We start from the raw sequence: 144,179 nt of genomic DNA, 5'->3' as shown, positions 1-144,179 counted from the left end.
CAAGTCACTTGGGCCAAAATTTTCAAACATTGCCACTAATTTTGGATGCTGTAATTTTTGGGTGTCCAACTTGAGGCACCTAAGGCCTGATAGAAATGCTAAGCACCCCCAATTCTAGCTGAAGTCAATGGGAGCTGTGGGTGCTCAGCACTTCTGAAAACTAGGCTCAAGATGGCTCCAAATGGGCACCTCAAAGAGAAAAAAGACCACTTTTGAAATTTTTGACCTTGTCCACTGAATGGTTGGGCATAGCCATCTAACAAATAGGGATAACACTCATTATCTACCTACCTACCTACAGGGGTGAGGGGAAGTTTTAAGGTATAAATGTTTGTGAAATGTTTTCAGATCCTTTTATGACAACTACTACAGAAGTGCTAAGTATTATTCATTATGATGTTATTATCCAAGGAACTAATGAGATGTGATCATTCTAAAGACTGGGCCCTATGTATGCGTTAAGGTGTCTGTGTGACTTTCTCCTCATCGATGTTCAACTATTTGTGAAGAGGAAGGACTTTGTTTTACTGCGAGCAAGTGCTTGAATATCTTGTATCTCTCTTTTTCATATTGAGCATATCCCCAATTCACTTTCCTAGCAGGGATAAACTCATGTCAGAGAAAGCAGCTGGGGAAATCACTTGAAAAGATGACATTAGAGACAGATCGTCTGAACTGATAGTTTGGGGAAACTAAAAAAACCGAAAAAACAGCAGTCCTTGTGAAAATTATTTTTATTTGCAGACCACGGATTCATGAAGTGCAGCTATCTGACCTCAAACTGCATTCCAGATTAATCTCATTGGAGCACGGTCACCTACTCTCAGCAGCAAGGTAATTTTCTGGGTGGCTGCCCAAGGCCAGGCCCTCACAGTCTTGCCCAATTGGTGGCAGAGTTCAGCCACCAATCATAGGTAGCAGGGCACAACTGACCTAAACAATTGTTCCTGATTGGACCCTGTGCTTCTCTGCTTAGATGCCAGGGAGAACATTATGGCACAATATAAGATAGCAGTTTTCATCTAAGGATCTCAAAGCACTCTACAAAGGAGAGTAGATATCATTATTCCCACATCACATTGCTATATTGAAATGACTTAATAGAACTACACGGACTTACAGCAGCTGAGGACTGGCTTTCTAGCTCTGAATTTGGACCCAGGTGTCTATCTGAAAGTGCTGGGATGGGAACGTCTTGGGGGCTGGCGGACTGGAAAAGCTGAGCAGAGAGCACACAGAGAAGGGTGTGGATAGTTTTTCTGAGGGGAAAGGAGGATTGAATATAGACACAGTATGTAGTTTTAATCCACCCCAAATGCACATCCAGACCAGAGCCCTGGCAGCAGCAGTCTTGGTGCTATAGTAAACAAGCAGAGAAATATAACCCAGGTTACTTATGTGTTTCAAGGTGGAAAAAAGAAGAAGGAAAAGAAGACGCAGCCTGCATCACAGGATGCTCCATTTTAATGATCTGCTAGCTGTCATAATGTGTGTGTTTGTTGATGCACTGATGGGGAACTACCCACGGTATATTACAACAGATTGTCTTTTGGCTTCTCTTTACTGTATTCCTTCTGTGAATATTTCAGATCATTCCCTTAAATTCAGGTGCTGGATTATAATCTTAGCACTCTTGTGTGGGAGCAAGGTCAAACAGGAATCGCAGGCTATTCTCACACAACTCAGAGGTCCCAGCCTGCATAGGACAGCACCATGATCCAAGAAGAGCAGACTGAGCTTTAAATCACCATTGCACAACACCCTTTAACTCTACTTTGCACAATCTGTCCGAGTCTATAAATTGCACCGAACTATGCTCGGAGCATTTGTGTCTATTGGAATCTTCTGTCTACTTTGCTGCAAGTGTACATTCATCCAAATGTGTTTCTTTTACATCTCAAGCCAAAAACAGCTTGATGCAATGCTTAATTTGTGGTGTAGAATGTTGTGACACATTGCAGTCTAACAATGATGTAGTACACAGAAATGAGTAAAAGGAGCACTAAAATGCAACCCCATCATGAAGTCTATAGTGCCCAGCTTGTTTAGCTAACTGCCGTTCAGATTATTTTTGTACAGTTTTGCATATCTCTAGCATTAGTGTTATTAAGAGCCAAAGTGACAGTTTACTTTCACCTTTTAATAAGCGCATAGAATGCATTTGAAATTGCGTTTCCCAAAACACACCTGTCCTAACTACATTAATAACAAAGCGAAGGCATGTCAGTCGCACGCTCAATTCTTCAGGGTAGTTTCAGTGAATCATGGCTAGACCATGACTGACTTTTATTGGATGCACAGAAGGGACGGTGCAAGGAAGTGACCTTGCTTGAGCTCTCCCTACAAGAGCCCGTCCCTGCTCCTTTGGTGAACACCCCAAGTGGGTGTGGAGTTTCAGGTAGATGGGGACATGGCTCCACCATTCCATCTATGCAGCTTGCAAAGGATGACGGAGCTTCATAAGAACATAGGACAGAAAGGGATGTCCTAGGCCCTCGATTCCAGTCCTGCTATCATGGGCAACCCCGTCATAAAGTCCCTTTACTACATTTACCAAGCTCCATCTGAAAAACAGTTAGGTTTCTTGCCCCTCCCCCCATTACTCCTGTTGAAAGGCTATTCTAGAACCTCCCTCCTCTGATGGTTAGTAACTTTCTTCTAATTCTAAATTTACTCCAAATTTCCTCATGGCTAGTTTATGCCTAGCTCAGCTGGCTGCCAGGGGAAGGGTTATACCTCCCCATTATTCTTATTTAATATTGATGTTGAGGTAGCCCTTAAAATCTGCAACCAAGTTGGGCCCTGTTGTGCTGTAACGCATGGAGTGCAGTGGTTTGCATCCCCTCCCATGCAGATCTGTGCTAAATGACACACACAGTCCCTTGCTTAGTATATAAACTTGAATACTAAGTAAGAAGCAGCTCAGGCACAGTTAAATCCCTTATGAAATGCCTACCTGATAGAGTAGAATATCATTATTGCCAACTGCAAGCATTCAAAAAATCATGAATCAGGCTCCACAAAATCATGAGATTTTTTTAAAAGAACATGCTTGGGTTTCTTTTTATTTGTCTTTTGGGTTTTGAGCCATTAGGTCCCACCCAGGTCATGTTTTCAAACTTTTCTCTGCACCCATTAAAGCTAGACACTTACTTTAAAAAAAAAAAAAAGAAAGCAGAAACTGTCTCAAACTTGATTGCTCAAAGCAGAAACTGTGTCAACTTGATTTCAGGAGTTAAGACTTGAACAAAAAACACCAAATACTGTGAGACCTGTGATAAAACTGCAAGACTTGACAACATAATATGGTTAGAGCCCTGCCTTCTTCCTTTGTGTATGTTATTGGCACTATAGAAATAACAATCGCTATGGAATAGTAACAAACAACATAATATTGTAACATTTTTTTTCTGAAATGGGATATTAAGAAATTATTTGAGATGCTAAATCATAGCTGCCAGGTCTGCTTGTCACACCTAACAACAGCTTACATAATTTACCTGCCCCATCATTTCTTACTACAAAAAGCCAGTGGCAGTTCTTAACATCATTTTTTAGTCTTTTTTAATTGATTCAGTTCATTAATTGGATTCTCTTTGGGTATTTCTGTAACTGTGACTACTGCTATTAAAATCTGCAATTTGCAGGAAGTACTTCGCTAATTTAGCAGTCAGGCTATCTTTTAGCACTACAGAGAATTATAAAAGGTTCTTAAATCAGTATGAATTATTAAAAAGAACTGGTTCATGAAAGAGGCAGGAAGGATCTATTTTCATGAAACATTTGTTTAAAAAAAACAAAAACCCCACCCATAAGCTTTGCTGTTTCAATGAAGGAATCTTACCTGGACTCTGATTCTGCAGTGGGATCTAATAGATCCTAGTAGGATTGACACACAAGGATGATTGCAAGACAGGACCCACATATGTTACTACATTAAGGTTGCAGATTCTGCATTTGTGCAGATACCTACTATACTGTGATATGCTAGTGATGTATAGATAAAGGTCAAAAATTTAATACCTCTGTGCCTAAACTCAGGCACTTTACATAATTAGGCACCTACAGAAATGGCCTGATTTTCAGAGGCACTGAGAACCTGTAGCTCTGTTAATTTCAAAAACAATTATGAATGCTCAGCATCTCTGTGAATGCTCTGCATCTCATATAGGAGTTCCATCCTGCAAGGCACTGAGCATCTTACACTGATTTAGCAAGCTCATGAGACTCTGCTTATGCTTAAAGTTAAGCATGTGCTGAAGTGCTTTGCTGGATCAGGGCAATGTGCTCAACACCAGGCAGGATCAAGCCCTGCATGTCTAAATGCAGATGTAAGTGTCTACATTTAAATCACTGGGCCCAAGGCAGTGAATTGCTGTAATGTCTTGGCTGCTCAAACGAAAATAATCTGGCAGACTTCCTACTGATCAGATTACCTTCCCAGTTTGCTAGGCTAAAATTAAAGTAAAGAAAAGGTAAACTATTAGTTGTTAATATTATAGTCACACTTTATATCAAGCGTACATTTGTAGAGTTTATAAAGGCTAAATGAATGATTAATATACATTTCAAGAAATGGGTAATTAAATGTTATTGGTTGTTCTAGAGTCCATCAGGTCAACATGTTGATTATGATCTTGGTTTATACTATCTGCCACACCTTTTACTGATGTTTTTCTAACACATGCTACTCATGTCTGTAACATGCTTTTAACATTTACTAATAATCTATTATATGTCATTTATAAATAGCACCCTAATATAAAGTGTGCCCATACTAGGACAGGGTAATACGAGGAGCATTAGTCTGCAAGTTGCCGAGCTGCTCATTTGAAGAACATTGTGCTTTCAGAGAAGTGGAAGGAGATGGTGACTCTGATGAATGTGGACTATGAGCAAGTAGTAGAATCTACTAGACAAACAGATTACAGAGTGAAGTGCAGGAATTACAGATCTGGGAGCTCATGGACCAATTGGAAGGGGATGCTGTTTATTTTATATACTTATTTCACTATTTGGAGATTTTCTCCAGGTTTGAGTTTTATGTTTACTGTCTATCCTGCTGTTTTTAAATTAGAGCTTTTAGAACAGGTCATTTAGCTATGCCAGGAGGGCTGCTGCTGGAGAAATCATTCTTTCATACTATCACCTTGTTACTATACAATCAGTTCTGCTTTTAAATATCAAAGGAGCTCCATGGAAGATGCCAGTTCTGATTACAGTGTGAAATGTCTAACCTTGGTTTGCAGCATCTAAAAATGTGTTTCTCACAGCTTGAGACTTACATGGACTGAGATTGTATTCGGCTAATAAGGAAAACAGCATCACTGCCACTTTATGGCGTATACTGATCACTCGTATGTACAATCAGCTATATTAAAATGCAGCAAGATGGAACATTACTATAGGTTAGTTCTAAAATTGAAGTTCTGAAATGGAATGACTAACTCTGAATATTACAGAAGCACTAACACAGGTGCAGTTTATGTCCTCGGTGTTGTAAGAATTTTGTGAGTGACGGCTGAGATATTGCACACATCACTAAATGTGGTCTCCCTAGATATTTTTGATTACCATTGATTTTGCTTGCTTTGCACTCCCTTAACTTTTGCTTGCTGAATAGTTTCTGTGTCGATATGCTCATCTTGGCCAAAAAATTACACACCAACTAAAGAGAAAACATGCCTAATTCTCCTTCTCACTGTGCTGGGGTTTCTACCCCATACAACGCCTGAAGGGGTTAAGGTGGCTAGATGGGCCAATTAACCATCTGAGCTGCACCTGAAGAAGGAATCAGAGAGCAAAGAGGATTAATTACAGGCAAAGTTCAGCTGGACAGGAAAAGGAGGGGTTTGTATAAAGTCTAGAGCAGAAGAGGGCTCCAGGGAGAGAAATTGCAATCACTCTCAGGTGAAAGAAGATAAGGTAGGTAGTAGCTCAAGGATACAGTAGTAATGTTCAGGATAGTGTAGATCTTGACTACTTGTTGTAGGTCCCTGGGCTTGAATCCAGTATAGAGGGCTGGCCTGTGTTCCCTGACCAGCCACTGGCAGAGTGTTCTGAGGGACTTTTATACCTTGGAGGGGGAAACCAACAGTGACCTGGTTGGAGGGCCAAGCCAAGAAGCAAGAGCAGTTGAGTCCTGAGAAGAATGAGACACAGAGAGTGATGGTGTGTAACCACAGGATGGGGCACGGGCTTGGCAGAGCTAATTCTGAGATGTAGCCAAAAGGTATCAGTCCAGGGGTGAGTAGAGCACTCTGTGACCCTTGTGTACCCTGGTTTGACATCTGTGTAATTCCACTGATTTCAATGGAATCATTTACACCAGAGTAAGGGACAGAAGAACCCAGTTTCAGGGGCTAAATCTTCAGCTGTGCTGAAGCAGAGCTCAGTCTAGCTGTTGTGGGGAGACAAAGATAGTCTTAAACCGCCTTTCCACTGTTTGCTATCCTGGAGTTATCCAGGGGTCACACTATGCACTGGTACAAGTTAGAGAAGCCTATAGACTGCTTTAACTTTCCCTGACTTGTAACAACCTCTAGGGGCTACTACACTGCCAATGATTTCTGGAGTGCCATGCTCTCTTGCTCCTGATGTGTACCCTGCACAGAAGTAGAACCATCTATGCCAGCTGAAGATGCCCCCTTTAGTGCTCCTTTTAGGTCCCCTGGCATTGCTCCAGCTGTACGAAGGGACATTAGCATGAGCTGGGATCCGGCCCAGAACTTCTGAACAAATGCATTTTGTCACATCATTCCCTGTGTCTGGATCTATATTCATTTACCACCTTCTCTCATTTCTTGTCTCACTCTGGGACTGTTTGCTTCTAAATTTGTTTGGTGAAATATGTGAGCATTATCAAACACTTGTTTGGGAAGCAATAATGACCCTGTGCAAATCTTACTGGTCTCTGCAGTAAGCTAGATATGCTGCTGGAGTCTGCATCTACAGACTCTTCAAAGGGTGCCAGGAAAGACAGTATAGATGTGTTTGTAACCTTTACAGGCAGTGGGAACAGCCTTCCCCTAATTTGCATTCCTTTGCTGGATGACCCACATGGCAATGATACAGCACTGGGAGAACAGAAGGTAGCTAAGCTGGCACCATTCCTGAAATGATTTCCAGGATTCATGAATCAATCTTCCCAACTCAAAAGTTACCAATCCATTATCCCACGTGAATCAAGACCCATAGGAGCCTCCACAGAAGAGTCCTTTCCTCTTTGTAATTTCCCCCTATAGAAATCCAAAATGTCATGGTAAATATGGGGATGTTTTTATAATTTATCAGAGGCCTAATTACCATGGTGCTACACCTGCATATTTTTTCTTGTATGCTCAGGTCTCTGCACTTCTGTTTCACGACATGACCATAGTTAGGCATGGGTTGAGGGTGTGCAAAGAAGGCAGCAGGAAAGGACAGCTCCCCATAAGCTGTGGAGTGGGAGGGAAGCTGCTCTGTGTCACTACTGTAGATTTAGGCTTTCATATTTCCTGCTGCTATTGCACCTTCACTCAGTGGGGAGGAAACGGCTGGTGGATCTACATAGCAGGGGTTCTCTGGCCTCACCCTGCTCCTTTAGGGTGTGTCTACACAGCGTTTTGCAGCCTGTAAGACTGAGCCTCCAACAGTGGGTTGACAGACTCTAAATATAGCTGTGAAGACCGCCCTTTGAAGTTGTGGCTTCAGATGGAGCTCCAGCTTTGAAGCATCAGGACTGGGGTGGGCTTCAGAGCTTCCAGGCCCTACGCCCAACCCTTGCAACATGGTTAGCTCTTTTGGCCAGTTCCAAGAAGCTAAAAAATCACCCTTCCAGCTTGCCACTGCCTCCTCATGCTGACTGCACAGCCAAAAGCAGGAGAACCAGCCCAAGCACTTGTGAACAGTAGAAGGAATAAATCAATTCACCTGCTGAAAGTGGGGCTTCAGAACTGATGGATGGTGTTCCATAGGTGTTAAGTGCTGATTTGGAGAATGGGCTGCTCCTTACCAAAGAAAAAATTGTATCCCTTCACACTTCAGGGGACAGCACAGCTGCAAACTGTAGTGATTGCTGAGGAAACAAACAGGCAACTAGAAATGTAAGTGTCTGCTGGCTGCAAGTTTGTTGTGCTTCCAGAAACAGGAATGTTTGCTTTAAAGTGACTTTTTATTTAGCTTTGGAGCTTAAACAGGAAGTTAGAGATACCTTAAAATGGTCACATTCCGAAGGAATCTTACCATCCACTTTTACTTTCAACTGATTGTTGAAAACATGAGGAAACAAAACCAGGCTTGTTAGATCCTCACTTTGGAACCCAACTCCCACAACATGGTACACATTCTGCTATATTTTTTTAACAGCCCATCTACTAACTTTTCCCTTTCCTTTCTTTTACCATGTCAGACAATGGGATCAGATGTATTTACTTTCTAATAAGATGGTTTAAACATCTCTGGAAATAAAAACACAACACATGGTCTGGTTTGGAAAGCTTTCTTTCTTTTTTTTTTTTTTTCCTCCCATGGCTATTTGAATTTCACACAGTGGAAGAAAGAGAGAGAACCACACTGTGTAAATTTTTTATATATATATATATTGTGCCCCATTTGTTGTTGCAGTATACGGACCTGATTCTTTACTGCCTTTACACCTGTGAAAAGCACGTGTACAGTGCTGCCACTGAGTGTGGGGGGGATTCTTTCATACTTTAGGGGTCTCCCCAGGTGATGTATAGACAACATATCTGTTCCCAACTCACCCCTCTCCTGGCTGGCCTCAATCACCCCACTCCTCAGAGGAATGGCTGGAAGGAAAGGGGTATGGGCTAAAAGACTTCTGAGTTCTGATGATCTTGGGGGTCATCACAGGTAGTGCAATTCAGAGCAGCCTCGAATACTCTAAATTGCTTTTCAGGGCTGAATTGGTGGTCAACAGAGTAAAGATCAGGGATCCTCAAAGAACATTGCATGGTCACATTTCTAGATGTACCACGTATTAAAGGTCCCATCCTGAGGATCTGGCCCTTCAAGTTAAATATTGAATAACATCTTAAATATTAATGTAAAATATATTCAGTGTCCCAGGCCTGAAAAAGGCTTTGTGAAAGATGGAGTGTTGGTTGCAGTTGTCACAGAAAGAGCCTAAAGGAGAAAAACTGAGTATTAACTTATAAAATGGGAATTATTTTTTCATATAGCAACTTTTATTAGCTGGTGCCGCTGGTCTGACTTGTAATAGCTATGTGGGTTTGTAGACTTTTAATGTGAGTTGCTCTTTTTATTATATTGTGGTTATAAAATGACTGTACTTAGCTGGGAAATGGAAAGACCTGCTTTATGTCATTATTTCTCCTCTTATTCTACAGGAATGTTTGTGGCTCACAGGTAGCCTAATCCAAAGACCTATGAAGCAAATGGAAATATTTTATTTGGCTTTCATGAGCTTTGGATCAGGACCAGATTATGGGACATTCTGGAGGGGATGTTGACTTCCACAAATTCATTTATTCCTGTGTTTGTAGTGGAAGCTTTTAGGGCTGCAGTTCAGAGAATTGGAGAATATCACAATGCGTATCAAATAGACAAGCCTTGAGAAATGTATCTTTCAGGTTATTTTCATGGTTTCCAATTTTATCTGACCATAGACCAATCCACAGTCAAGAAATCCTCTATGGTCTTCATAGGGGGAGCACAACTTTTCTAGATTGCTTGTGGTGATATCCACTTCCTTAATCTTAGGTGATGGGTTTGAACTTGTTAAAGAAGTCATTGATCATCATGAACTAGAACACTTATTCAAGGTTTATTAATTATAAGCAAATCCTCTAGCTATCACTATAATCATGCTATATTAACTTCTTAGTAAAAAGAACTCATGTCTATTCTGCTGAGTTTGCTTCCCATTACAGTACCCAAAAGCACCAATGTAAATGTAAAATTCTTTTCATGACTGATGTAAACCTGAATCTACAGTCTAAGGCTGTGTGGAATCTCTTGCTGTGCTGATAATTGCTACAACATTTGCCTATATACTTCATGCACTGCAAGTATTAAACTCATCACTTTGTAAAGATGCTGGGGAGCCCAGGATTGTATATAAAAAATTTTTAGTCTGTGTAAAACTTCCATATGTACCACACTGAAAAACATTCTTGGTCCTTTAAATTATATCAGCATAATAGAATAAAAATGGAGTAGATTATCGAGTACATGATATTACCTTGATTTGCTTTCTATATCACAAGGATGCAATAAAATATAATGGTACTAACAGATGGTTAGTTCATTAAAAATTCTTCAAAATGCAACAAATCTTCAGCACACGTTTGCAGAAGTGTTTCCAGATAGCCTCATTGTTATTCAGTCCCAGTATCAAAGGTTGTTATATTACCACATGGAACTTTGGATGTCATCAATATTTAATCTGTGTTTTTGTTACCACACATCTGTTTTCACTGATAACTAATTCTTCCTTTGAAATAGATCCTGTCTGGATTTTGCAACTTTTTGTAAAATAAGTATAGAGTTTCATAACTTAGCCAGGTGGTACTTGTAAGCATTTTATGTCAATAAGGTGCATTACCCCACTGATGTTTTGCAACACTACAAAAGGTTTACATAGAAATGTTGCAATAGCATAAAAATATGCTTTTTTTTTTTTTTAAGGATTTAGATTATTTTCGTATGCCATTTGGGTTACTTTATGCCTTTCTAGATGACTGTCACTGTTTCGCATGTAATCTCTACTTGAAATATATCTGTATGTGCCTGCAGATGATTTTCTTGTACTTCCAGTTCTACAGTGGAGTGCTACAACAACCGTGACATGGATAAACTACATTCATGTCCTAATGAATATTTCCATTGCTGCTTCAGGAGAAAGTATTTGGAACTGATGTTCCTGATTCTTTCAATTTCTTATTTGAATTGAATAGATCTACTATTTTTATATATATACTTACCCCATCACCTGAGAATCTGAGTGCCTCGTAAACATTAATCAAGTTATCCTTCCATCATGCTTATAAGTTCATGTAGTAGTAGTAGTAGTATCTGTATCTTATGGATGAGGAACTAATACATCCAGAAGGTAAGTGCCTTGTCCCAGGTCACGCAGGACACCTATACTAGGGTCAGGAACTGCAGTCAGAACTCCTGAATCCTAGTCTAGTGCCTTAGCCAAAATGCCCCCTTCCTCCCAATGACTGGATGATGTATGGATGCTAAAAACCAATTGAGGAGAGTATGTTGTGCAGAAATCTTGCAAGAGGAAATTCACTTGCATAAATAAATTTTAAAGCAAGGCAATAAAACCAGGGATTGCAAAGTTCAAGATGACTCAGTTGGATTTTCTCTACTTCTAAATCCATCATGTGCCTCTTAGTTCTTCTCCTGCTGAGTCTTACAGGGAGGGGAATAAATGAGTAACTGATACTTATTAATAAAAAAGACAAGCTAACTGGGGCTATGATTCATGGTTCCACTTTATGCGTCTTATTCTTGTCAATGGCCAATGAGAGAGAATAGCAAAAGCCCAATGACTCAGACACTTTGGAAACTGTGTGTGTAGTCGCTGGTACAGTTCAGGGCAACTGCACCTATATTCACCCTGTATGGTTCAGCAAGGGCACTTCTTCTAGGCTTCCAGCTTACTAGCCATTGTCTCTCTTGTGTGGAGACTTGCATCTCTCTCCCTTCTGCTATTTCCAGGCTTCACAGTGCCCTGACTATACTGTGATTCCCCCCCCCCCCCCCCCATCAGAAGACAGACTATCTAAGCAGGCCTGCTTTGCTGCTTTCCTCAGAGACAGTACACAGAGTGATTGCCACAGTTATAAGTTACCATGCAGCTGTTTCTAAACAAGCACATTTATTCTTAAAGTACAAGCATTACAGAGACAACCTATTAAAACCAATAAAAGAACGAACGAATGCCGAAAAGGGGAAGATTTCCCAGACTTTTCGACGGAGGGTATGGCATGGCCGGGCAAGGGTTCTGTGTGGAAATATAATTGAGAAACACTGCCCTAGAGAATCCAGTTTGAACTAGTTTTATGTGACCCTCTCCCCAGGGGGGCTTCAAAGGGCTGCTAACCAGAGGAATTACACTTGCCTACCCTCTCCTCCTGGAGCGGTTAAATTCAGTAAAACACAAATAACTGCACTTTTAACATCTTGGAACCTAAAGATATGAAACTCAATTTAATTAGACTTGTCCAGGATATTGCAGAGTATTGTTATATTTGACACAGTCTCTTCTTTTAAGGAGGCTTTTCTTTCCCTTGTGGGTCTGATAAAGACTTTACAGTGTTGCTTCAGTCATAGCTGGATGTAGTTTCCAACAGAGTAGCCGCTGGTGAAACTCTAATAATCGCAGCAGCTAGGCCCATGCTAGAGGAAGCAAGAGTCCATTCCTGCAATGAGTTGTCCTTATGGGAGCAGTCCTCATTTAAGGTCTGATTTTTCAAAGTAGACCTCCAGTTATGCAGGTAGAGTTCAGAGATGGCACTGAACTGCGCAGCCTGTTTTATGCCCACAATACATTGTTGGGAAAAGGCATGAAATATGCCCATGGAACTGAAGGTGCTATTCATTGGGGGCCCAAAGTGGTACCTACAGATGGGAGCCCAGGCTAAAAATCAAACCTGTAAGTAGCCTTATTGCTCTCAATGGGGTTCTACCTGAAAGTAAGCATATGCTGGATCAGGCCCTGGAAAAACAGGCAGAAACCTGGAAATAAACAGCCAGTACCAGGTACTGGACACCAAATGTGGATTGTTATGTACATTATCAGAATAAAAAAGATTTACCTACAGAACCACACAGGGCATTGTGGGGTTCCAGCCATTAATGTCTGCAAAGCACTGTGCGACATACACAGGAGTCACTGCAGAAGAGCAAATTACCAGTAGAGGGCCAAATCCAGAAATCATTACTTGTTCTTTTTCATTCATTTCTATGGTGGTAGCGCCTAAGGACTCTACGTGGGAATCAGGGCCCCACTCTTTTAGGTGCTGTGCAGACAAACAACACAAAGTCCCTGCTCCAGACAGCACACAGTCTAGAATCCTGTGGTTAGACAGAATTTACTGACATGAGGTCAGTGGGAGCTCTGGCTGGTAGAAACTGGTTATTTATGGATTCTGCTGGCTCTGCCCTCTCTCCTTTCTTTGCCTGGGTATGGGTGGAATCCTGAGTACGGATTTTCATCTTTGGCATTATAGTTTTTAAATTAAGCCTAAATATAGTTTTATAAATACTACTCGATGTCCCTTTTCTCTCTATGTACTGTCATACACACAGCAGTGATATAGATTATGTAAATAAATTGAGGAAGAAGATGCTATCACATACTGAGCTTTCTCGGGAATTTAAATATTACAGCAGCACCTTTAAAAAATTAAATTTTGCATTGCCAGCCAATTGTCCTACAGGTTTGGACAATCAATGTTCACATTCTAATACCTTATCATGTGAAGCTCTACCGTTTCACATTGTATTATTACAGCCTGAAGGTCTGATGTCTCCTTTGACAAACTTGTATGAATGCATCCAGAAAGGTTAATGTTTGTTTCTGTCATGGAGAAGCACAGTGGGATATGTTATAAGGCAACCTTTGACTTAATAAACTACAGACGACTAAAGTGGGAACTGAGAATAGAACATAACAGAAGGAGCCATTTATCAATGATAAAAATAACTTAATATGCTACTTTGCAGACAACATATTTCTCTGATTAAAATGATCTTTCTTACCTATCTGATAGGAAAGATATCATTTTGACACAGCATATTATATTCAAAGGCCATTTTTGTCCAGAGCTGCTTATCCCAGAGTCACATGGGTTTTCTGTTTAATAAAAATACATTCTGCTTTTAAGATCATTAGCTGCTGAGGATGATAATCATAGAAGTCTAGAACTAGAAGGGACCTCACTAGGACATCTAGTTTAATCCCCTGCACTCAAGGCGGGACTAAGTAATAGCGAGGCCATTCCTGATAGGTGTTTGTCTAACCTGTACTTAAAAGCTTCCAATGACAGAGATTCCACGGCCTCCCTAGGCAATTTTTTCCAGTGCTTAACTACCCTGACAGTTAGGAAGTTTTTCCTAGTAAACCTCTCTTGCTACGATTTAAGCCATTGCTTCTTGCCCTATTCTCAGAGAATGGGATGGAAACCTTTATCAGGTTATTCAGAATCACCTTTAGCAAGACAACTGCTGGTTAAGATAAGCAATACTGCTTTTAGTAGTCCTGTAGTAATACAGCATGAACATGTTTTCATGATGTTACAAAGGGCATTTGGGCCATGATTTTCAAAAATAGGTGCCTAGATTTAAACTCTTAGGTCTATATTTTGGCACCTAAATAAGTAGTCTGATTTTTCAAAAGGGTTGAGCACTTAACATGTGAAAGTTACCGTGTGCTCAGACCACCTATCTGGGTGTCTAAGTATGGATTTAGGAGCATATCTTCAGCCTATCTTCTGGAAATCTTGGCCTTGGCTTTTTTACATGTTAAAAGAGAAGCGTTACCACAATTGCTTTTTGTTTAACTTCAGACTATTATCCCCCCAATATGTTTTATGTGAGCCTAAATATCATTAAGAAAGACCATTAGTAATATGATGCCACTCATTAAATTCTGAGAGCTCCTAGGGAACTTCATTCCTGCAGTTGTAGAATATCATACTGCCATGATGACCTGCTATGCAAAACATATTTACAATTCCTGTATTTGTATAATTTTCAAAGAAAACTACACTTCTTGATACTGGCTTCAGAAAACTTTTTGGCCCATGCTTCAGGCAATCAGCATCTTGTCCCTTGAGAGGACAAACCAAGGAAACCACCAGCTATTCTTCTTTCACCTGTGCCCCTATTCTTGCTGATTCTACAGAGCTGGAGCTAAATCTTTCACAAAACAAAACTTCTGTCCTCTGCACAGCTCTATACTGAGCATTAGTTTCTCTAACATAGTGGATATAATTTGTTTTTAAATAAAAAATGAATTTCCTACTTCAAACCTTTTTTGGGGGGTGCCTTTTCTTATCCCTAATGTTCCATATTCCTCCCAGGAGCTGTAGCACAGACTTGTCTTGCAATTGATTTCATATTTTGGAGATCCGTCGTGCTTTCTCCCTTTCTCTCACTGGCCTGGCACTCTGCACAGTCCTGATTACTAGATAAATCACAAACACAAAATGGGCATGGGGCACAAGAACCCTACAGTTCCAAAACCAGAGGCCCCTATCATATGAGATAAAAACATTGCACTAGGTGGCAGTAGTCTTTCGCCGCACCTGTGGGCATGCCACTTGCGGACAAGCTCATGAACAAAGCCATTACATTACAATATGCTGTTAAGGTATTGGGTTTAACCCATGAAGTCTTAAATGGTTTGGGATCTGTGAGAGCACCACACTCCCTCTAAGAAACTAGTACACTTGCCAACAGTATTTCCGGAGGCCTGATTCTCCACTCCCTTCACCAACACACATCAGGAATAACTCCAAAGAAATCAATGGAGAAACACCAGTGCCTAACTGTAGGGTCTGTCAGAGTGAAGCTGTGACACCAAGGATTCTTTGGCACTACAGTGGGTGGTGTTTGATTACCTCTATTCTCAAAGTATAAGAAGAATATCAATTACAAGATGCAAGGTTTCTCCCAGTGTTTTCTTGCCTCTGTTTTCAGAAGGTTTCTGGCTATCTAACACCAGCCAAACACACTGACTGTGTTGAGAGAACCTACAAAGATGTTTTCAGAAGCAAACAAATTAATCTAAATGTCTGCTGCATTATATGACTATGATATAAATGGAAGCCCAGTCAGGCTCCATGCCTAGCTATAATATTAGTGGTAATACTGAATGGTTCCACACAGGATTTAGCCTGTTACAAATTCCCCTAATAAAGGGAAGATGTAAACTTCATTAATGATACAAATTAATTACAAGGGAATCAATCCATAGTAATTTCAGAAAGACCTGCATCAATCTGAAAACCCTCGTAACTGTGTGGTCCATGGTGCCAAATACAACCAATAAATCCAAAGACAGCAAGCTGAGACAAGCACTTATTACTAAGTCAAAGAGAGCAATCTCTTTGCAATCATGGGTCAGACATCCTGCTTAGAATTAATTAAAATTCTGATGATCCATTAGGTGACTAAAACAGAATGGGTACAATTTAGGAAGTATCTTAAGTGAAGTAAGAAAAGTTAGAAATGGCGTGATAATTAGCAATAATGGCTCTTGCTATATTTAGATTCTTTAGCCTTGAAATTATCATGACAGGTTTCAAATTTGCTGGCAGTTTTCCAGTAGCTAAAGAGAGATTAATTATATGGTTTAAGACTACTGGTGAATTGATTCTGACAAAACTATATAGGTTCCCTGTCTATTATATGGGATGGAGGAATTGATCCAAATAAAATAAGAATGGACATGAACTTCCAAATCAAACCTATCTGACTCTATTTGTGGGTCCAAAATAGTTTGGATAACTTTTTAACTCATCTCTTTTAATAAACAATACTAATAATCCAGTTTACCTCTGCACTTCCTGATTTCAGCTGGGACAAAAAGTAAGGGTGAGATAAAGCAGCCAAACTTTTGGCTATTGCTGATACAGACAGAACCTCTTAACCACTGGAATTTGCCTATCTCTAGAGCCTGGGCAAAATATCTGGAAATAATTTTGTGAGGAACACCAGAGATCTAGCCTGGAAGTTGTTGGTCTGACCTACAGTATAATTTCACGCAAATCATCAGCAAGAAGCAAATTTTACTAACTGAGATCAGAATTACCAGAATAAAAGAAAATATAAAATACTTCAGAAAAATCAAATCTCTATAATTTGTCAAACTGGAAGAAATGTTTATCCCAACATCTTCCTTTTTAACCTGAAAAGACTGGGACTGAAATTTGTGACAAATCTTTTGATGCCTAGGTTCAGAGAACAACTAGGAAGAAGGATTAAGGAGAAAATTAATAGTCTGAAATAAGGATGCAGAGCAACTTCTTTGCTTCAGCATCAAACTCAAGTAGGTCAGCCTTAATATTCTTTTAAAGACACCTTAATTAGATTATTCCATATCTACCTTAGATACTTATATGGTTCTCATTACCTTATTAACTGAGCACCTCAGAATCTTTAATGCATTTATCCTCAGAACACTCCCATGAGGTAGGAAATGTGAAACTATGGCAGAGAGAGACTAAGACGCAGTTCCACAGAGGAATTTAGACTCCTAACTTCTATTGATTTCAGTGGAAATTAGGGTCTTAAATACCTTTGTGGTTCTGGGATTAAGTGGTTTGCTGACTTAGGAAATCTACAGGAGAGCAGAGAATTTAATGCAGGTCTCTTGTCCCAGGCTGTCTTCCTAACCATCAGCTCACTCTTCCTATATACTTCCTATATCAAAATGAATGGTTAAGCCAGAGGCCTTGCACTGAATTTCAGTTTCCTTCCATCTATCTTAATCTCTGAGCACCTCTATAAACCTGGGAGAGCGATACATCAGAAGGATAGAGTGGGTCTGTGAAAGAACTATGCTATTTATAATATTTGCTCATTCATGATTGAACAGATCATATGCCTTAAAATCAACTGGGAGCTGAGAGGAGTAAGCTGTTCCCAAAGATAATCTTTCAGCGGAAAGGAATTGTGACTATAGACCTGTCAGAGTAAAAATAGGATATGGTTAGTGATAAAAGAAGCAACGCTAAAGACTAATACTCAATGAGCAGGATATGTTAATATCTCAGAAGTTAAAGTCAAAGAGTATAAATCAAGTGAAACAACAAGAGTTGGAGTGCAACCCTTTCGCTGCACAGAGAAAGCCAGCAACTCTTGTTCTGAGAATTCTGAGCACCAAGAACCAAAGCACCTCAAAGCTGCAGACTAATATCACAAAGTGAAGGCATGTTACAAAGAAGGCAAGTTCTTCAAAATGCTTCCCTCTGTCTGCAAGCACCAGTCCTGCAAAGGTTCATCTTTAGCTGCGTGCTCTTCAGCTATATGTTGATTTCAGTGGACCTTTCGAGCTTTTTGCACAGCATGGGCCACATCTTAATAGAGAGACTGTCACACAGACTGCCCCCTCCCCTCCCACTGGCAATAGAGTAACATCCCAGTGGTAAGGACGGCAATTGCTTACATGGAGAGTTAATATTAGGGAAGTTTTTCATGTGTCGGTCTTTTAATGCATTTCAGCAGGTGAAAACAAGGGGTAGAGGGCACCACCATAGCCTAGCTTGCTAGCCACTGGTCACCAGCAGGGGCTCAAGGTTCCAGTCGTCGGTGGTACGTGGATCACAGTTTGGGAACTGCTGTGCTAGGCATTGAGGAAGCTGGAGAAATGGCACTGTTTATGTTCAACTTCAAGGAGATGTAGCTCTCTGCATACTGCTGGCATTCCAGCCCAAGTTGTTTCACTAGGTCTCCCACTGGCTTCATCTAGGTGTTGAATAATTTAAGGGAGAGGCAGAGGACTGAACCTTGTGAGACTCTATATCTGAGAGCTTTGGAGCTGCAAAAAGAGTTGCCTCCAATGACTCCTTCTTGGGTTTGGTCTGAGAGGAGAGACCTGAGCCATTTTAAGGCATTTTAATTCACCCCGGCAGCCCTTGGAGATGGGACAGGAGTAGTAGGTGATCTACAGTACCGTATGCCAGACAGGTGAAGTGGGAGGCATATGGATGTATTTCTTTTGTCTATAGGCAGGAGCAGGTGACCCACCAGAGCAGCAAGTGCTGTCTCAGTGCCATGGCTTGCTCTGAAACCTGACTGAGAGGGATCCAGGATATATGCACTGCCAGGTGGATGTCTATGGCCACTGAAGCTGGATTTGACCCTTAGCACATATGTTTTTTCTTACGTATCAGTGTGTTCTGGAGTATTTTTCTTTCTTGTCATTCTAATGCTGTCCAAGGTAGCTGATGTATTTTAAATTCTTGCAGTGTCAAATTAAATGTTAAATTATAGCGTCTATAACCATGGCACTGTTTTTTCTTAAAAGCTTCTGTGTATTTTCTCCCACCTTGGATTACCAAAAGTATATCAGTAGTGGAATACTGTTTACTCTGAGTTGTCCTGAAACAAAAACTTGTATAAATTAGAGGCTTGATGGGAACTAAGCCTAATTTTTCATAATATGGATGTGAATCCACCATCTGGAGTTGGCACAATGCAGGCCCAACAGTTCTGGGAGAATGGAACAAATGTGGAGGTATTGCCAAAATTCTGGCTTGCATGAATCCTTGTCTTTCTGTAGCCCTGTGCATGAGGCAAACCTGTTCTTTTATAAACACACAGTGTCGCATATTCCTTCCTCACTCCAGCTCTGCCAGTGCAGTCTCATTTCATCATTCATGGAAATTAAAAAAGCATTGCAGTTACACGCTCTTAACTGCAGACCCAGTTTCACTCCTAGGCCTTTCTTTCTCATCCTGTGGCCTCTGTTAATAGCTAACTATTGGATTTTTGATTGTCAAGCCCTTGGTGGATAATAATAAGCCCTAAGTACACTATTGCATAAGGCCCAAATGATCTATTCTGGCATGTAGAACTGAGAGCAGGGGGAGGAAAATTGTGGAGCCATCATGTAGATGGGGGTTGGTCACGTGGGGATGGAGCTGAGAGAGGAAATGCTGGTTGCATAACTCTCTCATACCATATAGCTGCTTCTATCCCCTCCATCCATAAACTAAGTGCTGCATGACATCGGGGTGGAGTGAGGGACGTGACCAACTAAAGGCGACTACAGGCAGAGCATGGGCCCTTCTCAGGATGACATAATCCAGTGAGCAATATGGCAGACCAGAAGAGTGCTGGGCCCAGTGTTCCGCTGTGGAAGCACCTCACTGGGCAAGCATGTCTGTCATAGCACTATGGGAAACATATTGCCTTCTTACCCACCAGGAAAGAGTTCTCATTCCTCAATGGCAATGGAAAATCCTTTGCTTACTTCCGATTTTGGAGAGAGTTCTACTAGATCTTATCCTCTCAGTCGGCCCTCCGCCCGATATTTCAATACCCATTATTCTGAATTAGGGCTGGATCAGTCTCTGTATTCATTCCCACCCTGGCAAGAGTCAGGATACTGGGAGGGATGGACTGCATCAGGTCTTGTATTCAGGCTGAAGAACAGGTTCACATGCCTGGTTGTTAGTTCTCCCTCTTCTTTTGTTTTTTTTAATTGATACTTTTGAGACAAACAAATGGGGTGGCACAGGACACCTTAAACACAGGTGAATTGCTGAATACTGTCATCCACCTAGTTTGGAGGAGAGCAGCAGGAAGCTGCCAAGGACACAGCTGAGTCCTTAAACATTGTTCACACAAGGAGAGAGTCCATGAAGTACAAGCACTGAGACCAACTCCTGCTAGATGTACAAAGCCTCCTTCTCCTGCTCTTTGTGATCCTTTTCCATTTAATGACCTGGCGCTTCAGGATTTGGGCTTTTGGTTAAAGCCAGCGAGACTGGATTCATGTTAGGCTTTTATTTCCCTCCAGTAAGTGGGTTTGGTCAGACATGCTATCACAGCAGTGGGGTTAGGAGCCATCTCTCCCATCACAATTGACCAGTCTGAGAAGATTGTGACCCTTGAATGTGAAAGCTTACCCAAAAATATGGCGAGGAACCACAGACACAGAGAATTTCTTACTACAGCCCAGCATGGTTCTGCCCTTGGGTCAGAGATTCAGCCGGGAGATACATTCCTGCTTATGGGGTGGCTGCTCTTGAGTGGGTGAGCTAGATGTCAGTCAAACAATCATTAAGGTCATCTGAGGCTGGATGGCTCTCACAGGGAGTTAATATCTATAGCTATTTTGGGATATAGTTAGGGAGCGGTGATAGTTCTTACAGCTTGCTGGGAGATGGAGCAGTTCTTGACATTACAGAAGGCTGCTGGGAAGTGGCCCAACTGGGAGTTTGTTTAACTAAAGGCCAGACACCGTTTTTGCCATTAACTTAAAAAGGAGTTGGATTCTTATTGGAAGGCTAGATGCCCACTTGGTAGTGAAGTTTATTTGGGTTTGTACCTATAGCTGTTCTGTCTTGTACTAGAGATTGCAGCCAATATGTTGGCTTTCCACCTAGAATTTAATCCCACCTCTTTTACAATGGGCTTGTAGCAATTAACCCCATACCAGGAGCTTTTAGCATTGCTGAAAGATAAAACGCCCAGTCTCTTCTTTTATTTTTGAATAATATTGCTGAGCATTATTTACCAACTACAATACTTTGCACTGTCCCATTTTTCTTGTCTGGAACGCTTAGCTTCCCTCTATCATGTATCTTCTTTCATGGTTAAACAAAAAGGTTTAGTTTTCTCCCCTGATACCTAGACTTTTTAAGTAATCACGACTGCCAGAGCTTTACACCGTTCTAATGAAAAATGCACAGGAGAAATCAATATATAATGTATGATACTCTTAGAGTGAAATGACATTGGCTACAGGATCCAGGCTTTTCCTCTACTGTAGAAATAAAGAGAGCTTTCCTCATTGCTGCGTGTCACACAAGTGACATTACTAGTCACTCGGAAATAAAGGTAAAGGTTGAACTAGTTTTTAATGAGCATGGAAGTTCTGAGTCACTGTGCGGCTGAAACAAAGCACAGTGCTTCATGATTAATTATATGCACATTAAGAGATTCCCCCCGACCCCAATATAAAAGAAAACCAAAGTCAAAACATTTCACTTTAGAAAAAGTGAGTAATAATATAATGGAATTTCATTAAATATTGATTCATTCTTCACTCTCTTTCAGTGTGCGCTACAGGACACACAAGTCTGAGGCTCTTTTCAGGTGTCTGCATGCGTGTACATAAACACACATGTCATAATAGCAACAATAATGACTAACGAGATAAGCCTGCTCAGATAGGGAGTTGTCAGTTTTTTGCTGCTGTTTTTCCTGTCTCAAGAGCAGGAGAAACTACTATGTTTGCTTTTCTTTAGCTGTTAAGTAATGTTGTGTAAGTTGGTCTGTAGACATAAACTCAAAGTAAGGCTCACATAACACATCTCATTGAAATGAAAACTTTGCCTCCTTAAATTAAATCTCCCTTTTATAGTGGTTTAAAAATAGATTACAGGTTCTTAGAAAGAGCTGGTTGCTTGAATGCTCTATGGTCTCATAACTGAACGAATCCAACATTTCTGAGAATCAGGGTTTTGAGTTGTTTCCCAGATACCTTATGCATCTGACATAAAAAATTAATGGCAATCACTTATTATCATTTGGTTTTGTATGACTGCCTCACTACCTATTTTTAAGCTATATTGTTCATCACTATCAGAGTGGCAAAAAGAATTACATTTTAAAAAAGAAGTGCTTTTGGTCATCTTTACAGGTTTAGCGGCTAGCCAGAGACACTGCCAAAAGCCAGCAGCTAAATCTTCAAGGATTTGTAAACAGCTTAAGAAACTGCACAAAAGGTCGAGAAAATCAGAACCTGGGAAGTCTTGACTCCTTTTGATGAATCAAATCTTAGGTTTCTGCTTCAATGTCAAATTAAATCCTAACTATTCCAAACAGACATTGGCAAATTATTTTTGTTGCTGTTGTATAAAGTAGATCTAAAAAGCCTTGTAAAACATTTTTAATATTGAAAAGTTATATATATATAGTCTAAAAAGAGTATGAGGCTGAGCTTGGGATGACTGGATTCAAACCTTGTGAGTTATATGAGAAGTCATCTCAAACAAAAGCTAATAAAACCTTTATCTCACTTCACACCACCGTATAGTCTGGATATGGCACATTTCTATGGCGGGTTGTTTTTCTTTCTTTTTGCTTTTCCTTTTCTGCTAAAAAAGGGCAGCTGTTTGAAGCTGGTAGGAAGGAGGATAACAGGCATAGACCTGGCAGCGTGCAACTGAGGCAACCAAAGATGCATGATAAACGGAATTTATGTGATGCATGTGTGTACATACAGAGAACGTTATATATGGGTTATGGTATTACTGATGAGCCACTGAACCATTCCCATTGAACTTAATGAGAATTTACCCTTGATTTCAAGGAGAGCAAGATCAACTGTGACATAAATAGGGGAGAGGTGCAGGACTCAGTTTATTGTGTGTCAGTCAAGTGATAATTAATCTAAGCTGCTACATTATGTCACAGTAAGGTTAATCACTGGATGAGTCCTGTAGAGCTTTTGGTATGGACATTATTTTTTAAATCTATAAATAAAAAAGTAAACACAGACAAGTTGCCTGTGAACGGGTGTTAACTAAGTTGTGTAATCCTAAACTGTGTTCTTATTTAGAATCTGCTTATGTGCCTTAGGTACTCAGTTTCTACAGAAGTTCAGCAAACATTTCTATTTCTCTTAATTATCCTTCCCTATTAATTTTTCTTGTGTTCAATAAATGATCCTTATGCCTTTTGTTTTAAGGCTTACATCCAAGTGTGCTTTTTCCTTTTCCACAAGCCAGACATTTTAATTTCTTGCACTATGCCTCATTTGCTGGTAATGATGTATTTTCCCTTTCTTTGTATATTTCTTTTTTTTCTGAGAGAAGAAGCCGTTTGTCACATTCAGATGAGAAATTATTACTTAGCCATTATTATTATTATTGCTAGTGGTGGTATGTAAACAACTATAATGACGTGTAGGCTTCTGTGGGAGCAAAATTCACAATGAAGACGATGCCTTCTGGGGAATGAAGGAGGCAAATGTGCCAAGATTTAACCAGTGCCCCTCAAGAAATTCTCTTTGTGTTCCTGTGATAGGGTGTATCAACCCCAAACTGGACCATAAGGAATTAAGGAGTTGTGGGCTTGGTCCTACCCTGCTACCAAGCCTGGAGGAAGGATTAAAAGGACTCACCTAGGTCAGGGGTGTGCTGGTTAGGAAAAAAGACTCAGTTGCTAGCCCCTATTCACTGAGAGAAACTTGTCTGGAGTTGGGGTGCTGAGCCAGGCTGCTGGCAACCATGGCCTTCCTCAAGAAAGCTATGCATGCAGCAGGGAGCTTAAGGCAGCTGTTAAGGCAAAGCAGGAGGAAGTGAGTCTGCTCTGTGTGTTGGTAGAGAGGCTTGCAGGGCTCAGAAAGACTCCTGCTGGGCTAAGAGTTACTTTGTCAGGGGAACAGGGAAAACTCTCCTGCTGCAGAGCCAGCTGGGTAGTAGAAAGTGCTAAGCTCTGCAGTGAGCTGGGGGGAAGGGGAGAAGTGCTGGTACACTGTGCCTGGGAAGAAGCTGTGAGAAAGGCCTGAGACAGGTGGGGGTAGGAAGTAGTCCTGGGAGGCAGGAAGAGGTCTTTGTAGACGGGTCTTTGGACTGGAGTCCACTGGGTTACCCTACCAGCCTAATGAGGAAGGTGGGGCAGAAATCTCCCTGATAGAAGGGAAGCAGACTAGTGAATGTGGAGTCAGGCTGAAGACCCAATGTGAGGTTGGCAAACTGTTGTTTGTTGGCCCCTTGGTTTTCCCTCAAAGAGGTGGAAATATGTCACCTGGCTGGAGGACTGAGTTGCAAGGAGAAGCCAACTGCCACAGGGCTGGAGCAGCTGCCCACTGGAAGACCCATAGGAGAAGCACCCAACCACTGGGTGCATGCAAGCTGGTGAGTTGCACTCTTATGGTCTCTGACTTCTTCCCTTAACCACTCAGCTGTGGGTGTTCTGATATTCCTGTGAGTCCATTCTCCAGTGGGAGAACTGCTAATAACTCCCACTGACTACAGTGGCAGCTACTCATGCTCTCCTGGGAAGAACAACCAAGGTGAAAGCTTGTTTTTGAGATTTTTTTTTTCCAGTTGTGTGTGCAGTCAAGGAGGAGGGAGTTGAAGATCAGGAAGTGGGGAAGAGCATGAAGAGAGTACTGAGATCTGAGAATTAGAAATGGATGGAATTAGGGCTGGATTTAAGGGCAGGTGGCCCTGCCTAGAGTGCCGGGCCTGGGGTGCTGTTTTTGGTGTTAGTGATGTTTGAAGTAAAATGTTTCAGGTATTCTGTATGTGGATTCATTTTTCACTAACCTCCTAGAATGTTCTGGACCTTTATGGAATCTCTTGGAACCTTCCAGACTTCCTGAGAACTACATTTTCCTCAAACTCCAAAAATGTGGTCAGCCATGCCCTCGCAGGTATATAAGCGGTGGGGTGTCGCCAGTCAGTCAGTGAGATATAAGAACAAAGTGAAGTGAGAGCCCAGCTGTGACATTGCAAACCTTGCTTTAGTTTGTAACTGTGAAAGTGCACCTGTGTTTTAAGACTTGAAGAGTGTAAGTAGCAACTAATAAAGGACATATTTAATGAGATGCCAGAGCTATCAAATAGTTTTCTAGCAACAATATAAAAGAAATACTGTTACTACTTTTGCCATGCTTAATGCATAATGTTTGATGACTTTCTAAGACTATGGAATATAGACTTTTGCTCTCCCTAATACTGTTTTCCCCTGTAGAAAATGCCCCCAAAGACGCCTTCAGAACCTCAGTATACAAAGTGAACAGCTCAGCTGCAATCTAGTTTGCAGCAAGCAGCAAATTTGATTGGAAAATATCTGAAACGGAACAACATAGACTGGGTTTTAGGCAGTAGTGATTGTCCCAGTGCAGAAGAAATAGAGGAGTGAAGCGTAAACGATGGAAGTCCTATTACTAAGGAATTAACAAATACCCGTTTATGTATAGCATGAATAGAGGTTTACAGATCCTAGCATACACGTTTATTGTCTTGTATGACAGGGATAAATCATGTATGCAAATTGTGCATCGACGTCATGGAATGGGCTACAAATGCAATAAAACCCAAGGTGTTCAAAAGTTTAACGAATCGGGATGGGAGGGACGCTGAAGACACGCCTCCCCTGGAGTGCCATTTTGTCTTGGGCCAGCCTGGAATGGAATAGCCACTAGCAGTTCTGCTGGGCAACAAAGAAAATTAAGACTCAGATCCTGGGCAGTGCTGTGGTCAGTCAGTTTCGCACCATCAGTTCCAAGCTGCTGTAAAGCCAGAATAACTGGCGGCAGGAGGATCATGCCAGGGTTAGGCCAGCCTGGCTGTACCTGTTTAGAATAGATGTGTGATCAAGGAGAATTAGCCAGGGAAGCTTCCTGCCTTGCTGATTGACAGCTGCTATATTGGCACATTAGGGACTTTAGTGACCATCAACCTTCAGGCTGCTCTAAGAGTGCTCTACAGAGAAAATATCTGTATATGTGTAGAGAGTTAATAGGTAATATGCCAATTGATAGTGCTCAAGAGTATACAGCATTGTTCATAGTTTTTTCTAGGATCAATACAAGTTGCTGTGCACTGCAAAGGGTTTCCCCCTTTGTTCAGCTCTTAATCTCCACTCTTTGCACCTGGCATACAGCCAGACCAGGACTGGAGAGTACCAGGGTGATTTAAAACCATCGAACCCCTCCTGTTAGATGAGCTGTCTGTTCTTCTGCCTCACCTGAAGATTTGGGCATATGCCTCTTCTTCTGTTAGGCATTTAGAGGTTTTTTTGCTGTGCCCTTAATACCAACCCACTTCTAGATTATTTTTTTAGTTCATTTCTTTTGTTTAAACTTTCCATTTAAAAAAAAAAAAAGTACTTACTGATTGTGTTGTGTCAGAAAACTTCAACAAAAGCCATTGTGAATATACAAAATGTATGTGTTTGGGGCAGGAGGGGGGAGATCCTCTTCAGATCTCCTGTGGAACATCTGCTGACAGAGAAATAACATAAAATATATCTTATGCATCAAGCAGCACATGCTTAGATAAATATTTTATCCCTTTTTTGTGAAAAGAGGAGCGAGAAAGAAAGAGAAATTAAAAAATGACTTGAAGGGGGAATGTGCTAGGTATCTTTAACCTTCAAGATTTAATGTGGTCCCATGCTTCGCACTGCTTTTGTATTTCTCACCATTATTTTGTAGAGTTTGTATTTTTCTTTCATGAGCACCTCCCTCAGTTAAAGAAGGTTTTGGCTGTGTTTGCCACTAGTGAACCAGCATGGGGCAAGTTTGTCTCCTATGACCTTAGTATTTATATCAGGCTTGAATTTGGTCCAATTTTAAAAAAAAATCCTAGTGGAACCATTCTTGGATGTATTCTGCAAGTTAGAGAAATCCTGTAGAAAATATACTTGAGGCAAAGCAGGTATAATTCCACCTGATGTGTTCTGAATAGTTGGCTTCCAAAAAGGGTGTGATGTTTGAGCATTCCCACAAAATCTATAATCTCCTCCTGAATGGGAACACGCCCGACAAGCCCCTCTTTCCTTTATTCCCAATTAGTACAAGGCCAATGAAATTGAATGCAGTATATGTAGCAGTCTTGGTTTGCATCTCTGACCCACTCTCAATATATTCAGTTATATGTGATCGGTTGTTTCTGATTACACTGTCCTACATCTTTTTCCTGTCTGAACTGTACAATTGATGGAATTTTGGACACAGAATTACACACTTCAGGAAGGGAAGCTCTAATTTAATTAGATTGATCTGGCTAGTCCATTTTTATATTTTATAGGATAATTATCCGATTGCACCATAATAAATGTCCGGTATGCACAGAAGACTAACAATGTGGTCTTCAAAATACACAGGGAATATAAACAAATCTGTAACATGATGTTACTGAGGCCCAGTTGCACCCTCTTACACCAAGCACATTGGGTCAATAGGTTTGCATATGGCAGTGACTCATTCAGAGAGCGAACAGTGACCACAAAAACACCTGACATGCACCCATTTGGGATTTTGACATTGAGAGCCTCTAATTCTGCAGCAGGCAAATGTACATACCCTCCCCTGTCATGCATGCCAGAGCAGAGAGGTGAGATATAACCCAAACTGCAATGGAATCAGGAAAGATATGGTGCTGCAGCATGGACTGACTTCCCAAGGCCATGCAATGTACTTTCCATTCGGAGACACTCCCTCTCGAGCTATTCTGCAGCTGTCCCTCACTGCAGCCACAGCAGCATGGTAGCACTGGTAAATATACTGTCACTGGCTGTCAGTCCCTGGCTGCAGCGGGGGTCTGAGCTTGCTCCTATTTAGTTGATGGCAAAACTCCCATTGACTTCAATGGGGCATGAAGTGGGAGCAAAGGCTGTTCTCCACAGATTAACTGCAGGTTTGAAGCAGCCTTGGGTAGGGTAGGAGGGGGTGAGCATGCTATTAATGTGGTTCCTTCCCTCCAACCTTTGGCCCTGTTCACTTTTCCCACACAGTACAGGGTCATCTGAATATTTTCCAGAGCAAGAAAAAGGCATTAGGGGAGAGGGCAGCATTTGGTTTAGGCTTCTGCAACGCTGCATGGTGGCTTTCTCCCCTCCCCCGTGCGAGGGATCCATTCTCCAAATCGTGCCTCGTGTTTTTACCTGTCGTACTGTGTACATTCTGACCTACAGAATCCCATTTTAGATTTGTGCCCTTGAAAACCGAAGGACCTCCCCTGTGCTGGTCTAGCTTGCACACTTCTTGCATCTCCATCTGTGAGGAGAGAGAGTTCTGCTCTCAGAGACCCCAGTGTAGTGTGGTTACTCTGAATTTAAGTTCAGTGGGCTTCCTCTGGATTTGCAGTGGGATTGCTGAGAGAAGAATTAGGCCCCTACTGTTTAAGATGATGTCTGTTATCTCCCCTCCATTCTTCCCTTTTAAAAAGCTCTGGTGGATTTTTTTTTTCCTTCCACAAGGATCCTTGAATGAAATCAGTTTGTCAAAAAGCATTTCGGAAGCCCTACTGCTTCCCAGAGTAATTTATGAAAATGGAAAAGCCTGTCTAGAACCTAATCCAATTTGTTCTCTTAGCATTGTAAGCACATTCAGAGCCTGATAAGACAATTATCGCAGATCTCTAATACCTGCAATTTATAGTTAAAAGGCTTATTCTGATAACTCTGTTTTCAAGTGTCCTGTGTTTAAATTTAAACGATGGGGTTGTGAGACGGTGGCAAACAATCTATTCAGAACACTTACCCAGCGAGCCCCATCAAGCCATTGCGGGGCAAATCCAGAACTTGCCTCTCTGAGGATGATGTTCCCCTTGCAGCAGAACTAGGGGCAGGAGGAGTGGGGGACGAGATGAGATGGGCTATGCAAAGGGTGTACATTCCCTGCATGGCATAGAGCTCAGATGGGTGTGGGTCCCCTACACAGGAGAGTTCAGGGACTAGGAGGAGGTGAGGGAGAGGGGAGGGCCATAAGGGCTACCTGGGGCTACTCATCACTAGATTGTATGGAATGGCTCCATTGCTCTCCATAACTTGACATCAAGGGGCTTTCGCTCTGTCTCCAGTCCTCACCTGCTCAGTGTTCTGCACAGCTATCTGGCTGAGGGGCAGGGCACTGGATTTTGCCCGGTTTCATTGGGGGTGAGGAATGGATTGTTTTATGTCAATCAATCTGTTATGCCGTTGTAAGCTGGGGGAATCCTCACTTTCCTCCAGACAGAGCATACACTACATATTTTCTGGTCTTACCCTCTTCTGCGGATTTAGCTTCACTGATCACTCCGATAATAGAGCCTGAACCTCCGCTGAAGCTCCCTCACTAAACTGAAGTCAATGGGGTTGCATGGGGCAGTAGTTCTCAACCAGGAGTACGTGTACCATTGGGAGTACGCTAAGGTCTTCCAGGGGGTACATCCAGTCAAACTAGATATTTGCCTAGTTTAACAGGCTATATAAAAAGCACTAGCAAAGTCAGTACAAATGAAAATTTCATATAGACAATTACTTGGTTTTTACTGTTCTATATACTATCCACTGAAATGTAAGTATAATATTGATATTCCAATTGATTAATTTTATTATTATATGGTAAAAATGAGAAAGTAAGCAATTTTTCAGTAATAGGGTGCTATGATACGTTAGTATTTTTGTCTGATTTTTGAAAGCATATAGTTTTTAAGTGAGGTAAAACTTGGGGGTATGCAAGACAAATCAGACTCCTGAAAGGAGTACCGTAGTCTGGAAAGGTTGAGAGTCACTGGCATGGGGTATTAGTCAGTGTTGACTTATTAAAGAGAGACATCCTTAAATCCAGCTCATTCCTCTTGATTTATTCAGTGTGGTCATGGTCCAGTGTTTTGGCACCAGAAGTCACTACCCCAGTAGTGCTTTACCTTTATAAAATGCCCAGAGAAAAGGTTGCTACAGAGATGTGTTTTTATAATCACATAAGTTTGTTATTAAATTTAAGTTGCACATATAACTTTTTAATGTAAGCGATGTGGGAGATGTGAATTTTGGTGTGATGTCCAGTTTTGACCAGGAAGGAGCAAAGTTTTCAAGCAGAGCTCAGCGAAGGTACTGGAAATCCAACAAATATGCCTCTTTTCAGCATGGTACATGGAAATTGATATTAATACACAAGTTGCTCATGAGTAAAATAATCAGATTTATAATTGAATCTCTAATGTTTTGTCATCCTTTATGACTCATGGTACAGAATTAAGATGCTCAAATTAATTATTTCAGAGGAGGAAATTAACCTGGGAACTGATGATTCTGTCATATGGAATAGTCTCTAATTGATAGACTTTTTAAAAGCTATAGTCTGATCTGATAGAAAACTTTTTTCCTCTTATATGTACAGAAAGAAAATCAGGCATGACTTGCTAGTGCTTAAATTTGGTCTAGGTTTGTTAGCTGAATTTCATGTACAACTATACCATTTCTTGAAAATAATTGGTATCCGTGCACTAAGAGTGAAAATTACGCATGCTATGATGATGCACTTCTATAGGATATCTAATAGAAAAGTGGCATGCATATTGTAAGGCAAAAATTAATTTGTTTTAACATGTTTTACAAAAAGTCACATACCTAAGGTTCAAGAGCCACAGAACATCTCATAGTTATGCATCTAGGGCATTACCCTACTTTCTTATCAATGCAAACATAAGAATAATTTTATTATAGTTAAGACTCTTTGATGTTTGTGCTGCTTTGGTGAATTTTACTAGAAAGATCTTATATCTAATGCTATTTTAGTTATCTCTTGATAAAACCAAGCAGTGAGAATATCTTAGCTAAGGAAGTCTGTTGTGATTTTTCTTTAGGGACTTCATTAGTGGAAGACACCTTGACTGAATCTCTGAGATACTTCTTATGCATCACTAATGCATACGATATTCAAACTCTACCTAAGTGGGTGATATTTTGTATAGCAATTTATAAGTAACCCAAGTAGTGGCGTTGAATTAAAAGTATCATTTGTATTTATAACGTTAAGTAAAGACTTTCAAGTAATAAAACATCCACGTCCAGCTTATACCCATATGACAAATTAGCTGTTCTTCCTTGGATAACTTGACCTGCAAATTACTCATGATAGTTCAGACTGGATGTGCTGATCTCTACTTGAATCTGGTATACATAAGTCATGGTCATTGAGGAGAGTTGGAGTGGGGTTGCCGGAGAGATAAGTGCATAGAACACTTGAAAAGGGGGACGGGTGATTGGTTTAGCCCAGGGATAGTCAACAGGTGGACCGTGGGTCAAATCAGACCACCAGATGCTTTTGAATTGACCCTGAAAGCTCTTTATTATCATTATTGTTGTTTTTTATTATTTTCTCTGGAGTCTAGACCTTGACTATACCTTGACCAAGAAATTTGGACCTTGACAAAAAATAATTGATTACTCCTGGTTTAACTTGTGCTTGGTGCCTAAAATAACCAAAGCTGAGGGCTGGTAGCTAAAGGATTCATGTTCAGTCAAGTTCCACACAATCTTACTCCACAAAAATGGTCTGGGGACATGAAAACACTTCAACTAAATGGGATGTTCAGATAACTGAAGACAACTTTCCAATCAATATGGACCAGGTGGTGTAAAATGGGCCTACTTCCACTGAAGTCATTCAGCTCAGTGTAAGGGTATCTGGGTGAAATTCTACTGGCAGTTTTAGACAGGAGGTCAAACTAGATGATCCAATGGTCTCTTCTGGCCTTAAACGCTATGAAACTGTGACTAACTTACATCATCTGAGAATCTGGCTCTCTGTCAATAGGGGCAATGTGATTCATTGCCGTTGAGTGTCTTCTGAGTGGTAATGACATTTTGAATGTAAATACTTGTCCTCTAGTAACACTCCTGAAACGACCAACTCATTGCACATAGATAACTGTACAGTCAAAATGCAGTAACCGCTACTGACCTAAAATGGTTGCCAAAGAGCAAAAGGGTTTGTATTAATCATCCGAGTGATCCAATCCCTTCTTTCTTACAGGCAAATAGTCACAGATAGATAGAAGGAAAATGTATGTATGTGTAGTTTTGAATCCCTCCCATTCTCCTTTTTCTTATTTCATCATGAGCTCCACTCCTTTGAAGAAAGTATCTGCTTCTCAGGGTTTCTTCATTTTAGAGTGGATGAGCTTTGATCCTAGCAAGTGATCTCTACAGTCAGCAAAGTTAGGGCTTGTCTCGGCTGGGCAAACTTGCACCTGTACAAATCCATCAGTATAGTTACACTGGTGGAAATCCTAATGTAGATACACTGCACCAGTGCAAAATATGCCTCACAATGGTATGACATAACCCTGCAACTTATCAGAATAAGTCTCTCCACTCTGAGACCCCACTTGTACCAGTGCAGTGCTTCAGCACTGGAGTTTGCCCTGGTGTAATTACATAAAACCCCACTGTGCACAGGGCCTTAAGGGACACGCAGTGTGGAACTTATCAGCCCGTAAAATCAGACTGACATCAGTATTTCTGCAAAAATCAAGTACAGAGCTCTCCAAAGACACATTGCTCTCAAAATATGACCGCTCATGGGGTTTGGGTTGCAAGGCTAAAAACTGCTGTGTAGATGTTTAGGCTTGGGCAGGAGCCTGAGTTCTGGGAGCCTCCACCCTCGCAGAGTCCCAGAGCGAGCCCAAATGTCTACTTGGCAATTTTTAGCTCTTCAACCTGAGTCAGCTGACTCAGGCCAGCCATGCGTTTTTGGTTTTTTTTTAAATCCCCATGTAGACGTACTCTGAGATCAGGATTTTACCCATTGGTTGGCTGGGTTGGTTTTTTGTTTTTTGGGGGTTTTTTCCCCCCTGCTGATCCTGCAGTCACTAGTCACACACAAGTCTCTTTGACATCATTGGTCAAATAGGGTTGGCAGGATCAGAACCTTGTAAATCAATTTATAACATCACAAACCAGGAGCACAAAAATGAAATTCTTTAATCGACTAGAAGAAACCCAAGACTGACTTAAATCTCTCTCCTTATCTGTTTTTGTTACATACAGAAAAGAGTTAAGGGGAAAAGTATTGTGCAAACTACATTGAACTAATTTCTTCTAACAAATGCTATAAAGCAGCTTCTGGTGCTAGAACAAAAACCTATAAAAGTGCTGAACCATCATTGCAAATTGTATCACTCTACAGGAGAATCAAATTTCAGTACCTAGGATAAAATTCTTGCTCTCCTCACCCTGGTTTATTGGAGAATAACTCTTCAGGATTTCTTTTAATATTTTGTTTTATCTGAAACCATTTCAAATAATTTAGTGTTCATTTTAGACCATATATTTTCAGAGACCCAGTTAACCAAAATCCTTCTAATATAGGGCCTGATTCTGCATTTCTTGCATATCACAAACCACAGTCTAAATTTTTCCAAAGCGACTAGTGATTTTTGGATGCCTAGCTTGAGATACCTTATAGGAGACTGACTTGTAGAGGGCAGATGCTCAATATGTTCTAAAACCCTTTTGATGGAATGCAGAACCCCTGGGGTACCGCCTGGGAGCTGTGGAACCTCTGAGTACCCTTATTAACTATTTAGCTTGGGATGAGCCCTCCACCAGACTCTGGCTGGTGACATGCAGGCAGCCCGTCCAGACCCTGTTATCACCCAACCAAGGTGGCTCTAGATACACAATTTAGTTCAATAAACACTTTCCCCAGCCATTCACAAACTAACAATAGTGAAGCTCCAACTGGCTGCCCAGGACTAACCCTGGTCAAAGAGCCTGACCAGTGAAGATTATTATACAGTCCGCCCTTCCCTCAAAGTGGTAGGAATGTGCACCAGTTTGTTACTTAGCAGTTTGTCTAAACTCTTCACTCAAAAACACACTGGTTGAGATAAAATATTAAACAAGTTTATGAGCTACAGGAAAATAGCTTTTAAGTGATTATAATTGGCAAGTGTAAGGAGATTAAAATTAGTTACCAAATGAAATAAACATAAGATCACAGTCTAAATTCTACATGTTAACAAGATTTTTAAATTAGCAATGTGTCACCCTTGTTAGCTCGTACAAACACTTTCTTAAATGCAGCTTGGGCAACCTTCCCTACCGGGGATTCCCTTCCCCTCTTTCAAAGTCCTTTTTGTCTTCCAGATGCACCTTTTGGTGTTCAGTTGTATGGGAGTGGAGCCAAGTGATGATGTCATGCTCCCCCTTTTATAGTCTGTTCTAGCTTGCTAGAACAATCGGGCTTGTGACCAGTCGGGTCATCCTCGTTAGTCAGTCAAGCCCCATTGCAAACTTGTTTCCTACAGTGAACCCTTCACTGTAAACAATTCCTGGAAGTGGAATCCATTCTTGAATGGGTGAGAGATGGCCAGGCAGCGTTAATGGCTACTCTCACTGTTGTGCCTGAAAGCCTGCTTGTGGGAGTTTCCCACCTTGCAACTTGTTGTAATAGCATGTTCAACAATGTTTCATAACTTCACATACAATGTGGAGCACATAAAATCAACAAGATATTAATGTTTAGCAGATCAAGACTTTTTTAAAATAATACCACACAAGATATACTTCTTACAGAACATAATGATATGATATTAGGGAATATGGGGGTTTTGGGGTGTTTTCAGACACATGGTGTCACACCCTTTAAAAGCACCTAAGATTGGGCACCAAAAATCACTAATCACTGCAGCAAATGTATGCCTAGGTCTGCAGTGATAACATCAATAATCCTTGTTTCCATCACCTGAAGTAAATGCTCCCTTAAAGTTTGAAATAACTGTGTTGACTTCACCACATGCATGGTGAATTGATTCAATCAAAATGATTTAAATCACTGGTTTTAATCATGATGTAAATCAGCAAGCAGGAAACCTTGATTTAAATCATGTTTTGTCTTTGTATGTCTTAGTTCTTAGGCATTGCCTGAAGAGAGATTGATTCTCACTGGTTGGTAAACATTAAAACGTGTTGATTTGCAGCTAAACATAGAATTACCAAGTTTAATGTAAAGACTTTCTTCTAACCAGGATGATGAACTATATCTAAAATGCTGATTTGAGCTATTATATAGTTTAATTTATTTTTATTCAGCATCTTAATTTTTACATTTTTGTTCATGTTAAAAATGTTGATGCATTTTTATTGTGATTTGTGTGAAGCTCTACTTAGATGGAAATTAAAATTCAATTAAATGCACAAAGAACATTTTATGATGTTTTATTACTTAAACTACCTTAAATATGCTGGATACAGAAGGGGAAAAAAGTTTATCAAAACATGTTTTGTGTTTTAACACTTCCTTTGTTTAGTAAATCAGTTTTATCTGTAACTAGTGAATTAAACTGATTGTTTCTGGCTACCACGTCCTTCAAGATTTTAGAATTAGTAGATCTCATTCTCACACTTAATTCTTATTCATAGATTGGGGGAGGGAAAACAAGCTTTTCTGCTTTTTTCAGTTCCCGACTGGTTTCTTAAGATTGAACTAGTCATTAAAGTGAACTAGTTAAATACATTGAAAAGATGAAAATATTCTCTCTGCATCTGCTGCAGAAGCCATTGCTGTTGAAAGCTGGCTTAGCATTTCAAGAAAAGATCTGATTCCAGGTCTTTAGTCAGTCACTTTCACCAGTTCAATGGCTTATTTCTTTAAAACTTGTCAGCAAACTTGTACTGCTTAATACTAACTTTAAAAAAATTAAATGATTTTAATTGTCCATTTCAAAATTTATTTCTAAATTGGTTTATTAAAAAAAAAACCCCACTGTATTAATTCAAATAAAGTCTACTTCTACGTCAAATCTTTTAATTTTTCTAAGCCACCCTGAAGCCATGTGCGGCTTCACTTCCAGACTTCAACTGCAGCAACTGACAGAAGAAGAGTCTAGCCTTTTCTCCATGGTCCATGTACTGATTTTCTGATTTCAGGGTAACTGAGGGTGCTCAGCACCTCAGAGAATAAAGCCCCATATGCATGTGTGTATTCTCTGAATTCCAGTGGGAACTGCAAACATTATTAAGAGGAGAAGACTCCACATATAAAGGAAACTTTTTAGCTCTTTCTGGACTACAATTTCTGATCTTAAGGCAGGCAGAGATGAACCATTCTCTGTGCTATTTATTTATAGCTTGAAGCGCTGACAGGCTGCCTTTTAAAAAAAAAATCCTCAGTTTTCTAGGTGGAATGAGGTTTAAAATTAGGCATTGGAACGAATAGGCTGTTGTCTCATAATAATGTTTGACACAATGCCCTCAGCTCCTTTTTAAAAGAAATTATCTCTTGTTAAATGGAATCATGATACCATAACTATCTATTCTGCCACAGCACATCCCAATCACTGTATGATGTACTTGTACCATGGGTGCTGCTGTTTTCATTCTCCCTGAACAATCCAAAAAAAAGGACACACAGTTCGATAGAAATAGTCTGCAAAGCTTCCTTTTGTTACCTCGGTTAATGTGGGTAATACTAAAGGCCCTGAGACATTCCCCTGAATAAAGGGCTGGTGTGTAAGCCCTGTGGCACACCTTTGAGGCCCAGTCATCTCCTGCTTCCTCCTTTCTCTGGGAGAAGAAAGCAGAAAAGCTGCTGCTGGCCTATTTCAGCAGCTAACTATAACACCGCAAGTGGTAGCTCATCTGTGCTGGCCTGTGAGCAGGGGTAGAAGAGCCAAGGCTCTGCTCACTTGCTCTGGGGCAGAGTGGGCAGGTGTGCAGCCCCCTAGCTCCTGTGTGTCAGAACCCAAGGTCTGGGTTCCCCATGGAGGAATGTAAAAGTGGGTTCTTATTCTCCCTTGCTGCCTTAACGGGCTTTGACTCCAAGCCATAACCTAGCCCTACCTGAGAACTCTGTGCTATTCATTTTTTAGCATGGCGTCAACCCATATGTCAAAAAATAGGTTGCAAGTGAAGTTACTTTAGTTAGAGAGTGATGGCCCCTTTAAGGGCAAGTTCTGCTTGCTGGGTGTTATGGGGGCTCAGGCCTTTAGGGAAGGGCATGATGGGAGATGTAGTCCCTAGAAAGGGCTTTGTGGCTGTTCCTTTTCAGGAGACTCTTAATCTGATCATCTCTTGATGGAAAGTCCCTTCTCCTGGTTTCAACCTGTGGTCTCCTCAGGTACCTCTAGCTCCCTGTATGTTATCCTTACAGCCCCTCCTTAGGCTTTCTCAGCTCCCTTGGCTGAGAGCTACCCTCCACTTGGATTATCTCTGAATGAGCCCCAAGTGCCTTCTTAAATAGTCCTCCTAGTTGTGATGTATTGAAAATGCTGTTATAATTGTAGGCTTTAAATTTCAGGGGGGAGGGGAGATTCTGAGTCCTATTTGCAGGCTAGGGAGCTCTGTAGGAAAGCAGGTAATCTGGGCCTGGCAGCTTTGAGGTAAGATGGAGCAAGTTGTGCCTCTCTGTTTAGGGAGTAGCATGTTTTGTTTCTGTTTTTTGATGGAGAGAGGGGGCATTTCTGTGTGTTCTGTGTTCTAAGAAACAAAGTAGCAACCTTCCAGCAAGAGTATTTTATGTAATCTATTTCTCTGTTCTGTGTTGTGAAATGTAACAGTCACATGGCTCTTCCCTGGACTTACATCTCCCCACATGCTTTTGCTTATAGGGATGAGTGCTCATAACATCCAGGTGGCAGCTCCTTCCCTTAAAGTGACTGTCACACTGTCTTACAGCAGGAGTTTCGTGCGAGGTTCTTCAAAGCGCTGAGCACCTTCAAATGCAATCAATGAGAATTAAGGGGGCTCAGTACCTGAAGTCAGGCCCTTATTAGATTTCTTTTTTTAATGTGAGCTAATCCTACAAATGTGCTCCATCGAACAGTACAATTTCTGCAAATATTGATGGAGCCCATTTCATAAGGAGCATTTTCATCTGCAATCAAATGACAGAATTATGGGTTCAATCTCAAAATGGGTTATTGAGAAGCTGAATATGTTCAGAGTGTAGGATACTGTGGAATTTGCACAGATTAATCTGACTAATGTGGCAACCTGCAAGTGAACATTTTGGCAAAAATAAAGGCACCTGAGTATTGGAAGCCTATATGATGTAAAATCTCTAGATGCTCCAGAGTTGTGAGTTCTTAAAAGGCAAAAACATTTATTTGTCTCCTTGTCTTTCATTTTTTGCACATGGCTCTTGCAATGATGACCTTCAAAGTATTGCACTGGTAGTGCCTGCTTTTTAATAGCATCCGACCTGCCACCATTCCCTGTTCTATGTTACAACCTTTTCATTCTTTGAACTCTGTCCTCGGTGTTCTAACCTTACCTACTTGAATTCCCCAGTCAATAGTGCTGTGGACTGTAGCACATACTGTAGAGTTCTACCCAAATGGAGGAGGATGGCAGCTGTTCCTGCCTAGTTAATGATTTAATTTTCTCTCCTGTTTGGTTCCCTTTCTTTTTTAAACCATCCTTTCTGTTTTTGGTTCCTGGGCCACTTGGCACATGCACAGATATTAGAAACTATAGCTGAGGAGGCAGTCACCTTATGCACCCTTTTGAACTTTTTTAGTAACTTCCTTTTCTTTGTCTGGCTTTGTTCTTTCAGCTCAGTGATGCTGCTGCCACTGTCACTTGTTGTAAGTCTGATTGGAACAATTTTGGAGTGGTTTAATGCAAACCAATAAGGAATTTTGGTATTGGTATTGCCAATAAGCTTATAATAAGCATATAGAAAAGGGAAATACATGTGTTCTTGAGAGCTTTCTTCCACATCTACCTTTGATATGGCTCCAATCCAGCATGATTCTTCAGCATATGAATCCCTTGAAGAAAGTGAGTATCCTATTGAGCTCATTAAGCTTACCAGTTTCAAGTTATGTATGTGCTTAAGAGCTTTGCTGGATTGTGGCCTATTGGGAGAATAGAAGAAAGCTCTTGTAGCTATTATACGGAATTCCACCGAACACAGAAACTGTTGGCTTTGTTTATCCAACACTTTTGGGGTGGGGAGTAGGGTAGGGTGACTAGACAGCAAGTGCGAAAAATCGGGACAAGGGTGGGGGGGTAATAGGCAGCTATATAAGACAAAGCCCTGAATATCAGGACTGTCCCTATAAAATCGGGACGTCTGATCACCCTAGGTGGAGATAATAAACAGGAGCTGCAACCAGAGCAGAGGAGAGGATGGTGGGGCAGAACTGATGAAGGCTGGGGGTTGGATGGGTGGTGCCAAAATCATCTTAATAAATTTGGGGGAATGCGCACATATACACAAGATGGGGATGTCAAGGATCAAGACAGAGCAAATGCCTTCCTTCCCCCACTCCTCTTTTCTACAGCCAGGTATCTTGTACGTGGCGCATATTACCTTTAATCACTTTTGGTCCATTTCATAGTCAATATGTTGCCTGATTATATTTTCCCTTCCTAGTTTAATTACTTAACATTTTGCTGCACTAAACTCTATGGGTCTTAATATAGAACAAGCCTTACACTACATCATATTTGTTGCCACCTCCATTTCCACGCCAACAGCAAATGTAGCCATACTTGAGAGTGTACCTGAAGGGTAATAAAAAATGGGTCCTCTATAACTCCAGTTCTGTGTATCACTTCACTGTTGTTCATGTTAATACTTCCTACTCCCTCTGTTTCATACCCTGAAGAATTTTAAATCTCTTTGACTGCCTGGCTTTGACACCAGGCTTACTGATTTGGTAGCTCAGTATAATGCATACTCTATTTTAATGTTCTGTTGTTATACCTATTTGGGCAGCTGTAAAAGTAGCTGTTTTTGAAGACTGAATCTACTGGACAGTCTAGTTTGCTTAAAATAGGGAACACTGTACTGATATGGGAAAATGTGCAGGAGGAAGTGTATTGTATTTATCTAGTGCTAAAATGTTGTGCTCTGTTTTTAATGAACCCTGTCTATTTTCACTGGAGTTGGGTCCGAGCTGCTGAATTTAGTTTGGATCCAAGCTTCCCCAAAAATTTTGGGTCCTTTTGGAGTCAGGATTGGCTCTATCTCAAAAGGGACCCACTTTAGGTTCATATTCAGGATTGAATCTCATCTTCACACAGTTTCGAATTGCTTGGAGATAGAATTTGGACATAGAATTTGATGTTCAGGATTGTTCAGAGGGACTGTTGTTAAGCTGACATCTGAGCCTTTCTTCCAAAGCAGCATGGATTAGATCCTGTCCCTACTGAAGTTGATGAGAGTTGTCCCAAGGACTCTCATGGAACCAGGATTTCAGTCCATGTCACCTTATTAGTTTTTCCTTCCTTAAGTGTTGCTGAGTATGAAGTACTTCGATTGCAAAGTGATGACTTTATTTTTTGTTCTCTAATTTTATCTTCCCTACTCTTGTGAAATATGCAGCTGTTGATCCGGCATGCTGCTGGTGTTTAAAGTGGCCTTAACATCCATCATGCTCGTCCCCTACCCCTCCACCCATTAGCAGTGCAAAAGACATTGAGGATGAGGAGGTAAAGGATGTCTGTGTGTGCAGTGCTCACTGTTGTTTTTTGTTTTTTTTGTTTTTGTCTTGGCTCCTCATGGACACTCCAATGAAGGATCTCTCCTCAGCAGAGCCATATGCTGTGAGGGAAGCAGAGGGAAATATTAGATGAAGGATTTTTTCTGACATCTTACATGCTTGCTCTCAGACTGGTCCTGTAAATTTCATCTCGCTCTTCACTGCTGTTGCTTTCTCATTAAGGATGATCAGCAGATTGTTAGTACTTCAGGGGAGCTTGATGTGCTGTGCTCTGCATATGCCTCTCCACACTGGCACTCTAACTATTTGAGCTGTTATCCACAGCTTTCCCCCCCCCCACCCCCTTCCACACATCAGAGGGGTAAAAGGACAGAAATGTCAACAATTTATTTCTGCACTGGAGTTGGAGGACTGCTTTTCCTTGCTAAATGTCAGGATCTGTGTCCATCCTCCCATAGATTAAATAAACCCAATGACCTTGTAGTCTAGATTAAATGGTACTGCACTTGACCCTAGAAATATGGACACACAGACTAGAGGAAACTTTCTGACCACATAATCTTGTTTGCAAAGTAGCTTTGTCCTCTCTGCAGCTGAAGACTGTGCATCCACTTATTCCATGCTGAGCAACTATGCTCCCCAATCAGGACTGTGCTTAGCTTAAGTGCTGTCCTGACTAAGTGTGCTTTCCTTAACTAGGATGTACAGGATTCAGAAGAGAGGGCAACAGTGTGTTTAAAAAGCAAAAAAAAAAAAAGCAGGTACACTTCATGACTCATGTCCTCGTAAAGGAGTCTCTTCTTGTCAATATTACATTTGCTCAGCATCCATATTAGAACCATTGAAAATAATGGCTGTCATAATACATATGGGGATGAAATATTGGAGCCCTCAAAGTAGCGTAAGTACCAAGAGAAACTCTTTTCAAATGAGTTCACAGGAACAAAGATTCAAGGCTGCAAAGCATAGAGCCAATAATCTGCAGGAGCCAGAAATTGAGCAGATGAACACATGACAGTGACAGAGCTGATGATGGTACTTTCGTCCATGAGGCATTCACTCCAGTTATACGTATGTAGCTGTCATGTGTTTTGCGGACAGTTGCCACGTCACCATTTAGCCATATATAAGCAAGGGAGTATACATAAAAATAGAAAATATAACCAACGGCTAAGAGTTTGCACAATAAAGGTTCTAAAATGGCACGGCAGCTCTGAGCAAATATTCTACTTTGAGAGCAAAGTTTATGGTGTCACATAAGTCAGCGCTTTATACATACTTCAGGCCATGGGGAAGAAGTGGATCAAGGGCATTAGGTTTGTTTCTATGATCACTGAGTAGACTACAGTAATTATTTTATGTAACTGAAACAAATATTTGTACAGTATTTTGAAGATATAAGGTAGACCTGTCTGAATTATTCACTGCAAATGATATTCATTGGAAATGTTGCCCTCTTTTCCTGTTCTTGAATCATTTGTGAACCAATTTGGATTTTTTTTAATGCATTTGTTATTGACTGGACACTATCTGGACACCATTTTCGGCTCCCAGATCGGTCTGAAACTTTTAAGTGGGAAAAGTGAACAACACATACTCTGGTTCTCATATGAATACTTTTCTTTACATGAGAACATGGATGTTAGTATGAACAGACCTTCAAAACAAAACATTCATGGAAACAAAACCCTATTCATACAAAGGCTCATGAATAGCAAGCTGCAAATGGGCACAATTATAACTATATTTATCTGCAATACTAAGTATACCTCCTCCTTTCACCTGTATTATTGATTCTCTTTTGTCTGCTTTTATCTGCAAAAGTTAGAGTACAACCGAACTCTGAAATTTTGAATTTTCATTGAAGGTACAGTAGATTGCCAGTTTCACTGACAGCTTTGGTCTCAAGGGCGATTGAAGGTGAGTCACTGCTTACATAATCTGCAAAATCCTTGTTATAAAGTTCAACCTGCTTAATGAGCCCCTGCAGTTTGTGTTAGCTAATACTAACTGATGCCTGCTGGATTTCACCAGAGTCCCTTCTGTGGGGATTCTGTGCTTTGATGGGAGCATTGCTATTAATCTACAATGAGTGCAGCTCTTTGCTTGATGTTAGTGATGTTAATTTTTCTGGGAATTTGCTCTGAATTGAGGAATTTTTAGCTACTGACTGCATCTGCTTTGTTCATTGTGGAATGAAATAACGGTCCATTGACATCAATGGAGCGATGCAGATTTACACCAGCTGAGGATCTGGTCCATTATGCTTGTTTAAGTTTAATTATTTCCTATGGAGTACCTGGACAGCACAAGAGCTCTGGGTATTTAGAAAGGTTTCTCCTTTAGTGCACAGTTTGAACTACTGGGAAATATTTTGTAGCTTTTTTTTTTTTTTTTTTTTTTTTTTTAATGTATTCAGCTTTTGCCTCCTATTACTTTGGACCATTAACCAGCATCTTGTTATGTAATGTGATCAGTGAAGCTTGGTGAAATGTCACATTGTGACACTATGTCTCAACCAGAGCATTTTCTGGGGAAAATGAGTTTCTCAAAGTTGCAGCTTCATTACAGAAGGCAGTTGAAATCAAATGGCTTCCCTTCTTATTCTCAAGGCTTAAAACAGACTCTACTGTAACACTAAGAATGCTTCAGGGATGTTCAATGCATCTGTGGCTAAAAACAGCAGTGAAGATGTGGTGGCAAGAGCCTAGAGCCTTGAGACAAAACCTTAGTCCCGAGACATAGTATAAGTACAAATGGGATGGATGCAGGGATGAGATGGGAACCTCCACCTGTAGATTACAAAGGTGCTACCACAGAGCCAGCATTTCATAGGCTCTGTGAATGTTCCATTATCCCTTTTCAGGAAGCTTGAACTGGGGATCTGGACACCCATCGATTCATAGGCCAACCCTGTCGACTGCTTGCCTGTCCCATCCTGTCCTACTCCATGACCATCCTTCTCTGCTTAATGGAGCACCATTATGTTGTATACCCAGGGGGCAGACCATCAGCCTGAACTCTTTACATCTTCCTTTCATGTCCTCCATAAAACAGGAAAGAAAATATCTGATTTTCCTTTTAGAGTTTTAAAAGTTTTCCTTGGTGCCTTTGCTATGTGGCAGGCCAAGACTTTAGCAGCATGACTCCAACTTAATTTTACACGGCCATACAGCTAAATTTCTCTTCATGCCTTTGGAAATTTACCTCTAAAAACATGGCTTGCATCATGCAGAACCAAGAACATGATAATGTAGTTAAAAGTCATTTTCATTTAAACTCCTTTTTTTCAGGTTTCATAACTTGATGGAAGAAACTGTCTGAGAAACAGTCTGAGAGCAAAACTAATTTTGTTTTTTCACTTGAGAAAATGGGGGAAGTTGGTTTCAGACACTTTTTCAGTTTCCCAAATGGTGGCTTATGGAATAATTACCCCACCCACCAGTTCATCAGCAGTATTCAAACCTAGGACCTATAGCATCGCAGGATAGCCGTCTTCTGTTTAAGATGGTAATAGGCCTTATTCTGCAGATGAACAGCCATTGGGAGGGGGGGGGGGGGAACATGCCATATATTACCTAATCATACTTTATAGATATATATTCTTATTCTTTTATAAAATGATTTTGTATGTAATTATAGCTGTAAGTTTCTGCTTAAAGTTGCATCAAAACTCTGGGGGGGAAGGGGGGGGGGAAATACTACAAAAGAATTTTAAGAGCACAATGCAATCAAAATATATGCAGCCTTCTGACCCACTAAACCATTGAAAGGCTACAGGATGTTATGAGCTGAGTAAAACCTTGTTGTGGGTTGAGTTAAAACTTTGTTGAGATTGATAGGTGTATTCACACCCATCATTCAATTAACATAAGTGTAAGAACAAGTTAATCACAGTCCCCCACCTAAGACAAAAGGGTTATGTGAACATGCACGGAGTTTTTGGACTGTGACTGGGGGTGTCAGTGTCAGCCTGAAGAAATCCAAGCAAAAGCCTGTAAGAGTGGTGTGACCCAGAACCTCTGTAGATTTCTCTTAAGGTCAGGGTGCTGGCTGAAAATAAGTTTGCACCTGTAAGCAAAGAAACTGCTTCTTTTCCCTTTGACTCTTCCTGTATTCAGAGAAGCTGGACTTTGGTGCAGTTTATTTATAAGGAACATATCAAAACACTGGACTCCGCTATCAATTTCTACTCCCAACTGGAACATCTCCAGGGCCCAGAATTTTGACTAGCTGCTTGGGTCAAGAAGGGGTAACATGGGTATTTGGTCCATCTGACCTTCCAAATAACATCAGCCTGTCTGATCTTTTTCCTCTGTCAGCCAGTACAGAGGTATGAATGATAGAGACCACTGAAGGGTCTCCCTGGAGGACAGAAAAACATTAGTCAGCCAGAGAACAGGCTTTTGGGTCCAGTTCATCAAAGGTATTTAGGTGTCTAACTGTCCCCATTGATTTTGATGGGAGTTAGGTATCTATATTCCTTTTGACGATCTGGGTCTTACAACTTTCAGGCCAGAGTCCCTTTAAGCTTCTCATCTGTTAGTGAGATCCCCAGACAGTAATGCTTACTTGGTGTTTCTCATTCATAGACCTCAAGGCACACAGCAAACGAAGGGAAGTAATATTGTCCCCACTTCATGGCTGGAGAAACTGCGCGTAGAGAGGTTAAATGACTTGCTCAAGGTCACAGAAACAGTCAGTGATAGGACTGGGAATAGAGCCCTACTCTCAGGCATGAGGCATATTCAACAACTTACACTGCTCCGAAGGAACACCCTCGCTATCACAACAGCAGAAAACTATGAACCTCCTCAACGGAGACTTTCAATAACCTTCCCACGACCCATATTCAGTAACTGAGTGGGGACAAGCCAGAGACTCCACTTGTGTGAATGGAGTAGGGCAGGATGTCTAACTTAATGAAACCTGCTCTTAGTACTGAGCACTGCACAGATTTCTCTGCCATATACATAATCCCCTCTGTACAGATACTTAATAAGCTCTCAGCTCTGAACATTTACACTTTGGCTTGTCCACAGTGCTGAGTAGGCTTCAGGATTGACCCCTTGGATTTGTATGAGAATTATGCATGTACATGCACCCTTGTGTTAACTTTTTGTATCAATGATTGCTAATCAGAGTTTAATTTCTGTTCAGAGACTAACCATAGGTGCTGGAACTCGGGGTGCTACCGCACACCCTGGCTTGAAATGGTTTCCATTATATACAGGGTTTACAGTTTGGTTCAAAGGCTGTCAGCACCTCCACTATAAAAATTGTTCCAGCACCCTGCCTCTAACTGCTGTAGTTTGTCAGTGCCCTTGAAACTTTCCAGAAAGGGCATTAGATATTCTTATTTGTTCTCTAACTCTGTTGGAAGACTTGTAATTTCTAAGTGCCACGCTTGCATTGGGCAGTCCTGCATAGCTCTCATTATTCAGCTCTGAGCATAAGGTTCTATTAAGAATTCAGCCTTTTTAATTCACATCTTAGGAATGCAAATTTTTGCAAATGGGAAATTTTTCTCTAATGTTCCAGTTTCTTTGATTTGCACAGAAACAAACTTTCTAGCAGTACACACTGTGACCTTAATCTAGTTCTGAATATTTGAAAAACCATTTAAATCACTTGAATTATTTTTTCCTTGGGGCCACATTTGTCACTTGCTTTTTATTGATAATAGTGAGGCCATAAATATAGGTTTCATGCATGCTTGAGAACTGCCTCAAAGGTAACCAAGAGAAACATAACAAAGGTGTCATCCTATATACACTATGAACCACAATTATGTCTAACTGGGATACCACTGCTGCTTTAATGGCATTTGTTCCTTTACATTTTCCTTTCTCCCACTTTCCCCATCAAGCATCTCTGCTTATGTCTCTACTGCTTTAGGCAGAGTTTGCCCTGAAAGCAGCAAGACATTAATTGAAGACCAGCCAAACTGTCTACCTTGCTTCACTCATCTCAGCTAATTCTTGCTGGGCAAATTGTTGAAATACTGCAGCTGCCAGGTGTCCAATCTATAGGAAATACTTTGCTCCCTCATTCATATAGTTGTCCAGTGCTATGCTTGGTGGTATGTCTAGGGTGACCAGATGTCTCGATTTTATAGGGACAGTCCTGATATTCAGGGATTTGTCTCACATAGGCATCTATTACTCTCCCCCCCCACACACACACACTCGTCCCAATTTTTCACATTTGCTATCTGGTCACCCTAGCTATGTGGCAGGAAGAGATTGACATAGCCTTCATCTTTTATTGCTAGGAATAACTTTTTTATATGTTTTTCTTGCAATGTTCTTTTAGAACAACTCCAAAATATATTGAATCCTCCTCAGTGCCTGCTGCTTTAAGTATAAATGATCAAGATATCCCACCTTCTCTACCTACTAGCTGTGATGAATCAGAGACATAAGGTTGGAGGGCAAAAAAAGATAATATAATTTTGCACAAAGCAATAATTTTCTCAGCCCTCAGTTGTGCAAAACTTTCTTTGAGCCAAACCTACACAATCACAATGCATGGACTAGGGCACCAATGATGTTTCTCTAATTAGAGCTGAGCAAATCTTCACTGCAAAATAAACTTAGTTGCTTTTTTTTGTTTGTTTTTTGTTCAGAGGGTCTGATCCTTCACCACAGAAGTCAATGGGAGTGTGACTATTGATTTCAATGGTTGCAGGATCATGCCCAGAATAACCATGAAGAGGTTGCAGTGTCCTTGGAGTTATGTGAATTTACTCAATGAATTGTCTTGCAAAGGTCTTTTTTTTCCCCTTTAAAATTATTACCCTGTGGATTGAGTGCAAACAGATTGCTGCAGTACTGAATCCCTTTCTTTGGTGCAAAGTTTTACATTTTCTCTTGTCACTTTCACATGTTCACTGAGACCCTGATGGAGACCCTCTATGCTGATGGAGCCTATCAAAGGGATTCTACATAGACACACAGATCCATTTGTAATTAGCTTCCAGAATCAGGGGCTAACAAGTAGGCACAATCCTAGCTGAGATGCATGTGGTCAGATCTTTACCTGCCTCAGTTAATTGCCTCTGGGATGGCTATTCTGGTGAGGGGCAATGGAGACTCTAATCCCTTGCTGTGCCATGCATTGTCCATATGAAATATACAATTTCCAGCCCAAATGAACATTCACATCTGTGAACTTGAATCTCAATTTCCACTAGAGCTGGTTGAGACTGTTTTTTAATTTAAAAACTTCAATGAAACATCAAGTGATGGAGTTTTGCTAGTGACAATTAGAGCTAGTTTGGAGAGCAGGAAGAATACTTTGCATAATTGTTTATCAACATTTTCTTCCCATTCTTTGGAAAAACTTCAACACTGACAAAATGTTGTCAAAACTTGAAACACTTCTACCATCTCTATTTCTGGCTGAAAAATTGGAAGACTATTTTGTGAAAATCTTCAATGAAAAGTTTACTTTTCTTTTCATTTAAAAAGAAAATCCACACATTTTAATTGACATTTGAAATGTCAACAAACAAAAACAGATGCATTTGGTGAAATTTTCTTTCCAGCTTTCTACAAGCTGTAGAAATGCTTGAATTTTTTCAAACAGTGACAAATTTCAACAACAGAAAACAGTGGAAAAAGTCGATACAATTTTCTTCCATTTTTGACCAAGTGCTACTTACCACTATCAAATGTGACTGCTTGAAGCTTCACAAAAAGCTACCAGAAAAGGGAGGCAGTAATTCACAAAGAGCACTTTGAATCTAAGCAAATAATAATTGAAATAACTTTGGTGTTTTCCCAGCTCTGAGCTAGGATTTTATTGACTGCGGAGTCCATAGGGAAATTCTGATTCAGGTTCCAGATAAGCAATTTGTAAAGAGAGGACCCAAAAGAGAGAGTTTGTTTGCAACTGATTTTCTTGAAGCTAGCATAGAAAGCAGTAAAGATTAAACACTGGAGTATTTCATGTCTCTGTGAAGGATTTTTGGGAGTGGTTTAAAATAAATTGGGTATTTGTTCCATTCTTTTTACTCATTTATGCCACTTTACCTAAGTCCTTCCTTTGTTTGACAGTGAGGAGACATTAGGATTGCCTCCTTAGATTTGGCAGATTTGGTTTTTGAGTAGAAAGTTGAAAATGCACCTGGGAGCAGGTCATGAAGGAACATGCATTGTTTTGTGTGTCTGATAAAGATCAGATTACTGTTTATATTTTAGGATTGTTGAGCGCACTCTAGTTTCTTGGTTTCATGGAAGTCTAGCAATAGAGCTTTCCGTTAAAAAATATGCTCTTTTAGGTTTAATACAATGTTTACAGTAGCTATGAAGGCTTTGGGAAGTTTGGGAGATGAGAAGTCATTTGGGAGTTGGAAGTTCATAAATCTGAAGACACTTCACTGTCATCCAGTCTAGGAAGGATCTTTTTTTCATAATGATTTGCTCTGTTGCATCTACAGTTGATTGATTTATTTAGATGTACTGACACTTTCTCTAGCTGTATTGTAAAACATTCTATGAATATTTAAGGGTAAGAGATAATGAATAGTATTGTTGTCATGGGAAGAATTCTTAGACAGGGCCCCATTTGGCAAACCCTTACATCCTCCATGTAGTCCTTATTTATGAGAGTAGTTTCAGAGAAATGAATGCACTACTCATGTGAGTAAGAACTACTTGGCTGATCAAAGGTTTGTAGGATCAGACTCAGAATTATTACTGTGTGACAGAATTGCACATCATGGGTGAAAATCTGCCCTCACTGCAGTCAATGGCAAAAGTCTCACTTGACTTCAGATTTTGCCCCATCTGAACTATGGGCCTGATCTGAAGCCTGATGTAATCAGTGGAAAGACTCCCATTGATTTCAATATTCTGTTTCAATGGGACCAGGATTTCTCCCTGAGTCTCTAACCCTACCACTTTCACACTAAGTGGTAAAATGGTTATATGTGTTACAGGATATCAAACACATTAAAAATCACAAACCATTAGGCGCCCTGGTTAAGTTCTGAAAGCGTTTGGAATTTTGAAACTCTGCTTTTGGAATGGAAATATAAAGCCATCACAAAGCAGAAGAAATTGAGGAATCTGACCATATACCCAGGGCTGATTTACAGAAAAGGTAGTCAAAAGGAGAGGTAGCTGCAGTGGTTGGAATGGAGAGAAGCTGAAAATGATATGCTCGTTCAAACCACCATGTAGTAAAAATGTGGCACAATAGTTAATATGAAATGCATCACAAGAAAAGCAGAGGTAACCTTTGCCAAGAAAATGCATTGGAACAGCATTAAAAATCATAGTCTACATATCTGATTTTTCTCCTGTTTTCATTAGCTTATTATTTTTTTAGAAATCCTGAAGTTCATGCTAATTCCAGTAACTCTGTGCATGGGTTATTGACACTTTTTTTTACTGAGACTGCCATATGTTTACTGGAATTGCCCGTTGGTTTTACATGTGCCGATGCTGGCTGTTTTCGAGTGGCTTTGTGCTATTCACTAAAGTTGTAAAATAGATTTTTGGAAGACTGATTTAGGGTTAGTTACCAACCTACTCCAAAGAGGGCCAAGAACCTCCCCTCCCACAAGTAGCCCCTAGACAGCAGTTATGTAAATTCTCTGTCTCTGCATTCTTCCAAGCACAGGGAGTACAAAACACCCTGAAGAGAGAAATCCAGAGCCTTTGCCCCACCCCTATGCACAATGGCCTGCAGAGCTGTCTGGGTGCACAGTAAGGAATATATTATATCCCATCAAGAGGCGTAGTAATGGACATACAAAATCTCCCCTGGAGCTCCTTAGTGAGTATCCTACAGGGCAGCGCCTCTCAAAGCAGCCCGATATTTATAAGACCTCATTAAGCCCTTCGTTTTTTTGACTAATAGAAGCAACTAAATATGCAAGAGCCTTACCATGTCTAACCTCTTCTGGGACTAGATCATAAAGACTTTAAATCGGCCTCATGCCATGTGCTGACAAACCGCTCTAAACCTTTCTGCTTTTAATTCTTCATAGACAGCTCGATTGTCTTAAATTTGTTGCCATTTTGTTTTTGCTGCTCTGCCTCTCAGAGATTTGCTAACCTTAATGCTATGACTAGTTCTGATACCCTAACTCAGCTGCGGTCCTCTGAATATGCTACGTTGTGGTACAGTTTTATTGACCTGGTGCTTCATACCTTTATATGCTGGAAGCACTATGCAGACATTAATTATTGATATTGGTGTTCCAGATGCATCGAGTTAAGAACCTATTAAAGTGCTATATAAATGCTAAGTTGTTGTCACCACTTCTAAAATTGTTTTACTCTGTAGTATCAACTTAGGACTGGATCTTGCCGCATTTGCTCATGTTAAATGGTTGCAGGACTGGCCCTTATGGGTCTTCATACATGGAACTGGGCCAGGTTCTGTTTTGTCCTTGTGCAGATGCACAGTGCACGGAGGGAGTAAAATGCCCACCCCCAGTGCCCAATCAGAATTACAGCTATTGAATTCATGGAGAGTGCAGGATTGCTTCCAAGATGCTCCTCAGAGGACCCACAGCACTCCAGAGTAGCCAGGAAGGGGCATGGACCACAACTCTACTTACCCTATTCAATAGACAACAAAGCTTGCCAGCTGCACAAAGGGGCCCATGCTCCAGCCCTCCAAGGATGTAGCAGTTTGTCCACTCCCTCACATGATGGGGAGCTTTGGAAGGCATTCTCTGTTGCCCTGGCATGGTGTGGTTGCACCAAGCACAGGGCTATCCAGCCTGTATGGCACAGTCTAGCCCTCTTCATTAAGGGTGGTTGAGCATGTGCATCTTGGGTAGTTTAGGCCTTTTGATAATCAGGTGAGAAGATGTTCAAAAGGAACATGTCAGTTATGGAAAAGAGGCTGTGGGTTGGAAAGAACTAAAGAGACCTAAGGCCTCAAAGTGTGTGTGTTTGGTTTTTTTTAAACTTGGCTTTTACCTCATGGAGCTGATCCTCTTTGCTGTGACTCCACCAACTCCAGTGGAACGTCCCCCTATCTGCACCACTGTAAGGGAACTGTTTGCAACACCAGGGACAGATGGGGAAGGATCAAGACCACAGGTCAGCGAGCAGCAGAGCAGTTCTGAGTAGCTCTTGACCATTTCAGCTGTCCTTAGGATGGCCCATGTTATGTACCTGTCATGTTTATGATGGGGCTCCTTTGGACTTTCGGAGTGCTACCTGTTTATGTGGAAATATCAGCCTGGCAACATGATTGAATGTTATGATGGTTTGTGGAAGCAGGTCGTGGGGGTGGGGGTGGAAGTGGGGTCACCTGTAAAACTGTGGGTGGCTTCTCAGGTATTTATGAAGTTGGGGAACCTAAGGTCTCGCTTCCATCGTGCAGCTTGGTGGATAGAGCACTGGACTGGGATCCAGATCTGAGTTCTGTTCCTGGCTCTGCCCCCGGCTTGCTAGGTGACCTTGGTCAAGTCACATCACTGCTCTGTGTGCCTCAGTTTCCCTACCTCTAAATGCAAGGGGGAGGAGAAAGAATGATAGTTATCTCTATTGGTAAAGCATTTTATGATCTACTGATGACGAGCTGTGTAAGAGGACTAGATATGGTGTATTTTTATTGTGTGCAACTGGACTCTTGGATTTTGTCCTGATTGTGGAATTGATTTCAACAGAGCTATCCCAGGTCACTTCAGCTGAGAATCTGGCCTGATTTCAGGAGACACTGAAACAACATAAGAGTTCTGGTGTAATGTCTATTTTACATGAGTGTCTAGACAGATGTTTGATACCAAAGAAATTTGTCCTCCTACATTGGAACTCCTTGTGATTTAACAGCAGGATTCAAATAGTGAAATTTATCCCCAGCGCAGCTTCCCAAAACTATTTGCAACAAGAGCTCTGCTGTATTGTGGAGTCAGGTGCACAGCTAAATATGCTGTAACCTAAACAAAACCAGCAGCATTTTCTTTTACCAAGTACCATGTCAATGATCTCAGCAGTAGCTCTTTGTGTGGAGGGGTGTTGGACTTTTATCTTGTCACACACTGTGCCACTGTGCTAATGGTTCTTTTGTGGTTTGCTACTGAGGCAAGGGTGGCACTGTAAATGGAGCCACATGGAATCTACACATCAAAAAGAGTAAAGCCAACCCACTGTGTGCCAAGGGCATGTTAAATCAGAAACAGTGTTTCACATGCCAGAAGCCCGATGCTGCTGTCCTTATTCTTTCCACGGACATAAAGGGGGTGTTTCGCCCTGTGGGGATTGCCCATGTTAGCCGTAAACATAGTAGACACATTAGTCTGAGAGTGCTCAAGAAAGACCTGTGTGGTCTCTCTTCCTCCTCTCCTCCCTCCCGAAGATAGTTATTGGTATGTGAAATCTGCACTGTAATTTCGCATCACAGAAAGGCTACCCTGGTAATTTTTGTGCCTCCATCTGTCTCTTGTTTGTACTTGGATTGTAAACTTTTGGGGGCAAGAACTGTCTTTATTCTAAGGTACATATATCCTTCCAAAGAGTCAACTCCAACCACCTGAGAACTTCATCCGCTTCCGAAGACACAGATCAATGGCCTGGTTTTTTTTTTAGATGGCCGTACCCAGGATGACAATATATCTAATGGCCTACAGCAATCAAGCATGGGGGTTGCATGAGTGTTTTTATCAAGTTACAGAAAAACTGCCAGTGTGCTGCTGACACTTGGCTCTTTGCCTTGGCACCGTGGCCTGTGCAGTCTTTTGCATGTGCCTGTGGCTGGGTGAAATGAGGACTTAAATGGAGAGCAGCTGGCTCATAATCAAACCAGGCTAAATAGATAGGAGTTAGACAGCAGAGGGTAGCATTTTGAAGTAATGGGGGAAAACAACCTGACCTCGCTCTCCATTCCTGGTATCTGTCCACTTTCACTGAGATGATGTAGTCTTGGGGTCATGCTGCACTCACCTCTGCCCCTGGATGCCCAGGCAGCAGCTGTGGTCCGAGCACTACAAGAAACGGTTTGAATTTAAGTGAATTTGCAGTGTTCATGCTCCTTTTGTGTTCGCTGTCTGCAGGTATCCTAGCTAGAGAGGGCCAAACTGTGGCAGAAAGGAGGCATACGGTGCGCCTTCACTCCCATGCACCAGCTACTCTCATAGTAATTGCTCTTGTGGAGGTTGCTTCCCTCTATCCCTGGTTTTGGAGCTGGGTGGCAAGTGGATGGAGCTTTGGCTCAGATCCCTTCCCCGCTGCATCAGCAGGCTGACAAACATAAGCTGTGCCAGGTGTAGGGTTGTGTAGAGAACATTTCTTCCCTGACAGGGAGGAAGGCAGACGGCAGATTGTGACTGAGCTGCAATCTGCTTCCCAGGCTGCTCCTGAGATAGCGCCATAGCATGCTACTGCCCCTTGCTAGAGTCTTTGGGGAAAATCTTAAGTGCATGTTTGCAGAAAGTCTATTTCAGATTCACAGCTCTATGTACTCAGCCCAGCGTCTCCGGGTGCACTATGCTGCGCTTTAAAACCCAGGGCATGAGTCTTCGTCGCAAAACAGCAGTGCAGGTGTTGCGGTTTGGGCTCTGAAGTCCAGGGAGCGGGGTGGGCTTTGGAGCATGAGCCCGAACATCTACACAACTGTTTTTAGCACCGCAGTGTAAGCCAGAGTCTGTAGACCTAGGCTGTGAGACTTGTCACCATGGGTCTTAAAACACAATGTAGACATATCCTGAGATTTCTGATCATCCACTGAAGGGTCAGAAACATGCCATGTGACTAGGGTGACCAGATGTCCCCATTTTATAGGGACTCTCCTAGTATTTGGGGCTTTTTCTTATATAGGTGCCTATTACCCCCACCTCCCACCCTCTGTCTCGATTTTTCACACTTGCTAGCTACATGTGACCATGTGCGTAATCACAGTTCAGACACCCCAAAAAGCAGTATTTGCAGCAGTCAGTTCACAGGTAACCCATGGGCTGCAATATGTTTATATAAAACCTCCACAGCACAAACCTGAATAACACAAATCCATGGAGATAGATGATATGAATGGTCTGTAAACCGAAGTGGAAGTAAGAGCTACATTGGGGTTTTCAAACTAGGGGTTGGGGCCCCTCAAGGGGTTGCAAGGTTATTACAGGGGGCTCGCAAGCTGTCAGCCCCCACACATGATATGGCTGTGGCTGTCAGTCCCGTACGTGGCTGACAGCCAGAGCCCTTCAGAGCTGAGTGGCCGGAGAATAACGGCTGCTGGCCAGGGGCTCTGAAAGCAGCGCCGCCCCCAGCAGCAGCATAGAAGTAAGGGTGGCGTGGCATGGCATAGCATTGGGGGGGAGGGGGGCAGTCATCAGAGCCTAAACTATTTTCAAAGGGACTCCCAGGAAAAAAAAGTTTGAGAACTGAACTACATGAACAAATAGTGCACTGCAAAAAGTTCACCCTCCGAACTAGAAAAGAGTCTCTCTCAAAGATATTTTTTCCCTTGTGCAGAGGGCTAAGGGACTGTCCTATGAGGACCTGTCTGTGTACTGTGATCCATGCTCTTGCTACCTCCAGGCTAGACTACTTTAACCAGTTATGCCTGGGGCTGACACTAAGCTACCGAGAAGCTGCAGCAGGTACAGCATGCAGTGGCTTACCTGTTAACTTGCATGAGCTGAGGAAACACATTTGGTTACCTGTTGTGTTCAGTGTCCTTTTCACGGCTCTGGCACGTCATCTCTCTAGAATCTCTCTCTGAGACTTGGAACAGCAGCTGTGATCAGCAGGAATAGAACCTTACTTTAATTAAAAAAAAAAAAATGCTGACCTGAGATTCTCCTGTGTATTTCTAGATCCCTTATTGGTGGTACTGGGGGAGCACAATTCCAGGCATTAGAGCCCAAAGTTCGTTTCAGTCCATTTGGGCCCTTGCCATCAGGGAGGGTAATTAAGTGCAAAGAAGCACTTTTCCCCAGTGAAGCTGGTGTGTTGCTAATATGGGAGCAGGCATTGTGCCATCCTAACAGATGTGTTTGCATGTATGCAAGCAAAGGCCATGTTTGAGCATCCGGCATGAAGGCTCGATTGAAATCTGGTTAGATGTAAATAGTCATGATATCTATAAGGTAATTGTTTTGGGAAGATCAGCATAAATTAAACCAGGGTGCAACTTTCAACCCATGGTATTTTTGTTTGATCACCCCTCCAAATTAAGAGTTTTCTTGTTAAACTTCAGTAAGTGCCACGTTCTTACAAGTACTAAAGGCTGAGCCAAAAAAGATGAGTATATATGGTATTAGTAGCTTATTTGCAGGCCCACATGAAGGATTACTCTCACCTGGCAGTGACAAAATCCCCAAAGTCAGCATCACCATCTGATGTGCTGAACGTCTTCCAGGCTATCAAAGCAGATATGCCTAAAGCTATTTATTTGCAATAAGATAATGAACCATGGCAAGTCTATATAACCCAAGCTGGCATAGCTATGCTTGGGGCTCTGTCTATAAATATCCATCAATGACAATAACTTATTGGCATCCAGTTTCAGCCAAATGGTGATACTCTTAGGACAGTGGGCCCTTAGTATTGGCTGTCTTACTCCACCAAACAAACTGTCAAAAGACTAACGTTACTAGCTGTGTAGTGCTAGCAGGAACTAAAGATGAAGCGGGGGGGGAGAAATGATGAAATTCTATTTCTGTGCTACAGCTGCCATTTGACTTGAGTGGGCCAGGATTTGGAATGGGGAGAGATTCTCATAAATACAGACAATATACGTCTTGTACACAGGGAACCTACTTGTGCCATCCTAAGCTTCTGAGGTGTTCTTCTATCCTTAGAACATTGTACAGGATTTTCTTCTCCTAGAAAATCAAGGGCTTCTGCTTTTCCTTGAAATTGAATAATTATTGAAAATCACCCTTAAAGTTAAATTACAGGGGAGGGAAATAAATGAACACAAATCAAAGTGAGTTTTGTGAGCCCCCAAAATCATTTGCCCAACCACAGCTATGAAAGTGTGAGGCTTCTCAGATTCCAGTTGGTCAGAGAGAGATTCATGAAAAAGAAGAATTGACTTAATTTATCAAGGACACCATCTATCATGCTCACTTTATATACTGCTTACATGTGTTAATGTGACTTATTTTTGCATAACTGGAATATTGAGAAGAGTGTATTAGGGATCCTGGTGGTACCATACATGTTAAACACAGATAACTGGAAAAGATGTTCTGCAGTGCTTTGTGGAAGAGGCCATCTCCTCATCACTCCTCCTGCTCTTCCTTTTCAGATCAATTGAAAGAGAATGCACTGCTTGCCTCCCACAGCTCTTTCCGCTGCCTCTTTCATGGTATGGCAGGGATGCTGAGTGCTGATGAGATAACCAAGTGCAAGATACATATTATGCTCCATCTTATTGGAAGATGCAACAATGGAGGTGCGGTAAGCTGGCAGGCGGTCCTAATGGTGCAAATCTCCAGTATGCAGCACAACTCTCACTGAGACCAACAGGAGTTACATCATGCCCCTATAGGTGGAATTTGGTTCCAAGTGCACTTTCCTTTTGGCTGCCAGATGATATCCTAGGGCTTGAGTAAAGAGCAAGCAGGCCTCATTTTGCAAAAGCCGCTGTTTCAAAAAAAACCAAAACAATCAAATAGTTGGGTGCAAAAACATGGACTTTCACTGCTGAACCTGATGAAACTTCATTATTCATTGGTTTCTTAAGAAATACACGTTTCATCAGTTATTGACTAAAGTTGTAGAATCATACCTGTGGAAGAAGCACACTGATTACTGCAATGCCTAAGAGAGCCTGCTTCCATTTGAAACTTTTTTATACCAAAAAGTATGTCCTTCCTGGAAGGGAATATGAATGCTGCTTCCACCGGGCATCCAGACCTTGAATCTGGGCCCACAGGGTTACTCTCTCTCTGGAGCTGGTGGGTAGGAAATGGCCAGCGTTTGAGTTCAATGCCCTCTACTCAATGCCTGATGTAAGTGGGCCAAAATGTGGGGGAGGGGAAGGTAATAGCTTATATAGCCCAGCAAGAAGCTACTACGCCCATGGAGCAAGGGGAAAACAGGAGAGAAGCCAGGTCTGAGTCTGAGCTACTGCTTCCTGGGGACTACTCCTGGGTAGGGGAAGTTTGCACAACACAATCGAACCCTCCGAATACAGCCTGGGCTCTGACTTGTTGGTCTGCGGTTAGCATGGTAGGGCGTGGTAGCACCGCCGCTATATCCCAACTTCAGCTCTTTACAGAGCTTTTTGTGTAGAAGGTGCGATTTAAGTCTGAATGCCAACATGTACTGAAGGGTTGAGAAATAAACCAAAAGGAGATGAATGTGGTAAGTCATGCAACTATTTAAAAGTCTCCTGGTTGATCTCTGCACCTTCAGTAACCTTTCTTCACCCTTTTGCCAGCTCTCTCATTTATAGATTGAAGCTTGAGACTGCAGCAAAATGTTGCTGCTTTGGTTCTGCCCGGCACTGGATAGAGACAGACAGCTCTATTCTTGGCTTGGTTACTCTACTTGGCAATCTGGTTCTCTACTTTCAAAGTGTCTCTCCATAGGGAATCTTGATGCTCTTGCATTCGGTTAGCTCTGATAACACCACATATTCGCAACTAAATGAAGTCATCCAGCACCAATATTCCCCCACTCAGCATCACCAAAATGTCACTTAGTGGTAGCAAGCAATGATTTCTAAAGAAATTAACGATACAACTAAAGTTTTCATTATAAAACTAACCCATTCAGAAGCTATAAATGCTACATTGCCGTCTTAACAGGAATGCAGCAGGGAGAAGAAAGGAAGAGGTAACAAATCTGAAAGGATAGATAAACAGTTGGAGGGTGAAAAGGAGAGAGAAACATGGAAGTCAGACCTTAAGAAGGATGAAGTGTGTCAAAAAGAGACCTGTCTGAGACTAGAGAGGATGGGGCTGGATTTGTGACTTGAATGTGTGGGTTTAATATTGTCACTGGATTTCCCTCCTGGTTTTCAGGGAAGTAGACTACTCATGAACAACTAAAAAGTCATTATCAAAGGTTACAAAAAATGTCATCTAAGTGGCCACAGGAAAAATAAAAGACCGAGTGAGCAAATTACTTTTTTTTCCCCCCCAGCCATGGTGAGAAAAGAATATTGGTGGTGGTGGTGGTGGAAAAGGGAAAGCAATATTTATTTTATTTGCTGACATCTTGTAGCTGTGCCAAAAATATCTCACCAAGAGATGTTCCTAACAAAGCCTGAGCAATGCAGCAACTTTGAGTGAAAGCTTTGGGAAAACAAAGCTTGGTAAACAAATCTGAAATTAGGTGCATTTGTCACAAAAAATTTGACAACGGTGCTGCAATTTTTTTTAATACAGTGACAGATCACAGAGCATGGTAGACAGATGAAGCATATGCAAAAGGCTCAGTGCTCTGTATCTGGTTCTGGTGTGGGCTCTGCCACTTTGAGGGATGAGAGCCCTTCCTATGTATACGTGGGCCGAAGCTTCATTTGATATGTCACCAATTTACACTCGCTGTGGATCTTGCGCCCAGTCTCTGTGCGGTGCTGTGTCCGGAGATGACCTTTCATTGCATACATGTAGAGCGGTGGCACTGTCTTTTATAGTGAAAGTCGTCAAATCTGAATCCCAACTGCTGAGAAACCCTTAATTTGGACCTAAGATTTCAATTCATCCTTTTGTGAGTAAATGGTTCAGTGAGTGAAAACCTGCTCCAAAATATGGGAACAACCCATATCACTATGACTCCCTCATTTCTAGGTCCATCTGTCATGAGTAGCAAAAAGTTGGTTTGGTTTCGTTTAACAGGGAAAGTCCAAAAAAGGAAATGACAGTGATTCCCAACAGTAAATCCAGTAAAACAAGCTACGTTTGAATCTCCTGGACGCCCAAAACACAGCAGAGTACAAATAGCTGTAGATGACTTGGAAATACAGTTTAATCACATGAATATATTAAACGTAGAGCCTAGCCTAGCTCCACTGTTGTCACAGTGATTTACTGCACAGAGTATCTGGCCCGAAGTGTGATGTAAAGATAACGGAATGTTTGACATCAGACCTTGTAGAATGTTTGAATATTCAATATTTGACTCCTCCAGGATGAACTGAGCCTGGGAAGTTTTAGACAAAGGGTTGGATCTTCATTTGGAGTGAATCAGCACAGCTCCATTGACTCCAGTGCAGCTACACTGATTTACACCAGTTGAGGATCTGGTCTGAATTGTCTAAGTCCTACAGGGCTGCTGAGCCAAGAACTCCTGCTAAGTACCAAAGTATTTTGCATAAATGGCTAACGTAAAATAATCTGGATTCCCAATGGCATGGGATAAACCTTTTCCAAAAGTCTTAACTCCATACTTTACTGGAACAAATACTTTGAATCCTATTCTAAATGTGTTGTTGGATACTTTAGCCTGCCTTCCAATGTTATTACCTGCAAGTATTGTCCTTTAGTGTATCATTCTCTAGTACAGTATCTAACCTTTTTTTGATATTACAAATCCTACTAGTGCAGCAAATCATGGAGTGCTCTCACCTATCAGGAGTTTTACAACTGCTTATTCCAAATACATAAGGATTCTAAATTGCATCTGTCAGGGTTTTCAAGTGTACAAATTTGCAGAACAAGGAGTGTAAAAGTGGTGCTGGGCTCCTGATGTCATGAGACCCTTCCACTGGTACTGTGCTTTCAGCTAACTCACAGGGAAGTTCTTACAGACCTACCAATCTTAAGAGAGGAAGTCATTGCAGAATAAGGGATTGCCTTAAATGGTTTGTTGCATTGTTTGTTCTTGCAGTAGTTTAGCTTGTTCACACAGCTATACTATGTTGTCAGAATTGTTGTAGTGCATGAACGCACTGCACTTCATTAAGCTGTTGTGCTGGTACGTTCTGGGAGTCCTGAAGTTCCTACCCCCTACTCTGCCTGGGAATTGTGGATGGGGTTCAGCTGCAATGGTTTTTGTTCTGCGTTGCAAGTTTCATGTTTGTAAAACACACAGGACGGCTGTTTTCTGTGGAAGCAAACCTGCTGAAAGTGTAGGCACCCTCGAAGTTCCTACCCCCTACTCTGCCTGGGAATTGTGGATGGGGTTCAGCTGCAATGGTTTTGTTCAGTCCGATTTGAGCGTTGCAAGTTTCATGTTTGTAAAACACACGGGACGGCTGTTTTCTGTGGAAGCAAGCCTTGCTGATATTCCAGGTTCATGATGTTCCAAGCAAGGTGTGGGTCTGTGCTTCATGTGCACACATCACTTCTTCCCTGAATCTAAGCAGTGCCTAATAGCACCAATATTAAAGGCATTGATGTTGCAAAAGGAACATTGCTTAATTGCTAACTCCAGAGTAACATGGGGCCAAATTTTGAAGTCTTTGTTCAGTCCCTACTCAAGTAAAACTCGCATTGAATTCAGTGACTCCAATGGAAACCTAAGCCGTAGCAATCGGAGCATCAGATTCTCATTTACCCTAAGTCCCCTTTACACAGCTAGGATACTGCTAGTTACGCCCTAAAGTGGGTGTAAACATTTATAGCCCATGTGAAAGGGTCTCTGTGTAAATGAGAATTAGGTTTGAAATAAGAATGCCAAGTTTTGGCCCAATGACTGTACAGAAAATAACTGTATTGAATACTTACAAACACCCCTGAGGTTACCACAATGTGTCACTAGATGTTAATGATTCATTTTTGAACTCTTATGCATTTTAGTTTAGTTATAGGAGTGTATTGGCACCAAAAGGTGAAGTTTTCAGCAATAACAAGGGCAGAAGAGATTATAGAACCAATATTAAAAATGATTTAATCTTCCATGATGCCCTTTTCCTCATGGAAAAGTCTTATAAAGCTTAATAGACAACGATAACCTTTCTATTGAATGTTTTCCTATAAAATACAATCCAGCTGTATCACTACTATAAAACTATATAGGATGGTTTGAAAAAAAAATCTGGAAAGGATCTCATTCTCTAGGCTTTTAGGATAATTTTAATGGAACCCTATTAAAATTTGACATGTTTCATTCCTACTAAATTCTATGGGGCTTTTCCATAAAGGATATTCTGAAACAGCCTCCCTGATCTTTGTGTCAAATGACCGTTATCTCCTGGTCAGACCTTAAAGGAAGAGAAATAAAGCAAGCAAAGTACCCCTAAAGAGGCATGGGGCACACACAATATGCCCACGTATTTGTGCAGATAAGCAACCTGAAACTAAATATAAAAAGCAGATGGCACCAGTCTACTGAATTGCACTTCAAAGAACTAACTTTTTATGAATTCTTATGTTTGTAGCAGTGATAATGAAAGTGATTAGCACAGCATGATTAAATTCCCTGTAGGTTATTTTTTTTTTTTTAATAAAAGGTTGGAAGTTGGAATGATGCTTTTTCTGTAATGACTTTTGGATTATATTGTCTGAATTGTATGTTTTAAATTTGTACAAAAATATTCAGACAGGAGAGCTGCTGTGGCGTTTACTCAGGTTATCTAATTTAGGCTTGGTCTATATTGCCAGCGAAATTCGGCAGCAGTTGATGGGAGATACGCAAGCTAAATAGTGTAGCTTGCATATCTCCCATCAACTTCCTAACTTCTACCTACCATGGCATCCCCACTACGCCGCACCGATGGGAAATGCCTTCCCATCGATGCAGCATTACTCTTTATGTGGGGGTGGATTAACAGCGTTGACTTCCGGATCGGTTGAGCGGGTCTTCACTGCTGCTCAGTTGATCCCACAGAATCGATCGGCAGCGCCGACAACATAGACATACCCTTAACTTTCAACTGCTAATGCTTTTTTCCTCATAGGCTTTTGTTTGGTTGGTTGGTTGGTTGGGTTTTTTTTTAAATCTTTGTTCCATTTGTTTCTTAGTCTCATGATTCAGGTTAAGATTTTGTCACGGTTATTTTTAGTAAAAGTCACGGACAGGTCGTGGGCAATAAACAAAAATTCACAGAAGCCCGTGACTTGTCTGTGACTTTTACTAAAAAAAATAACAGGGTTGATGGGGCTGACAAGGGATGACTGAAGCCCAAGTGGGGGCGGGGGATGGAAGCCTGAGCCCCCCTGCGGAGAACCAGGGGTGAAGGGTGTCTAGTACCCACCACCATGCTGCTCCCCCCACCACCACTCGTGGCAGCTCCAGGCTCTCGGGGGAGGGGGAGGACCCCACAGCAGCTGATAGTGCCGGGGTCCCCATTGCCTGTGGCGGCTTGGAGCTCCAGGCCCCTGACAGCTCCAGCCCCACTGCCCCAGGGTTAAAGTGGAAAATGTCAGCAAGGTCTCTGAAAGTCACAGAATCCGTGATCTCCATGAGATAACCGTATCCTTACTCATGACATTAGAAGTGATATCAAGTGTAATTAGCCTCCTTCTCAGCGTGCTTAAATTTCCTCATCCTCAGCCAAAGGTGGCTGAATTGATCTGAGCACAGACAGAAATGAGCTTTGTGAGAATATTTGGAAAAAGCAGAATCACTAAAAGTAAGCTCCTGCCCTGGCCACTGTGTACTGCTCCAGTTTTTTTATATGGCGGTGTGTCCCTAAAAGCCCCAAATCCAGCAGGGGATGATCCCCTTAGGGAGGGCACTGTGGTAGACAGAGATAAGGCTGCCTTCACAAACCCCAGTATAGGGGACATGTCAGGTGTGGGACTGCAGCATGCAATGCTGAGGGGATTCTGGACAGCGCTGCAGACCTCAGGACAGCCTTGGGGAGGCTTAGACAGGCCCCCATAGCAGTCCTAGCTATGCTAGGGGGCCTTTCCAACCCATGAAGCAGCCTACAGTCAGGAGGGCGCAAGGTGTCTTAAAGCCACCCTAGCCCACTCGCCCCCTGAGGTGCAGCAGAATAGTGATGGCCCAGATAAATAATAATTTGGTGTCCTTTGTGGCACAACAGTTGGACAGTTGTTTGAGTTGTGTTTGGGAGTTGATTTGACTTTGCTTTATTTATTTATCTTTATTCCTGGCACCATGCCTGTGCCCTTTGTGGGGACAGTAGTCGTGGTTGTTTAATGCTGCCCATTCGGGAAATGGTTGCACCTGTGTTATTGGTAGGAGAGCTTGGTAGCTGTGGTGGGAGGCATGCTATATACTAATCAAATATCTGCATACACATGTATGCTATGGGCTGGAGTGTGACTCCATTACATGGATGCATATCCCAAGTAAGAGCCCCCTTTAAACTCCCCAGGCAGGCTAGCTGGACATTGCATCTGGGGACATAAGAGCAGGCAAGCTACTCACCTGCTTATTTCCTCAGCAGGGCAGATGACTGGGGAGTGGTTAGAACCATGGCTCCACCACCAACCCCTCTACCCTGGGGAGAGTAGCCAACTTCTCTCAAGGGGTGGAACTTTACTGCTGGCCTATACCATTAGTAAATTACTACCCTCCACAGAGCAGCAAAGAGGAGGCAGAGAAGGAGTTGTGAGATATAAGTGAGTCTCTACTATTAATGTACAGACTAGGATAGGAAATACCTGAGCCTCTTTGCTTCAGCCATCTAACTGAAGATCCTCCTTAAGCATCAGGAAGTCCTGGACTGAAGGTCTATAGGACCTCATTGCTGCTGTTCCTACTTACATTGAGGCTGTTGGATCTGCTTTTCTTCTTTGTAATAGACTACCCTATATCTCTAGTGATGTAACTTCTACTAGAGATGAGCTATGCGTTATGAGAGAGATCGAATAGAAACTGTAGAGAGAGTACAGCTTCATAAGGGGCTTTCATGTATTTGTCTATCTTATGGTTTTGCATGTCACTGGCAAAGCAGCCTATTTTGCTTCCAGGCCTTTGAAGAATTAGTCTGTACTAAACACCCAATGTTAAATTGACTCTATAAAAGTTAATGGGAAAGAGATTGCATCTATTTTGTGCAGGAGGAATTTATCTCGTGGTGTTGTATGTGTGATGTTAGTCCGCAGAACCCCTACTGGACAAACAGCTGGAAGTGGATTTGCCTCGGTTGGTGCGTACATCCGTTCCAGGATTGAGATCTGTGAGAATGCAGCTTGCCTCCCCACTGTCAAGTGCATGGCTGTATCTCAGTCTTGCTGAGGACAGTCTTCCCTGGGCTTGTAGGGTGACTTTTTTGCGTTCTAGCCAAGTCAGGAGTCTTCCCCTTCTAGGACAAATAGAATAACAAATTAATAGTAAAGACCCACAACCCTTCACAGTTTGGAGTGGCTCCACCAACAGCCCTGGCCTTTGCCCTCCCTGGTCCAAGCAGTCTTTGTTTTGCGCTAATACAATCCTTTCCCCTGGGTCAGTGGCCTTCCTGTCTCCTCTTAGCCCTGAGGTATCAATCCAGTCCTTTCTTGCTTATCAGTGCTCAGAAAGATCTTAATCCCTCCAATGCAGAGGTGTTTCCACATCATCTCTCTCAATGGCACCATAGGAGGGCATATCCCCTCCATCTTCTAAAGGCTTCAGCCCCGGGGGCCATGCTTCACTGTTTCCCAAGGCTACTTTCTACAAGGTGTCTTCAGATCCCGTTACTGGCTCCCTCTCTACAGGAAACTACATCTCCACTAGCCGAGTCCCAGGAGAGCTTCCCCAGACACTCTCCCCTACTGAGGACAGGACACTCATATCCAGCTTTACCTTTCCCAGAAGGCTTTGTCTTTGTGCGACCTGCTCCTTGGATTACAGTTCCATGATCTGGGAGGAAATCCAGGCAAAGATTGGTGCTGGGTCTATTTGATCCCCTTAATGGCCCAGGTCACACCACAGGAAGGTCCCAAGGACATTCAGTCAGAGAATCCTAAAGTAGAACCCTGCATGCAAAACTTCAGATCTGGGTACCAACCTCAAATCTCTATAATGGGCAGAAACAAAACTCCAGACTCAAACTCTCCTGAATACATGGGGTTTGAAATTTAGATCCAAGTCTCCAAAAATGGAAATCTGATATTTTGGATATGATCCTTTTTTTATATGGATAGTCTTGAGCTGCAAACTCAGATCTCAGCCTGGATCTGGGGTTCAGACTGAGGTTTTGATTCATACCCTTCTGTACATTCAGCCTCTATTCCAGATGAACTTCACCTGTGAAAATTACTACTTTGCTCTGGGGCACTTACACTTCCTTCAGAAGATCGTTGGATTGCATTGTTATTGCACAGGTTTCCTTTTTTCTAAATCCATGTTCCAAGAAAAATAAGTCATTCCATAGTCCTGCATTATAGATCTAAAGTAACTTTGCAATTTACACAGAGAAAACAGAAGGTACCTGACTACACTTGATTCACAGTACTAATGCTATGCTTCTCCAAGTGTCACTCGTAGGCTGGTATGTCCTTACAGAACCTTTTGTGTAGGACACAGAACTGACTTAAACCCCAGATGCAGGCCTTCTGCAGAGGGGTGAATTTTATATTGTAGCAATTGTACATAATCCTCTTTTTTTTTTTTTTTATTATAGTGGCCATGTGCTGGATGCTAGGAGTTGTATAAGTACCTAGATAGTTAAAATAAATCTCAGCATTTTCACAGGCAAAAGCTCCCTTCTGGGTTACACTATACAACACTTTCCAACAACTGGTTGCGACTTCATCACACAGCTCCATTGGCTTTAACTCCCATTGACTTTAATGGGGGCTGTGCAGCTAAATCCTGGTGTCTCTCTTTAGACATGAAGGTGATACAATATTGTTTCTTTTTCTTTGTTTCAGCTATTAATAGATGGTAATGCAACCTTACATTCAAATAACATTCTTTGTAATAGATTTCCTGTGCTCCTTAAAACAGCTGCTCAACAATAAACACAACCCACCCAATAATATTTAGTGTGGTTTTACTTGGAAAAATAACAGCATAAAAGTGTACTTTCTTACTCAACAGATCTATTTCATGCATGTATTCAGTCATATTTGTTCATTTCAAGGACTGCTTTTTACTCCTCTTAGCCCTGTATGGCAATCATAGCTAAGAGAGGGAAAGGTCTGGATTCTATTTGTGAGTGGATGTCAGCAAAATTGTTTCCAATTGGTTACAGCTGTGCAAATCTGTTGACAGCAGTTGTTATACAGGTGTCACTTGAGTCTTGATTTGAAAACCAGGGGGTTGCACAGGTGTAACTTGGGATTTAATTTGGGCTTCAGAACCTTCATTAATGGTGGTGAAGGACAAGAAAGAAAAAAGCCACTGCTTGATTCTCAGGTCCCAGAGAGCATCTTCCCCTCTGTTCAACCAGGTAGTTTGAGTACCCCTGATAATTGTAACCACCTTGGTATAACATGTGGAGGAAGGCCATCTGGGCATTAGAACTGGAATACAATTAATTAAAAAGAAAAAGCCATGATATTCAAAGTTAAGCATGATACAGGGGCCAACTGTATTTGACTTTAGCAGGAGCTAAATATTCTTAGCATCTCACAGAATTGAGTTGTGCTCAGGCTGATTTTTTTTTTATACCCAAAATATTGTAACATTATCATAGGGCACTTCTAAATCTCTTCCCCTTTAGCATTTTGTGCACCAAACTACAATTGTCACAAACTCCAAAGATAATCTTTGCATACAAGAAGATGCATATATAAAGATATGTTCTGCCTTTCCCCCCACCTCATCCAAAACTCACAATATGAATTTAGGATCATCTCTCATGCTTAACTTTGAGCAACATGAATCTTTTATTTTGTGGTTTCCTATTCCCAGTGTTTCAACTAAAATTGGGTCCATACCAACCCCAGATCCAGACACCTGGTGTCTTTGGAAAATTGAAACTGAATTTAGATTCCAAATCAGATCTGCCCAACCACACCCTCAAAATCTGGATTATTTACAGCCTGGAGAGACAGTCCAGAAGTCACCATTTGAGTTGTGTTTGCATAGGGGTGTGTGTGTGTGAGAGAGAGAGAGAGAGAGAATGAGAATGCTGTCTTTGAGTTTGTAGAAAGGTCATTCATTTCCTCAATATTTCTGTAAGATTGTGCCAGAGTGAAAATATTTCTTTAGAAATCACTTTGATTGTTTTTCTGAGCATTTAGTTCCTGTTTGTTATTCACCAAGAGTGTCACCTGATCCTACCTCTATATCTGCTGCAAAAATACCACACTTAAGAAGCAATAATATATTCCATTGTAACGCCCTCAAATGTTGTTGTATGCCTCTTTTAAAATATTTGGCATAGTGTGTACAAAATCTAACAAATTACTTATTTGTTCAAGTATTTTCAAGTGTTTATAAATCATAGCTAACTATATGCAGCTCAACTCTTCCTAATGAGTTGAGACTTTTCTGAATGACATGCATTGCACTTTTCAAACTGTACCAGCTCTTTCTACCCATTAAACCAAAATGAATTAGACTAGAACTTCTTTGTTTTAACACACAACTTTCTTCACAAATCATATTCAAACATGATCATAGAAATACTGCACAATTGCTTGGAAAAGTCACTTTTCACAACTGTCTCCTGTGAAGCACTAAACGCTGAGGAAGCCAGCCCTATATTTGCAAAGTAGGGGCCTGACTGCAAAGTGCTGAGTGCCTTTTGCTAGAGATGGGAATTGAAGATATTCTGTGCCTGTCTGAATTGGGCCTTAAGTGTCAAAACTTGATCAGTCCTTTGCTAAAAAGGATTATACATCACTTATACAATTAGTGTTCAGTGGTGTTTGATTGCACTGCAATGCAATTAGCATGCAACACAGACTTCCTGAGTTTATAATAAATAACTCAGTATGTCAAGAGTGACACCAGAGAAGTCAGTAGAGTTAAACTGGTGTAAAACTCAGATGTGACAAGAGAATCAAGCCACAAAAGCTAATTGGAAAATTGTGTGATAAAGCCATATCATGGTGAGAAACAGTCATAAGTAGATATAAGAAGTCACATCTTGGCCCTACTGAGGCTGGTGACAAAACTCCTATTGATTTGAATGCAGCCAGAATTTCACCCAAGGAGTTCTGCCAGTTTCATACTGAGGAGCTAATATCCAGGAGCAAGACGCCTGCAAGATGAACTCTTCAGAGAAGCAGATTTAGAAGGTAAGTAATTTCCCCTTCTGTGTATAAAACTATAGATGTATAAAATTTACAGCTGGTAATTTCAAAGGAGCCTAAGGGAGTTAAGGCTCCCAAATCCCATTGAAATTTAATGGGAGCTGGGCCCCTAAATTCCTTGGGCTTTTTATAAACACTGACCTTGGGGTTCTCAAGTATAGAAGAAGAAAATTGGGTGGGGGGGAGTCGGGGATGAGGGAAATAGTGAATTGGGGGAAAAAGACCTAAAGCAGGATGAAAACTGTCTGAAAGTCTCAGGAATTGAGCTGGCCAGGAAGCAGGGCTGAGAAAACTGGGCAGCCATGACAACAGTATATCTGGTCTGCATAAAACATTAAAGCTGTGATTTTCCCCCTCTTCTCCCACAAATCCCCCAAAAAACCAACTGCCTAAGGGATTTGGACATCATTCCTATTTAATGGGGCTAGAGCATTCAAATCTCTTAGATGGCTTGGAAAATCTCCATCTAAATCTCACTGCAGGGGACAACCTGACCTGCAATCTGTCAGTCTGTTTCACCATGAATCTGTGTACAAGATGGCATGTATATATGTATGTCAGTTATATTTTTTGGCTTGTCCTTGTTAGTTTGTACTGTACAGGTGATCTGAGTTTTTGAATGTCCGTGTAAATACATAGAACATTTTTATATCAACTCTGCCATTGATTTCCACATGGTGTGTGGTATATGCTAAAGTTGTAATTTGGAGATAATTGCCATTGAATGATCAGTAATGTGGGAAAGTTGGAGTTACATTTGTACGTTGTTGTGATTTCCTCCCCCTCCCCCAGGTGAGGGCGATAGTATTGCAGAACTGATAGTAAGTGTGTGGATGTGTGAGTGTTACGATGATGGAGGGGCTAGTGCTTGGAGACTAGCATTGGAGACTGGCTGTGAATGCTACCTTAATTTATGACCTCCTTGCTCTTTTGAATTTCAGTTGGTTTGAGGAAATAAAAACACTTGAGCAACATTTCTCCCACATCAATGACATTTTTGGTGGGGGATATAAAGCACAGTAAGAGGGCAGTTTAAGATCCAAAGGGATTAAGAATATTATCCTGGTGCCACTGAAGTACATAGAACCCCATTGTTTGTTACCTATTATGCTGCACAAGGCATGATAAACAAGGGTGACAATAAAACATTGACTTTCTGGTGTGCCTTTCCTAAAGAAAAATGTGATGTGCTTTATTTCCTTGGCAGCTTTTATTACATCGACTAAAACTTTCAGATAAACCTAACAGCAGCAGCAAAATCAAACATTTTCTTCTGTGCATAGAAACTAAACGGAAGAGTTAACCCAGAAATCACATTATGCCGAATAACCTAGTAGAGTGTTTTTATTCTCAATCTTTTCCAGATTATTTTCTGTCAATTTTTAATAATATTTCAGCCACCAATATAGTGTCTTCCATAAACACAACAGGCCAAGAACATCCTGGTGAAAGCCTGGTATACATTTGACCTATGAATGGCTATAGTATGTTTAAAGAAAATCTTTTCTTTTCTTATATATGCTCTTTGTGCTAACCAACCTTCAGTTTGCAAATGCAAATACTAAAATGCTTTGTTACAGTAATGGAGTCAAAATATGTAAATATTTGATACACACATGCTTTCATCAGAACATTAAAAGGTTGAGTTAATGATATTTAAATTTTGCTAGTTAGCAACCTTCAGCTGGGAGGATACCGTTCATGGGGCCTGATCCCACAGCTCTTATTCATGTGCCTGATCCCACCTTATATCAATGGTTCTGCTCATCTGAGTAAAGGTTGCAGGATTAGACCCTGTAGGTATAAATTTTGAAGATGTCAATAAAATGTTATCCTGCAGGATCTCAGGGTGCTGTAGAAACCCTTGGTCCAACCCTGCAAGTGTTCACTTATGTATATAAGGGCCATAGGCTTAAGACCTGTATATCATCATTAGAATTCACTTCAGCTCCCATTGAAATGCTTCCCCCCAGTACAGCAACTGTTTCTATCAGCTCTAAGCAACTTCATAGAATACGCCAGGACAGGAAGTGAATATTATATCCATTGAACTGCAGAAAAATTTTAAGTAGAAAAAAAATGTACTGATGCAAACTGAAATCTGGTCAGGACTATGGGGTTAATCCTCCTGCTCTCCTGAAAAGTGCTGGTCTATGCAGTATTAAGAGTTGATCAGAATGCAGGAAATCCCATAAATGCATACACTTATAGGTCAGCACCTGTACAAGATCCCTACATTTTGATGATACTGAAATAGAATTGTTTGTCAGTTATTCATTATATTTTTTTGTCCCAAGTGTTTTGCTCTCTTGGAAATTTTTCATTGGGTGTAACATAGCTTTGCAGTCTTAGTGAGACCTGCTTTCTGGAGCTGAGTTGTCTCATTGAGCTAGTGTCCTGAAGGGCTTAGATTTGTACCTCACACTTTTCTTTCCTCCCATTACAGTCCACACTATTAATATGTACATAGGAAATGTCAATACTGCTCTGAATGAATCATGTTGGTTCTAAGGGCCCCATCCTGGTCCAAGTGAAGTCAGTGCGAGTTTTGCCTCTCGCTTCAGTGGTACCAGAACAGAGTCTAAATAAATCTGTTCTGTGCTCTCTGATATTGCTTTCTCTGCATTTGCTTCTAAACCACACAAGGGAACCCAAATCTACTTGAATCCCTCATAACTGATCTTCCAAGGCAGTTGAGCTGTCATCTTTGTCAAAACTGACATCAATAGCAATCTCATGGCTGCAGGCTGAGCTGTTTCCAAACTCTTGTATTATTTAGGAAGTCTGTAGCCATCCTGATGGTGTGGTTGACTTTGGTAAGCGGCAGGTTAGGATCATTTTAATGGCACTTCCTCACATTTATCCACTTTCCTAGGCTGCATCACCAATATTCATTAGAGGAGCAATAACATTTGTTTTACTGTAACTTGTTGCCTTGATATAGTCAGAGGAACACCTGGAATAGGGTGAGAGGAAATCCTTAAAATTTCAGGTATGTATTTTGTTACTCTGTGCGTGCGTGCGTGCGCGCTTGGCTGTCAGACATTGTGACATTTTTGGTATAAAAATCCCCCCTGAAATGGTAAATGATATACAGTCCCTGAAGGTCACTGGCTCTGCTGTGATATAGCAGACATTACCATGTCACTGAAGTCATATGGGAAACATATCAGCCATTTGAGTGTGTCCTCCTGTGGGCGTAGCTCAGGCTATTTCTGCCATCTTCTGTTTTGGGGGCTACAGAAGGGTAAAGGTTCTGGGGAAGGACTTGGGGAGAGCTATATATAGACTATCCTAGCTGGTGGTGATCATCTGAATCTTGTCAAAAAGGGCATAGGCTAGAGCTAGTGCAGGTCCTTAGTTAAATGGGCCCCTGGAGCTAGGATGAGCTTGGGCTCATAGAACATTTTTTTTCTCCTTCTTTTCTGTGTGTATGTAGAATGTAAAGGGGAGTGAGAGGAATTTCTGGGCATTAGGTAGTGGGTGGCTGAAAGCTTATTCCAAAAGTCAGCTGGGCTCAAGCATTATCCTTAAAGCTAGCTAAATCCTTATTTTACCTATGAAGAGAGGATTGTTACTAGGTTTATATCTTGCAGAATGTGCATGTGCCTGACTTGGGGCTGAAGCATCTTTTCTGTGTGATAAATGTGGGTACTTGTCTTGGATGCTGCTAGTGTGAAAACCATTTAGCACTCTCCAAGCTTTCTGTGTGCTGTAAACGCTCTGTAGAGCCGACCCGTCCTTTCCAAACCATCCCCCCCAAAATAATACATTATTTACATATCAGATTTCAAAAGTGCCTAAGTCCCACTGGTTTTTAAATGAGTTTATCCTAAGTTGCTTTTGAAAATGGGACTCAGGCTCTTCTGAAAACCTTACTCGTTGGGACTACAATACCACTATGTAATGTGGCTTTCAGTTTATGCTAGTAACTGTCTTTTAAAAAAAATAATCCTAATTACTTCCTGCTTTTCTTTAAATGTCTCATGTTTCTCAAATAGTCTCCCAGACTTGTAATATAATCACTCAGGTGCACTTTAATGAAACATTTAAGTATTTTTCATAGTTCAGAAATCCACATTCTTTCTTTTTATAACTCCCTGTTCATGTGAACAGTCAGAATTAAGGACAATGAAACTATAACAAATGAAGAACAGTCATGCTGTTCTTTTAAACCATGCTAGACCAGAATAACTCTCATAGCTATAGGTCCAATTAAGGCAAAATTCTTTAGACTCTGTGAGTGCTCTGACGTGGTCCCAAGAGCAGTGAGTTATTGAGAAATCAAGGGCCAGATCTTCACTGGTGTGAATTGTCATTGCTCCATTGGCTTCACTGAATCTATGCTGATTTACACCAGCTGAGGATCTGGATCCAGAGACTATGTAGGGGAAGGGGAAAAGCAATTCTATTACATGAGAGAGGAAAGAATGCATCTGAGGAAGAGGGTCTGGGAGAAAGATTCAAGAGAGGAGAGAGGTCAAGAAGTCCGTCTAGGAGGCACAGTCCACATAGGGAGGATAGCATATCTTACAAAGGCCTTGTCTTGGTGAATATGGGTCCCATTTCATTTTTGTCTACTTCTGTGAAACTCAATAGAATTTTTCAGGGAAAGTTTCATAGAAGTAAAATCTATATTCACATCATTCCTTAGCTAAGAGGGCAATGGTCAGATGACACTCGTTAACAGGGAATGTATTCATCTGCTGTTTTGTACTCATTAAATATGGGTTCCTACGCATGCAATATACATGTATAAAAAGGACCATGTCTCTTTGCCTTAGACCACTGATACTCACACTGAGGTTCCGGAGCCGCAAGTGACTCTTTAATGGGTCTCCTATGGCTTTTTGCAGCACATGATTTTAAAACACTGGTTGTTAATTAAATCACATAATCAAGAGTGCTTTTACTATGTTCTTAACCAATTGTAGAATATGGGCTCAGTCATTTTGTTGTGAGAATTATCTGTATAAAGTAGTAAATGAAACAATGAATTCACACTACTGTGGCTCGCTTGGGTAGTGTTGATCACTAATTTGGCTCCTGAACCACTGAGGTCTGAGTATCACTGCCTTAGACAGACATGCTTTCCTCCTCCTCATATGCCTTTTTCCTTCTGGGTATTCTGTCTAAAATCTTCCAGCATTTCCAGTTCTTCACTATCAATATTCAGTTCCACCAGCATCCTTAATCCTACCCCCTTCTGCAAACAGATCATTGGCAGTTGATCACATTAAGGGAATAGAGGACAATTATGGGTTTCATTTATTAATGTAATACTAGACACACTTTTGTGAATGACTCATTTCTTCTTTAAATTGCTCAGTGGAGGAAGGGATGGTGAGTTGTTTATGCTGGTTTAATATCAAGCCATCATCACATTCAAAAGCCTAACCTGTCTCCGTCTGTGTCAGTGACAAAATTATAAAATTAATACATCATGGTCCTAATCCTTTTTATTAGATTTTAAAAGCGTGCGAAAGCGATGCATTTCCCCAGAGAGATTTTTTTTAAAGCAGTGCCTTACAGTATAGTACATCTGGAGTCCAGTAGTAATACACCATGACAATGTGAAATACCAAAATAATAAAATGTCAGCTTGGCATTGGATGTTTCATGCAGAATATAATTTGCACTTGAAAAGCTTTCCTATCTGAAAGGGAGGAGGCATGGTAACCAAGGGCCTGTTCATTTGATTCAGATTATATTCATATTTTGGGATCTGAATGTTGCCCCCAAAAAGCCTGTCTCCCATCCATCTCGCTCCAGGGGGAAGAGGTGAAGAAATATGAACTCCATACAGCTGTAACAATGCACCATAAACCTGACTTGAAATAACCCAGATATTGCATTTCTACTGCCTTTTGCGCTAAGGCTGCGAACTATATAAACACGATTTGTTAGTTTGGGATTTGCAGACAAATATGCACTAGAGACTAAAAGTGAGTCCAAATCGAAAATGTTTTATTTCCTTTGCAAAGTCCCAGCCCTGGTAAATCTAGTGCCCTAATGTCTCCTGCACCATTTGAAGTCATTGACAACACTCCCAGTGATTATTTAGAGCAAGGTGTACAGCATGGAGTAATGGGATGTAAATAGGGAGCATGGAAAATTTAGGCTGAATCAGGAAAATCTTCCTGTATAATTCAATTCACAACACCCAAGGGTGTGCTAGGCATTGCACCTTAAAGGGTTAAGGGCCCATCAGGAAGGTTAAAGTTGTCACACATCCCACTGCATAGTGTGTCAGTATGTTTCAATCTATTGTACTTTAAAGTCACCAAACAGCTAATTTTATACATTGTATGAAAGACATGACATTTCACACTTGCCTTCATTTCACTGAGTTCTCAGGCTATCACACAGAATTGCAGACAAAAAATGCAGCTATGCTAGATTACAGCAGTACTGTTTACCCTATACATTATTTTTTCATTGATCTTTTCCACCTCTAATTCCTGTGTTTCTGTGATACCTGGAGCTTTACAAAATATAACAGAAGCTAGAGTTCCATCACTGAATCACTTAAATCTAATTTGGGATGTTAGCATGTTAGGGATAATGTACCAGGTGTACAAGAAAGCACAAGAGGTGTTTGTGCCTTGAATCCAGTACTTTCTGGCTAATTCCAACTCAGAATTCTGCAGACATATCCTATTTCTGCTCCAGAGGGGAAAGCTTCAGGGAACTAAGCTTTATCGTGACAGACCCCATAAGAATGGGAAGCTTGAGGGGTGGGGGAAAGTGTGTGTGGGCAAGCGAAGGTGTTTGGTCCATGAACTGCACATATCCATTGCACCATGGCCCACTATAGCAGTTGCAGTGACCCATATGCTGCAGTAATGACCATGGTTAGCTGTTGCATATCACTGCGCACCATGACTCACTCCCTGGATTAGTGCAGGAGTGCAACATTGTTTGCAGCAACCATCAGTCGCCTTTCTCTAGGGCTTTAGCAGAGGGTCTGGATGGAGGCAGTGATGAAATTGTTAAATCCAGTTTCCAGAACTTCCTCCAGCAAGACAATGCTTAGAAATGCAATTTGTTCATTAAAATTCTACAAACGGAAAATATCTATGCAGCATCACTTTGAACCAGCCCCAAGCAGCAAGCAAAAGAAAGATTAAAAATTATCAATGGAGGGAATTAGTGGAAATTTTCCCTTCTAGCGCTACAAAAGCAAGTGTGTTTAAAAAAGACATTTCCTGATTGCAATCATCTGAGTTAGAAGTTCATAAGCTTTTATTAATGGCTCAAACGAGAGAACTCAAGAATGTGATTAGTCAGCATTACAAAGGCAAGTTTGAAATGTTATGTATTTCCTACAGTGCCTAAGCAGGTAAAGCTAAAGCAATGATTTTGGGGGTGATTTATTTATTTATGTTTATTTTTGGAAGTAGACTGTATTGACTAGATCTAACCTGGCCAGACTAATGCATCCTAATGTGTTCATGGTATGTGGCTCGAGAATGGGACGTGGGGTTAGCTCAAAGAGAAACAACATCTTTGGGCTTCCCACCATGCTCCACTAATTCCCTTCTTTAAGAACAAGGATAGTTAAATTAGTACCAACTTTCTCGTTCCCACTTATTTGTGCTGGGACAGTTTTACCTGCTCAGCACGCAAAAGCATAGTAGATGGTTTGTATCCTATAATAAGAACAAGCCCCTACAACACAGAACTGATTACTTCAGTGATTTTATTTATGAAATTCATAGAAAGATGTTAACCCTTCAGCACAAATAGGTCTCAAACAAGGAGATGCAGATAGGTTTTCATTTTTAGCCAGCTTGTCTAGTTTCATGAAAAATTTCAAAAGGTTTGAAACGGCCCTGTTTTTCGTTTGTCTGCCATTTTTTTTCCAGTTTTCAAAAAATGATTAACACATCAAAAATGTTACCAAAATGCATGCTGTCAATATTTTTTGTTTACTGAAAACTACATTTTGGTGAATGGAAAAATGTCAGTTTATGATAAAAATTGATTTGTTTTTAGATGACACAAATTTTTCATGGAAAAATGAGACATTTGTACAGTATCAACAACTCTTCACATTTGTTAAACAAATAAAAAAAAGCTTTTTTTAATCAAAAAAAAAAAAAAAAACACTAGAAATTTTTTTTAACCATTCTGATAGCTTCCTGAAAACAATTCATGTAACCAAAAATGGGCCTATACTTAATCCTCAAAATAAGTGTTTTAAGATGTAGGAAATTTAGGCTTCAGATTCATCCTCTTGCATCTCAGCCCTGTCTCTAGTTGTAATGGGCCAAATTCATCCCTAGTGTAATGTTGATTTCAACAGACAACCCCCTCTCCCCCGCCCCTGAGAAAATATAGAGAGAAGGACAAAGATGCATTCAGTGTAGGGAAGTTATTGACAGGGCCCGATTCTCAGCTGCTGTAAGTTGCTGTAGCTCTCTTGAAGTCAAGTTCTGCTACACCAGAATACACCAGCGGAGAATCTGTTTGGGCCTGTATATTCAGAGCCATGGCATAGAGTGTTGGGTTTCCTCTACTACAAATAATTAACTGCATTTCTTCTTCAGCGGGTACTCCATCTGCTCCTGTTATACAGTTCATAGCTTAGGGAAATCATGCCAAAAAGTACATTCTGGTTTTCATTTGGAGGAGCAATTATTTTCCTGTCGATCCCTTATCTATTGAACATTATAGAATGACTCTGGATGATGCTTCAAGGATGGAAGCCCATTGGGAAGGCGGTTTCCTAGTTTCATTCCATTAAGTTGATCGTAATTTCCAAGTCCATATTTGGGTAGTACCTTTTGCCTATAGTCCTGTTCTTTTTTGTTAATTTTAATGTTTCGCTCCCACTGAGACTATGTATTTACACTTATTTGCCACAGGCACTAACGGTGGTAATAGCAAGACCTAAGCTTTGCTTCATCAGTGTTTATACCTTGTTGTCACTTTTCCCCCCAGCAGCACACTGAAAGTAATAGGCTTTGTGAGGCACAACATTAATGTAGCAGCATTAGTTATATTGGAATAATCTTTCTAACTCACTTTGGTGGGAATGTGCAGTGATTTTTTTTTTCTTACTGATTTTCGTGAACTGAGCTCTTTGCTATTGTTCTAGTATGTATTGTGAATGACATTTTACACAACAGTATCTTCAGTTCAAACCATTGTAATGCAGTACATTATGGAATTAAATTTAATACCTTTGGGATCCATTGTATTAAATGCAGCAAATCCATATGTTGTGGAATTGCATATAACTTCTCCAAGAGGCTGATTAATGCAATCTCTGGAAAGCATTGGGAATGTCAAGGGGCTTTTGGGGACAATTCATCTGAAATGGATTTCCTAGAAAGTGCCTGGGAGGAGGGAAATTAAAATTTTCCCTTCAGAAGCCACCCTTTTGAAGTTACACCTGGGGAAAGAGACCCATTGTCTATTTATCTGCTCATGGACACTCCAGATCGAAGACCCCCAAACTGTGTAAAGGATGGACTAAACTCTTCCTGAGTGTACTAGTTCTGAGTGGAGTCCATTATAAACTAGCGACCACAGAAGAAACAACGAGAGTCCTGTAGCACCTTTAAAGACCAACAAATTTCTGCGGGCATAAGCTTTTCGTGGGTGTGTCAATCTGACGAAGTGGGTTGCAGGCCACGAAAGCTTATGCCTGCAGAAATGTGTTAGTCTTTAAGGTGCTAGAGGACTCTCGTTGTTTTTGCTGTGTACAGACTAACACAGCTTCCCCTCTGGAACTTTTTTGACCATAGAAGAGATTCCTCTGTGGGGTTTTGAAGGGTGGCTCTTGCCTCAGCCGAGGTTAGACTTGGGGTGATTTCTGGCAAACTTATTAGCATGTGTGTAGGGTCTCTTGTTTGTTTACTGATGTTTTCTCTGTGGTGCTTTGACCTTAAAAACAAAATAGGCTTCTGTAGGAAGAGCTGTGAGGCAACTCATAACTGTTGGCATTTACACTGTCTACCATCCCTGAGGGGAGAAGTAAGCAGGCCTGTTCAGACACACTGTCTTTTCCTGGGGATACCACAGTGAAGGCAGGGAACTGTTTGGCCTGGAAATACCCCTGTCAGGAGGAAAAGAGACAGGTCTCCACTCAGGAAAGGCAACAGCTAAGGGAGCCAGAAACCTGAGAGTGGATGCTATTGCTGAACCGTTAAGGGGAAATACAGGTGCAGTTGCCCTAAACTGTGACACCTGATGTATGTTAATGCTTGATAGACATATTGATGATCAAGAGGCAAAGTGCTGTGTTCAGAAAGCACCTGCCAGGTGAGAGAGACTTGTTCCTGTCACAAATGAAAGCTTATAGTGCTAGCAAATTTGTATCAAAGGCAGTGGGTCAACAGTGCCTCTAGCTAGGAAGTGTTTGTGCTCTTGAATATGTTAAATCTGTAAGCTTCTCTCTCTCACCAGCAGAAGTTGGTCCAATAAAAAATATTTCCTCACCCACCTCGTCTCTCTTAAATCTGATAATCCATTTTAAAAGAGAGAGGATATTTTACTCAAGGTAGGATATCCAAGAGAAAGCACAAAATAATCAGATTACAAATTTCAAACTGGATTAGATTTTATTTTTTACCATTGTTAGTTATTTTTGTGGGAATGTATTGGTAAAGGACAACACATTTCCTGTTCTCATTAGTCACTGTAAAAAGAATGGAAAATTAGAAGTTCTGATGGCTTACACATTCTGAAAAATGTTATTGTCAATTCAATTGTTTTAGACAGTTTAAATACTTGGATTTGCTGGCTCTTCTTATTCCCCTTTGTTTGCAGGTTGTGTAACTGTCTCAGGGTAACTGGCCCCTTTAAGGGAAATGGGTCCAGTTCCCTTGAGAAAGAGTAGGTGCCTCCCTGCTGGATCTGATGAGAGGCATCTGACACCAACAAAGTGAAGCAGGGCAGTTAAGATGGGAGGCCTACAGGAGCTGGAGAAGCTGCAAAGATGGGAAAGCTCTGTAGGCCTGCCCTGAGAATAGGGATGGTGTAATCTGAAATCCGAGGTGTTCAGGCAGGAATCCTAGCATGTGCTGGTGAAAGGAGACTGAAGGAAGCCCATAGACTCTTGCAGGCATCCCTGGGTCTAGGGACAGAATGCAAAAGGAGGGAACTTAAAACAGCCAGGAGAACACTATGGTGTGTGCATGAAAAGAAGTAACCTATGGGACCAGTGGGCCCTGGCTGAAGGCCCTGGACAAAAGGGGACTAACACAAAAAGGTCCATCTCAGGGTCTGACCTAAGAAAAGCTACTGAATAACTGACTATACCATGAGCCCTGAGTGAAGGGGAATTCTCGGGTGAAGAGCATGTAAAAAGCCTAGATGAGGCAGCAGAGCTTTGTTTTACTTTTTGTTTTCACAAAATAAAGTGATAGCATGTGTGAAAGGCATCAAAGTGGACTTGAGGCTAGCTGTCTGTCCTCTTGGGTTTGGAGATATGGGACAACCCTGTCATAAAGAGGAGAAACTGAGGCAGGACACAGTTGAAACATTGTGACCGGCCAGGAGGGGATGTTCTGGGATGGTGAGCTGGTGACAATATCCGACAGGAAAGAATTTCTAGGAAAGCCAGTCATTCAAGCTGCCAAATATTTACAAGTTTCTTCTTCTCATAAGCAATAGAGAACATTAACATGCAGATGTCTTAGCCTCTGAGGATGGGAAACAATGAATTATTCCTTAGTCATGATCCCCAAAGATCTGTTTTTCCATCCCAACAAGTGTCTTGTAGAGCAACCATTTTATGTTCCTACAACAGTAAAGAACTCTAAGGTTTTCCATTTATCACTTAGGAATAGTCATTTTAATCACCTATGCAACAGCCTTTTGTTAATGGATATTATTAACTACAGCCTGGTGTAAATGACGGTGACTCCACTGTTTTCAAATTACTAGCATTGATTTAACTGAAGCTGTGTTTGCTTACACCAGGTCTCAGTTGTATCCAATTAATTCTTGGTGTAAGGCCACTGATTTTAATGGGGTTACACTAGGGAATGCATTTGGCCCACAGAATCGATTGATGATACAAATGGCATGAATTAAAAAAGCAAATGGAACCAGTGAACAGTGCGGAATCTCTTTAAGGCAATTGTTTTTACTACATTACCTCATTGTCATTTTCTTCTCTAATCAGCCCATGCTGTTATGACCTCCAGTTACTTAGTGGTGTTTCAGGTCTGCTTAGTATAGCTATGGAAGTAAAAATGAATGTCTTCTTAGTCATACTATAAGAAGAGAAAAGTTTAAAGGAGATATGTAAGAGCAGGGCGGATGATAGTAAGAGATAGGCCCATGCAGCTCATCCCTCTGAACCTGCCCCAAGCAAAGGGCCATTCAGCTAGCAAAAAATTCAGCCCCCACTAGATATGTGACTAAGGATAACACAGATAAGAGTGAACATTTTGTTGAATGCAGCTGGTTTCACTAGAGAGAGAGAGAGAGAGAGAGAGGTGCTGATATTAAGACTTTAATGATGAACCAACCAAACTAAGAAACTCCAGGGAAAGTGATGGGACACAATGTTACTAATTCCCCTTATTGTCATGAAGTTGAAATGTACAAATAAGTGGTATCACTATGAGAAATATTTTTAAATTGCTGCAGTTCCGCATATAAACAGAAATTGAGGGCCGGATTCTAATATTCTGATATTCTAATATTCACTTCACTCCACAAATAGTTCCATTGACTTCAGTGCGAATATTTTTGTTGAATAAGGTGCTGTTCAAAATAAGGATATCAGAATGTGGCCATGAAAGCCTTACGAAGTGCACAGCTGCTCTCATCCTCTGCATTTTCACATGGTTTGAGGATTCACTTGAAGAGCATAGCTTTCAATAGGTTATATATTGCTTAGTTCTAATTATGATCAATATAAAAATATGGCTGACTCTGAGGGCAATAATAGCAAAGTATTGTATGGTGGTGATGGAGTATTTGTAGCAGATTGGCTCTGGGAAACATTTCACAATCAAATTAACTGTTTGTACCCAAGGGCAATTTAATTTTAAAACTTGCTTTTGTACCCAGAAATGGCATGTTTGTTTGTTTTTATTGTCAGGATGAGATTTCTCCCACCACTAGCAGCTTAGTTTTGGGGTGAAGGAGCAGATTTTAGGAGGATATTTCTAGGGGGATGCTGTAGTAGTAGTTTTTGGAGGAAGGTGTGAAGAAGTCCTGCACCTCCTCCCCATTACAAGAGGGAAGCTGGCTAAGAGACTGTTAGCAAGCTCTGGATTCTTTTCCGAAACACCTGTACTAACCCAGGTACAGAGTCCAGGGGAGAGGGAAGAGAGGGAAAAATCCTAGCAATATCTCCTGTAATCGGGCACTTGAGCAATGAACAGCATTGGCTGGCTCCTGCCATGGCGGTACATGTCTATGGTAGGTGACAATGGAGGGAGCATCAGAAGCTTATCTTAGCTAGTGTCAGCTCTTTACAGCTTTTATAACCATCATTTCTCCTGAATATACTGGACATCACTGTCTTTATATCCTCAGCATGTGCTCTGTTGTCTGCTTGAGAGGAGGTCAGTAGTGTGTGTCTGGATTTTCATGTCTGACCACCTTTTACCAAAACACTCTTGAGGGGAAGACCCCGAAAGTTAATAAACAACATGACACATTGACAGGGTGTGTATGTGTCTGTGTGTTTTTTGTTTGTGTTTTTAGGGTCTCCATAACTCCACCACCTGTGGGCTGAAATCATAGAAAGGTAGGACTTTTCTCAAGACTAAACATGCCCAGTTTTTCATCTTTCCTCATAGGTAAGGTGTTTTCTAAACCTTCTATTATTTTTGTTGCTCTCTTCTGGGCTCTCTTCAGTTTGTCTATATCTTTCTTAAAGAAATACCATGAGAGGTTAATCTCTGGAGATGTTGGCTCATGTACTAACTGGAGCTGGAAATAAGGACCCCAGAAACAAAACCACAGGGCGGGGTTGGATCTAAGGGCTCCAAATGAAGTGCCACCAAAAGTTTTTGGAAAGAGGGGTACCAAATGTGGAAGTTTGGTTCTACCCCAACCTTTGGGATATCTTGGTGGGTTTATTAGACTGAGTCATTCAAAAGTACATTCTGGGCTCTTTTTGTGGATCTTTTCTCTGTAGGTCTAGGTACTTCAGAAGTGATTGACTCCATAATGGAAAATCTGTGTGTAGGTGCTTGTGCAGGATGCAACAGCAGCATGTAATGCTTAACAGGATCAGCGATGCGGTTATAGGCAGTAGATGTCATTTCTGAAGCCTCTTTCAAACAGTGTTCTGAACAACACACTAGAGATACCACTTAGAAAAAATTAGAAGTCATGCGGGAGAAATGTGCTTCCTAGAGAGTTCCCTGAAGAAGTTTCCTCCTGAAATTCTGGACTGCTGACATAACTTTCAGTGCATTTCTGTGCCATCAAGCCAGCCTTTGGGGCTCTGCTTCTGATATATCTATATTGCTAAGTGCTTTTCTCTATAAAAGTACTGTTTATGGTACTCTTAGTTTCAAAGCAACAAGATAAGGCGCTATTTCTGTGCTAAATGCTTGTGACAGGGTGTACCTGGGCTTTGCAGCTCCTTACGGGAGGCCTGGTGGTCCTAATAAACCCTTCCAGCAATGCAGAAGGAATAGAACCCTGAAGTTGGGTCCTCCAGACCTGCCTGGAGAGGCCTTTCCAGAGCAGCCATCTTGGAAACTACACAGATGTGGCCTTGAAGGGCTAATAACAGCCAATCAGAGCTCAGCAGGCTCAGATAAAAGGATCTGCTGGGGCCTAGCGGGGCAGTCCTTGGCTGAGACCAGAGGAACAGGGGAGCCAGAGGATTAGCCAGGCCTTCTCTCTGACTAACTGGTGAAGCTGGGTTTGCAGGGAGAGAGGGACCTGAGAACTTTGGCCCTGAGCTAAGGGTGAAGATAAAGGAGCCAGGTCAGAGGAAGCCAAGGGAAACAGCAGCAATTAATTGAATTGAGCACTACATGGCTGCTGTTTATAGGGTCCCTAGGTTGGAACCCGGAGTAGTGGGCAGGCCCAGGTTTCCCCACCAGTCACCAGCAAAGTGGCATAAACCCTGAGAATGGGACAAGCCTCACTTAAGCCCCAAAAAGGAGACAGGCTTGTTTGGAAGCCTGAGCAAAGGGCTGAATCTAAAGGGCCCAGGGCTGGAGCTGAAAACCCTGGTGAGGGCAGATTGTTTATTTCTTGGACTCTCTGATACCCTGTGAGGAATTCGTTTTGACTGTGTGACCCAGCCAGAGGGCCGAGCCACAGAAGACTGGCAGAGACCAGCAGATGGCCTATAGGGGGTGCTAGGAATGGGAAAAGGACTGCAATACTGCACCCAGCAGCAAAGTCACACTCAAGACTCACACTACACTGCTCCTGGGATGCATTGACAATATCCCTGAACAAACCCTATGGAATGAAGTTAAACCTTGTTGAATTTGGGTTAACACCTTTGGAGTTCATTGCGTTCTGGTAAGGATTTGTTTTACAAATAAAATGACATCATATGCCCAGTTGAGATGAAAGCAAATTGCAGCTTTAAAGAAGCATGAGTTCAGCTTAATTCACATGATGGAAACGGCAATCATGCAGCCATTTTATTCACTTTTACACATTCTTTCAGGGTAGCAAAGTCCATATCATGTACAGTTGAGATACTCCAGATTTGCTGTCCACTTGCATACATGCTAACTCTATTTATCTGGGTCTCAGTCCAGCAAAATGAATAAGCACATACAGTAGAACCTCAGAGTTACAAATACCGGAGTTACAAACTGACCGGTCAACCACACACCTCATTTAGAACTGGAAGCATGCAATCAAGTAGCAGCAGAGACCACACAAAAAAAAGTAAGTAAAGAAAGTAAAGTAAAGAAAGTACATTACTGTGTTAAACATAAATCCCTTTTTTTTAAAAAGGGAAAGTTAAAAAAGATTTGACAAAGTAAGGAATCAGTTTCATTTAAATTAAGATGGCTAAAAGCAGCGTTTTTCAAGTATCAAAGCTCTATTAAGTCAATGTTCAGTTTTAACCTTTTGACAGGATAACCGTAACGTTTTGTTGAGAGTTAAGAACATTTCAGAGTTACAAACAACCTCTGTTCCCAAAGTGTTTGTAACTGTACTTAACTTTGAGCATGGGAGCAGTCTCATGCTTAAAGCACTTAAGTAGGTGCTTAACTGTTTTGCTCAAGTAGGGTCATGGCCTCTAGTCAGAGCAGTAGTCATGGAAAGAGACAAAAACCATGTTTCCTTGACTAGCCTATTTTTCCTTTTTTTAAACAAAGTATTTCCATTTCATAGTTTTTTAACAGATTTCTTCCCTGTAGCTGCTCTTTCACTTTTGATTGGTGCAATGGCTTGAAGTTCTGTACAGAGTAAACCAGGAGGAGCTATTTGTGCAAAAATGTGGATGATCAAGGAGACGATTGCATAGAAAATACACAAGTTTCACTAATTTTGATATATTTCATGGTGGTTTTTTCATTTGAAATGCTCAAAATAAGCATACAAATGGAAAGTTGTACTGGGTACATGTCTGCCCAGGCATATTACAACTAGGGTAATTACATGCTGTGCACCTGAATCCTTCTGTTTTTCCAAATAAAGAAGTTTTGTCCCTTTCTTTGTATTGCTGTCCTGGAATGACCATAGCACTGGGCTCCAGAGACAGCTGCAGTTCAGTGGTAGTTGGAATGATCTCCATATATTTAGGATGAAATCCTGAGGCGCACTGAAGTAAGCTCCTTCAGTTAGGTGATGAGTTCTTCTTGGGCAACTGTGACTATCAGGATTTGGTCCACAGTGTGCTAAAGGTCTTCAGCATGCTTCAGAATGAAAGGTGCTGTACAAATTTAAATTAACTAGTGATTATTTTTATATATAGGGCCAGGGTAGGCTCACCAACCAACACTATTTTGAAACTCTATGCTTTGGGCTATATGTGGAATTTAAATAATACCTGGCCATAAAGGGCCAAATACACCCCTTCGTTATAGTCTATGGAGATGCACAAAGGCTGAGTTTGTCCCAAAGGGTCATTTCTTGGTTAATGTAAATTATGTGCTACATTATTCATGGCATAACTTTTCATGTAACAGGAGACGAGGCAAAGGGAAAAATGATCAAAGATCTTCTATATGATTGTAGTTAAGGGCATGTATGAAGTTGCCCTATTTTGCTCTTTCTAATGTAGCTTTCAGGAACTGCATTATTTTCTGACCAATTTTTAACAAAGTTATCATTAAAGTAGTAGTTCCTCTTAAAAAAATCATCTTAATTTATACCGGAGATGCCTTAAGGCTAAGTGACAGGAAGAAGAATAGACAACCAATATTATTAGGGAATCCTGGGTAGACTGAAAGTCAAACAGGAGATGTGGATGGCTTGAGGAATTGGTAATGAGACATGAAGAGTTCTCCCTTACATCACTATTTCTGGAACTCTTCCCAGGCTAGGAGTGACCATAATCCTTTACTACATGGAGGTCGAATCAGAACAAGAGTAAATAAACTGTGGGCAGAAGATAAAATACTCAACACCCTCCTTCTCCCAAAAAGTGCAGCCTTGGGCCTGTCTCCTGTGTTCTCCCTTTGCCAGGGGATAAGGTGCCTTTGCCAGTGGATCCACCTGTAATCATGCAATAACGACCTATATCCTGTCCTTTCCATCATTTGTACCTGCTTTCAGATCTCCTTTATGGTGGCATGGATAGTGCTGCCTGAAAGCACTGTTCTGGGACATGTAGAGGGAGCAGTCCCCTTAAGTGGCTTCTCTATAAGTGGAATCTTCTTGCACTGTTTCCAGTACCCAGGGGTGCTGGAACAGGTTTTATAGTGGGGGGTGCTGAGAGACATTGAACTACACTGTAAACCCTGTATATGATGGAAACCACTTCAAGCATGGTCATTTAGGCACCTTTCAATCAGCAAACCTCACTTCCATTAGGAGAATTCTCCTAAAGGAAGATATTTACAGTACAGTTTCTTGTTGCATTTCTCTCCTATTACTTAATGTTCTAAAATGCCAAATGTGGCTCATGCTTGTGTAAAGCAAAATGACTCTTCTACGTTTGCTTTCTTAGAATTAGATGAAAATCTAACTATTTGATAGTCCTCTAACTACTCTTGCACTACAGCAGGAGCATCTGCATTGCTAAGACTATTAAAGTGAATATAGTAAGGCAGACATTAAAGTGAGTATTAGTCATGTCAGAGAATCAAAGACATGAGGGAGATACCCCAATGGATGATTTTACATATTCAGTCACTTGACAGGTCATCATTTTAAAATTAAACAACAGATCTCAGAAATATCCACCACTCAGGAAAGTTTTCCTTAGTCAGCCCTGACACAAATGTATCTTTATTTGTAGGCATTTTTCCCTCTTGAATCACTAGTAGGTTTATCTAGTAAAGGAGACAGCTGATCCGAAGCTGAGACAGACATTTTCTATTACCACAGAAAATTGAAGAAACTGGTGTTGTACCAGCATGTACTAAAACATGACAAATGAAGACATTTTTCAAAAGACCGTGAAGTGATTTTGCTGAACCAAGAAAAATACTCAAAAGGAAGGACTTGCTGGCAAATGAAAAACTTTAAATAGACAATGGCTGCATGAACAAGAGACACAGATGGATGGTCTCAAATAAAATTGCTTTATTATGTGGGGGAATCTAGCATCAGCAGCAACAATCTTATTCTATATTTACATTTAAAGTACTGTATGTTGCTTGTAAATCAGCTACTGTATGTCCTCATTTCCTTGTTGCCTTTATTCATCTGCTGATATTTATTCATCGCATACATAACACCTCATAAAGAGTGTCAACTAGATTTCTAACGGAAGGTATAATCATTCCTTTCAGAGTCTCCAAGACTTCCTCTCCCATACACATTTTGACTTAGTGCATTGACCTTTTACCAGTATCCTAATCAACTGCCCAGTAACTGACCCCCTCTATCAGTAACCACTTCCTGACTTGAGATTTACAAATATATCATGAGGAAAGAAGGATAGAGCAACTGGGTAGTGCAATAAAATTCGTATTAGGTGAAAATGATTGATGCTGTGAGCAAACAAGAATAGGATGACTTCATCGGTTTTCAAATAATATAGTTGATCCTACCACATGTTCACACTTTTATTTTAGCTTAAGTGCAAACTGTAGGTTCCCTACATTTCACATAATAAAAGAGGGTGCTATACAAGGCCAACTTCTGCTTTCAAGTATACTAGTGAAAAAGCCATGGATTGCATTAATGCAGTGATGAAACTAAGGAGAATTTTGCTGAAAGATCATGTTTCTGACATCACAAAGAGCTGGGGAGCCCCCACTGTTTTTACACTGAGAGTTAAGTGTGGGTAGAATTTAGCCCCAAAATCACTAAGACAAAGCTACTGTCCGAGAATCTGTTCTACCTGCCCTTGAAGTCCATAGGAATCATTTCCTTGACTTCTAAGAGTTAGGATCTGGCCCCAGTCTCTCTACACCTACGGCATACCACTGTTCTTGTCTGCCAAGCAGGAAACACGGGGAGAAATCTGGGCCTCACTGCAGTTGGTGGAAGTTTTGCCACTCGCTTCAATGGGACCAGAATTTCACCAATGCCGTGCAAATTAGGAAATGAAACAGGCCCTCATGTTACTATTCTAGTGATATTTTCCCATTTCAAGGATTTCTTCCTTACCCTAGTTACTTTTTAGCAAGAGATGGGAAGAAAATCAATACCTATTAGAATTAAGAAACATAGGAGTAGAAAAAATATAGCTAACTGAAATGAAACAAGATTAATTATAGGTTTCTGGGTTAATGTATCATCTCATGCCCTAGACATACATACAAACACATGTTCTACAACACAGAGACCAACTTAAGATGCGGCAGTTCACCGATCCTTCTTGTGTATGAAGTAGTAACTGTATCCTGGGCTGAATAAACCCGGAGACTGAGGGCTGAGGTATTGGCTGCACGTATTGTTATGTTCTCCATCCTTCTGTGTGTCTTCTCCATTGGATAACTACAAGGGGCCAGATTTAAAGCAGCAGAGCTCCACTGAAGTAAATAAAACACCACCAGTTTACACCAGCTAAAGATCTGGCTCAGTATTTTTAGTTTCTATCGTGTTTCAAAGCTGAGAGGCTGTGATTTCCAAGGGGAAATAATAATGGAGACAGGAACATGATCCTCACTGAAAGGATAGATCCCACTGTTCTGCAGGAGAGAGGGATGGGCAGAAGTGACCAATCCTGCTCTCATTGACTTCAATGATATCAAACATCAGCCTAAAGGAGGAATTATGAAGCAAGAGGTGTTTGACTTTGCATCTTTACTAAAATTTTTAAAAAAAAACCTTTCCCTTTCATCAACTTCATGGCTCTATTTCCCTTTGCTTTTTGTTGTTGTTCTATTGCACATAACTTTTTAAAAGATTTTCTGCCTCTACAACAAGGAATAAGAAGCTGAGGCAAAAATCTCTGTTGCTAGCAAACAACTTGAAAAATTCTTAGTAGGGGAGCCAGTCAGAGCAGAGGGATTATAATAGCCAGTTCAGAGAGATTTACATATTCACAAGACTGTAATTGAGGAAAAACAGTACTGTAGTTATGCAAATCCCTGCACTCTGATTGGTTCAGAATGGTTGTGTGACCCTCACATGACACAAATTTGCATATGGCACAGTTATTGACAAATAACCTTAGAATGATTAGCCAGTGCATGGAACCACACTCAGGGAGCAGGGACTCTAACTGGGAAAAAACTTCATTGAAATTACCAGCAACTAACTGTGCCGTATCCCTAAATTCTGAGTGGCTGGTACAATTCTATTTTCAGCACAATATTAGCTCTACTGGAGCTCTCAATACTCTTCTGGGGCCATGGTGACTTAGATGGCAACATTATTGCCTGTGATGGAGGAAAATGGCATATAGCTATATCACCGAAAACATCATCAACCTATCTTTCATTACTAGAATACATTAAGCAAATATCCTTGTCTTTTTAAAAAAAAACCCTTTTTCACCTCTAGATCAGCAGAAGTGAACAATATTAAGTGTTGTCAGTACAAGAGATTGAGTTTTTACTTGTAAATTCCTGTTTCAAGGTCAGCAAAAGTTATGGACACAAATCATAGTCTGAATCATAGCCTGAAATACTCTTGACTATTTTTTTTTAACATGGCAATTGCTGAAATTTTTTTTTTTTTTTTTTTTTACTAAGGCTACCCTAAAAGTTGCCATGTATTCTGAAGTACTCAGTAAAAATCTATAATATATGAAAGATGATCTCCTTCCACAAGTCATGGGCTGACCCTGTACCAGCAAGCTGATGAGCAGATAGCTCCTCCATTTCACTGGTTCACATATAAGGATGTTTCACTCCCTTCCTACTGTAAGTACAAATCTAAACATATGGTAGTGAATTTGTAATGAATCAGGACTGTTCATTATTGCCCTGATTAGCTGTATTTGTTACCCAACAGCTGTCTGGGTAGTAAACCTCCCTCCTCCCCCACAAGAGTACAGTCTCCTGGGGTTTCCCAATTCCCTGATAACTGATCCAAGAACTTCTTGTTCCTGCTGTGCTCTGATCCGGTTGCCCAGAGCAGATGTTCACTAGTTGTCTATCTCGGTATTTATACCACACTCCTCATTCTGGGATCTAAGCAGCTAAGATGCTGAGCACTGCATTTCATCCTTTCTCTTCCTTTATCCTCAACTCCTTTATCCTCCTCATTTTCCTGTCTCCTTCATTATATTTAGTCCTATTGAAACACTTTTGACACACAGTCAAATTCATCCCAGGTGTAATGTCACCAGCATCCCTAGAGCTATGCCTGAGATTAATTAGGCCCATTGTTGCTGTAATTAGTCATCATTTGTATTATGGTAGCATCAAGAGGCCCCAACCAAGATCTGGGCTCTGTTGCATTTGACTCTGTACAAACACTTAGGGAGAGACAGTCATTGCCCTAAAGAGTTTATAGTCTACACAGACAAATGGTGAAATAACTGGCAGGGAATTGAGGGACAGAGAAATTGTGACTTGCCCAGACCCTTTGTCTATGGCAGAGCCTTTAGTACCTGAATGCAAAATTATCTTTCCTCCACTTCTATTCTTCTAGCTTTCCCATCTGTGAATGACTTACTTTTATCAACTAGCGCTTTCAAGTGAAGGTAAAAAAAAAAAAGTCATTATCACTCATGTGGTTCCCGCACCTGGGGCGATACATAGGTTAGGTGTTCTAGTGTATAGGGTGTGTCTTCAAACTACCTTTTTTCCATGTATCTGCTTCTATGGAGACTACTGTGACTTACTGTATTGCTGAGTTATGGCATTAAATGAGCAAGCAAGGAGGCCATTGTGGTGTGGCGTCTATTTCACTATACTGTACAGTTCATGTGTGGCATCATTCAGTTTAACAAGTAGACACGGACCTGCCAGGCAGCTGATACAGTTCAGTTGTTTGACACTTCATCCATTTTGTTTGAGTCCCAAGTGATCAGCTAGCATCTGATAAACATTTTGGAATATTGTACAAGAACATGTGACCCCTGAGTTACTTCTGGCTATCAAACAAAGCCTTTATCACAAGATATCTTCTGAATTCCCATCTCTTCTTAGAAAACTATTCCCCAGAATCTTCTTATCTCTTCAAACTGCAGGAAAGCAAATACTCTTAATTTATTGAGTTTCCAACTCATAGAACCCTTCACTACTTGAAATGCCAGCTCAGTGGGCCTTTCTGAGTTCTGAAAATAGTTACAAATATTAATTAAACCTCTAAAATGAGCTAGCTTAATTTTTTGCAGAACACAAACTAAACTGTAGAGCTAAGTGCAGGTCATTTCAGTTAATTTGAGCACTGATAAAATTCTTCTTCAGCCACTTCCGAACTTCATGTTGTATCCTGTATAACTCGTATGGTAATCTTTGTGCCTATGCCAGCTCTCTGCCATCCACCAATAAGTGCCCCATGGACCACAATTTAAGAACTGCAGTTTTCACTTATTACATGTAGGTGAAATAACATCGACAAAGAAACTGAAATCCTCCTATAAACCAGCTTAGAGAGAGAGAGAGAGAGTGTGTGTGTACACATACATACAGAGAGAAAAAGATACCTATCTCTATAGCATGGATTCTTTTTAAACAGCCGTCTACTATGTTCTTTAATGAATTTCAAGGAATTAAATGTACAGTAAGGGGGAGAGAACACCAACCTCTGTTTTACTGACTATCAGTTGCCATAGCACAAACCTCGCCATAATGTTAACTTTGTAATAGCAAGACTGGGGCCCCAGACTGAATGCACACACATTTTAAGTGTAATAATAAATTTTAGCAATGCAATTTTACAAGCCTCTTAAAAGGTAACTATCTCAAAAAAAATGAGTTACAGGAAAGGCTGATTAAAGTTCAACAGCACTAATTCATTATGAGGTCAAGGAAAGAAGGGCTATAGCTATTACTTTCTCAATTCTTTTCCTCCCTCTCCACGTAGGTTAAAAACGCTCCCCAGAACAAAGATTTGTTTTACTGTACCGAGTGTTGGCACTGGAGGAAGCCAGATAAAAAGATTTTCAACATAAGCAGAGATTTAGTTGCCACTAAAGCGAAGTTAAAAGCAGACCTCTTCCATAGATACTGGCCATCTCGTCTCCCCCTGCCATTTTTTCTGGATCTATGAAGATTGATTTGCATTTCTTGGGTACCATTTGGGAGTTTGCCTGTTTCATGATGGGCATTTTCTATTATTCACTCACAGTAAAACAAAGGGGGAAAACTCTGACCAGAGAGGCAGAAGGGAGCCTGTGCACCACTTACTGGCTGAAAATAGGGCTTGAGAACTGTTGTCAGCTCTCACAATTCTATCACGTGTCTCGTGCTGTTTGCTGTGAAAGCCCTAGCTGTTGGAATCATGGCATCTCAACTTTTGTTTTTCTTAAAAGGATCATTTTTTAGCCCTCCGGCTTGTGGAGAAAAAAGCTTGAAAACGTGAGCCCTAAGTACTCCATCAGCAGAAGGCTAATAAAAAGAAGCCCCAATCTGGTTTTAAATCCCATGATTTCTAAGGCAATCTCCTGATTGCTGCGGGTCAGACCCATTCATTTTGAATCCTTGCTGTTGGCAATATTGCTTGAGTGACACATAGGCCTTGTGCCTGTGGTAAATTTCCACTCATGGCCAATGACTGAACATTTTGGGTGTGTCTACACAGCCATTAGATACCCAGAGCTGGCCGGTGCTACCTGACTCAGGCTTGTGGCTGGGACTCAGGTTGTTTCATAGCTCTAGGACCCTGGTGGGTGAAAGGCTCCCAGAGCCGGAGCTCCAGCCCAAGCCCAGCAATCTACCCACCAATGAAAGAGTTGCACAGACTGAGCCCTGCAAGCCCCAGTCAGCTGGCAGGGGCCAGCTGCTGGTTTTTCTTTGCTGTGTTCCGAGGCAGAACTTCTCCCCTTCTCTTCCATACCACACATTTTCACTCTGAGAAAACCATGTTCATTTTGGGGAGTGGCAGGATTTCATCCTTGACCAAATATCTAAGGACCAGAGCAGCACTTCCAGAACAGGTTCTGGGGCCTGCTTGCAAACCTGCATCTCCCATGGTGGACAACAGGAGTGCAGGCCCTTCTCCACAAAAGTCCTTTGCCTCCATACTGGTCCCCAGCTGCCTCTGTCCACTCCCAGAAAGTGATGTCCCCAGGGCCCTCTCTCCCCTAACTTAAGAGACTTGCTACAGGTACAAGGAGGAATGGAAATAAACACAACCCAGTGCTATAGCATGTGTCCAGGGCAACCTCTATGAGCCAGTTGGGGAACTATGTACCTCTCCTAACCCCACCTACTACTCACACCTCCCCTACCTGGGTACCTGGACCCATAAACGGTCTTTCAGTGGATCTGGGGGAAAAGGGCAACCCTTTTTGCAGAGATGGCTCCCTAACCCACAGCACGGGGAGATCTATGAAGCAGTGGATCCCCTTTGTGCATGGATCTTAAGGCACGATTGTTACAAAACCAATCAGAAGTCTGAAGTCCTGGAGCAAGTGAAAGTGGGTTGGTTTGTACAGCTCTAATCTGATTTAATAAAAACTGCAGTAGAGTCACACAAGGATGAAAGAGAAGCTGCACTAGTGTTGAAATTTTCAAAGCTAAGGGATTTAGATACCTCATTCTCATTAATTAAGCCTCAATAATGCCTACGTCTTATACAGTGCTTTTCACCAGTGGATCTCAAAGTGCTTTACAAATATCAATCTGGGGCACAGAAAGGTTTTAAGTGACTTGCCCAAGGTCATTCAGCAGGTTTGAGATAAAGCTGGAAATAGAACCTCAAGCGTCTGAGGCCCAGTCCAGTGCACTAACCATTAGACCACATTACCCTTTGCCTACAAAAGGGCATAAGCCAGGATTGCTTTTGTATCATTTGGCGCTCATAGTCATGGGTCACCCTGAAACACGATGATCTCTGATTCCAGGAAAAACAAATGAACAAAAAAGAAATGGGAGACTTACGTGTTTGAAAAGCATGACAGACTTGCATGGAGACTGTTCAGATCTTCTCTCTTGAGTGTTTTGCTCCAGGTACTAGGCAAAGTAGAAGTATGGCTCTGGCATGTTTACATGACAGCCTACCATGATCTAAGTGTCCATATTTCCGATAATGATTCAAAGCAACCAAGCTGGTTTTACAGTTAACTCTCCAGCAATATTGTAAGATTTAACATTCTGTCCTGAAAAGACAACAAAGAGAAAATTAGCTGAAAGAAAGTGCCCCTTTATAATGACTCCCATAGATGCTTGTCTTTTTTTAAAGCATACACTGATGAAACTGACCTTTACTTTATACAGGAACATATGGTGGACAATTCAGCAGGCTGTGGGCTAAATTTTGTCCTTTGATGCGTAAAAAAAATGGGATGGAGTCACATGAGCACATGAAAGGGCAGGATCTGGCCCTAAGATTCATTACTTTGCTTGTGACTCTTTTGTGAGTTATATTTTTTCTGAATATTCCTTTATATCTGAAATAAAGTGTGCGTTCATTCAATAGTACAATTGATTTCTATGAACAATACATTCAAAGGAGTACAAAATCCATAGGATCATGTTCTTGGCAGAGATGCACTGCTGCAGGTGGCATCTTCCCCCACAGTACGTGAGAATCAGTGGTGCTACTCTGCAGACACTACTAAAACCTGATAGCTGTAATAGTCTCCCTATTATAATGTCCTCTGAATGGGGATTTAAATCAGTGTAGGCCCCCCTCAGTGTTGCCAATGTTTGTGATTTTTATCATGAGTCTTGTGATATTTGGTGTATCTCTTAAACCCCAGCCCCTGGATTCACATGATTGTGTGAGAATCTCAACTTTAATTTTTTATTTTTATTTTTTTTAATAAAGTTTTAGCCCTTGTGGTTATAGAGAAAAACCTGAAAACATGACCTGGGTTCACCGTAAAGGCTAAAAAACAAATAAAATTATTCTCAAGTTAGTTTATAAAAGTATGATGATTTTCAAGTCAATCTCATGATTTTTTGGAAATAGTGGATGCAGCCAATGCTGTACGACTTCGTGGCCTGCACAGGTTATACAGAGACAACATGGGACTTTCCACATCTTGCACTCCCATTCTCTCCCCCTTGCCAGTTCTGCTGCCCTTCAGGTTGCATGCAATCACTGGAAGGAAGGCGCACAAACTGCCACACTAGAATAGGTGAAATGATACAATTTATTTCTTCTAGTGTTGAAGTAATGTATTTCATCCCTGATTCTCCAGGGTGCCAAGCACCATCTTCAAGATACTGTACACTCTCCACTCTGTAACTTCCTTGGAAGTTGAGTGTTCTCAGCATCTGCAAAATTAGGCCCTGAATGAGTTGCAAAGATGGAAATTGAAATGAATACATTCCACCAGACCAGTAAACTCCATCCAGCACTGGATTTGTAAGAAAATGTTTTTTCCTTTTCATTGTAATGGATCTCCAAAGAGTTTTTCTGGAAGCCCTGCTGCTACCAGCTAAGCTAATTTGGAAATAAGCCTTCAAAGGAGGAGGCAGCCAAGATCTTATGTTTTAATTTCAATTTTGTCAGGTATTTTTGAAGCTCCTCTCCACAATCTCTGGTTCTAGCAAATCATCAAGATAGTGCAGTATTATCTTTTATCTCTTTAAAACCAGGTAATCTTAAACTTCCAGGTTTTATTAACAAGTCCAGAAGCAATGAATTAAATCCATATAGAGATCCTAAACAATCTGCTTGCGCATATGTGTATGCAGAGTCGTCGCTTTGTTGGTCCCAGGACATTAGAAGGACGAGATGGGAGAGGTCATATTTTTTTTATTGAACAAACTTCTTTTGGTGAGAGAGAGAAGCTTTTGAGCTTATACAGAGTTCTTCAGGTACTGATATGTGAGCACTTGTATGCTGCAGATTCACATTAATACTTATAACAGACAATGTCTGCATAAATGTAAGTGGGGAATAGATACCAAAATATTAATTATGACCCTGTTAAAATTGATGATCTGGCATAACTCAGTCATGAAATAACCTATAACATGAAATATTATTAGAGTCAGAGAGGTAATCTCTCATAAATCCTGGGAATTTAATGCAAAGGAGTTATTATTTTTAATTAATTTTTCATCATCTTTTGCCATCTTATTATTTCACAAGTGAGAAATCCATTAAAAATACTGCCAAAAACTATATAGAATGTTTAGTTATCTTATACTGAGTCATTCACACCATGGCAGCATCTTGATATCCCTGGGGAAAAAAGGAAAAATGACATAGTGATAAAATATTATTTATATATTTCATTAAGACTTAGGACACTTGTAATTCTCACATTTATTTTGTGTTCTATTTAAATGAACCAAAAGGCAACATTGTACAATAATTTTATAAAAGAAAATCATTTGTTACATGTTCCATTAATCAATGCCCCATTTTAAAAAAAAACCTTTATAAACTTATTCAGAGGCAGATCCTGCTCTCTCTCCTTACTCACATGAGTAACCTAGATGACTTCAGAGAGACTCTTCTGCATGAGTAAAGGGAGTAGGATTATCCCCCTGAATGTAATTTCTTTTGTTACTTGCAGTCTCGTTTTATAATGTATATAACAATGTTATTTATAAGGCATAAATACGAAAAACAGCTCAATATTCTCATCATTATTTTAATTGAGTAACACTGTCTAGTACACTTTATTCAATTACACCAAGGATTACAATGTACCTATATTTTTAATTTTTGTATACAAAAGTCTATCATATAGTATACAATATATACTAGTGTGGTAACTGATTCACAAGATTGACCACAATATTTTTGCACGTATGGTCAAAATTTCACCTAATGTATATTCTCTATGTAGGATTGTATGGATCCGCCTTCCATGAATTGCTGTACTTGCAGAATCATAAACTGGATAAAACCTGCCCGTGCTCATTGCATTATGTTAACTATTTTAAGACAATAGCTCTTAGCCAGATTTGTAACAGTGCTAGTAAATACTGGTGACGTGCTTTGGAATTTTAAGATGAAGCTGAGCTGTTAGCCATGCTAGGGGGGAAGCAGGGGATGGGGAGGGAGGGCATTGTACCTGCAGCAGTTTCCAGAGGCATTTTTCCTATGGAGCCCAAAGGCAGGAAGAATTGGTCTGCTTTTGCTCCCGTACAACTTCACTGACTGCAGTGGAGTTAATCCTGATTTTCAGCAGCATGTGTGAGATAACGATCAGGCCCATTGTTTCTGGGACTTGAGGTCCTGAGTCTAAGCATGCGATTAATCCAACTGAAGCCAATGAGACTATCACATGCTTAAAGTTAGGTATGTGCTTAAGTACCTTGCTGAATCAGGGCTTGGGTTCACCTTCAGGAGCTCCCCTAGTGCCAGTCTGGGATCAGCAGGGTAGGGCCACGATACCACTCCATTACTCCTTCGACATGGTTGGTGCCACCTGTGCTATGACTCGCCCAGTGCTTGCACTGAGCATTTACCTCAGGTTTCGGGTGGCCCCTGCATAGGTGTGCCTGCATCTCTTCCCCACGCCAGCTTATGCACCAGTGCAAGAGCCACCCAAATTCACCCCTCTGATTTAAGAAGGATCGAATTTCTCATAAATTTTTCATCAGGCCCTTCTGTATTTAAACATGTTATTTAAAAAAAATGACAAGGATGCAACCAAAAAGTTTATTTCAACTGATTTACTTGGGTTTTGAGGCTAAAAGATTCAGATGCCCTTTGATAGAACAAGTCTTGTTATACAAGGCTGCATATCCATTAGGGTGTACATACATTCACACTGCTAAATATTGGACCCATTGAAGTCAATAGGAATTTTGCCACAGGATTTGGCTGACACAGGGTAGACACTATATACAGTATATCTAGACTGTTCTTCTGTCTGGTATCATGAACCCTAAAGTGAAATCCAAAGGGTTTCTGACATCACCTGAAAACAGGAATAGGCTGTTACAAATGCTGTGGTTTCTAAATTATCACTTTTATTAATACGAATCTCTAAAGTCTAGAAACTACCCAATGAAAAATGCAGCCCTCTGTTACCACACTGTCCAAGATTAAGATTAAGATTAGGGACATCCAAGCATATATAAGAAGTTAGTTGGGGTTTTTTTTTTTGCTGAAAGATCAAGGATGGCAGCTGTCTCCTATCCATAAATAAAATATAGTGCATGAACAGTTCTCCAACAAGGAAGAAGAACCGATGCAAATTTAAAATAGTCACATATGCTTTTCCTCCTACTCACCTTTTCCTTTACTTTTTTCAGCTACCAAAGGTGAGCAGTGTGTGAGTGCACACCTGTGTAACCAGTTTGGGGACTGCTTCTAAATAAATCAAATTATCCTATTTATGGATGTTCATTAGGAAAAGTGTCTTTTCTTTTTTAATAGGAATGGCAGGATCATGTTATTTCCTGAAAAGAACTTTTAAAACTTATATTTATTCCTATTTGACTCAAGAGAAATATTGTACAGATATTTGTTTTCCTTAGGCATGGTAAATAGGTGATATAGGCTACTTCTATCATAATCTGAATCTTCTGTTAACCTGTAGCCCAGATTCAGGCTAAAGCACTATGTTTCTGGCAGGACATGCTGACCGAGTAGATTGCTTGCTGTAGAACAGAGCCACAATGTTATTCTTTAAGTTCATTATCAATACTGAAGCTAAATAACCCCTACATAGAATGTATTGCATTAATAGCAAGTTTCCACTAGTGCTGAAAAACTGTGCCCTTAATATAAGTGCTCAGTAGCCTGCTATTCGATAAGCACTCAAAACTGTAAAGAAGAGTTGCTGAAAATAACCTACCTTGGTTACCTACTATGCTGTGACTTATGTCATGGATTTAAAAAAATCAAAATTAAACAATTCTATTAATCTACATTCTAAAAGGCACAAAGACTTGTGACAAAATTATAACTGTTCAGATTACATTCGCAAGAACTGTAACAGAGCAATGGGTGTCACTTGGATTTGCCAGTTCAGTTGGCTGGAAGGAGTGAAATCAAGACATTTTCACCGTCGGTGGAGGTAAAGAATATCCTTTTGGCAGGGAGCATTTGCCAGCTCTTCGCAAATGTTATTCCAATGTAAGCCACTGAAACGCCTGTTGATTGCTTTAAAACATAATCTTTTTGGTCTGCAGCACATGGCGCTACACCTAAGTACTCAGTGATAATAAAATGAGTCTCAGGGCAAGACCAGAAATAAAGAGCCCTCATTGAATCTGAACATAGGAATGAACTCCTTTCATGACCACACAATCTGCTTTCAATCAAATGATCAAGGAATACATAAATACTACAAAACAAATAAAATACATTCATATTTTTTCACATTATAGAGAGCCTTAATATTTCCCTTGGCTCCCCAATGAAATGCATATAGAACATTCCCCTTGATACAGTGCAACTGCCAAGTATCCATATCTTCATTAAATGCCACATGGCTCAGACAACCTTCCTCTTTTGCGTGAATTCTCATCAGTTTCTAATCTTGTAAAATGGTTTATTGATTCTTTTTTTTTTGGGTGCGGGGGGAGAATCACACTTCTAAAAATGCATAAAAATTGAACCGAGTTACCATAACTCAGCCAGGTGTTTTGTTATTTAAAAGAATACTCTTCAAAAATGTATCTTTGTCATTTACACTGTTCACCAGGATATCTCAGCACATTCTTCCCCAGCAAATTGTTACAATTTTGCCACAAGGTGTTTAAAATACAGAATGAGATATCTGGAATTTATATACACAGTTGGAATTCACATGGCTGTCCACGGATTCATGATTTCATAGTACAAATGGGAACTACAATGACCAGGATAACTGTACAAGCTGCAGCTGCAATCAGGGCAGCTATCTTGCAGACCTTTGCTCTTCTGAACTCAGCTTCTTTGCGTTTTAATAAGGAATCATAGCCTGGAGTATAAATGTCTTCCATCCAGTATTCTAAGTTGTTTGGATTTAAAGATTCTTGAGTCTAAAAATCAAAAGGAAAAAAAATTAATTCTCTGGACTACATCAAAATAATTCAGGCGGGACAGAAGCTTTCCAAAGTTGGTTTTGTGTCTGCTGTAGAGATAAAGTCAGGTTAATGCTGGTGTCTCATGTGCCTTTGTCACAATCTTTCCCTCTCCCAATTCCATGAACTCATTCAAACAGATGACAACATATTGCCAAGTCAAACAACACCCTGTGGCGGAGTAATTCTGCTCCAAAGTCTCTTGTGGACTACTGGGTTCCTGGAAACTTTGTTGGGTGTAGGTAAAACCTTTTTAATCCATTTAATAATAATGGAGGTGGTAATGAGTCCATTGCCATTTGTGAGATTATTAAAACCTACTTTTCTTAACATGCTCATAAGCTCAGTTTTACAGAGATAAACCTAACCTTGTTGCGTTGACCTACATGACAGAAGAGGTCTCATGATCTTCCTTGTGCAATTTATTGTATGGCTATTCTCTAACGGTGAATAGTGTATTGTACATAATGGTCCAAGTACTGTAGGGCATTTTGTGTGTTTGTTTATTTTAGAAAGACACAGCCATCATACTGTACCACATATGGATGTTAAGATCTCACATTTTTCTCTTGTCCTTTAAAACCAAATGATCCCCTTTACACAAAGAAACCCACAGGATGTACCAAACCAAGAGAAAAATTACCACAGAAACCCCAGAATACAGTAATGTCTAGGGCTGGGCTATCAATCATGCAAACCTTCGGACCCATGGCAAATTCCAGCCATCCCCCTAGGACAACTCAGGGCATCTCCACAGAAGGCAAGCCCCTGGCATGTGATTTTCAAGCCCCTCCCCTCCACAGTGATAGTACATCTGGCTTAGTGGCCATGCTGCCATTAGCCCTCCAGTTCACAGATACACATTGCTTTGCCTTTGCAAAGTCTGAACATATAATACTGCAATCAGCAACTGTCAGGAGAAATTTGAAACAAGTAGCCTGGATTTTCAAAGTGATCACGCAGGGCAGAGTGGCTACTCCCCAGATTCTTCCTTTTCTGCCCAGCTGCATCCCCCAAAATCTTGTAGACACACAACTATATTGTTGCGCATTCAGAATTTCCCCATGCTTGGTGATGAGAGGAGGAGGGGAAGTTGGCATGCGGCATACGTTCTACTTCCATGTATCAGACCTTCACATTCAGAATCGCACCGTCAGCGTGCATGGATGCCTTTCTGTGCGCCAGTATTTGATCCTTAGGACACAATCTGTACGTTTCACTGGCAGTAATATGCGGTGTTCATTGCTAATGTTTCAATGGTTGATTTCCATTATGTTTAACACTACTCTAATAGTACATTTACGAACTAATAGACTTTGCCATTGAACCATTCAGGCTATATCTACCCTGCAGTAAGACATCCATGCCAGCAGACTCAGACTCACAGAGCTTGGGCTGCAAGGCTGTTGCACTGCAAAGCAGGACTTCCAGGCTTGGGCTGGAGCCTGGGCTCTGGGACCCCCTGACCTCACAGGGTCCTACAGTCTGGGCTCCACCCCAAGCCTGGAAGTCTACACTTGCAACGAAAAAGCCCTGCAGTCTGAGCCCTGAGAGCCCAAGTCAACTGGCATGGGTGTCTCGTTGCAGTGTAGACATACCCTCAGTTTCTTCTAAATGTAATATGGTTAAATGAAAAGGTGAGAACTAGAGTTGGCTGAAAAACAGAAAACAATTTTGTGCAAATTTGCAAAATTCCAGAGTTGTTTCTATTTGTAGGGCTCAAAATGGACCAGTGTTAGAATTCTTTTTATATACTATGAACAAATCTGCATTTTCTTTTTTTCCCCTTCCTCCCCTTTTTCCTTTTTATTAGTAAGTAGAATAAAATGAATAATGCCCAGGTTTCTTGATGGATGGGGGGTGGGAAGGGTCACCTACTTTGTCATTTTTTTTTTTTTTGCTACTCGGTAACTTTTCCAAAGTTGAGGAAGTTTTGAAAAGTTACAAAACGGCTAAAGGAAAAAGTGAGAAAAGCCCTAGGCATTCCTATAACACTCAACAGCAGAAAGGAATAAAGGGAAAAGGGGGGGGGGGGGGGGAGGCAGGAAGGGGGAAAACAAAACAAGTTTCAAAATTGGAAATTTTAAACATTTTTTGTTTTGATGAAAAAAATTGAACATTTTGAACTTTTTACAAAAGTTTTAGGTTTTGAAAAAAGGCCTTTTTTGTTGGTAAATAAATAACTAAATGCATTTTCCAAATGTAACATTTTGAGTGAGATTATCATGCTCTAGCTACATCAGGCTTTGTAGTCCATTACAGGCCTGATCCACAGCTCATTCAGCTCAACAGAAAGACTCCTATTGACTTCAGTGGACTTTGGATCAAGCCCTTCGTTGGCTAATTCAGGTATTGTAGCTGCCGTCTGGAAACTTGCTTCTTCCGTTTACTTTATGCGCAGAGTTACTTTGGTCTGTGGGAAAAGTGATTTTACAGCTATTATAGCGACAATTAGACAATTAAAATCAAGTAACAGTTAACATTGTTTAACGGAGATCTGTCTGGCAATGCCACTGAGCCAAAAATCAGACTATCGGCATAGTTTGGCTTTGTGTCATTGCACATGTGTACTGTTTCTCTGCTCCGCCTACTGATTCCATTCTTCTGAACACATAGGATATTGAAAAATAAATGTGACTTGTTCTTCAAAGGCTTCAGAGAGTAGGATTCTTGTACATTTCTGTACCGTGGCTCATCATAAGAACAGGAGAGCAGTGGGATCTCATGTATGCCCCACATATGTCATATGAGATATACATATGTCCCCACTGCAGTTTGAAAACAGTCTTGTGAGTGGGTCACCCAGTTGAGAATATTCACCCAGAAAATCCTGAAACCTTCATTTTATAGAGGGAAGAGGACTGACAGATTTAGGCATGTTAAATTAAAACAAAACTGTGCTGTACTTTCAAGGCAACTAATTTTGGACCTACCAACCTTGATATTGACCTATTACTGACCTCAAGAAGAAGAAGCATTAGTAAAAAAAAGCTCATTACTGTTAATCAGCTCTTTTTCCATTTCATTGCCAGTCATAAGAATGTTCATTAAAACATAATGTATTTACATTCAGTTCTAATAAACTCAGTGGCTGGGAAGAAAACACACATCAGTGTGTGTCTATTTCCTTAAGTTTGTCAGTAAGCTTCATTATAGGTCTAGACATGGGCTTTGCAGAGCAGACGTAGTAATCTGACAGTTCTTTGTAGGCAGAGGAGCAAGTTGTTGCTATTGCGTCATGTAAATACAAAATACACATGACCATCAAAATACTGACTGGTTGCTCTGGTCTGCTGAGATCACATTGTGCCACTTATGTGCCACAAAGTAGCCCTAAAAGGGTCAGAGACAGCTGGTGGAGAACTCTCTTTGCATAGAGAAAACTCATGGCAGAGTCAGGTCCTGTGCTAGCTGACACGGCCCCTCCCTTCCCAGCACAGTGGGAGGAGGGCTCATGTCAGACTCAGAGACATTCTAGGGGTGGTAGTGTGGTGTTGAGGAGTGCCACTATGCCTGCTCCTCTAGTGGTGTAAGGTCTATTATGCCAGTGGTGGAAATCTAGTGGCCCCTTGCTGCTTTAAATTCCACAGAGGCCAGGCAGCCGAAGATGAGGGAAACACAACCAGCTCCCCACAGCTGTTATTCTCCAATTAGAGCTGTCTGACTCTTGATATGAGATTATGTAAGGTACATGAAGTGATGCTGATGGCACTCTTAGCCCTGCAGTGCTCTATATGGCAAAACAATCCAAAATTTGGTCTTAACAATGCTTATCCCGCATTCTATGCACAGGAGAAATAAGCTTGGATTTCATTAAACAGTTTGCCTTGTGTTTTGTCACCAAATGTCACAGTCTCCATGTGAGTGCCTTAGCATGGTATTTTATACATTTCTCTGTTAAATTAGTGGTCAAATATTTTCCTGCTACTGTACATTTCCGTCCTTTTTAACTAGAGATGGGATCAAAATTTGGATCCAGATTTAGAATATTCCAAAGTCTGGGAAGTGTCAGTTCTGTAGTTTTGGTTCAGTCTGCTATGAAGTAGGGACCATTTGCCATGCAGGTTCAGATTTCAAACACCTCAGGGTCTGAGGATGTTTGGATTCATGATTTTGGACCCGTGTCCTTTAATAATTCACCCTGCTGTGTTTGTTGCTTGTACACAGGTCCAAAGTTTATGCTGGTAGTTCTCTAGCAAGATCTAGAAAGCAATTCTTCATGGAACTAGTGTTTTCATACTCACTTCAGAAGCTAGAACAACAATGTTCAATTAAAAAGAGTTTTAAACATGTCTTCCTTAATTATTTTTAGTGAATTTCATGCTTCTGAAAAGGGCTAGATTGACAGCCCTACGTTCTCTGGGTACAATATGCACAGAATAAGTACAGTAGAAGCAGCAGCAGCTCCAGCTTCTCTGCCCCACCACACCTTACTAATGCACATCAAAACTGACCTAGAATAGCCACCATTTAGGGGATAAAGGCTCAGTTTGTTTATTCCTTAGCCCCTCTTATGAGATTTCCAACAAGGTTGCAACTGTGGTGGTGGTTTCATAGACACCTGTCTGCCGGGAAATGAACTGAGACTGCTAACTATTTTAAAGGTCACAGAAGAGTGATTGAATGTTAACAGTTGTTCTTCTTCACTAGTGACCTGGGATGGAGCTTGCGCCAGCAACCTAAAAGTTGAAGGCTCAGCTTCCTGAGCTATCCAAATCCCCCATCAAATAAACATTCTAGTAAACATCCATCATAAGCCGTGTCACTAAAATGAAACAAACAGGACTCACTTGTAGATCCAAAGATGCAAGCTTGCCTTTCTCTCCTGAGTTCCTGGTATACTCTTCTATGGTCCATGATGGCTGGGCACGTTTAACTTCAGCCAGTTCTGTCAACCTCATGTCTGTGTAGAGTGGGTTGCTTTTCATATGTGACTTGAGTGATGCAGGGTAGGGATGAGGACTAAAGACTTGTTCAATCAAGAAAGCATCTTTTGGTTGTTTAGAGAGTCTATGTGGCTGTGGGATTTCATACTGCCTGTCTGCCTGCAACAAGGTTCAAAAGAATTTCAGAGAAGAAAGAGGACTCTGAGGGGGTTAAATATGAGAGGGGAGAGAGATACTTTTCACCTCTACAGCTCGAGACTGTCTAAGCCATGATAACAAAATCACAAACTAGAGCCCAGTTTACAGCTGGCCTTAATCCGGTCTCCACCCTTGCTCTCCCCAATAGGTGTGAGTGTGATTTTACAGGCATAGACCTGCATTCACACTATTGTGGGCACAAAATTAGAGGTAAAATGTGGTCCTAGTACTGTTCACGGGTGAGAGAAATTTCTCTGCAATGCTTTTGCTGTAGAGAAGACAAGCTGGTTTGGAAAGTCTGGAAAGCCTTGGGCCTAGAGGGCTGTCTGAAGACCCACACTTATTGAGGGAATGCTACTCGCTGACGTGATACTGACTGGAAGGGGAACCATACTTTCTATCCCAGAAGTGTCACCCTTATATCATACTTTCCACAGTGCTGCTCCAGTGTTAGATATGTTAATTTGAACACATTCTAATTAGTGACAAGGGAACTTCTAAAGATCCAGAGGTTCACACTGGCTCAGACAAACCTATGAAAGTTGGAATGCTTCAAATTACTGAGGGTCCCTCCCCATTATGTCTCTACAACCTTCCAATAAAACTTTGGCTTCTTCTCCCTTATTGCACACACATGTCCACTAAACCCCTGGTTCTCCCTTCTCCCAAGTAAGTCTCTGGCCCCCCATTCTCTCCAATATCTCTTGCTTCGCAGGCCACAGCACACCCTGCAATGTGTTCCTGACTTCTGAAGAAATTCTGCAAGATCCAGCAGCCTTGTCTATTGGGCTGTAATCTCTGTGAAATACAAATTGCCCGTTAGAGGAGCCAAGATTTAAACTGAGCAGCAATCACAGTCCCGCAGATGGGCTGCTGAGCAAGTGATAGAATTTCCAAAGGTGGGAGTGGTTAGTTGTAGGGAGGAAGGAACAGAGTCCGCCTGGGTAACTGAAAGGAAACTGCAGCAATGTTGCAGTCTAGGCAATGGAGGCTTAAAATACATGTTACATGATATGAAAGTCAGAGGAAAAAGGAAACGCAATCACGGTTTGCATCATAGTGTCCACATTCTAGGATTCTTTCTTGGGAGAGTCACAGCAAGTTGCATCTTTTTCTGGTTATCTTTTAACTATATAATTTTTGATAGACGATATCAAAATGAACTTTTTAGTATATCCCTTTAAAAAAACCCGAGTGTTTTAGACTGTCACCATTCTCCTTATGCTCTTTTCACTAATTGAATTATTCTGTGTCCTTATACCACCACTGATCATGAGATGAATGACATTCTCTCCTGAAGCTGTCACTCAAATCTGTCCCTTTCTAAAGAGCAGCTTGACCATTTCCTGCTGTGCTGTTGCCAAGGAAGTATAGGTAAGAAATCATTCAATTATGATAACTATAAAGACTGGCATAATACAGTAGAAAGGGTATTATCAAGCACTGAAACTTTATATAGCACAAAAGACAGTCATCGTTAGATTGGTTATTTAAAAAAATGTTTAGTATGTGAGTTTAAATATAAATTACCTCTTTGGATTTCCTGTGCCAGTCCTTATTTTCAATTCCGCCTCTGTCTTTCATCTCCTCTTCTGTCATGCCAACCTGGTTGGTATATGTGATAGCTCTCCAGTCTCGAGGAGAGTTGGAAATACTTGCTATTTTGGATTCAGTGGCGCTGTTCTCCTCAGTCAGTGACCGTGAGGACCTCCTGGTAAATAAACTTTTTTTTAAAGCTTTTACCCGAAGACTTTCGCTATTACTTCCGCTGGCATCAGAACAGCACCAGTCAGGGTTATTCTCCAACTTGCCTCCGTGAGAAGCGTTATGACACTGAAATATCCGTGGAGAGGTGCTCTCATCTGACTGAACCTCACTCGTCAGGGAATTAAGATCTATTTGTACATTGACCTTCTCTGGCTGTTGAATTTTCTGATCCAATTTGTTTAGTTTTCCCAGGACTTGGGAGATTTCTTCCCTGACTCCTGACAGAGACTCTAGTTTCTTTTCTATTTCACCAATCCGCAGAACTAACTTGCAGACACTAGTTTTTAGTTCGTCCTCTGTATTGTTGATATCTGACCGGACCACTTTATCTTGCTTGTTACTAGAATTCCCATTGGTTATTTTCGTTAAATTGTGCTCAGGTGAGCTTTCGCAGTCAGATTTGCGTACCTGAGACAGTGACCCAGTGCTGTTATAACAGGAGGACTGCATAACTCCTGTAGATTCACAGATGCTCATGTCATCCAGAAACCGAAAAATGTCACTGATATCATCACTCACAATTTCAGAGTCGTCATCCAATTGCTTTAGAGAATGCCTCTCTCCATACTTGGCTTGGCTTAGCATACACAACTCCTTACATTTTTTGTGTTCCAACCCTGGCTGCTCTGTCTGTGTCCCAACGCTGGTGGTTTTGTCAATGCTTAGCATCTGAACAGAAGTGCAGTTAATGCTTTTATCCCTAAACTTTTTGATTGGCTCATGTTTCTCCATGTCTACAATAGAGGGAATTTCCTTGGGTTTGTGTCCATTTTGTTTCACGGCATAGTTAGCCTGAATGATTGGTGTTTGTTCCTTGGGATTTAGATAGGATTGGTGCCTGTCTGCTGCAGGAAAGCTTGGTGACTGATTGTTTGAACTCTGATATCGTGGCTTCTCTTCAGATTGCTTCCTATTGAAAAAGGATCTTTCAAAATCAGGTACCTCCTCTGTGTTTAAACTCCAGCTTTTGGCTGGCCATGCAGTTTGTTTACTTGGTTTTCCTGCCCATCTTTTTGTATCTTGGGACCCAAGTACAGTGGTTGGGCCAAAGTATGTAGAAGCTTGGAGATCATCTAAGCTTTCGTGTTTTACTCGTCTTTTGTCTGGAGTAGGAGAATAAACTGGGTTCAAATACTGGCTGCTGTATGGCATTTCAAAACTGTGGTTGAAGAAAGCCTGTTTGGAAGTTTCTTTCCTGTTCTGTGACTCTCCACGTCCATCTTCTGGCTTTTTATTGGGCGGCATTAAGTTGGGAGAGATTGTTATAAGATTATGAAAATCTTCCTTGAATATGTTTCTTTTCTGTACACACGACTGCATTACAAACGGCTCATCGTTCGAAATAAACGTTTCTTTGATAGCTGCACTGATAGGCAATGAGTCCTGGTCCGAGATTGACTCAGTGTCAATGTTCATTGGGAAGTATGTGCTCTGCATTTCACAGGGTGGAGAGTTAACAATGGAATAGGCTGCTAGTGCCTGCAGCCTATCCAGCGAGGCAGCTCGGCCTTTCATGTCCTTATTAACTCCAAGTAAAAAGTTAGGTTCCGAAGCAGGTACAAATTGTTGACAGTCTTTACAATCCACCTTCCTGCATTTGGAAGACCTTCTAACTGAATAGCCCCTGTTAAACTCTCTGTCTCTCAACTCGCAATTAGGCACACAGTCCACCACATTGCATATTTCCGTGTCAGACCTGCAGGACTCAACTGATTCTTTCTTCCTCACTTTTTGTCGTGCAACAGGGAGTTTTTCCTTGGCCACTCCCCCATTCATTTGTATGAGGTTGAATATCGTTACTATATCTGCCGCAACCATGATTTTCTTTGATTGCTGATTGTTTACAGTGCATCTCATTTTGTCTTTGAACAAAGTCGCTGGGAAATTAGGATCCAGGCAAGCCGTGTAAAAGAGCACACTTCTGAGCTTGGCCAACTGAGACAAATCAAACCTTGCACACAGTGACTTGCAGAGATCCTGATAAGAAACAGAATTTTGCTTGGTATCCAGCTCTTCCAGAATCTTCACCAGGAAAAGCGAGGATTCCTGGTTGGTCTCCATGTCTGATGTGTGTGTTAAGTTTTCTTGCTTAGCCTGAAGGCTGTATTCCAGTTCTACAGCACAAACAATAAACAAAAAAGATGGTAAGTCACCTGTGATTGAATCCAGGACTTTCTTTCAGTCACATACAGAATTTGACTAACCAGCCATACAAATTTAGGACTAGACTGGGGCAGCCTGTCCTCACATTGGTGAGCATTTACACAGAGGATGAAATCCTGGCCCCACTGAAGTAAATGGGAGTTTTGCCATTGAAGTCAGTGGGACCAGGATTTCACCCTAAGAATCTCATTGATGTCAGTGGGTGTGCTTATGTGTGCAAGCAGTCACCAACATGAGTATGAGTTGTACAATCTATCCCTAAAATAGCAACACAAGCTACACAGAGATGAGAAAGTTGTGGACATAAAAGCTAACGTACTTGCTAATAGACTTTTACAAAATGTCTTATGAATTTGTAAGAGGCTGTTGAAAGATACAGAGGTGTCAGATCATTTGGCTATAATTCTAGCACCTCACTCTTAAACCAAAGACCAGCCACCACCTTATGTGAAGCACACATTTCCACACGTGATTTGCCAATGACTCTCAGAAAGACTCAGGTAAACCAGCTCTGATCTGTTGGGAGGAGCTAGCGGAGCAGTTTACTTGAGAAAATAATTCCTGATGTTGAATTGTGTATTTTTTCCAGCTCTTTTGATGTTATGCAAAAATGGATTTTCCTAACTTTGAATCTCAAGGACTGTGAACTTAAAATAACCACCACACATCTAAGCCTACGTAAAGCTCGTTTCAGGAATAAAATGCAAAATAACTTTAGAAAGGGGAAGAAATAGTTTAAAAATATATTCCCATTAGATCTTGAAAACCATCCAGGAAATGAGATGTGGCTGACTGCCAATCAGCTTAGATTTGAAGAATGGGCTATTTCAAGGACAGAGAATGTCCTCTCCTGTGACACACTACCAGAGAAACATGGGTAATGAAGCCCCTTTCACCATCCATAAATGGCAGGGGAATGGTGGACGGTGAAAAGGAAATGGACACTTACATGGATAACCAGAATAACCACAGTTACAGTAGATAAAGCTAACAGACATGTAGGAAGGGATATAACACCTTGTGCTTTTAGGTCGTAAGCCAATTTCTAACTATTAGGGATTAGGATGAGATCTTCATGGGGGGTAGATTATTCCACATCTGCCTAATCTTCCGTTTCTTGCACCTTCCTCTAAATATTTTGTGCAGACTACTGTTGGAGATAGCATACTGGACTAGATGGACCATGGGTGGGTCTGATCCAATCTGGCAATTTCTATGTTTGGTCACTATCTTTGTATTATTCTTATTTACAGGAATGGAAAAAATATTGATCCTTCCCCAAAGTGCTGTAGTATCTCCCCTCTCTAGTCTAATCCTTAAAACTATCCTCCCTACCTATATGAACTGCCGTGTATCTACCCCAAATGGCAAAGCATCAAAAGCTAAAAAGTGAGCTTTGGGGTATTTTCCCCCCATTATCTATAAGAAAGTCATCTCCCAGTCAGCCACGTCAGGACTTCTGAGTACTGCTTTAGAACATGGGATTCCTTTTCAGCATGTTCTCGCCTTTCATCTTGAACTGATGTTACACGCTTGCAATCACTGTCGGTGTCAGAAGCCAATGTGTATCAGCATCCGTAGCAAATGCTGCATCAGCATCTTCCAAAGGAAGAGTCACCAGATTGCCTTTAGGAATCAAGTCTACATTCCAACTTGCTTGTTGATTTAATAAGCACCTTCCTGTTGGCTCCTATATGCTAGAAATGGGGCAGCTGCAGTACACGCCAGCAGTCATACTGAACACAGTCCCTACTTTCAGAGAGCAATCGCCATGGGGATTCTCCCAGGCTGCTAGAGTTTGTAAGTTTGCTTTTAAGAGCTGGGCAGCAAGAGAGCAAAAATTGTCTATTGCTCAGTGCTGAGCGCTGAAAGTAACATTGAAGAGTCCATCTACACCACAAATGAAACACGTGTAGGCATACCTGTCCTAGCTTTCAGTTAGCTGGTGTGGGAAACAACGGTAGTGAGAAAGTGGCAGTGTAGGCTTCACCATGGCCTAGCTATGGCAGTACAAGTCCTCCCCCCACCCTCCGGACCCAAGGTACATACTCGACATGATGGCTGATGCTCAGGTCCATACTGCAACATCTTCATTGTTACCCATGCTAGCTAGATTAAAGCTACACTTACACTTTCACTTGGGCTGTAGACGTACCCTTTCTTCATTAGCATGTACTCTGTGGCACAACCTCTTTATCAAGACTTATTTCTCTGCCACGTCACCATTAGAAAGAGAGGCTTTCCAAACAATTCTAGATGCCAGCTGAAACACACCACATGTGGAGAGTTTACTTCAAATGTAACCGTTCAGGAGGAAGAAAAATGTAATCCCAGTGGAAAGCTTCCTCTTCCAGAGGTCTGGGGGGAGGGGTGCCTGGTATTGAAAGTCAAATTTGCCCACACTACAGATCTGCCAGTCCTGCCAAGAGACTTGTAATTTGCCATTTTCACCACCAACAAACAAAGTGCCAGAAAAGGCAAAACCTTCCCTTTAAATACTTCATAGCTTCTCTCAAACCCTCATGGGGATATGCATTTTTGCATTTAAATACACAGAATATCCTCCTTACTGGTCTGTTATGCTACTGCCTTGTCTCTGTGCTGGATCCTGCTACAAGCTCATTTCCTTCCCAGTGCATACAAACAGTGAGTTGCCAATAATAAGCTGCTTGAAAGTCCCACTCCATTTACTCCTCTAGCCTTCTGAATGCATCCTGTGTATTCTCTCTTGACTAGAGTAAAGCATTCAGGGTAGAGATGGACGATTTTTTGTGGTGGACTATACAGCACAAAGCTGGCACTTTATTAGAATAGTACCCAGGGTTTCCTCTATCCAAATGACCAAAGCCAAAAGCTGGCTCCCAAACCCATCCTTATATAATTAAGCAGAGGCAGTGTATCCTAGAGGATAGAGCAGCTGACTGGGACCCAGGACACCTGGGTTCCATTCCCAGCTCTGCTACTTACCCAACATCACCCCGCAGGAAAGTCACCTTACCCCTCTGTGCCTCAGTTTCCCCATCTATAAAACTGAAATAAGGATATTGGCCCCGTTTGTAAAGTGCTGTGAGATCGACTGACAATAATTGCTATACATTCTATATTATTAATAAAACCAAAGTTTGGCCTGGTTTTCATACTTCCACTGAGTTCACTGGGAATTCTCGGTGCTCAGCACCTCTGATTATCAGGATACCTTTTTTTTAGGGAGGTTAGTACAGATTAAGGAGCCTAGCTTTAGACTTAAAGTAATAACATTCTGGTTTAAAAGACGAGCTGCAAAATCTGACTGAGCTTTCCATAAATGTGCCTGTCTAGGAGCTAGAGAGAATACATTCTCCTTTGCCTGTTCTCTGTGCAGTGTATGAATGGCCTTCTGGTGTGTGTAACAGAGTAGATTGCGGTGGCGCTTCTGGTTTTAATTTGGATAAACTGTTTATCTTGTGTAGCAAGCCTCATAATCTGCAGCCTTCAGCGGAGGTACTAAAATGAGTATTGAATTTGTTAGCTTGGGCCAGAAGAATGTTATCAATACAGCCATCCTTGCTAGAAAGACCATGCACTGGCAGACTGACAGTTTCAAGTCCTGTGTAAAATAGTATGTGCTGTGCCCATTTTTCACATTGTCTGAGATAATAAAACCAGGCAAAAGAATTTCAGCATAAAACCACACCTTTATTTGGTGATCACGTGTTTTAATAACATGTTAGATAATGTGCGATCTTCGTCAAGGCAAAAAACACACAAGTAACTGCCCGTAGCACCTGAGACAGATGCTTTTTGGAATGATACCCACTAAGCTGTCACGTCCAAGTAATCAAGCATTTATCCACATACTGTCTCAGTTATTAAGTAAATGCATGTTCATTCATTCTGTCTCAAGGCAGGATGTGAAAGAGAATTGTATTTTGTGTGTGTAAAGTACATATACATGCAGCAGTGTAAAAGATCCAAAATATGTATGAGAAGATATTTTAGACTGGTGCACAAGGGTCATGAGTCAGTTGAAGCCTCTATGGTGGATCTACGTGTATGGTGGGTCAGAGAGGTAGATGGTTTTGATAGTTTGTTTTCTGCCATCTGACCTCTGACCAAATAAGCTACTTAACATTTTATCTTTTATGACTTGGTTATTTTAACAATGGGAAGGTCACTTTGACTTCCTAAAGATCAGTTTTCTAAACTCTAATAGCACAACTATACTATCGCATAGATACATATAGTATCATTTTGCACAGCTGGTCGATGGGGGCTGAGTCTCAGTGTGTTCAAATGAGCTCCAGGTTTACCACAGATCAATCCTTTCTTATCCTACACGGAGTAGCATTGAACAATTCTCCCATGCTCATGTGGGAAAAATTTAACCCATTATTTTAGGTGTTGAAAGAGCAGTCTCGGAGTATTAATGTTTCAATTTATATTCCCAAGACTACTTTCTGGTCTGCAATGGGCATGTTCTGCCTATTTTCTAGTTGTATTAGGGCTTAATTCCTGCATGTGATTTCTCTCCTCTGACTTCCTCCCTTGTGGGAAATCTGTGTGTATTGCTCTTTGTCCTTCCCCTTGGAGGAGCCAGAATATATTCTCTTCTTCCTCATCTCCCAAATAAATACTCAGACTTAGATTTTGCTGACTTGTTATCTACACTGGGAATTCAAAATTCTACAGTGGATTGTTGTACCAGAACTGCTGCTGCTTCTGCCACTACGTTCAGCAGCACTCACATGTGTAAACACTAGCAACAAATCTGCCCTCTGTTACGCCTGTAAACCCCATGTCCATTGTGTGAGTGCTTGGCTGTGGCAGATGAGTCTCACATGTGACTCGACACAGCGTCCCACCACTGTATTTTCATGAATAATTATCGGATAGGAGGGTTCCTTAGCTGAGCCTGAATTATGGTCACTGACTGACAATTCACATATTCTTCTCCAGCAATTTCCTTCCTTTTTATTTGTTTTTCTGACATTTTCTCTGCCCCTTTCCCACTATCCACAGCAGGTGCAGCTAATACATAGATGCAATTGCTAAAGTCATCATTTTCCTCTGCCTTTGATTTGCTGATAGAAAAACAGCACTCTTTGCTTTTTTATAGTGACTAATGGGCCACCCTATAATACTACTGCAGAGGTGATAGCTCGATAAAGAGATAGACAGAGCTATATTCACATCAATTCACACACATAGAGCTAGTTACTTCAGTGCTGGAGAATATTAAAACAACCCCCCTAATATACTGTTTTACTATTAATCTGATCTCATAAATCTTCAGTTTGTCCGACTGGTGCCAGATATAACTCACACGGACAGAGCCCTTACACAGAACGTATACACCCATTGAAATGGACTGTAGTTTTCTTTTTCTCTTGTGCCCACAAACCCATGCTCGTGTCACAGCATTCAGAAACCTTGCAGCTGAGAGCTGCTTTTTTGGCTCCGACCCCACAAACTCTCAGGATCTGATACTCTAGGAAACAATGCCTTACCTCACTCTTCACCTCTTTTGGAGCCCAGTCTGTGCTACCGTAGTTGCTCCGTTCCTCCGTCCACTCACAAGACAAAGTCCTGCTAACAACCAGTCTGTGTCACATTGATCCCATCCAGACTGTCACCTTGCGATTTCAGCAGCTATGTTGACTCCCACCCTCCGAGGCAGGTATGAAATTCTCTGCTGGCAATGTGCCTCAGCAGTGTGATTTTTATTCACTCAGCAAGGGCCTAAGGCGGTGAATGCCATACAGCTTGGGAGGGAGCAAACCTTTATAGCTTGGAGGTACATATTCCCTAGCTCTGGCAAACTGCTTACTGCAATTCTGCATAAACATAAAGCATGCTTTGTGCGCTGCGATACACCGTGCATCCTCACTATAAATGTAAACTGGGGTTGGCTTTGTTTTGATTTTTAGATTGGCTGGGAAAGAAGTTGCTGTTTCTTGGCTCTGGTGTATGAAACAAGCCTTATAAACTACTTCATTTACAAACCTGGCTTCCCAAAGAAAGCAGGTTGTGCTGTTTTATGGGTGTTGTACTATACTCAGCACTTAGCCAGCAACCCCCACAAAATTCAGCACCTACTGAAGCCCACCAGTGCATAAATTAAGTTTGAACTTAAAAATAAAGCCAGCATTTTTTTCATGGCTGTGTCACAGCTAAAGTTGAACAATGTTTGCCATTTGATACAGGATTTTCCTTACACAATTCCTTGCTCAGCTTCACACTTACATTATTCGGTTATGTAACTGAAACCCTGCATTAGGATACTCAGTGTGACATGGAAAAGTGCAAACTATCATTATCAAGCTGGAAGAAATTACTTGATTTATTACTGCATCACTCCTTGTGGTTATTATTCACCAGTCATTGGCAGCACGCACACACAAAATTACTGTTCTGTCAATAAAATATTGCAACTCCTCCAAGTTATTTTTTTCCTGGTGATTTGCACATAACAAGGCATTATTGCAAATGTGACAGACACTGGAATATCAAATCACGTTAAAAATGAGCCCCAGAACATTTCCCCCAGCCTGTGGCCAGCCTGATTTTTGCTTTTCCATGTTGCAAGGCAAAGAGATAACAAAGCCGACTTTGCAAAAACTGATTTACAGATCCAGTGTTCTCCATTTCTCTAGCCAGAGAACTAGGTGGTGTCCCCCCTCCTCCTTGCCACTAACCCCCATTATTTCCAATCCTGCTGAGCTCCCTGGGGCTGGGTACAATGGCAACTGGGATTAAAGGCAAAGTGGTTGGAACATTCCCTCCATTTGTCAATAGGCTGATTTGCAGCAGGATTTGAAGTGAAGCTGTCCCCAAAATCACGGGATGAGTTTCAACATTTTGAGTCTCTCTTTCCCCTGAAAGGCTGCAAAGGGAAAAGATACCTAAAAGGCTCCAGTGAGACTGCAGGGCTCCCTGGCTTGTTACTTAGACTTCAGGCTTCATGTGCCATTGATCCCAAGCAGGGGATAAAACAGGGTTGCCAACCTTGCATTTTAGTTTTCACTGACATGAAGATCTGAAGTTGATTTTTTTTTTTTTAGTGAGACGGTAAACTTTTTACTGACATCACTAACAATACAATAATGTCACAAAAGTGTGTATTCCCTTGCAATATTCTGTATACAGGAATCTGGAATTATGCAATTGTTTTAGCTGCAGTTAATTGATCCATCGGGCTCTTTGGGTGTGTGCAATAATAGAAAACAGGAAATTGATAGTCACGATCAGTGTAGTTTTATGAGACGAAGTGATTCTGAACGATGACAATCAATGTCAAAATACAATGTTTTATTTCTACCCAATTTTACAGACATGTCCATGTCTGTAGGGATTTACTGACCATGTTCAAATTGTACCTTTTTTTACTGACTGTCTGTGAATGTATGGAGGGTTGGCAGCCCGGGGCGGGAATAAAGGTCGGCACTGGGGACTATCCCTTCCCGCCTGAAACCCCTTGCTCCCACTTGAAAAGCATCTCGACTGGTCCTGCCCTAAGCCATGAGAGCTGGATTCGTTCCTAGGAGCTGCAGATAGCAGGGATCAGCCCGGCTGGGGGCAATGAGGTGCTCGGGGGTGGGGACGGACTCAGCCTTTGGACCTCTTCTTCTTCCTGCCACGTCCCTCTCACTTCAATCCCCTGCCCATACACCCCCTTCCCCCGCCCGGCGGCACAGACCACAGCGCCCAGGACCCCGCCAGGGGAATGGCTCGGCCAAGCCACCGCTCCAGCCGGCCGGCGCATCGCTTACCTGGAAGTTGCCAGCTGTCTTTTGTTCGGCGGGTGCGTGTGTTTTCCTTCTCAGGTCAGGCTTGTCTGCGGCAGCGGAGCCTGCCCGGCCGCGAGGAGCAGGAACAGCCTCAGCTCGAAGCCACAGCCGGGTCCCATGGTGCCGGGCTGAGATTGCACAGGGGGCAGCAGGTTGGCATGGGGGCGGAGGGGAGGGGGAAGGCGGCTGCACTGGCCCACCCCTCCCTGGCCCAGCGCTCCACTGCGGGCAGCTCGGGACGCCGCCGCTGCGCCGCTGCCCGCCGCCTTTGTGTGCGAGACGTCAGCGGCTCGGGACCTTCCTTAGCTGGCAGGGCCAGGGAGCCGGCGCATCGCAGGCGGAGCACGAGGGGAGAATGCAGCCGGCTCCCCTCGGCTGGAGAGCCGCAACCCTGCCTCCCCCCCACCCCCCGTGCCCAGGCAAGCGGGGCTGGGCTGGGCTGGGCTGGGAGAAATCCTCTGCACAGGAAGCGGCGGAATGGGCTGAGTTTGAACAAAGCCCACGCGGAGGGGCAGCCACAAGGGATGCGGCAACGGAGCCGCTGCCCCCCTCCACGGCCTTGGGGGCTTGTCAGCAGGCAGCGCCGAGCGGCATGGCCAGAAGGACGCTGCCTTGGTCACTTACACCCCGCCGGGGGCTGTGTGTGTGTGTGTGTGTGAGAGAGGGGCAGAGCGGGGTGGGGGGGAACCCTCGTTCGTTTGTCTAGACCCAACACCCGGTGCAGACCTGCCGCCGGCAGCACGGACGGCATCGGGCATCGTCCAGAGCCCACCATCCTTTCGGGAACAACCCAGGCACACGGCCGCTGAATTCGCCCCCGTCGTTTTCATTGGTACCCAGGTTGCATGGAGAGCCTGTCACATGACCGCAGGATTCCACCAGGAATGTGCAGGGCAGGCTGAATTGATTTCCAAGTAAGATCCGGTATGTTAGGCCCGCGAAGCTCGCTGTAAATCACACTCTGCTCTGTGCAGCACCACCAAAACCGATATATCTCTCTGCAGCTCTCACCCGAAGCCCTTTCAGAAAGTGCCATGAACCATCTAACATTGAGTCTCTTAATCCACTGGCCACCAGAATATTTTGAACTGAATTTAATTGTCATCTCAGAGATCAACACCACTCCATTTAGCTGTGCAAATAAACAAAACCTATAACCATCCAAAGAGCAATGACATGCTACCAAGCTGCTTCCTTTAGCACACCTATTTTCACATTGCTTCCGAATCTTTCCAGGTGAGTGCAGCTGCTTGATTGTAAATGACCTTCTGCTGATTTCTCAAATCAGTAACCATAGCAAAAATTAATTGTCAGTGAATATTTTCACTTCTAGAGTTTCAGGAATCAGACTGTGCATTTGCATTGTGTAACACTACATATTGCGGGTCAGATTCACCCATTACTCACAGTGGTGTAAAGTACACGTAACTCCATTGATGTAAATGGGCCTCATTCTCCACTGTCCTCTCCCATCTTGTCTCTCTAATATCCTGGGACCAACACATCTACGACTACGCCGCATTGCACTTGTGTAGTCATTCTCACCAAGTGCAAACTAGAAGTGTGCTACATTTTCTTGTTTCCCTATCAGAGTGACACATAAAAATATCTACTAAGGCTAAGGACCAATTTTTGCAGTCCCTTGAGCAGTGGTTCCCAAACTTCCTACTAAGGCGACCCACCTTTTGGTTTTTTTGTGACCCATCATTACATAGAAATACCTTGTTCTCTGGCACTGCACCTGTGGGGTGAGTATGGGGCAAGCTCGCTCTCCAACATACCCACATGGGACCTCCCCTCCGCCCTGGGCCAGGAGAAGTGTACATTTACCTTTGCCAGGGCCCAGTTATGGGTTAATCTGGCCATTGATGTGGTAACCCATCTAAAACCTTCCTGTGACCCACTGGTGGTTTGGGACCCATCGTTTGGGAGACATTGCCCTATAGAACCCTGATAACGGAGCAAAATTCACTGTGCTTAGGGCTCTGGGAATCAGTAGCTCTGGGTTCTATATCCAACACTGACACCCACTGTGTGACCTGGGAGAAATCAGTTGGCCTCTGTAAACCGTGTCCTTATCTGCAACATGAGGATAGTTATTATTTATTTGCACGACAGTAGCATCTAGGAGTCCAGTCATGAACCAGGACTCCGCTGAGGTAGATGCTCTACAAACATAGAACAAAAATACTGTTTGTGCCACAGTCACAATGGATATCACAGTTACAGTCATACTTGCACACTTTTGTAAAGCACTACGAGACCCTTGGATGAAACAATTTGTAGAGAAGTGAAAAGTATTACGTCTTTGTCATGCAAGCTCAGCTAACCCTGGGACCCAGACAATCACATCTATTTTATTAGACGGGATGTTAGCTGAGTAAAATTCTAGGGTTTAAAGAATGAGCCCTTTTTATGGCAATGTTTTAAAACATTTTCCATCCTTGCTGCCTTTTATTCTGAAACTAGAATACTGAACTTCCTCTCTCCTAATTCACACACAGTGTGTTAAAAGAGAAGTCCATAGAGAGAGATCCCCTACAGATGGTTTTGGACATCCATAAAAATTACTTATTTAGTATATTATGATTTAATCTTTGTTTTTATCTTTCTGTTTTCCAAATAATAAGAAAGCTATGGCTCTGATCCAAAGGCCACTGAAGTCCATTGGATGTCTTTCCATTCCCTCTAGCTTTTGAATCAGGTGCATAGTACATATATCTGTAAAGATGATTATGCACAATGAAACAAACAGTGTTAGAGGGGAAACCATAAGCTAGAATAAGTCTTTACAGTCAAAGAAAAGGGTATTAATTAGATATTTGTTATCACCATCAATTAAAATCATTATAAAGGGCAACATCTGTATCCTTGGCCTCCATTTTTCCAAGCCATTGTTTAAGGCTGTTTTATGCATGTAAACAACCATTTGCTTGTAAATTGCACAGTTGGGTGACTTTAGCCCTATTACACTTCCTACAGGACATGCCTCAGGTAATTGGCGTCAGAACAATTCACTGGTTTTAAGGGTCTCTCGGTTACCTCTTTCACACAAGAGAGTGTTTGGAAGCACTGAGTGAGAAATTAGAAAACATGCCTTTATTCCCAGTTCAAGGGCTAGATGGTCAGATTTGTCTTAGCCCAGGACTGTTGTTCACAGAAAAGCTCTAAAGATTTGACAATCCCCAGTTCAGCAACAATATCAATGAATGCAGAAAAAGATACCCAGTGTCCAAGCATTCACCACTGTACCCCAGGTTAGCATCTACTGGAAATTAAGACCTGCATATTCAGAAAAGTATAAGTTTGGGAGTGCATGGCTGGACTAACAGTAGGTAGGAAAACCCCAAGCCTCACCCCGAAGTGCTTGCACTAACATGTATTGGAGGAGAAGGGGTTGCACATCTAAGTGAGGCAAAACTGAACACACGCTTAGCCATGCAGCCCTGAAGAACTGGGCCTACACTTGATTGTGCAATGAGACCAGACATAGTTTGAATGAAAATCTATTCACCCATTGAGATATTTGGGACAGGTATTCTGTCTGTAGAAAATGATCAGGGATGAAATTAAAAAAGAATGTAGCCAGTCCCTTTGGCTCACGGGGAAAGCCTGAGAACTTTTCTGCTGTACGGAATGAACCGCAATAGAACCCAATACTATACATTTTCATGCTGCGGGAAATAGAAGGGAGTGAAGGCTGAAGAAAAAGTGTCTTAACCAAATCATTTCATATATGTTAACAATCATTTAACAAGTTAGAAAAATGAGAGTTCATCCATATTAATAATAGGCAACCATCGATCCATTGGATCTTGGTATACGTTTAAAAGTCTAGTCAGGTGCCTGGTGAATCTGCTTATGGCTGACAAGCCCAATTTGAGAGCAATACAGTTTGTTACCAGTTTCACAGATCCGTGTGTTGCCTGAATTGGAGTCCAACAGTACAGCACACCGCTTTCTTCTTTCTCGCTTTGCTTCTATCGTGTGGATCAAAACCGCTTCCTGTTGAGCTGCATCCAGTGCCAGATGTTCCCTGAAGACTGAACGGGATTCTGCGCACTCCTCCCAGTGGATGTTGAATGACTCCATATCATTTTTGCACACATTGTGGTGCCTCCATAAAGGGCAACCCTGCTTTCCAGAGCCATCTCGAGTCTCACTGTACAAAATATTCTGGGGGATTCGGTCTCCTCCCATGGCCGAGTCATCGTAACCTCCTCTTCTTGATAGTAGTTTCTAAGTGTGTCAATCCTTCGTTCTCCAGTACCTCTGTGTTTGGTATTTTGTCTTCCCACTTTATTTCCAGAATCTTATGCAGGCATCTCATCCAGTCTCCTGATGTGCCTAGCGTGTGTAGTCCATGTTTCTGAACCACAGAGCAGGAATGATAGCACACAAGTCTCTTAGATTCACATCTTCACCTTAGCTAGTAGTTTGCTGTTATTCCATGCACATTTCTGTAACAGCCTGAAATTTTTAGCTGCTTCTCTGATTCTGTTAGTCAGTTCAGTCTGAAGGACAAGATTCCTGCTGATCATAGAACCCAAGTAGCGAAAGCTGTCAATGATGCCAAGAGATTTACCCTCCAGAGTAATAATGTCAGGCATTGGCTCTACCACCCCTTGGCACATGATCACTATCTAATTGAAACTGATTGTCAACCAGAAGTTCTTGTATGATGCAGAAAATCTGCCCAAGAGATTTTGCAGAGAAGATTTATTGTGGGCAGCCGAGGCTGCAACATTAGCAAACAGCAAAATCTCTCAGGACCAGCTCTTTCACCTTGCTACGTTAAACAAGCCTCCATCTAGTCTTGTCTGAAGATAAACGCCATCCTTGCTGTCCTTGAATGCATGGAAAAGCAGGAATGAAAAGTAGATATTAAAGAGCACGGGGGCTAAGACACATCCCTGTTTCATCCTGTTATTGATGTCAAAAGCATTTGATTTTTTGTTGTCATACGCTGCAGTTGCCTTCATCCATATTAATCTGTTTATAAATGAGGGGAGGGGAGTTAAGAAATTGGCTATATATTTAAATGGTCTTGTTTTCTTGGCTACCACTAGTAGAATTCACAAACCCCAAAGGTGGCATCTGAAATTGTTTTAACACCTCTAGGCTAAAGTGCCAGGATGCAGCAGAATGCACATGATCCCCATGGCACCAGAGGCACCATCACAACACTAGATTTCAGGGCTGCTCCATTTGGCAGCAGAATGCTCAAAGAAAAAAAGGCCTTTCTGTTCTATTGTGGTATGCATTTTGGTTTGTAATTTGTACTTGTTACTCTCAGCCTTAGCTTTAGAGAACTCTTGTCAATTTATCATGTTGCATAGATTGTAATTTTTTTTTTTTTTTACAAGACACTGTGAACACACTGGTAAGATTAATCACAACATTTTAGCATGACCTACAGTTCCCATTAAGAGCATTGCTTTGACTCATGTGAGGGTTTATTTTTGTTACACATTGTTCAGTACCCTGCATTACTTGCCTGCTGAGAATTATAGCTGTGTTATCAAACAGCCAACCATAAAATCTTAGTCTGAATTTGCAGAGATTCAGAGAGTGCAAGGCTGTAATGGGAAGAATATAAAGAACCATATCTGCAATATCTTTCCTAGGATAGGGTGGTGGGAGATGCTTCAGGTTATGTCTTGTATCCAATAAACTTGCATCCAGTTGTGTACGGTGGTCGCAGATGCAGGCAATTCTAAATTTGTCAAGTGGTATTTTGTATCATTACTGTCTGAAGCTGAAGTTCTGGCCTTAGGATGTTACCTGGCAGGTTCCCTGAGCTACTGCTTTTTGACATACTTTTTTTTCTTTTAAATTGCATGCTTTGCAACTGAGAGTATTTTTCTCCCAGCCACTCCAGCATCTGTCAATTTGCTCTCCCCAAGAGAATAAAACAGATAGACATTGTACTCTGAATACAGGCTAAAGATTGAGGAAACTCTGAACATCTTCCATTTGTCTCTAGCCTGTAGTACTCAAAAAGGCACATTAATAATGGCCTACAAGTACACAGGACTCAGCACCTGCAAAAATTAGTTTTAAATACTTTAAAAATGCTTTGAATTTATAAATGCAATATGATCATTAAAAAGTTCCTGGCTGGGGGTTGGGGGAGTAATGTTCTCAATTCCAGTATGATCCTCCCAGATATATGGGGAAAGGGAAGTACAAGAGAGGGTGGGGATAAATAGTGCATCTTTGTGGCTGTGGCATAGATCTGGAGGAGGAGTTAGTGGAAAAGCTAGTTTGGTGGGAGCTGCAATTCTGAGTTCTATAGCATTTCACATTTCACCCATAAACACCACTTTCAATAACTTGGTGTATGTCTGAAGGTTCATAATGATTCTCACTTTCCTCCCTTAACTCTCTAACTCCTGCTTCCCACATTTGCGCTTTCCCTAGGCCCAAATGGTGGCATCAGTGGGAGTTTTGCCTTTTAAAGCAAATTCTGTTTTCATCATCTCCAGTTTGCTTTCCCCACTTTCTTTTGGATCTCTGCTCTGTTCCAGTTTCCCTTTGTCTCTTACCTCATCTTTCTTGCAATCACTCTGTTCATTTTCTTTTCCTTTCTCTCACTCATCTTTGGAATCTCTCCTCCTCTCATCTTCCTTATCATCTCCATAGGCTCATAAGCTGCCACTGACACTTCTCTTATAGCTATTCTCCTTTAGCTGCTTGTCACAAATTAAATAGAAGACACACTTGATGAATGAGATGTCCACCTTGAGGTTGGGATCCATACACCTTTATTTCATGAGTTTTAAATGACAGCACGTTGCTGTACAGCTGATTCCCCATTCTTAACAGACAAGCAGAAGAGGGTTTCCTTGTCCCAGCGGTAGTTGTATTTTCTTTGAACATTCTCATAGTGTAATAAGGAAAATGGAGGGCATTTCCAGTATTTATATAATTAAATATTACTTCTTATTCAAGGGCAAGAGCCATTATGTTAATATTAATTAAGTAATATTAATAGACAAATTTTCATAAATGTCCTTTAAATTGGTATGTGCTACTTTTCTTGGGACAAAAATCTCTCTACTAGATTTTGACCCAGATGCAGGGCTGTATTTGATGCACAGACAGACATTGTCAGGGGAGAAGGTGCAAAGGTTTTCATGTAAAAGACAATAAGGAGCTGATCCTGCTCATATGCCTGATTTTCTCCTACCTTGCACCATGTTAAGTCATTTCCATCTGTGCAAAGTGAGTGTAAAACACTACTAGATCAGAACTTCTCCCTCTCACATCAGCGGTTGCATTTTGCAGTCGTAGTGCCCACACTTGGCACAGGTGGAAATGACTCCTCCAAGGCAGGAAAAATGAGACCCATTAACTTCAGTGAGAGCCAGAGTGGGCCCACAGTGAAGACTACTGAAGATGGGATATACCAGAGAGAATCTGCCTTATTCTGCATCGTTGCAGAACCCACAAAACCCCTCCTTAGCTTTTTGCCTTGAGTGCTCTGGTTCTGTCTCATTGTCAATCACTTTTTTCAGCCTATGGAATATTGTTTTTCCATTGAAGTCTTATCTATAAAATTTTGCTAAAATTTTCCACTGTTACTAACACCAGTTCAGCACCATCAGTGGAGCTGAACTGATGTTGGCAACACTTAGGTAAGGCTTAATACCGCCAGCTTCAGTTATATTGTCAGATGCTCTCTGTATGTATTTGTGGTACTGTGACACTTAGGGGTTCAACCCAGACCAGTAAGGAGTTGTGTCACCACCTCCCCTGGAATCCCAAGTGTCTTTGTGCTTTGCCGCCTTAGTTCTGAGCCCTGACACCTGTAGCATGCTCACAGCTCAATAGCCCCCCCCCCCTGGTTTCCACCAACCTTGGTTACTCTTTGCAAATTGACCCTCAACAACTTCCCCAAAACTCTCTGCCCTGGAGTGTCCAGCCTTCCCTTGGAACACTCACAGAAATTACTAAATTCGTGCTCCTTTAAAGAGACAGTAAACAGCGGCTCATTAGTTTAACTGGTGTTTGCAAACACTCATTTAATCAAAACACTGGATTGGTTTATAGTAAAAGTAAAACAAGTTTATTAAACAAAAGGTAATAGGTTTAGGTGACACCAAGTATAAGGAATAAAGATAGAAAGGGTTACAAGGAAACAAAAGTAAAAATACACTTCTCTGACTAAAACTTAATTTCAGCAAGTTACAATCTTTGTCTATATAGGTCTGTCACCTATACTCAGTTCCCAGAGACGTCAGCCCACTTGGTTGAAGGATCCAATGTTCTGTGATTTCAAGAGCTCGGGCCCCTTCAGTTACTCAAGTGATGGATATCAAAATGGCTTTTTCCCTCTGCTTATATCTTCCCAGAGTTCATTGACCCTGCTTCAAGAGGCAGGAAGGTTTCCTGGAGGTGCAGTCTCCATCCCCCATCAAGATTGTTAAGTAGTCATCTTTCCCCACTTGTTCTGTGGATGGCTTTGTTTACCTTGCATGTAAATGTGTCTTCATTGACACTGCCTGATGATCAGGCTGGTCAGACCAATATATGTTCATTTGACTAGGGGCTTATGCGTCGCTTGCCAAACACATTTTCAGAACATAATTCTTGCACACATCCATAACTCTTTGTACACACCCCATATATACATCACACACAAATATTAATGATCAGGGAGTTATTAGCTTTCTAATGATCTATTACACACCACCTTTTGGATATATATCATGACAACAGTGTGTTAGGTGTAATGAGTATGTGAGGCCTGTTGCTGACACAGAGTAGTGAAACACCAATGGGCCTCTGTGTCACAGGTGCCACACAGTAAATTAGGCCCCAATCCTGCACAGATTTAGAGAAGTGCCTAACTAGTCCTGCTGACTCCAAAGGGATTATTCACAGATAAGCCCTTGTGTAATTCTTTGCAGGATGAGGGCCTTTAGTTATTTATTTAAATTTCTTGCAACTTCAAGGCACATTTACACAATTAAAAAAAAACAATTGCAGAGCTGTTCTAGGAGCCCTCCCAGGGCGTAATGAAAGTAGCCATAAAACCTTGTGCCATCTCTTGAGAATTCTCTTTTATTGTGTTGTACAAGTAGGGTGATGAGATAGTAAGTGTGAAAAATCAGGATGGGGTGGGAGGCAATAGGCGTCTATATAGGAAAAAGCCTCGAATATCGGGGCTGTCCCTATAAAATCGGGACATCTGGTCACTCTGTGTACAAGAGAATGTTTTTTTGCTTTAACTATGACATTACCGTACTCAGCCACTGTATCTGCACAATCATCATCCTACCTAGGAACCATCCAGCGCAGAGTGTCAAAAGCTATTATTCTTAAATCTAGTGTTGTAGCCATGTTGGTGCCAGGATATTAGAGAGACAAGGTGAGTGAAGTAACATCTGTTATTGGACCAATAATGAGAGAGACAAGCTTTCAAGCTACACAGAACTCTTCTTCAGGTCCAGGAAACTTACTCAGAGTGTCACAGCTAAATACAAGGTGGAACAGATTGTTTGGCATAAGGAGTTAAGACATATTTCATGGGACCATTCAAGGTGAAGTGGCCTGTTAACACCCCTCCAGTCATAGGGAGGAAAGGAAGGGGTGCAGGGAGGGGAGGGCTTTGTTAGTGGGTTACAGAGTGTTGTAATAAGCCATAAATCCAGTGTCTCTGTTCATGATTTTTAGTGTCTAGCAAAAGAATTTAAGAATTTAAATTCCCAGGCTCGTCTTTTGAAAGTGTTGTGCATGTTTCCTTTGAGGAGGAGGATCCTGGATCAGAACCCCATTGTGCTAGGTGCTGTACAAACACAGAACAAAGAGACAATCCCTGTCCCCAAGGAGCTTACAGTCTAAGTACAAATATATTTTGACATGTGCCAGCTTGCCATAATGGCTTCTCTGAATATTTCTGTGCATGCTTGTAGGACGTTCCGGAATCTGGGAACTAAAGTGTGGCCCTGTGTTAGAAGTCCAACTTGGTTACCACTTTATTAAATAAGAGATGGAATTGTCTTACTACAGCAGTGATCCTTCCCCCCTGAAACAAATGTTTAGGGTGGGGATATAAGCCCCGGCGTCAACAGTTGGGCAGCTCTGCTGGTTTTCTTCTCTATTCCTCCTTTTCCCAATAAGCCTTGCCTATCTCTGACAGCGAGTACTCAAACTTGCTGAAAGGTTTATATTGCTAAGCAGCTCTTAGCAATATGTAACCTGCAACTTGCTCTTTTTATCAGGCACTTCATATTTGCACTTCCTCTGAAATCTCAGTAGGGTATCAATATTGTTAACCAGGGTTTTGTGGCCAGCATGCATAAGACCATCCCCCTGGAAAGATGTGTCTTAGAGTTGGCAATGGCAATCAGTGAGTGATTGATAGTGGGCATAAATTCCTGTTTAGCTAAGGGCTTTTTGGCATAGCATTGCTTGAAAAATCAATGTCTCGAATGATATCCATTCCTGCCAGATGCGCTGATTAAAGAATATGCCAAATTCTTGAAAGTATGGTACTTCATGCCAGTTCTAGGCAGAGATGAAATTTTTTCCAGGATATTTATAAACAAAGCAGGATATAACTCTAGAGCGAGGTGAATAACAAAAAAAAACATTTTTGAGAACATAATTTTAAATTTAACGAGTTTCCTTCTGCCGTGTTGACTACCCTTTGTATTTACTTCACACAGACAGCTGATTGATTGGCACAAATGTCAGCAGAAAGCAAACCACAATGTTGCTGGAATGAATGTTTGTAGGAACGGAAATTAAAATACATACATGCAAGGGTTTGAGCCAAAAGTGGTTGCAGGCTGATCCAATCAGGGCAGAGGATCATTATAATGTGACTTTTTTTGACCAATCACAACTCACCCTACACAGCTCAAATTCTAAATATTGGTAATCAGTCCTTTCATAAATGAGCCCCACACCTGGCATAATTGTGCACCCACAGGTAACTGTCAGCATGAAGGACAGGATTTAGTCACCTCATTGCAAGGTGCAATCAGGTTACATCAGCATCACATCACAGTTAACAGGTGGGCAATTAATTACAGATGAAAAATTGAACCTTCCGAATCAGGCGCTCTCTTTCCAACTTAGCCCTGGTGAGGGAATGAGAATCTACCAGAATACTGAACTGCTGCACAGACAGAGTAATGCTGTTTCACATTTATCTGTTTAGACATTGGTTCTCTTAGCGTGATGGGTGAAATCAGTGGCTCAGGTGACAGGTGACCACTCGCTTACTTTGCAAGATTTATTTGACACCAGCTAAAGAACAAGAGTCAGTGCTGCAGACATATTTGTTTCTTGTTAGCTCTTTGGAAGTTATTACTTTCCATACTCGGTACTAGAGAGAGAAGGTATTTCTAAGCTCTGTAAAGTATAAGTTGATTTCTTGCATGTTCAGGTGAATTTTTGGTGCAGTCTGTCTCCCAGTGGCTTACTGACTCATCATCAAATACTACACGTCAAGATTTTCTAAAAGAAAATAAAAATAATCCTCCACTGAAAGTTAAAATATGAAGGAAGCAACCACTTCCAGGAAAGTACTCTATGCTGCAGATGAAGTGTTCGTTATCCCCAACATCTTTATTCCTCCCTAATGGTCTGCCCTATCGGTCTGATCCAATGTCTGTTGAAATCCATGGGAGTCTTTTCACTGACTTCAGTGGACTTAAGATCAGGCCCTATGGTCATCAGCCATTTAAGGACTGGATAACAACCCCTTCAGAGCCTGTTAATGCCACTTATAAATCAGGGCAGGATCACCCCTAAGCAACATGAGCCTAATTCTGTGAGCTACAGCAGAGCCAGATGGGGGAGAGCCACATGAGGACCCAATCTTGCTGTGTTACAACCATGTAAAGGAGCTAAATAGTTTCCAAAGCTCCTGTGGTCTCCTACAATCCCACAAATGTCTTGATCTTTTACTGCCCTGTTTAATTATTTATTGGGAACTTTTTACAGAATTGCCTTAAGAGGCCCATCAAGATTCATAGATTTTAAGGCCAAAAGACACCTTTAGATCATCTAGTCTGCTCTGACCCCCATGTATAACTCAGGCCATGGAATTTCATCCAGTTGCCCCAGTGTTGAGACCACTCATCTGTGTTTGACTAAAGCGTATATTCCAGAGAGGCATCCAGCTTTGATTAGAAGACATCAAGATTTCCACCCCTTTCCTTGGTAGTGCGTTCCAATGCTTCAGAACCTTCATGGTTAAAAATGAAGTACATTTACCACAGAATGCTCCAAATCTTCAAATGCTATATCCGCTTCACTGGTGGACTCCAATAGCTTAAGGACTCATAACTACTCAGTATTCTCCCAGGGTTTTATGGCTGCAAAATCAGAACATTACATGACTAGCATTAAAAGTTTGGGACCATCCTGCAATTTCTGACATGAGTGCCAGCCTCCTTCCTACCTGATTTCAGTCCTCCCTTTAAGAAGATGAGGAAATGTCTTTGCACGAGAACATTGAGCAGATGAATATAATAGTCCCCGGGTTATCAAATGCGCTGCTGTATATATGGGCAGATATCTATTTCCCAGGCCCCAGAGAAAGCAAGTACCTTCCTGGAAAGGGAAGTTCTGTCTGAGAGGATGAATTCCAGCACTGCAAAGATTTTCCAGCCAACTGAAATTTGCCTGTAGTTTCATCTGATTTTCCCCATGGGCCTAGTTTGTGGAAATTGCATTAACCACCCCCCACCTCCGTTCCCCCAAACAGATAAGGCGTGGAGGGGTCACGTGCCCCTCCCCCAATTTCTGTGATGACGGAGCTGCCCTGCAGAGCTTGCTCTGCTCGGCCTGCCAGGGGGAAAGAGGAGTCTCTGTCCTTCCCACACTGCACCTCCCCTCCCCGCACATTTGGGCTCATCATGGGGAGTGGAGGGGAGGGGACAGAACAGCTGTTCTCATGTGCTCCTGGTCAATGCCTGGGCAGCTGGACCCCACGTCCTGAGTCCTAGTGCCTGCCTGTTTCCTGCACAAGGTGGAGTGCCCGTGGGGGAAGAGGGGTAGGATGGGACAGGGGGAAAAAAAGGGGATGGGGAGGGGATAGCAGTGGGGCAAGGAAGGGAGAGGAGATGGGGAAGAAAAGGAGATACAGGAATGTGCCTGGCGGGATGGGGGAGCAGGAGCCTCACATGTGGTGTCCCCAACAGGGGGCAGCAGTACCAGAGCAGAGACATCTCTGCAGCAGCTGCTGCAGGAGTGGTCACAAGCAGCAGCTGGGGTTCCCCCGTTAAGCCATCCCCCCCAGCACCAGCAGCCCAGGTACCACTCCAGGTGTGGGGGGAGAGAGCCAGTGAGCCAAGGGAACTGGCTTCAGTATGCAGATGTGTGCGTGCAGGTGCGCACGCTTTGGCCCCCAAATATAGCAGTCAAACTACGCCTATGATTTTCTCAGAATTGCTTTCTTGCTTGTTTTGGACTCTGTGGGCTCCCCTCTCCTCTCTGTCATTAGCTGGAAGGCTCAACTTGCTGTTGAAGCACAAGGAGTCAGGACTCAGGAGATCTGGATTCTAGTCCCAGCTCTAGCAAAAACCTCCTGTGTTACCACCCAGAGACAGGCCTCCGTGCCTCAGTTCCCCCATCTGTAAAAATGAGGACTTACGATATAGAAGCGTTCAGCCTTAATTTAGTTCATTAACAGTATCTGTGAAGAATAGTAATTGGTCACACGCCCTGAGATCTGCATTTGAAAGGCACGGTAGAAGTGCAAAGTATTAGTAGTACTTACTGATCTTCTTTCAGTACATTGCAGGTTGGACAAAACCCAGTCCGGGCAATGATACTCTTCTTTAAAACAGACCTCGCCATGTCTTCAAAATTGTCTTTTAAACTTGTTACATATAAACAGGTTCCCACCCTTCCAGATACATTCAGCCATTTGCTTTGGAGGTTATACCATATTTAGAGATATTGGGGCAGATTCTCAGTTAGGGGACAGCCCCTCTGTGCCACGCAGATGGTGCACAGGATTCGGGTTCTGGCCGTAACTGGCTAGCTGAGAATTCACCCCCTTGGGGGATAGGTTGACTTAGCTGGTGTAAAACCTGCAAAGTAGAGTCCGTCTGTGCTAACCACCCTCCCCCAGCGTATGAGGCAGGAAGAGGCAAGAAAGACAACTGCTTAACCACACTGCTGTTCAGCTGGCATGGGACCATGTATTATTGGCATCAGTCACAATGGCCCCTTGACTGCTCTAAATCAGACTGGGGCCAATGCAAACTTGTCCGCAGAATCAGGGAGCGATAACCGGTTTCTTGACGCCCCTCCCTCCCACTCACCTGTGAGGGGTGATGCAGGAGAAAGCTTGCCCCCATCTCTAAATAATTGAGTCTCAGAAATTATTGCAAACAGGGATGCTCCTGCCACTCTTCATCATTTAAGCTCAGTCTTTTATCTTCCTTGATTTTATTTCTAACTTTTCCTGCATTTTCACTTTCTAAACCTGTATCATGTATCATGTATCACTCAGATGCTCTAGAATAGATATCAGGCTCTCCCTCATTAAATGCCACATTCCATCATATACCATTAAAGGAAAAAAAAACAGTCAAAAGGAAATGTGGCTGATCCAGGTCTTCCTGCAGAGGTGACATTCTGCTGGCCTTCTGCGTAGTGAGCTACTGAGGGGTAGTTTGGGGTAATGTAAAGAACTTGGGGGCATGAACCATATGCTTTCTAGACCGTAGACTCTTTGGGGGCATGGACTATCTTTTTGTTCTGTGTTTGTACAGGGCCTAGCACAATGGCTGGGGTCCCTAGGAACTATAGCTATGCAAATAATAACAACAACAACAGTTAATTAATAATATGTTTTAACACAGATCTGTGGATCTTCCTGTGGCCAATTTTCCTCCTTCGCCTTGCAGATCATTCTTACTCTTGAGTTACAATAGTAAAGCTTGGGGGAAAAAATAGCAAGGGCTAAATCCTCAGTTTGTGTAAATCGGCACAGTTCTATTGTCTTCAAATAAGCGGTCGAGCATCGGTCTCAAGGTTTTTTGAAGGGATATGTACCTTCATGCTGCAGCCAATATTTCAATAATAGAGGTTAGGAAGAACCTACCCTGTAGGCAAGTTATTCGATGACTGCTTACTTCAGAGCATCTTGTATCCTCCTCTGTAGCAGCTGGTGCTGGCCACTGTGCAAGACAGGATGCTAGACCAAATAGACCAATAATCGGATGCAGGATGGGAATTCTTATGTCCCATGTCAGAGTTTGGAAGGAGTTTTAATAGGATTTTCAGAGATTCATGGAGTGAGATCCTGGCTCCGTTGAAGTCGATGGCATAACTCCCACTGACTTCACTAAGGCCCAGATTTCAGCCAAAGACTTTAAGGCCAGAAGGGACAATCATGATCATCTGGGCTGACCTCCTGCATGACACAGGCCGTAGAAATTTCATCCTGAGTTTTCTTTCTCTAGTATTCTTTCCTGCTGTGTTATATCCCTGAATTGGATGGTTGCTGATGCGTTAAACAATATCATAAAAAGTGTCATGAAAACATATGCTTTATATCAATAAAGTCTTGTTTACTTAATATAGATCACCAGGGTAATACATAATAAACAGATTGATTACAGAGTATTGTACAATACCATTAGTCTTTCTGTTCTCGTTCCTCCTCCACCTACCCCTGTTATCAATGGACCTATCTTCCATCTGTATCTCTGCTGAATTGTATTTGCAAGGTTTGCTCCCCAGATGGGTTATTACAAGTTCTTACAATTCTTCCTGTAATATCTGGAGAATTATATGCCCTTTGAAGATAAAACACATTGAAGTGTATAGCTCTTCCATAATTGCTTTATCAATAGGGACCTCGTATAACCATCTTTTGGATGACAGCTTTGACGCAAAATGTTCCAGCACATTGGCTGGAAAGAAACGATATTTAATGAACTCACTGTCGTTGAGTTCTATACAAACAAAGAATTGCAAAATCCCACTGTTTTCTCTTGAATCGGACCTGCCTGTGTGTGACTAAATTTAGGTCTCATCCTGCAGTGACCTTCATATGGACACAGTGGGCTACCTGCATGGAGCTGATTGCAGGATCAGGGCCATAATTGAAAATGTTCCATTGGGACTAGCGGGGTGGGACAGAGCCATAGCCCCACCCTCTTCTGTTAGAGCTGGCCGGGAGAGGCAGAGTGATAGTCCCACCTCCTTCCTTCCTTTTGGGCCTGACTGAGCAAGAAGAGAACGTTCTTTACGCTGCGTTGAGCACAAGGGCTGCTTCTCTGCCTAATCTCCACGTGGGCTGCACTAGAGAGGGATGTTTCTTACTCGTCCCACCACACCACATACCCACACTGAGAGCCAGAGGGACTTCGCCCCTGAATTTGCAGTTGTGTATTACAGAAAGATTTTTTAAATATTTTAACTGAATGTAATGCTTGTGAAAGGGGTCAGAAAGACTGCCTTTGAAAGTTCTCCATCAACAGCACAAGCATCAGCAGTGCAAACTTCCCCACACCATTGAACAACTGGCATGTGGGACTCATTGCCACAATATAGAAGCAAGGCCAAGAGTTCGATAGTGAAGCTGAAAGTCAATAGGAATTATGTACCTAACTCACATAGGCACGTTTGTCAATCCTACTACGTGCCTATCTGCATCTTCTTCTTTTTCTTTTCCTTTATGCCGCTTTTCTTGGTGAGGGTTGCAGCGGCAGCATGGAGAGTAGGGAGGACCAGACCTCTCTTTCTTCTGCAACAGGTTCCAACTCCTCCTGGGGGATTCCCAGGTGTTCCCAAACCAGCCAGGAGATATAATCCCTCCAGCATGTCCTGGGTCAGCCTCAGGGCCTCCTTCTACTGGGACCTGCCCGGTATAATTCCAAAGGAAGCCTACCAGAGGGCATCCTTATCAGGTGCCCAAACCATCTCAGCTGACTCCTCTCCATCTGGAGGAATAGCGGCTCTACTTCGAGACTCTCCCAAGTAGCTAAGCCCCTCACCCTATCTCAGAGAGTCAGCCCCGCCACCCTGCGGAGAAACCTCATTTCCACCGCTTGTACCCGTGATCTCGTCCTTTCGGTCATTACCCAAAGTTCATGGACATAGGTGATGATGGGGACATAGATTGACCTGTAAACCAAAAGCTTCTTCCGAAAACTTAGCTCCCGCTTCACCACCACAGATCGGTACAGTGCCCGCATCACTGCCGCCACCGCACTAATCCGCCGGTCAATCTCAGGCTCCCGCTTACCATCACTCGTGAACAAGACCCCTAGATACTTAAATTCTTCCTATCTGCATCTTTAGGAGCCTAAATACCTTTGTAAGTCTGGCCAATAAACCCTTTAAATGCTTCATGGTTTAAACCAACTTTTAACTTTGAGGGAATGAAAATGGAATTTTCCTCCTGGGAATATTAACCTATAATTTCTGCTGGAGGGTTTCTTGTACTTCCCTCTGAAGCATCTGCCACTGGCCAATGCTGCTGCCAAGGTTCTAAAGAAGGTGGTTCATGGACCCAATACATTCTGGCACTTCCGGTCTGCCAGTGACCCATCAGTTTGCCTCAGATTCTCCACCTCTGAGAACAAGAAGGTAATTGATTCCCAGGGAGGGAGAGACACTGTCAGGTAAAGACAGACAGACTCATGCTGTAAGGTTGTAAAACTTAGACTTTTGCCTAAATCAACAGTAACTGCAAGATGCCACTCTGTGCGTGAGGCTCTCAGCCAGGCCTTAGACTGGATTTGTGCTTATACCACTCACTTTGATTTTCTCCCTGTCCTCCATCAGCCTGGTTTTACTGAAGATAATAGTGGAATTATTGCCTGCAACTCCCAGGTATGTTCTCTGAGCTGTTCTCAGAGGAAAGGAACCTCTGAAATCTGCTGAGAGAAGTGGAAGGAGCCCAGAAGCAGCGTGTGCATAAAAAGGGACCTCGGCTGGAGAAGTGCTTTAAAAGTATGAGGCAGGAAGGCATCAGTTCCCAAAGGTGCCATACATTTGCTGGCTACAGTTGGCTTATACCCTGGGAATAGCTTAAGAGATCACAAGGAATAGCATGAACAAGGGGAGCTGTTTGCTCTGCCCTTGTGTAATGATTGTGATAGAGGCTTTCAAAAGATGGCTTTCTAGCCACAATGACCTGGGCTGAGATGCAACAATTTATTTCACATATAAGATCACCTAAGAGATGTCATTCAGTGCAGGCTTTTCTGAACTGGGGCAGATTGGACTCAGTATCCAAGAGTAAAAGACACTGACACCCACCCAACCAGTCCGTCTATTTTAGTTCCAGTGGCAAGTGTCATGATGTGGATACATAATGATTAAATAAACACTGACAAAAATGTCCCATTCAGGAGCTATCGTGGTTTTCTGTCAAATCTGAATTGAAATAGAAGACAAACCAACTGCAAAGAATCATTTTCCCCTTCACTGTTTTCTAAACTAAATAAGTCAGGAAATAAAACTACTTAGTGTAACAGCAACAGCATGAATGCTTTGAAGATGCCTTCATCTCCTTTAATTATATTTCTCATCTAATGATATTTCTTGCATTGCTTGAGAAGGTAACATCTATTGATTTACATCCACGTTGACAAGAAGAGGCGTTATAGGAACAGCAGAAGGCTCATCAGGTCACTGTCGGCTAATATGGCCACACAGTAAGGAAGCAAACATTAACAGAGAACACTAGCTGCTCAACTTGTCATTATCTAGGAAGTATAATGGCCTCTGAGGATCTGAATTAGTGTTTGGGTCCAGGCTCCGTATGTATAAACCAGACCTGGTCTCCCCATGCCATTGGACAATGTAGTCCAATGGAGCTAATTTTAAAGTTTTCAGAAAATTGAACTAATAGACTGCGAACATGTTTTCAGTTTAGTGAAATGTACAATGTCTTATTTATCATGAGTCAATTGATGACTAACTCACCCAGCAAATTCATAAAAGTCTTAGTTTGTATTTGTTGTTCACATTCAGAGGCATTATACATCAAAAAGTCAACACTTCCCAGCTAATTCAATTATAATGCAGTCATCTATCATACTAGTTCAGTTGTTGCCTCTCAGGTTTTGAAGAATGATACAAGTCGGTGTGCACACATTGGATACTCAGCTTTAATTACAAGCCCTCTCAGTGATACAGAGCTACTCTGTGCTGGCTCACTGCAAATCCTGCTGCAAGCATTCTCCTCAGTACGCCCCCAGGATTGTTTTTCGAGGTGCCATTGTGGCTGTGTGTGCGACCATTGAGACTATGTCCTATACTATATATTGAAGCTATGCTACATCTACGTAGCTTGGAAAACAATAAGTACTGCAGATGTTGTATTTGCCTGCAGCGTTATAAAAGGCCTGAGGACTTGAACTTATTTGTTAGCCTTGTTAAACTAACTATGATCACAGGAAGATAGAGTCCAGCCCCATGTTTAATGGGTGTAATTCTGACTGCTGGCTACATCTGAAATCATTCTGCGTGAAGTCCTCTGAGCCTTACATTTCAGGACTGGCTTTTTTGAGGTTCCCCTACTTTGTGCAAAATTATAAGCAAACCTTCCCTTATGTAGCACCATTCAAATGAGAATTTCAAAGCACTTTACAAAACTACACAATTCTTACTACAGTGCGATGGTGCGAATTCTTGGGAAAGTGAGGCACAGAAAGCTGATTGCCTCCATTCTGCACCGTGTACATTAGTAATCATTACTCAGTTGAGTTGTTTTGTTGAAAATTTACAGGACTGCGACAAGGAACTTGTTCAAGGTCACATAGCAAGTTAGTGGCAGAGCCAAGAATGAACGCCATATCTCATGACTCAGCATGTCCTTATTCTAACCACTAGACCACACTGCCTCCCTGTGGGTTACCACAGCAATCCAGGAAGTTGTTTTGTGTTTGTTTTTAGTCTAAAGTGATTCTAAAGCTTTCAGCACAGCAAATAATCACTTAATGCTACAAATCTCCTTCCTTTGTCAGACCATGTATTTAATCATTTTCTCTTCCCTGAACAGCTTTTTCTTGGGACAATCACACCATTTTGGGGGGTATTTTTCCATTATTGGAGCAGAGTTGATTCAGTGACACATGAGTAATGCAGGATTTTGCATTTACATTTTCATTGCAATGTGTGGTGAAATTAAATGCATAACTTCTGAGATATGTGCATTTAATTTCTTGAACATCACAAGCTGGGTAGCATCATCTGATCTGCTGACAATGAATGAGCTAACCTTATAAGTACAGACTTAGGGGTATATTGCCATTTCAGAGAATGGGGTGATAATAACATAATTCTCATTAATCTTACTTTGAATCTTGCATGTGAATTCTGCTGCATACCTAAATTAGATTACATACTCCTAAATGTGTATAGGAAATGAAGTCCTCCAGTCTGGATGTTAACAATTAATTTCTAAACATCTTCCTACTGTTTGTATCATCTTGTGGGTTGACATTACCATTTCTATCATTAAGTATATTGTTTTTATTTGCACCAGCTGAGCCATTCCCTTTAATACAGACCATAACTGAGCTTTATTAATCTTATCCCGAGAATAAATCAAGAGTAACATATATTTTTGCCAGTCAATGAATCTGCATCTGACATTTCTAATTGTATGGTGTTTTATGCAGATCATGATCTTTCCCAGTGCATTTCTATGCAAAATCATACTGTGTTTCAGAAAACACAATTAATTTTCAATTGAAATTCTCCACATTTCCTGTGTATGAAAGCAAATTTTATTTGTGCAATGAACAAACACCTGGAAAAGAAATATATCCATTAAAACCCCTAGTCTGGGCACCAAAATGTGCATTCTTCTAGGTAAAGATAAGAGAAAAACGGACAGGATATTTGTTCCCAAACTGTCTTAGCCCTTTGATTTTACTCTCTTAAACATGACACACATGATACATGATGGTTAATCATTAAATATGCTAAAAATGCTACAAGATATGTAGCAATGCTGCCATGTGTCAGAAGGCAGTAGGGAACCCTAAAGCTCCGAAGTGTCTAGAGCTTCCTTCTAGATCTCGTTGGAGGATGAAAGAATGCAGTGAGCAAAGTGGAAATTGCAGTGCCATATATTGCTCTCAATTCACGTGGGCAGTGCCCGTTGACAAGGACTGAGGTCAGTGTATGGCCCTAAGCAAACAAAATACACAGAAAATCTCTTATTCTAGTATGACCAAACCAAGAAAAGAACAAATATCGCTGCCTCTAACCCAGCTAACACTGGACTCCAAAATATACTGACTGAGATTTTCAAAAGTGCCCATTATTAGCCAAATTCTGTTCCCACGGCGTCAATGGCAAAAGTCTGATTGACTTCAAAGCACTGACAGCCCTTTCGAAAATCCCACTCCCGAATGCCAGGCTCACACTCAGAGCACTAAAAGTTGCCTTTCTCATGATTAAAGGACCCACTCCTTCCATAAAGCCAATAGATGTCTTGCTATTGACGTGAAGAGGGCCAGGATCTGATCCCCGGAGAAATTGGTTATAGAGAAGTTCATTTGAGAATGAAGCTGAAAGCAAGTATGACAAATCCAGGTTCTCATTATTTCCCCAATACACTGTAAAGTGAAAATCTCAATGTGGTTGTTCTGTGTGGGGGGATGGGGGTGAGAAATGACTTGGTTATAATGGGAATCCACGGTATAAAAAACAAGGGTGTGTAACGTAAGCGAAATATTGCTTTGGGGATTACTGGCTCTTTCTTCTCTCCCCCTGGCATGATATAATGGTTCTATTAAAGGAAAAAAATAATGTCAGCACCTTAAAGGAAAACTAATGTGGTTTCAGAATATAGATCTGTCAAAAATGATAATTAAAATGAAATATTTGAAGTTTAAAAAAAAGGACCAGTACACACAATATTGTTCCTTTGCAGAGGGTTTGTGGGAACAAGGGCTCATTCGCTATTCTCTCTGTTTCACACGGAACAAAAAAATGGATTTTTATTAAACAAGATGATTTCAGGAGTTCTGTTATCAGAACCTGTTGCTGGATTTGGGCCATCTGTCTCTTTCTGCCTTCTGCATGTTTTCTCATAAGATGCTCCAGCAACTCCAGCCAAGACTGTGAAGGAGCAGAGAGTTAGCAAGAAGCTAGCATATATACTACCATTTTTGCCATTGTGATTAAACCCATCATTAGCAGACTCTATCTCAGTCCCCTTGATGCGAGATACGACCTTTCTGTTACTCACACACATTTTCTTGTAAACTATTCAACCGACAGTAGTAAACAGAACTCCCAGCTGCTAGCCCAAGTCTAGCAAGAGCACTTGTGTACACACACAAGTCAAAATCAATTTTATGTTATGGCTGAGCTTGTCAACTCTCCATTTGTCATGCGTATGCGACTGCTCCTCTCACTCCTTTAAGACACACCATTGACAAACAGACCAAAAAATGCACATATTTAAAACACGCAAAGAAAGTCACAGCTAGAATTGCCATTTTCTCCAGATGGTCTTTGGCCCTGCTGGAAGTGGACGTTGCTTCATTTGCTAATGAAGCCAAGGTGTTTTACTGCATCTGTAGCAACACCAGATTTCTAAACTACTAGCTACAGGATAACATTTTCAAAAACACCTAAGTATCTTAGGAGCCCAAGTCCCATTTTCAGGAGACTTAGGCACTTACGAGTCCCATGTGACTTTGACTTCTAAATCCCTGAGGTGCTTTTGAAAACATTACCCACAGCATCTGGCACCAGCGGTCCCTAAAAGAATGTCTGTTGCACAGTAATTTCTTTGTTACATGGACTCAGGCAGGCTGATGGCTGGTTACATCAAAACCAATACAAATTGTTGCCTGTTAAATAATTGTCTCGCTGAAACAGCCAGTAATGAATTGTGGGCATGGCCTCTTGCTCTTTTACTATAACTCACTAGAATAGCTTTAGCTGCCTTCTCTACCTCACGCAGATGTAACCCCTATGCCAGAGTAAGGGAATCTCAGTGGTTTGTGGTTTCTATAATAAGATTTCTTTACAGACTGATTGAGGGAAACCAGCAGAGACTATTAGGTCCCAGCTAAAAAGCAACTGAGGGACTTTTCACATTTTATGAACATAAACAAGTTTATTGTCTGCAAAGCTATTATTACTAATGGAGCATCATGCACACATGTAGTGTTTTATGGTTTATAAGAGAAATGGCACCAGATCCTCAGCTGCTGTCAATTGACATAGCTCCATTGAAGTCAATGGATCTACATCATCTGACCCTGGCTGAACATCTGGCCCATGGTTCAAGTTGCATGTTTACAGTCTAAATCAAATGTAACACAGAGAAACACAAAACAAGCAGGGGGACAGGGATGGCTGTGAGGAGCACACTTTCGGTGTTGGTAGGCTTCACAAAAAATGTGGGGTTCAAGAACGGATTTGAAAGAGGAAAGGGAGAGCACATGGTGGAGAAGAATTAGAGGATGTTCAAAACCTAACAGGACAGCACAAGAGAGGGCAAAAATCGGAGTGTGGGAAGGAGTCACAAGAACCTTTACATGAGAGGATGAGGCAGAGTATGGGAAATAAGCGGTGGAGTAGGAGGAAGTGAGAACATAAATGTAAGCAGGTGTGCAACTATAAAGATTTGCTGTACTACCTTTCAGTGGACATTGTAGATTCAAAGGCAGTGAAGGGGTTAATAAAAACTTGACATGAACCATGGCTGGGTGGTTTTTACAAAGGTTCTCTCTCTCGGGTAAACATTTCACAAGGATGAAGAAATAGCTGTTAAATTGAGAGAAAAGATACAATATGAAAGCAACACGAGAGAATTCAGCTGGGTTTGCAATATGTTGTTGGAATAATTTTGTTCCTAAATGTATAATGTGTCTGAAAGATCTCTCCAAAGAAACATGTTATTTTAGAGAAGAGTTATTTGCATTTTACTAGTAAAAGAAATTAATTATGATCAGAGAAGTAAGGCACACAAAAATTGAAAACCAATTGTGGATTGTATTGATGACTATCATATGGGGCAGAAGGAGTTTTTAATGATGCAATGCATTAATTTAAACATCCTTTTTTACAACATTGTATAAATGTAATGAAAGAGGCTTAAGGCATGTGAAGCAAGTAATGCCAAGCAAATGATAGCACTAGCTTTCTCATTCATTCTCCCACTTGAGGCCGTTTGTGAATTCACACTTGGGTCTGGATTAGGATTTCAAATATATCTGAAAATCTGAGGCTGTTCAGATCTAGTTTCAGTTTGGACTCGTAAATACAGTCCAATGAACTAGAAGTCTGACATTCCTACATATGGTATGCACTGCAAGGTGCAGTCATGTCATCAGCAGTGGAAAACAGTGGCTTGGAACGTCATATCTTCGAATAAAATAAAAACCAGTTCTGAACTTTGACTACTATTTGAACCAAATCCACAAATTTTTATGAGGTTTGAGAAAAAATTAGCTGAAATTTTGTGTTTGGGTTTTGGGGTGTTTTTGTTGGTCTCTTTGCTAATTTCTTTTTGGAAGTGAAAATACTGAAATATAATAAGAAAGACTGTTCCCATGCTATTAGATCCTAAAAAGCCTGTAACTACTTTAAATCTCTCTTGAAAGTCTGTGCTTCTGAGATTCCCAGGTCATTGAGGTTTTGGAAAATTCAGATAAGCCTCAGCTGGATAGCTAAACTAGTGGATGCTTAGTAAAAATGAAGAAAGTTCTAAACCTTTTGAAAATCCCTTATGACTGTTTGTGGAAAAAATAGCATATATTACTGACACAACCTGGCCTTGATTAGATGGAGATATCCATAGATTCACAAATTTTAAGGCCAGAAGGGATCATTATATAATCTAATCCGACCTCCTGTATAACACAGGCCATAGAATTTCATTCACCTACTTCAGCACTGAGCTCAATAACCTGCATATCTTTCGGAAAGTCATACAGTGTTGAAGACTTCAAGATATTAAGAATCCACCACCATATAAAGGCCCATTTCTAGGCATATTCAGTTGTATTTTGTGTGCATGGCTCAATTAGCTGCCCTTTTATTTATGTAGGTTACAAAATTATTGGTTCATTTGTACAGTAGCATGGATTGGAGACAATATGCTTATAGGAATTTTACTGCTGTTTTGCTATATGCTTCCACTGATTCGTCAGAATGTTTGAGATGTCAAGTCTTGCTAGATTCAAAGACCTCACAAAGATTAAGGCATATCCTCAGGGATCTCCATCAGAGGCAATGCCATTTGAAATTAATGCAAAAGTTACTAAGTGACTCAGGGTAGCAGGTGAACGGTGGCATGTATAATATCTCTAAGTAACTCTTTCTTTCAGAGGTGATAAGCAAGAGAGTGTAAGTTATTGGTTGGTAAGTTGGTGAGAGTCTAAGGGAGCCTAGTTATAAGAGAGTCTAAGTGGGTGTAATTTACATGATGACAAGGCCAGAAGAGTTTATAAATTACACCATCTTAAACCTCAATTTCCTCCTATAATCCCCCCAGCACTGGGGGTATGTTGGAAGAAAAGAGTCCATGGCCAGACCACTGCTACAGTCTGGTGATCTTTGGACATCAGAACAGTTCTCATTGGACACAGGCAACTGGGCATAAGTTAGAGCAGCCCTGAGGCATCTTTAAATTGCATCAGGGGCCAAACCAGCCCTGGAGCATATGTCTACACTGCAGCTAGGAGTGAACCTTCCACTCTGAGTAGACAGACTCATGCTAACAAGGTTCAAGCTAGCATGCTAAAAATAGCTGTGTGGACACTGAGGCTTTGGCAGAGACTCAGTCTAGCCATCCAAGTTCAAGCCTAGGGGGTTGGGTGGGCTTGAGCTCGGGTGGCTAGCGCAAATCTGTCTACTTGGGCTGGGAGACTTATTCCCAGGTGTAGTGTAGACATACCGCTAAGTGGTCCCAGGATAAGGGAGCTGCAAAGACAGTGCCTTGACAAGAGATGCTGGCCCTTAGACTCCTTTCTGAATGTGGCCTTATAAAGCATCTGTGTCGTATATGTAGCAACTGAACATCTTTTATTTAAACAGTCTCAGGCCCTTGGTCACATGTTAACAACACTAAGAGCCTTCACAGCAGGAAAAATTGAATTTGGTTTTAAAAAAATTGCAAATTACCTCATTATTTTCTCAGCTAGCCATTTTAACCTCATTTTCCTCTGTTAACTGAATGTCTTGTGTAATTTCCATGCTGAAAGGAGTAAAACGTCAAAGACATTGATCTTGGTTCTGGCTTGGTTTTTACAGGTTTTGGATCTACTCCATCTTGGCACCATGTTACTGGTTTTTATTAGAGTCAAAGCGCCGGCTCTACTGAAGTGACTTTATTTTTTCTTACCTTTTTTAGTGAATTTAGCCCTCTTGACCAGTGCCAGAATAAGAGCCTTGGAGATGAAAATCCTCAGGTAAACCATGAAGGGTACTGGCGGCAGAAGCTTACCACATACTGCCGTCTTCTCCATGTGCTCCAAACATGACATGAAGGGACCTACATCATAGCAAGATGGGAGGCCACTTTCCTCGCGCACTTCTATTCTATTTTATATCTATAGTATCTGAGTGCCTTCCAGTAGTGCATTAAGCAATGTGACTACACATCTGTCACGTGTTGTTTGTTCTGTTATCCTCTCCCCAGAGGGAGAAGCATGTGGAATAGAATGTCTTGTTTGGTAGGGGTTGGTTTTTTAAAAAAATTATTTATATAAATATACCTGTTGTAGTGTGTTAATATTAAAGAAGACGAGGTAAAAGAAATGCATCTCGCACTTGGAACAGAAAGTGGTGAGGTTTGTAATAGTCGTTACTTCCTGGGGGAGTTCATACCACAGTCTCGGGTCACCCTCAGAGAAGGTTCTGTCTCCCGCAGAGATGAGCTTTATTTTTATTGTACCTTCACTATTCAGCCTCTCTGCTGGGCTGCCCAGGAAGGATGCTGCTGCCAGTTGTGATGGTTTTTGTGGAGTGCGTACTTGTCTTCCAGGAAGGATCTGAATAGACACCACCAGAGGGTTGGCAGAGAGCCAACCATTTGTTGAACTTTTTTACCCTTGGAAGGGGACTGAACTTGAAGGAGCAACCTGGCTGGAGAGCTGGGGTGAGAAGAATTGATACAGCAAAGAGTCACTAGGGAGAAAGCCGTGGAGGTACTGCTCCATAGCAGAACAGGGACAGATTTAAAGCTAGCCCAGTAGGGGCTGAGAACTGAGCCCAGAGACGGGGCTGCAGATATCATCCAGGGCACAGTGATAGGCCCTATTGGACTTTTGTCATCCCGGAAGATTCAT

The 144,179-nt window shown here is 41.5% G+C and overlaps 1 protein-coding gene and 1 long non-coding RNA gene across 2 annotated transcripts; one reads left to right on the top strand and one right to left on the bottom strand.

Annotated features, from left to right (window-relative positions):
* Window positions 1-68,499: 68,499 nt before the first annotated feature.
* Window positions 68,500-82,788, top strand: LOC137158333 (uncharacterized). Its single transcript, XR_010921375.1, has 3 exons — window positions 68,500-68,565; window positions 82,258-82,300; window positions 82,694-82,788. It is a non-coding gene; the product is annotated as an uncharacterized lncRNA (long non-coding RNA).
* Window positions 82,789-99,905: 17,117 nt separating this feature from the next.
* On the bottom strand, window positions 99,906-109,057 carry MINAR1 (membrane integral NOTCH2 associated receptor 1). The gene is made up of 3 exons (XM_067556108.1): window positions 106,760-109,057; window positions 104,936-105,190; window positions 99,906-100,103 (listed from the first exon to the last, which is right to left on the bottom strand). The coding sequence occupies exons 1-3, from the start codon at window positions 109,055-109,057 to the stop codon at window positions 99,906-99,908; spliced, it is 2,751 nt and encodes a 916-aa protein (XP_067412209.1).
* Between the last annotated feature and the right edge of the window lie 35,122 nt (window positions 109,058-144,179).

The sequence above is a fragment of the Emydura macquarii genome, unplaced genomic scaffold (assembly GCF_026122565.2).
Source record: "Emydura macquarii macquarii isolate MOO-44397 ecotype Brisbane River unplaced genomic scaffold, CSIRO-AGI_Emac_v2 contig_1644, whole genome shotgun sequence".
NCBI lineage: Eukaryota > Metazoa > Chordata > Testudines > Chelidae > Emydura > Emydura macquarii.
Note: the sequence above shows the minus strand (reverse complement) of the source record. Positions and strands in the feature narration are given on the sequence as shown.

Bases quoted from the DNA above. Each gene is read 5' to 3' on its own strand.
- MINAR1 (XM_067556108.1), bottom strand. From the start codon at position 109,057: ATGGAGACCAACCAGGAATCCTCGCTTTTCCTGGTGAAGATTCTGGAA. The intron at 105,191-106,759 runs GTAATTTATATT...ACCTTGTTGCAG, and splicing joins GGCACAGGAAATCCAAAGAG to GCAGACAGGCAGTATGAAAT. The intron at 100,104-104,935 runs GTGAGTCCTGTT...TTTGATTTTTAG, and splicing joins TTGCATCTTTGGATCTACAA to ACTCAAGAATCTTTAAATCC.